General features: G+C 43.6%; 1 protein-coding gene across 1 annotated transcript; it reads right to left on the bottom strand.

Moving 5' to 3' along the window:
* Positions 1 to 43,979: 43,979 nt before the first annotated feature.
* On the bottom strand, positions 43,980 to 119,634 carry LOC134048902 (contactin-3-like). Its single transcript, XM_062500983.1, is given in 22 exon segments — positions 43,980 to 44,083; positions 44,658 to 44,826; positions 45,749 to 45,861; positions 49,031 to 49,217; positions 49,847 to 49,962; positions 50,518 to 50,752; positions 51,983 to 52,053; positions 52,886 to 53,035; positions 53,119 to 53,277; positions 54,431 to 54,548; positions 56,471 to 56,646; positions 57,969 to 58,096; positions 65,241 to 65,391; positions 66,464 to 66,593; positions 68,680 to 68,816; positions 76,942 to 77,126; positions 78,105 to 78,207; positions 78,741 to 78,944; positions 90,555 to 90,650; positions 113,270 to 113,369; positions 113,371 to 113,406; positions 119,620 to 119,634. Coding segments are annotated over 22 exon segments (2,883 nt in total).
* Positions 119,635 to 144,179: the final 24,545 nt, after the last annotated feature.

Raw genomic sequence — 144,179 nt, 5'->3', positions numbered from 1 at the left:
GACTTGCCTTGTCCACGTGGTTCACATGTGAATTTCCAATTCAATTTCCCCCTCAAATGGGAACAGCCACAAATCCAAATGCCTTGCTGAAGCTGCATAAAATGAGTTATGTGGATAACAGTATTTCACCAGGCTGGGAAAGTGGCTGTGTTTTGTCCAAAGCAGTAAAATTGTGTAAATGAATCTCTAAGTCACTGTAATATTCATGACTTGGATCTCATCCTTTAGAAGCAGGGGGACAGAGGAGGGAATTTCCTCTTACCTTGGTGGAATTCTTTTATTTAAGCCTCCAAATAATATTTAAGAAAAAAAAATCCTTCACAGGTTTAAATAATTTCAAATATTTTTTGTCAAAGCGAGGGCCAGGTCTCTCTGGCCTTTTGCTCCTCAGACTTTCTATTCTTCATGGGTTTCATGCAAACCTTGGGATTATCTTGGGCACAGTGGGGCTTTGGGTCATCATTTGGGGTCTCTTGCAACCTTTAGTCAGTTGTGCCTCATTGTCTGTCCTGGCCATGACTGCCAACCCTCTTTTTCTGTCTTTATTGTCCTTTAATTTCTGTTCCTCCATCCAGCTGGCCCCATTTGCTTCCACTAGTGCTACAATTCCTCCCTGCTCTGAGCAGCTTTGAAGGATAAGCCTAAGAAACAAGCTAAGTACAAAAATAAAAATAAAATAATAAAAGAAACCCATCTCCACAATATTTTAAAGCATTTCTCTCTTTTCTTTAATTGCATTTCAGTTAACAAATCACTAAGCAGCTCCCTCAGTTATGTCTCTCTTGCTCCATGAGGAACATTGTGGAATAAATAAGAGTAAGGTCCTTTAAATGTTTCAAAACCTTGTATCATCAATAATAATTTTTTCCCTGCTTTTTCTCAGCAGTCGTAAATTCAATAAGGCTTTAGTGGGAGCCAGTCTGACCAGCACGTGATGCTTTCTCAGAGACATTTCAGCTCTCTGTGCATCCCTTCTCAAAATGATTTCCTGAGGTAGTTTTGGGTTGAGGTTTATAGAATGCAGTTTCTTATATTTTCTAGGAATTCCTGCTGATGTTTTTGTGATACTTGGTGGAAATATTTCACCTCTGGATTCCCAGGTTTCTCAGGCCCATGTACGCTGAGTGCTGTGATGTAACAGCAACAGAGACTTTGGAATATTTGGTGCAAATTCTGGGCTTCTAATGGGCAAAAAGTGACCTTACCAATAATTGTTACATACCAAATATTTTCAGCTCTTGCATTTCAGCTCTTCCTTTGGCAGCTAAGTGGATTGCAGCTGTGGAAATGCAGATGTGCTCAGCCCAGGTTGATTTCTCTCAGCTCACCCACCAAACAACCTCTAGGGCATGGATGAATGTTCAAATATGAGGTAGGAGATGTCATTCCAAATCTGGAATTCGGGGTGGGAATCCTGCTGCCACCTGCTGTCAGACAACAAATTGGGTGTTTCCCTGCAGAATTTTGTGATCCTGATAATTTTTTTTTTTTTAATCACAGCTCTTAATTTCCACGGGTTTTTTTTTACTTTAATTTCAAGCTCTTTGCATTTCCTCCCTTAAGAAGACATTAGCTTCATAATTCCAAATTTGTTTTTTTATCATAGAAGGTCTGTTGAGCATTTCTGTTTGTCATTTAATTTTTTAACATTTCCATAAACTACAAGTGTGGGTAAATTGCAGGGTGTGATGTTGATGGCTTGCATTTATTGCAGGAGGGATGTGGGGAAGTGGAGGGCTCATCAGCAGGGGAATTTGTGTCTATGATTTTGTATCCCAAAGCACTGAAACACAAACTTCAAGACAGCCAGATGTTGGTTTAGATGGAGCATTTCCAGCATGACTCAGGAATGTTTCTGACTGCTGTTTGTGCTCTGGGCTGGAGCATTGGCAGAGAGGGGGGCAGCCTGTGGGGGAGAAGGAAGAGCTGCTCTTGTGGCAAGGGGTGGATAATGCCATGTTCTCAGGGGCTTGGAGTGATTATCTGAGCCAAAGGATAACTCTGATAGCCCTGATTTCAGGCCTGGAGTCAGTGTGGATGTGTGCAGAGAGCCCCTGAGTTCCCAGTACAGAGGGTGTTAATTACCCTTTAAGCTCCACTTTCAGACCCAATCCCAGTGACTTTACCTTGGCTTATTTTTGTCTCTCAGCACTAATACTATCAAGGAACACTTATTCTGTCTTTCAAACAAAGAAGTGGGACATAAATACAGGAGATGAAAAGAAAAGGCAGTGATAACAAGGAAGAGTCAGCACTGGCTTTGTCATAAGATGGATGGATGGATGATGGATGGATGATGGATGGATGGATGGATGGATGGATGGATGGATGATGGATGGATGGATGGATGATGGATGGATGATGGATGAGGGATGGATGATGGATGGATGATGGATGATGGATGGATGGATGGATGGATGATGGATGGATGATGGATGGATGGATGGATGATGGATGAATGGATGATGGATGGATGGATGGATGATGGATGGATGGATGATGGATGGATGGATGGATGGATGATGGATGGATGATGGATGGATGATGGATGAGGGATGGATGGATGGATGGATGGATGATGGATGGATGGATGATGGATGGATGATGGATGGATGGATGATGGATGGATGATGGATGGATGATGGATGGATGGATGATGGATGGATGATGGATGGATGATGGATGATGGATGGATGGATGGATGGATGGATGTTTGGATGGATGATGGATGGATGATGGATGGATGATGGATGGATGGATGGATGATGGATGAATGGATGATGGATGGATGATGGATGGATGATGGATGGATGATGGATGGATGGATGATGGATGGATGGATGGATGATGGATGGATGATGGATGGATGGATGATGGATGGATGGATGGATGATGGATGGATGATGGATGGATGATGGATGGATGGATGGATGGATGGATGATAGATGGATGATGGATGATGGATGGATGGATGATGGATGGATGATGGATGGATGGATGGATGATGGATGAATGGATGGATGGATGGATGATGGGTGATGGATGGATGGATGGATGGGTGATGGATGATGGGTGATGGATGGATGGATGGGTGATGGATGGATGTCCCATTCTGCTCATAGCATCAGTCATTGCTGTAGCAGGACATCAGCATATTCCTACATTGAAGGGTTTAAGCTAAAATAAACTGCAAAGTGCTGCAAATCTGTACTGAATTCAACTTTGAGGCAATACAGGCATGAGAGAGCTCCATGAAGCCATTGAAAACGCTGCCTTTGGCTTCAGCAGATTTGGATGAGACCCTGAAACCTGGAGGAGCTCAGCTCTTTTGTGTGGTTATCTTAACAAATAAAGCTGAAATGGGGCAATCTGCCGGTGTTAGAGATGGAAGGTGCTATTTAAACAGAGAAAGGATCTTCTTTCTCTTTGCCTTTTAGGCTCTGATTTCTGATGGTCACTATAGCAACAGGAACCAAAGAGATGAAGAACTGGAAAACATGCACTTCACTTTGACAAGTTCAATTTACAGCCAGCTCAGCAATGTAACAAATCTGTGTCATATTTAATGAGAAGCTGTGCACAGGTAACGGAGCAGGGGAAGGTTGGGATGTGCTGAGAGGTGGGGAAACCTGAGTTTGACTACATGCTAATGAGTCTTCCTCATTAAAGACCTCAGGATGAATGAAGCGTTGTGATGGAGCCCGGACTTCTGTCAAATCGGTCAGGGAGAATATAAATTTTACATTTTGGGTTTTTAACTCAGCGTTTTTGATGCTCTGGGTGTGGCAGCAGCGGGGCCGGGAGCTCTGGGCTGCAGCAGGACTGCAGTGCCTTGGCACAGAGCTGGGCTCACATCCTGTCAGTGGATCCCAGAGGGATCAGGGCATCTCCGAAAGCAATTCACTTCTACAAACAACTAATCTGTGAAAACGTGGCCCAAAGGCATCTCTCCCTTCGGAGACAAAGGCACTTAAATCTTTCACCCGGAGCGCTGGGACAGCTGTGACCTCCCCTTGCTGGGGACAGGACAGGGCTGCCCAAACAGCAGGAAAAAGGGTTTGGAAAATCTAAATACATTTTGTGTCTATCACACCTTGTTTTTTTGGGCTGTCTTGTACCATGAGCTGTCATGGGCTTTGGTGGAGCATGGTTCTGCTCACAGAAAATCAGGTGCGTGAGTTGCAAGGGGGACACAGAATCCGTGTCCGTGAGTGTGGGGTTCTGGTTATTGTGTCTCACCCAACAAAATTTTTTTCTTTTGTCTTTTTGCTTCATTTTTCTTTCCCTCTCCTGCCAACAGCCTGATTTTCTCTTTGCTGATTAGGCCATTCTGTGCATTTTTGACTGTTCTCTCCAGCACATCTCTCCTGCCTGTCCAACCCCCTTTTCTGTGTGCTCCCTGCTGTGATATGAGCACTACAGATCAAGAGGACAATCAGCTGGAGAACAATATGACAGCAGGTGGGGATTATTCTCTCCCTTCTGATGTGACTCAAATATGTGTCAGTCACCAAACAAAACCCTCTTTCAGTTTAGAGGCAAAAATAGATTGGTACATGGGTAAATCAGCAACAAGAGATTTTTTTTTTCTCTCCACAAATCTACATTTTTTTCCCCCCTAATGCTGCTTTTATGCATCTGACTTTTAGCAGCTGTGATTTTTGTTCCTGGTGAATGTACATGGACTTTATTCAACTAGATCAAGCACTTTTGTGTCAGTAATTACTGTGATGGAGCAGTTCAGTACTGGGCAAGGTTGTGCATGCTGTTAATATTATGCCTTACTAGTAGGACTATACTTGTGCAGAGTCTTTGTAGGCTAAGGAGTATAATCAGAAGATAAAGTGGATTCTGTGTGAACAAGGTTAAACAAAAAAAAATAGTTTAAAAGGTTTGCAGGAAAGCAAGCTTGCCTTCAAACCATCAATCCAGTAGATGTGAGGACCTGGGTGGACGGGATCAGCCTAAGCTCATGTTCAGCCTCTGTCTTGCTGTCTTAGCACTGCCAAAACTTAACAACACTGAGCTCTCTCTGGAGCTAAGGGAACTCTCTGTGTGGGTCAGAAGATGCACAGTGTGCATTTGGGCTTGGACATAGGAGGAAGCAGAAAGCAGCAGCATCCCAGCATCCCAGCATCCCATCACCCCAACATTCCAACATTCCAACATCCTATCACCCCAATATCCCATCACCCCAACATCCCATCACCCCAACATCCCATCACCCCAACATCCCATCACCCCAACATCCCATCACCCCAACATCCCATCACCCCAGCATCCCAATATCTCAACATCCCAACATCCCAATATCCCAACATCCCAACATCCCAATATCCCAACATCCCAACATCCCAATATCCCAATATCCCAACATCCCATCACCCCAACATCCCAATATCCCAACATCCCAACATCCCAACATCCCAATATTCCAACATCCCAATATCTCAACATCCCAACATCCCAATATCCCAACATCCCATCACCCCAACATCCCAACATCCCAACATCCCAATATCCCAATATCCCAACATCCCATCACCCCAACATCCCATCACCCCAACATCCCAATATCCCAACATCCCAACATCCCAATATCCCAATATCCCAACATCCCATCACCCCAACATCCCATCACCCCAACATCCCATCACCCCAACATCCCAATATCCCAACATCCCAACATCCCAACATCCCATCATCCCATCTCCCCAGCACCCCAGCACAGTGTCTGTGCTGCTGTCTCCATGGACATTGCCCTCCTTTATCTGCCCTTTGTAACTCAGCTTTTTTCCATTTCCATGCCTTGTTTGTGCACGGAATTGCTACCGTTTCACCCAAATCCTGCTCTTTTCTTTCTGCCATGTCTCTGCAGCCTGTTCCTCCCCCGAGTTTGGATGAGTGGGTCTTTCTCAGGAGCACTCCTGGTGTCACCTGTCCGTCCCACTCACTGGGATTTCCAAGGTGTTTCTCACTCTGCCTGACTTTGCCACCTTGACTCTGCTCATATTTTCCACTCCATCACACTCAGATTCCTTATTCTCCCTTTTCTCTCTTTCTCTTTCTATTTTATTCTTAGAATTTTGCATGGCTCCTGACAGCTTTTCCTTCTTTTCCATTCTCCTTGTTCCTCTTCATCAGTGCTGCTGCCTTTCTCTTCCATAAGCTTCAGAACTTGCTCAGAAAAATGCTCCCTTTGCCCTTTGAATTAATAGTTTGATTTCCTTCCTCCTCTCAAGCCCGAGCCCTGGTGAATATTTGTTGATTTTACCTTACCTAATGAGCATTTGATGTACTTAAATAATCACTGGAGCACTGGTTGGGACCCCATGTGTCCCCTTTCCTGGATGAATGCTCTGAAGAGGGGCTAGATGATGATGATTTAAAAAAAAAAAAAAAGTAAAAAAAAATTCATTCTACACAGCACAACAAATCTTTAGCTGTCCTCTCCAAAGTGGAACAGCTTCAGCACAGCCTGCAGGCTGGCAGCCAGGGCTGTCTTTTGGGAAACAGGAGTTATTTTGAGTCCAGCAGCGGAGAGAACAGAACCCAAATTGCTGAGCTGTTAGCTGAAGGCAGCTCTGCTGTAACACATCACTGATCTCCCCCCTGCTTTTTGTCTCTCAAGAAAAGGCCTTGGCTCCGTGATGTGAGGAGCTGGCTCAGTCCTGCGTGTCCAGAACAGAGCAGTGAGCTCTGTGCGCTCTGCAGCCACCCTTTAATCCCTTCTCCCAGCTCAGGGCTGGCTGCTGGGTCTGCAGGTCCCAGTTTGGGTCCCTACACCAGCCCTGGTGTCCCCAGGGGCCATCCAGGGGGGCAGGGTCCATCCTGGATCCAGCCCGGGGAGGATGCTGCGCTGGGCTCAGGCTCTGCTTTCAGGGCAGGCTCAGTGCTGCCTGCAGCCTCAAGGATTTATTTGGGTTTGGATGTTTGTGGCACAGCAGGGATGTTCCTTGGGTTAACCGGCCGGCGGCTCTCAGCTCCTGGCTCTCAACTCTAAGGAGCACCAGGCTGGACATCCTGGTTTGTCCATGGTCTCCAGCCCCATCACCTGCTCAGGAATGGCAGCGCTGCCTCTCCCTGCATCCCCAGCCTCGGGACAGCTCTGTGCTCTTGTCCCTTTCCCCTGCCAGGACCAAACCCTGGGACTCCTTCACAGCTGCCAAGGACTGAGGCAGATTCCAGCACTGGGGTGGGAGTTAGGGCAGAGGCTCCTGGCTGGGGGAAATCCACGTCCCTCTATCGATGTCTGCTCTGCTTTTATCTCTGCTTGACATTTCCTCTTTCTCACATTGTGATCCTCAGCCTGAAATAATTGAAAAGCAATATAAAGTGTCTTATTTATCTTTGTTCAAGATAGCAGCTTGTTCTACCCTTAAATTCTCCAAGGACTCGGAGGCAGATTTTTTCAAAGCACTGCTTTATTTTTGGGAGAGCAGTACAAAGTTTTCTAATGTCTATAAAACTTGGGATTGCTTTCTGCAGACTCCAAATGGGTGATCATGCAGCCCTCCAATCTTTGACTTCTTTATGGGGTATCGCCTTGTGCCTCTCCAGTTTGAAGGATTTTTTAAGTGCTGCTTCTCTGCTGTACTTTTATTTTGCCAAGATCTCACATTTTCTTGTTTGCTGCAGGCTCAGGACTTGGCAGACCTTATCTTCCTGCCATAACTTTTTGGGTTCAAAGTAACTGTCTTTAAAAATGCAATAGGTATTGAATTGTTTTCTTTTTTTGAAGAGACTTGAAAAAAATAATCACCCCAGCAATAATCTAAATGTAACATTGCAGCTGACTTATGTAAATATTTTAAATTTTTGTTTCCTTTTAAGTAGAGAGAATCCAAAATGTCAAATTCTTATGGAATGAGGATGGCTTTTGGGTACTTCTTCCTGAAAAACCACATTACTAATTAGTTGTGTGTTTTACTTTCCTAGAGCTTTTTTTAAAAAAAATTTTATTTACTTATTTATTTTTTTTTAAATATCAACATTAGGTTAACAATACTCCTGACATTTTTTGGTTGCTCTTGAACCTTTTCTTCTAGTTTTAGCAAGCTACATTAAATCATATATATACACACATATATATAAAACTGTATCTTGGGATTTGGTGTCTGTAATTACAGCTTTATAATATTTAACACACTGAGTTTTCTTCTCACTAAAACTGAGACAGAGAGTTTGCCTCAAGGTCTGCGGGGTTTATTTGTCAGGTCCTAAAAATGTGTGTATGCCTCTGATCTCTTACAGGCCGCTGCTTCTTGCTATTTTTCTTTAGAAATTGTAATTTGGAGATGGCTAAGCAGGATCCTTGCCCCATAAGGTGCATGTAAGGAAGGGAAGTTGAAAAGGAGCCAAGGAGCTGTGAAGTGGAATAAGGAAATGGTGAGGTTTGTTAATCCCAAATAAAAGCCCTTAGGAGTGCAGGAAGAAGACAACAGTGTAAAATCAATCATTCAATCAACCACAGCCCCACGTGCTTGGATGGCACCCATCCAGAGCCACTTAACACAACCGTAAAATTAACAGCTCAAATAATGAGCACGTCAGCTCCAGTGGGGGAGGCTGAGCAGGAACTCAGCACAATGTGAACATCCAGCCCTGAGCTGCTGGGAAGGGGGTCTTGGACTGCCCTGCACAGAGCCTTGCACTCCTGGGGTGGGAATTTTGTGCATTGGGAAGCTGTGGAAAGGGAGTGAGCTCTAAGGAAAGGTCCAAGGAAAGGGCTGGAGGTCTCTGAGCAAAGCCAGGAGGTGCAGAGCCAGGTCCTTGCACAGTTTCCACGGTGTAAGTGTGGTCCCAGTCCTGTGTGGGAGTGGGATGTGGAGCAAGGATGGAACAGTGCTGGGTTTGGCAAGGGAAAAGCAATGAGCACATAGGATCTGCCCCTTCATCTGGCTTCTCCGTGCTGTGTGTCATGAAAACAGTTTGAAACCAGCTCAAAAAGTCTCAGATTGAAGAAGAGAACAAAAAGTACTTTGGCTACTCCTGTTGGCACGAGTTCCCGCAAGGGGAGATGAAAAGCCACAAGGTTTGGCAGAAAGAGGATGGAGTGATCCAAAGCAAGGGCTTAAAAAAGAGGAGGGGGAAGAAGTGAGGGCTTCTGGCAGAAAGATCAGTGGATTTGGTCAAAGTGTAGATAGGAGTGGGCGTGAACAGAGGAGAGGTGGGGATCACCCTTGGTGACATCTCTTTGGAGAAGGGGAGCCTGTCAAATTGTCCATAGGGCTGTGCTGCCAATTTCCACAATGCAAATCTGAGCCATGTGATACCTTGCATGTTCTCAGTGCCCGTGTTCTCTGTCTCCTGTGATCTGCTGAGGCTCTCAGTATCATTTTTGAGCACATTTCTAAGTCTACTAATAAGCAAAAACCTGAATGAGGCAGTCTAAAGCCAGGAGGCAAAGCCATTGAAAAGCTTTTAGCTAAAATCCTCATAATTCAGGGGTTTCATTAATTTTTTTTCAAATTGTTCTCTCAAGTATTTAATTTCACCCTTCGGTCTTCCTGCAGCCATCATGTTTTAGCCATGCAGCATCCATTTGCCTGTAATTACAGTCGTGTCATTCAGCTTTCAAACACCCCCTCAGACACTCTTTCAGCAAGTGGAATTTTAAATATAAAGCGAGAGTTAATCAGCAGCCAGATTGAAGCATTGCAGAAAGATAGCGAAACTGCTTGATATTCCTAAGAACTCTGGTGGCTGTTTTATGTGTGTTTTAAACCACGCTGTGCTTGATGACCTTGTAATGATGAAGTCTTAAGGGGAACAGAGACTGAATCATCACTTCTGGGACCGATGGTTTCGGCAGAAGCTGATGCTCTGTGCACGGTCACAGAAAAAAATAACTATTTTCAAAGGTCAGGACGTGGATTTGGAACTGGGCCCAGCTACCTAAAAACATCTGCAGAGCTGCCGTGGTGGCTGCTGAGAGCAGGGTGCAGGAGGAGGTGGAGATCCAGAGCCAGATGTGCTCATTAGCAGCTGCTTTGCCCCCCAGTGCCTGCATTTCTGAGACATTCCCTCCATCACTCTGGCATGTCCCAGGAAGGACATCAGCACAAAACCAGTGTCACTGGCTCATCAGAGCTGAGATTGCTGCAGAAATGGAATTGGTTATCACTTTTATCCAGTTACTCACAAGTCTCTGTACCAATCCCAGTGGTTTTTGGGCTGTGATACCTTCTGGACTGCAGTGCCAGCAGGAATGGGGGGCAGGAGTTGGGTGTTCCTCCAGTCCAGGGGTTTTCCAGATGCCTTGATGTCCCGCCAGAGTCACCAGAACTGTTGCCTGGAAAGGCTGACCTGGAACAGAGATTAGGCAGAGCAAAAGGAATAAAATAGATATTTATTGAAAGGATAAAATAGGTATTTATTGAAAGGATACACTTTGGGCCGTGCAAGATCCCAGCCAGGGCTACACCCAAATCAGATCCAAGATGGATCCTGGTCGTGAGTTTTTATACTTTTATAAGTTTTGGTTTATCTACATATTGGAGTCAATTATTCAGAGCCCCAAGTCTCAGCCCCCTGACTTGACTCCTTTCCCTCACTGTTGTTTATTATTTTTGAATACTGGTTGCCCTTGATTCTTCAGCTGGGAAGGGATTGTTTTGTCACTACCCTGTAAAAAGAACTCACTAACACCTAATATGAAGTTTCAGAGTTACACACCAAGCAGCAGAGATTCTGAAAAATACAAAAGCTAAAACCGAAGGCATCATTTGGGGTGTTAGTTGGGGAACAGAGTCCTGCATCCTCAGAGACTCAGGCACGGGACCCCAGCTGGTTCAGTCCAGGCAGGTCCCAGCTCCCAGGTGTTTCACCTGCCCTTGCTCAGGAGCACCCAGCACTGCCTAGGTGGCAGAGCAATGAGGCACTTGGGAGGCTCAATCCCAAAATCCAGCCCTTGGTCCTGCCACCTTTGGTCGCCCTGCTGCCCTGCACCAGGAGAAAGGACTCCTTTATCCCGGGCTGCAGGTGGCAGCCTCGACCTTTCCTGGCACCTCCCGTGTTCCTGGCAGTGTCCAGGATTGCCTGATGGCACCAGGCTGACTCCAGGCTCTGTGCCGTGGCAGAGGAGTTGCCAGCTCCCAGGTGTCTGCCTCAAGGCTGTGCTGTCCCTCCTGCTGATGATGCCTTAGGATTTCAGCTTTTATATTTTCCATGTATTTGTAATCCTGCAGCTTTTTAGTGTGTAACTCCAAACTCCATATCCAGTGTGAGCTGCTGCTCTCCCATTTTGGGCACACACAACAATTCCTCTCCAGGCTGGGAATCAAGGACACCTCAGTGCCTCAGGCCCCCAGAGATGGAAACAAAAGTGAGTTGGGGGAGCAAACTTGGGGTGAATGACTTCATTGCCTGAGGCTGTAATTGGGAGATTAACCCCCAAAATGCAAATGGACCAAACTTATAAAAGTGTGAAAACCCGTGACATGGGGTTCATTTTTGGGTGCAGTCCCTGGGGGCTTTGTCTGCCCTGAATTCACCTGAAGGCCCTTCAATAGATGTAACAGATTTTTATTCCCTTAATTCTGTCTGGCCTCTCTTTTCAGGTAGCCCCAAAAAAGCATCACTGCCAACTCCTCCACTCCCAACCCCTCCACTCCCAACAGCCGTAGGTTCCTGAAACCATGTTCAGGGAAAGCTCTGATCCCTCTGTGTCTGCACCTGGACCCCACACGAGCAGGTGTCTGGGCAAGGGGGTGAATTGCTGCTGTGGTGAGGCAGAGCTGGCAGCATCCCAGGGAAAAGTGAGAGCAGGGAATTGGGAGCAGAGTCCCCCCAGCTGCCAGCAATGTGCCTGGAGGGAGAGCAGCTGCTCCAGTGGGCAGTCATTGCCTCCAGGGAAGGAGTCCAAGTCCCACACAGCCACTGGGAAAGGTAAAAATACATCATCTTGAAGGCTTGTCCTTGGAGATGCTGGCTACTCTCTAGTCTTGAAATGAAACAACTCGGTTTTCCTGTTTTTCAAAAGAGAGCTGAAATATTTTGGATACTTGATTATATAATTAGCTTTTAGTTGCTCTGAATACCGTGGCTTAATTATTCTGGATTCCACTGTTAAATAATTAGAGCTGTCTTGTTTACTAGCAAATTTGTTGTTTGTTGCTCCAGGGTGATTTGTTTTATGTAAATTAAATACCCAGGGCAAGTAGCATTCAAGTGTCCCAAATGCCAGCAAAGAATTGGGTTTTGCCTCTGGGCAGGTTTGAGATGTTTCTAGAATGGACATAACTAACAAACTGTGTCTTGGTTTAAGATCCCTCTCTTTCCCAAAACCAAATATTTCTTCTGTTTTTTATTTTCTTCTTTTTTTTTTTCTTTTAATTTAATGGTTTCTCTTGAATTCTGTGTTGCCTGAATTGTACTTGCAGTTACTTCCAAGCTGAGGGTTGACATAAAATCTTTGGCTTTGCCCCTGCACCACTCAGGAAACTTGGGATGAGACTCTCTTCCCCCTTGGGATGTGTGCTGTCAGCTCTTCTAGCAGTTCATTGAGTTGACAATTTCTTTGTGTTTTAGGATCACTATTGCAGCCCCAGCTGTCCTGAAACACTTGGATAAAACTTGTAGGGAAAAGAGGAGGATAGAGGGTCAGGATTCAAGCTGTAAGGAGTACAATAATTTTTAAGAAGGTTGTGGGTGAGAGGAAAGTCTGTTGAGCTGATTGTTGACCAGCACCCCCAGGTCCTTTCCCAGAGGAGAATCACAGTCATCAAAGTGTGAGTGTGTTCTGGAGAGCCCAAGTTTTGTCACCCAGCCAGCTCTAACTATGGCTCTCTGTTGACAAAACCTCTACAAATACACTTTATCAAGAACATCTTTTATCTTAGATGAGGAGGAAAACAAAGCAAGAGAAGGAATTATCTGCAGAAAAGCCTCTGTCCCTTATTTATAAATGTCTGTGCAGAAAACAGGGTGAGAATAAAACAGGCATCCTGTGCTGCTCAGGTCAGGGGCTGGGTTTTATACCAGCAGCAATAAATGAATCTAAGGCAGAATATTGACATATTTTCAGGAACAAACCCACTGCAATGCCAGGTCAGACCTCCCTTCCCTCACAGTGGTCAGCAGCAGTGGCTTCTGAGAAAAATGGGGAAATCTATAGGGGATTTATATTTTTCTCCCCATACATGGAAATTTATGTGTCACCTATCCACTTGGGTTTTTTTCCCAAGCCTCTGCAATATCTATTTAGATGCCTGGGAAGGGGGAGGAGTGCGTGTCCTGTGAGGCTTGGCAGGCAGTTTGGAGTTTTATAGGCACTGTGCTTACTCAGTTATTTTTAGCCCGTTATTACTGGGCTGCTTTGGATTATTTAATGTGTGATATCGACTCCTTCCTCCCCCCCTGCAGGCTGGACTTGCTGGGAGGAGCTGCCAGATGGGAAGAGCATCACCCATCCCTCTGCCTTTTGCAGAGGCTGATATTAGGCACCCATGATGACTTTTCTGTGCTCACTTGAAAGATTTTCACCACTCCCTGGTTTCTGGATGCCACTGATGGAGTTGTTGGAGCTCCCAAGCCAAGTCAGGGAGTGCTGTGGCTCTGCTGAGCTGCACTGAGTGATGGCCTGTGTCCCCTGCCTGTGACAAATGCAGGCTCACACCCCGGTGAAATGCACTTATGGGAACACATTTTTCTTCATTTGCATGGGAATAAGAGTTGGTACAGCCAGCTCAGTGAAATGGAGTTGCTTGTTAATCCCTGGAGCTCAATCACAGGGCTGGGCACAGGCTGGGCTGAGGGGTAATTTGCCATGGCAGGTTGCTGTTGCATTGATGGTTTTCAGACAGCTGATACTGTTTAGCTGGAAGATAAACTTTGCACAGCCTCACAATGATTTAGGAGCTGTGTGCAAAATGTATGGGAGTTGAGTATCTGAGTTCATTTGAAGACCTGGCTGCATATTCTTATTCCTAAAATGTGTCAGTGAGCCAGTTTTCATAGATATTTAAATACTGACAGAAGTACTCAGAATCAAAACCCTACTGGGTGACTACCTGCATCCTTAAACTTATATTTTTTTCTATATATCTAGCATTTAAAGGCTTAATTTTCAAGTCCCATTTGTTTGAAGTAATTTAATGAGTCCACATTGCTAAGATCTTATTTCAGAAAGGTATTTTTGCGAAAAGGTTAGGCAACCTTCTCAGTCCCTACAACTCCCTGGAAGGTGTTTTTCGTCAGGTGGGGTTGGTCTCTTTCTCCAGGCAGCAGTGACAGAACCAGAGGACACAGTCTTAAGCTATGCCAGGGGAAATATAGGTTAGATATTAGGAAAAAGTTTTTTATGGAAAGAGTGATAAAGTACTGGAATGGTTTTCCTGGAGAGGTGGTGGAGTCACCATCCCTGGATGTGTTTAAATAAAGACTGGATGTGGCACTGGGTGCCATGGTTTAGTTGAGGTGTTGGGGCATGGGCTGGACTCGATTATCTTGAAGGTTTCTTCCAACTCAGTGATTCTGTGATTGTAACCATTGTGAAAAGACCCTACATTTGAATTTATTTGAATGGAATTCAGTTTAGAATTCTCTTAGGACTCTTCAGTGCCAATGGATCCATCCCTGGAGGGCTGCCATGGGAAGAGGGGGATGCATCCCATGGGATGCTCATGGTGGAGGAGCACCACAGGGCCCTGACACTGCCCAGGAGGGACCTGCTCCTGCAAAAAGTTGTCTTTGAGTTCGGTGCCAAGAGAAGGATTCTCCCCTGAGAGGGGAAAAATCTCAAATAGAAAAAAATCCAGGTGCTTGGGTAGTTTTACATCTTTTCTGATCTGTGGGCTAGGTGAAGGGCTCTTTCAGACTGCAGGCTTTAAAACTTCTGCTCAGTTGTGCCTGTGAATTGCAACAAATTGTTGTAATAACACTGAGCAGAGAGAAATGTGACTTATTTATTTTTGTTTATTTCTTAATCAACGCTGTGCATACCTCTGTCATCAGAGACTCTCTTTCTTTTGCCCTTAATCAAATTTCTGCTGCCAGCCTGAAGATTGACTGTCCCAGGCTGGCATTTTTCCAGTGTCAGTTTTTCTTCTTGTCAGCTTTTTTCTCCTTTCTTTCCTTTTTTTTTTTTTTTTTTTTCTCTCTCTCTCTCTCTTTGTGATAGCATTTCTCTGTTCAGCCTCATTCCATGCTAGACTCTTCTCCACCACAAACCCCGTGCTGGGATTTGGCTGCACGTGCTAAGGAGAGATAGCAAAGCCTGCTTGGAAGTGGCTTTAAATGCTCAAACACATGGGAGATGTCTGCTAGCAAAGGAAACGTTTAACTGCAAAGAAATCTACAGCTCAGTGGATTTATGGAAATGGATTTGACTGCAAGTCAGGAAGGTGTAAAAGTGTGCTGGAAGGAGAGGTTGTCAAAGGGGAAGTGCATGAAATGGTTGTGCTGGAGAAGGAAGAGCAGGGCTCGAGGACATGGATTTGGGGCTTTGTTTTGTTGTGCATTCATCCCTCAGGGTCTGGACTTGCTATTTTCCCCTGTCTCACATGAATAGCAATGTTTGCTCCTGGTCTGGCGGCCCCAAACCCCAGCTCTGTGCCACTCCTGCCTGGACCAGGAGCTGGACTTGTGCTTGCACATCCTGCAGCCCTTCCTCCTGCTTGCTGTGCTGTTTATGGGGCAAGTCTGGGACATGGAAAAGATCCAGACAGAGGATCTCCTGCCTGTGTAAGTCCTGCATGTGGGAAGCTTTTAGGATCTTTTGAACGCAGAGGGCTGCAGTGTGTCTGGCTTTCCTGCAGCCCCAATCTGCCATGTCCCGGCACAGGGCATGGGTTTTGCAGCATCTGAGTCGTGGAGGAGGAGAAACCTGCTGTGCTCACCCTGCAGAGCCCAGTGATGGCCGGGACAGCAGCTAGAAATGCTCACAAGGCCTCCAGGGAAATGGAGAGTGGGAGCACCTTTCAGGCTGTGAAGATGAAAGCTCTGAACATCTCTTGTACCAAGTTTTCCACCCTCTTCAGGCACGGCAGCGAGCGCGCCGACAGCCGGGGCTCGGACTGCACCGTGAGCTGTCAGCACCTGCATTCATTCTGACCAGAAGAAAAAAATAATAAATCTGGCATGGCTATTTGCCTCAGACCTTCCTGACTTTGCTTTATTCCACAGGGCAGCCTGCAGGGATCCAGTCCTGCCTGTGCTGGTCCTGCTCAGCGTGAGCAGCTGTGGCTCCGCTGCCTTGGCAGAGTTTGTGTTTTCCTGTGCTCAGATTCCAGCCCAGCTCCAGCCCTGTGCTGGGTGGAAGCTGCAGGCAGGAGCCACGCTGCTCCAATGACACTGAGATGTTTTCTAGGAAAAGCACTGTAAAAAGTGCTAGCAGCTTAACTGCATGAAATTCGATGTATATTGTCCTAAATAAGGAGGGCTTGTAGATCTTTGCTTGGGTACACCATGGAATTTATGGGGTGTAAAACAGTTTCAGAACTGACAGTGCAGAGATAAGAAAACATTGTGCATCTAGAAATGCAAAACAATGGGTGAGTTTTGTGCTGGGAGAGGTATCGTGCTGTCAATCCTTTCCTCAGCTGAAAGCAGAATTGTTGTGCCAAAGAGTGACAGTCATGAAATCACCATACAATGGGCTGGGTTGGAAAGGACCTTAAAGTTCATCCCATTTCCATGGGCAGGGACACCTCCCACTATTCCAGATTACTCCAAGCCCTGTCCAACCTGGCCTTAGACAATCCAGGGATCCAGGGGCAGCCACAACTTCCCTGGGCACCCTGTGCCAGGGCTTCAGCATCCTCATGGTAAAGAATTTCTTCCTAAAATCTGATTTAAATCTCTTTCCCAGGTGTTCCAAGTGGAGCAGTCTGGTCAGTGGCTGTGAATTTTCCAGTAGATGATGCCCTTTAATTGGGTTCAAATACTTAATCACATCTATGGAAATACCAGGTAAACAAAACTGAACTGCAGTAATTAGAGGTGCCAGCAGCAGCTCTTGTCTTTTCAGATTCCTTCCTGGAATCTGGCCTGGTAATTTAGGGGAGAAAATCAATTATAAGCTGATGGAGATGATTTGAGTTTGGCCTTTGGGGAATGAGGTCTCTGCTGCAGGTGTCCTGGACAGTGGGAATTTCTCTGTCTTGCTTGGTTCAGTGATAAAGCAATGATTCCTCCTTTTTTTTAGAACAATATGAGCGATAAAACATTTGAAATCTGGCAATTTAGGGAAAAAATGGAACTGTTTAATCCAGGCAATGAAAACTGGCAGCAGTATATTGAAATATTGGACTGGTATTTTCTTGCAGGTAAGGCTGTGGATAAGAACAAAGATAAATTGGTTTTTCTTCGTGACTGTTGCAGTAAAATCTCTTTTCTCTGGAAGACTTTCTTACACTCTCAGAGAAACACCTCAGCAGAGTTCCAGAGTTGCACCCCCAGCCCCAGCAGATGGGAATGGCTCCTGGTGGGGCCAGGAGGAAGGGTGGATGTGGCAGAATAGAAATGCCTGATTTGGGAATGCCCGTGGGGTAATGATGTGAACATTTTGACATTAATAGGGAATTCAAAGATGGTTGCTGGTGGAAAGAAACTTAAAATAGCCCAAACAGGTGAAATTAGCAACAGTAGGGGAAGCAGCAGAGATTCCCCAAGCAGGCACTTGGGAAGCAGGGACAATAAAACTCAGTAAACAAAATGCAAAACTGTTTGGAAGGCAGATATGCTCTTGAGAGGTGTTTCCACCCTGGAAAGGCTCATTCTGCATCTGTTGGTACATTTAAGATGGCCCAGAGCAAGTTTCAGAGGAGAAATTAAGTGTTGCAGCTTTGTTTAGTGCAGCAGAATTTAGGAAGCTCATCCTCACCTTGAGCCTGTAGCAGCCTGCTGGGTGCAGGGTGAGAGTTCTCTTCGATTAATTACCTGTAATTGTCATTAAATGAATGAGCAGATCTCATGTTTTCCTTGGCTGTGCTGTAGAACACCTCCAGCCTTCTACTCTCAGAGGCAGAGAGTCTGGAATATGGAAATACTCCATTTATTGTTCAGCATTACCTCTGCTTCAACACAGCTCCTGTTGGTGGGAGCAGCCCTGCAGAAGATTTTCCTGAGGGAAATTTCAGCTCAGAGTTTTATATTCTCACAATGCTCCATTTCTGCAAGGATTTATCTTGGAGAAGCAGCTGAAGAACAGCTTTTTTCAGCTTTTGGTAGTCAATAGGCTCCCACATGCTGTTCTTAAATGAAAATAAATTATTCTAGTAAAAGATTCTGTAAGAAATTAAGTTGGTGTTAAAAGTGGATGAATTATTCTTTTTTTATCCTTGTTTAGGCTACATAGGGAAGTGACTACCAACCAAATGTGCAAAATCAAATGTTTTTCATGCATATATTTTTCATGATTGTCTTTAGCTGCTGTTCCCTTTCATAGGATGAAAGCTTTCCCCTCTTCTCCACCCCAATATCTGGAGTTGTGCTTGATTTCCCAGGGCCAGCTGCCCAAGCATATCCCAGACCTAGCAACCCTCAGTCATGCAGAACAGAGTCTGAATTCCTGAACTTTCCCATCCATTCCACTGGGGCGGTTTACAGAGACATTGTTATAAGAGAAGTTGGTATTTTCCCTGTCCATCCAATTACCTTTGCAGAAAAAGACACCTTTTTTTTTTTTTTTTTTTTTTTTTTAATTAATCCATTGAATCCAGGTTATGGATGGGTCCAGTGAAGCTCCCAGCAGTTCTGTGCTGTAAATCTTACACGACCTACAGCCAGAAATCTACAGTTGCTTTCCAGTTTAATTACTTGTTATTACAATGTTAAGAATTAGTTAAGTTGCTTGAGAATGATGTCCTTAAATTGTGCTACAAGCATGGTTTTGGCACTGGTTCTGAGATCTTTATTTATGTACCTGAGGAGTTTCCTCATCTGTAATCAATGATTTGCCTGAGCACAAAGCTGAGTGTTGCAGAATCCAGCCCCATATTTTTGTGGCAGGCTCTGGAGTGGTGACATTACTGTATGAGCTGCATGGCAGCTGTCAGGTTGATATTAATGGTATAATCTATTGAGGGCTTTGTCAGAAACACTGTAATTGATGTGTTTGTGACCAAGGATTGGAGCACTCAGAGCTGGAGGGTTCAGCACTGCCTCTGAGCAGCAATTCTCCAGCATTCCCATTTATTTCTCCCACTCTTGTGTTTGCCTCATTTACCCACAGCTGCACCCCTTAGCTCAGGCCACAGTGCCTACAACAAGAGATTTGGATAATATTACTGAACCCAAATTCCTGGGTGGAGGGGAGGGCTGTGCTGGTGCTGCTGTTTTCCTTCTAAATCAAGCAGTTTCAATCCTGATTTTTCTGATGCTGTGCCAAAGGATATTTCAAAGTGGTTTTAAATAAGTACATTATTATCAAGCAATGTAATTCTTCCCATTTCAGCAGCAGCTGTATCTGGTGTCTTGGCATGGACTCTGGAGTGGTTTAGTGAGGCAGAGCTGAGGGGCTGCAGGGTCCCAGGGAATTGGTGGTGTCTTGGTGGAGGGGCAGGAAGGTGAGACCTGGGTGGGACACAACACAATGATCCCATTTGAAGTGCAGTGGAAGTGGGTTAGTGGGGATGATGCCTCTTTCTCTGGTCCTAGAATAATGAGCCAGACATAGTTAGGGTGACAAAAAGGGGTTATCTTTATATGAGGATCCACAGGGGCACAGCTGGTCAGGTGGAAGACACCAAAGATGCACACGCCGCATAACGTGTATACAAATCTTACAGATTTTGTGAATTAGCATATCTGACAGGAGTCCCCAGTTAGAAGCACACCTGGTGAATTCAACCCCAGTTCCATCCAGTACCTCCTAGATCCTCCCCCCTCAAATGAGGACTAAATTTTGTTTAGAAAAATCTGTCTCCAAGAGCTGGTCTCAATCTGGGTTTCTAAGGAGAGCCGAGGTAGTGTAGGGGGGTCTTAGAATGTGTTTTGTCTTTCTGCCTAGAAAAACACTGAAGTTACAATAATTGACTGCAGAGGCTCTTCAAAAGCTGTGCTGTGATTGTGCAGCCTTGGTGCTGGGACTGAGGAGCACTCATTCCTGGGTTCTGGGAATGCTGCTTACACGGCATCCCCCTGACCCCAAAGGTTCTGGGAATGCTGCTGCAGCCAGCCCAGCCTCACACAGCATCCTCCTGACCCCAAATGTTCTGGGAATGCTGCTGCAGCCAGCCCAGCCTCACACAGCATCCCCCTGACCCCAAAGGTTCTGGGAATGCTGCTGCAGCCAGCCCAGCCTCACACAGCATCCCCCTGACCCCAAAGGTTCTGGGAATGCTGCTGCAGCCAGCCCAGCCTCACACAGCATCCCCCTGACCCCAAATGTTCTGGGAATGCTGCTGCAGCCAGCCCAGCCTCACACAGCATCCCCCTGACCCCAAAGGTTCTGGGAATGCTGCTGCAGCCAGCCCAGCCTCACACAGCATCCCCCTGACCCCAAATGTTCTGGGAATGCTGCTGCAGCCAGCCCAGCCTCACACAGCACCACCCCAGCCCCAAAAGTGTGACTGGTGTTGAAAGCAATGTCAATCAAAATGGGTGGTTTCTGCAATATTGTGATCTACTTGGAAATAACCTACTCCTAACTCAGAAGGGAGCAAAAGAAGGAACAGAAAATTGCCTTTGTGCAAGATTTAATATTTACATCTCAGACTTTGCCAAATAGGTTTGTTATTTATAGCAGGAGCAGCAGGAATATTCATCAGTTGCCATGGACATATTAAACTCACCAAGTACAACAGCAAACCACAATCTGCACTGGAGTAATTTTAAAATGCTTTCACGCCGAGCGAAATAGTTTGTATTAAATTTAAGAGTTAAACGCTGGGTTTCTCCAGTGCTGTTTCTGGGGTTTCAGATATAAAAATGGAAATGCTTTATTGGAAATTTAATGGGAAGAGCAGAGCTGTATACAGGAACCCTAAAGAACTCCCCGTCACTAGGCAGCGTTCAGGATCGCAATTTACGGGGCTTAAAAAGCAGAATATGCAATGAGGGTGCCTAGAATCCCATTAATAGGGATATATTTCTGACGAGTTGAAATGTTAAATGTAAAATAACATTTTGTAATTTAAATGGAAACGCATTTAGGGGCTGGGTACTGCCTTATTGCTGCTGGCATCTGTATTTGAAGTGTTGGTTGGTGTGTCTGAGCTGGGGCAGTAATCACACATGACCAAATCCTCCTGTTCTCCTTTTGGGCAATCAGTCCTTGTTTCTGAAATGCCAGGCTTCCAAAATATTGCTGGAGATGCAGGTTTTTCTTTCTCAGGCTAATTTAGGGAAAGAAAAGACAGATAAATTATGCAAGGCTTTGTAGTCAGAGCCTGTGCAAGGGGTTAAATCTGGGCAAGGAGATCTCAACAGACATTTACTGGTTTTCTACTGAACCTGCCCTTCCCCTTCCCCAGCCCAAAGAACAAATCCAGCAGTAAAAGAACAGCTGAAAGCTGTCAGGCTTTAATACCCATAGATAAGGTCATTCCTTAGGGGAGACCTGCTCAAACGCATAATAATATAACCAGGAACTGTAAAAGACACCGAGATATATTAAAAGATAAAATAAAGCAGACTGAAGTTCAAACATAGAAAAATCTAAGCTTTATGTGGTGAGAGGTAAAATATTCTCACAGACAAGTGGAGGCTCTTGAGAGAGGAAGTGCTTGAAAGGCCTGGGAGGCTGGAGAAATCCTTGGGGATGAGCGTTTGAAGACTTACACGATGCAGATAATGCAGGAGGAGGGTTGGGAGGGGGCCCGTGGGAGGCTGAACTCACCTGCCACAGTGGTCAGGAGGTCTGGAAGCACAGCAGGGACTGGAGAATCTCTGGCCAGCTGGAGGAGCAGCAGGTAACTGGGAGAGTACACAGCAGTAGAATAATAACCCCAGGAATAACCCTGGAACCCGGTGGAGTCTTGCTCACGGTGTGGCACAAGCACTGAGAGCCAAGGCTGTCTCCAGGGGCTCTGGGATTTTTTTTTTCCTCCATTGTAGTTTGCAAATTTTTGTGTTAGAACTGAGAAGGTCTGAATTGGATTGTGGGTATCTGTTTTGAAGGGATTCCTCTCCTAAGCCTTTTTGGATTAATGTTCGCACTTTTTTTGTTGTTGCTTTTTGTCTTTAACTTGCAGTTTTTTTAATGCAGCATCATCCTGTAAATCCTCTCAGTGGGGCTTTAGCATGGTGTGGAAGCTCCAGCTCAGAGCACATGTTTGGTTAGGTGTCAATGTTCCATCTCCCCTGGGAAAGGAGAGAAGCAGATTCCTGCTGCTCCCTGGTTTTAGCTGGCAGCCCTTTATTAAACCCCTTTGCACCTCATGTCTGGGGGACAGCCCAGTGCTGGATTCTCCTGCCATCTGGGGGGTTCAGTGCCCACCTGGGCTGTGCAGGATGTGCTCTTGGATGTATTGAACAGCATTTCTCACCTGGTACTTGTGCAGGGACCAAGAAAAGCTGGTGGTGGGACAGGGCTCACATCACTGGCTGGGCTGGGGGTGATGGATTTTGGGGGGATGGTGCCTTGGGGATGGTGAGGGACAGTGCCAGCAATTTGGGGGGGAAATCTTCTGATTTCTGAGAGAGATGAAGGTTGCCAGGATGTCTCAGCACAGGGACTCTGGAGCAGGTTCTGCTTTGGGAGTATAGTACGGGAAGGATTCAAGCATCAGTTTTGACAATGAAATTACCTGCACTTGGTCCAATACTGTGAAATTTTAATAGTTCTGTGGTTGAAGAAACGAAAGAGATTATGAGCTGGACTTGGTGAAGATGAGCTTCTTACAAGTGATATTGCAAATGGAATTGCAGAGTTATACCCTGTTAATTAAACCTTTTCCTGGCTAAGTGGTGTCCCCCTCTTTGCAGGCTGCAGGTTGCTCATGTTCCTCTCCAAACCCTTCCCTGCTGCCAGAACAGCCTGGAACCCTCCCTAACGAGTTCCCCTTTTCTTTCTCAAACAAAGATATACTGCAGGTGTTCTATAGTTTTAGCATGGGTTGTTGTGCTCAATGTGCAGTTGTTATTTCCTTGCCAGCAATACACTGGGATGAGCAGCCCTCCACTGCTGCTGGATTCGCTTCCCTTCCATACAATGTGTGTAGGAGGGATTACTCCCCTGAGATAGACATGAAATCCCACACTGAGCTCTTCAGTGTGTTTTTCTTTCAGAGAAAATAAATATGAAGGAGAATATATATTTAAAAAAATAATTTTTCAGTTGTTCAGTTTTTTATTTTCTCAGTGAGTTTTTCATCTACCAGCTTTTGCCAAAAAAAAGGGGGATGCAAACTGAAAGTAGGGGGAGGACAGTTTAAAAAACCTACTTACAAAATTCAGTATGTCTTGATCCTTCAAATACTATTCCTTCTCCCTGAAGGGCAGGGCAAAGGGGCTGAATTAACTCTCCAGATTATTATGAAAAAAGGATAAAACACAGTGCAAATGGTCCCTCCTAGGTGTGCTCATTGCATCTCTTGAACACCTCCTGCTGCCCTTCAGGGCCTCTTCGTGCAGTAGAGAACTCCAGCAGGACCAGTTTTCCTTCCTGGATTCTGTCTTTAGCTATTCTCTCCAAATATGAGTACATTTTGTCTAGACAAAACTCACTTTTGACTATAACTTTAGAGTTCACCCCATTTCAGCTATCCTGCAATATTAAGCTTGTCTTTCTGAAGGCTGGGAAATCCCAGCTATTTGTGATTTAGTTAAAATGGCTCTTGTTTAAGCAGGAATTATCTTAACTGGGAAAAAAAAAGATTTATGAAACTTCTCTGGAAGTAGAGAAGTCATCAATGAGGTTTGTGTGTGTTCACAGTTTCCATTTTGTATTCAGAAGGCTTAGCCCCAGCTACTGCAGAAAAGTTGGGGAATTACCACTTGCAGATAAATCTTGTGTCTAAATTGTACTTCTTGGTTGCTAATTTTGCTAATTAAAATATCTATCACCCATACACAGCCTCAGACGGATTTAAAATGGGAGCATCATTGTCTGTAATTTAATGAGGAGCTGTACATGAGCCTCAGGTTCTTGCCTGTGCTGGAATCTATCCCTGTGAAACATGTGCTGGGTGGATTCGGACAATAATCCACATTTTCGTGGAAATGTTCACGAAATGTCATCCCTGAGCCACCAGGGTTGTTCTACACTGAAGGCACCAATGACAACAGGATAATGGTTTTAAATTAAGTGAGTTTATGAGTTAATGGTTTTAAATTAAAAAAGGGTAGATTTAACCCGCGTATAAAGGAAGAATTGTTTAGCACTGAGTGTTGTGAGGCACTGGAACAGTTTCCCAGAAAGGTGGTGGATGCCCCATCCCTGGAAATGTTGAAGATGAGGTTGGACAGGGCAACCTGATGTGCTTGAGGCTGTCCCTGCCCGTGGCACGGGGGTTGGACTAATTGAGTTAGGGTTAATTGACTAAGTCCCTTCCCAACCCAAACCATTCTAAGATTCTCTGATTCTGCCTCGTGCTTTGGAGCTGCTGACAGCGAGACAACAAAACTCACAAAGCTCTGCTTGCCCACAGCCTCAACATCTCAGAAAAAATGTGGGTTTTTTTTTTTTTTTGGTTTTTTTTTTTTTTTTTTTTTTTGTGGAAGTTCTCATCAGATTCCTGTTGGCTCGTCTCCTGAGGGAGGAGGGATGGATCCTGCTCCTGTGCAGGATTTTGTTCACCTTGGGGGCTCTGTGGGATATCCCCTCTCCCACTGGGAATTTCCACACTGGACCCCCATCCTGTCACCCTCACTGACCTGAGACACCAGGAAATCTCTTTTCTGCTCTGCCTCTGCATTTGAATGGGAAACAGCATTCCCTGTTCACTAATGTGCATCATCAGTCTTTCAGAGATGCTTGATTTCTGTTTGATTCTTAATTATTATAATAGTTAAGGCACTTAACATGCTTTAGTGATTTACTTCATTTAATTGGATGTAGTGATTAGAATATCTTTTATATTGCCCTCACTGTGGTTTTAATTTAAGATTATAATCTCATGGCTCTTTTCAGCTCCTCTGGCTTTCATTTAGATGCTGCTTTTCTTTTCTGATTTCATTTGGTTTATTCGTTTTTCCTGCTGATTCAGTAAACATGCTGCTAGGATGATTTCTTGGGAAGCCTGAGTGTGGTTATAAATTCTTTCATTCAGTGCAGACATTAATGAATTAAAAAAAAAAATGAAAATGATGCATGAGCCTGTGCTCAGCCTCTGGAGTTGTCTGTTACTTTTTGAAGTAATTTGCTAGAAAAAAAAAAAAAAGAAAAAAGAAAAAAAAAACAAAGAAATTATTCTCTTGATGAGGCATATGAAATAGGGAGATGGACAGTGGTAATGTGGTGTCCTCTGTGTGTGTGTGAGTGAGGCATGTCCTGCCTGGGCAGGTTCTGACCCAGTGTGAGATTTTGGCACTGGTGCCCAGAGGAGGAACTGCTCTGCTCCGCTCTGGTGGATGAATTCAAGTCTGAGGCTGCAGGTTCAGTCACCCCTGCCCTGTGCTGAGGACACTAGCACAGACCCTACCTAGGGAGGAGAGGAGGGGGTGCTCAACAAGCTCATTCTGTGCGATTTGAGGAACAAACAACCACTTCTCTGTGGGGACAGTGGCAGATTCTCCAAATTAGTCTGACATGTACAAAAGCATGTTCTTTTTTCCTCTTGGTGCTGCACAAAAATCACGCAGATAATCCAGGTGGTTTGTTACTGTAGAAGTATATAGTATCTGTATTTTTTTTCTCTGTTCCAGTGCCAGATTCCAGGAGTCCTCCATGGCTGTAGTGCTCCTCTCAGAGGGAAAGGGCAACACAGATTCAGGAATGCACAGGAACTCGGAGGACCAGCAGGAGAGGAGTGGCTGCTTTGTGAGAAATTCCCATTTGCAGTTAGGCTGGAAAAGCTGAGATGTCCATTTTAAGGGCTACTCAGTGCTTGGGGCTTCATCCAGCTGAAATTCATGGAAGTGGAAAAGTGTTTTATCTGATTTCTTTCCTCGGCAGCACAGGCACTGCAGGAGGAACAACAGGGTTTGCTTGGATCCTAACACAGGACTAAAATTACAAAATCCTTATCTTTAAAACACACCAGGGATCCTGTTCAAACAGAATAAAGGACGGAGTCCCCTGTGCAGGGCTCCCGGTCCTTGCCAGGAATGGCCACTCCAAGAAGGGAAGTTCTCATCCCCCACATCCCTCCAGCACCAGCGGTGCCCAGGGCTGGGGAGCAGCTGGAAACACTGGGCTCCTTTTTCTGCCAGGCCACCTCAGGAGGGGAAAGCCACTGATGCATGCAGGGCCTCAGAACCAGGCTTTGATGAATTAGTTATTTAGCCTGTCTCATCACACTTGTGTGCCCCTCTGTGGAATTCCCTCCCTGGACTCTGGGAATGAACCTTCCAAACCAGACCCCCGTGCCTTTCATCCCTGAGAGCTGAGTTTTGTTCTGGGGAGGTTCCCAGTGAAAGCAGTTGGGTTTTGTGCAGATCAAGGTGCACCTGGACATGATTTCAGGTACCTGAGCCTGGCTCTGGGTGACCACAGCATCTGCTCTGACCACGCTGGAGCATCCCAGCCCCTGCATCAATGCCAGGAAACATCAAAGTAGCTCCAGTGCTCGGAGCTGCCAAATGTCAGCCTGTGATACAGGTCCTAAAGCAGTTAAAGTGTTGTCATGAGTGCAGAAATATTAACAAATCGTTGGTTATTTAAAGGGAATCATTTAGGGCTCATCTGGCTAATGAGGAAGAAAAAACAGAGCTGAACGCTTGCTCTGAGTTGTAGGGAGACGTCTGAGATCAGCTGTGGTAGGAAACTATCAGGGAGCACACCTCGTTAGCTCCCTTGTGGAAAACTCCTTATCTGCCTCTTATTAGTCTTTCATTAATTAAAGCTCCAAAATTCCGTATTTTTTGTTAGCTGTTCTCTCAGCATGAAATTCAGCTAATTCTTCTACTATTGGAAACAAAGATCCCAGAATGAAGTTTATTCTTACAGTGTTCTTGCAGTTATTTATTTCATATTGCTGTCATGCATGGATGAATTTATATGATGCTCTGATGACCTTTAGAAATTCTTCTGATTAAATGCTGTTCTACTTCATTATGACATTTCTGTACTTGTAGTACCCGATTTGATGTGTACAGCTTAATAACACAACTAGACATGAATGCTAATAACTTTACAATTCATTGCATTGCTATTTTTTAATGTAGATGAATTTTAAAACAAGTTTCTCTTGCTGCAGGCTTACATGAATCATATAAATTAGAAAGTAACAAAAGAACATATTAGCATTTGTTAGCCTGGATGCACAAATTTTGTAGTAACCATTTTAATATGTACTACAACTTTTCCAGCCTCAAGTTTAATATGTACTACAACTTTTCACCCTCGATTTTTCAACCAATATCATAATTGAATTGGTTTCCTTCTTGCCTAAGGATAATGATTTTACACTGATGGAATCGTTATTAGATTCTAAGGATTATACTGATGATGCCTGTTTTACATAGAGCTAAAAAAAATTAAAATTATCCAACCTTAAAACACTTTTTTTTTTTTTTTTTTTTTGCACAAAGGCTACTGCAAGTTGGAGATAAATGAATTAATTATTGTGTTTAGAGTTGTTGTTACTATCCAGCATCCATAACTGGAGCCAGCTCTTTGCTGCAGCTCCATGCAGGGGATGTGGAGGGTTTCCCACAGCCTCATGCCAGGGCGTGCCCTTGAAGTGCTGCAGGTGGGCAGGGGCTGTGGTGGAGCTGCTGCTGGGCAAGCGTGTGTTCATGGGGGCAGGAGAGGGCTCCTGCAGGACAATCTGGAAACTCCTCATCCACGGGCACGGCCGCCAGCAGCGCGAGCAGAAGGAGAGCAAAGGTGGGAGAGGGGAAAGGAGGAGGATTTGCCAAGGTGTTTTGCTGGGAGGGAGCTGGGTGATGGCTCAGGTCGGGTTTGGAAGAGCTGCCCGTGCTCTTCCTCATCTTCCTGAGGAGAAAAATAGCTTGAATTGGTGCAGGGTGGGTGAGACCCAACTCACCTGCATCCATCACTTCTCCCTGAACGTCCAAGCGCTGCTTCTGGGATGGAGGGAGGGGAAAACAACCCAGGTTAAGCATAAATGATGAATTTCTGCTATCCTGAAACCCATCAACATTTCATGGGTAATTACACTTCAGGCTGCAGAAATAGCTGTTGAATTAATTGATTTTGCAGTTACATCCTGATGTGCTGAGTGGGTGTTGGTCTGTGTGGACGTGTCAAAATAACATCTTCACAAGTCTCAGGGGTGAAAGACATTTACCTCTGTCTGTTGAGTAATCAGCAATTAGAATACAACATAAATATCTGAACCCTTTCACCTGAACAAGAAGAAGAAAAGCCTTTAAATACACAAAATATTTTTTGCAATTTTTACCTGACAAATATGAAAGTGCCTGGAACTGAAATTCAGCAAGTAGTCCTCTTCCTCTGGCTTTTTAAAGCTGGAGGTTAACAGCAATTAAAAAAATATTTTAAAATCATGTTTCTTTAAGCATCTATTTAAAATAATTTTAAATCCCAGGCAAGAGAGCAATCAGCATAACTCCAAGGGTCTGAGCTTCTGCATGATTTTAAAAAGCCTTTGTGCTTTGTGACTGCTGCTGGATGTCACTGCTGAGGTCAGGGAACATGATTGCTTCCTCTCACTTCAGCTTCAGTCAGTTTTATTCACTCCAAAAACAAGAGTAGGGAGCTGCAGCAGCTGTAAACTTGCACTTACTGCACTAATTGTGTACAGAGTGATCAATACATGAAATCAAATGCTATGTCTGTACTGCATTAAAACATTATCAAACTCCTGTGCTCCTCAGCTCCTGTAACGTGGCTCGAGGAGCAGCACAGAGCTCCTGTTGTGTGTGGTTCAATAGTTTCCTTAAGCTGAGATGTAAACTTGTCTCTAAAAGAAAAAACAAGCTGACCTGCAAGGTAATAGAGCTACACTGAATTCATCTCGAGCACGTGTTAAATATTCTCGGCACCATTACCCTTTTCCTTAGGAAACTTCAGAGTGGCCTTGATTAAGAATGAAAATAAGGAAAAACAGCCTGTAAAAGCAAACCAGGAGAGCTCAGTGGCCCATCTACTTTCAACCTTTTGCTCTTTGTGTTCTCAGTAAAAGAAACAAAATCTCATCAAGCTTTCTTTTCAGCATTGCACAGGGCTTTAGACTATTTCCTATGCTCAGCTCTTTGGAACAACAAAACAAAATAATTAAGGTGTTTCCAGCAATGTTAAATCAAGTCGATAGCAGGAGACAAGATCTCCAGATCCCAACCCAGGCTCTGCAAAGCACTTATTGAACAACCTGGGCTAAATTGTTTAACCTATTTGTTGCTGCTCCTCTGTCTTTAAGGTGAAGGCACAGAAAACCTTCCCTGCCCTGGCATCCATCACTGGGGGTGTTGGTTTTTTTTGTTTTGGGGGCTTCTGCAAGCCCAGGGCTGTTTCCAGCTGACTGGTGGTGTTGATAAGGACCAGGCTCCGTGACCCCACAATGCCAAGGCACAGGTGAGACATCCCTGAGCCTCAGCTGGGTGTGAATTCACTCCTTTTTGTTCCAGGTGTAAATCCCCTCCTGCCTGGCTGCTGGGAGCAGGGTAGCTCAGAGGGCACTGCCCCACAGCACTGATGTCTCTGCTGCCTCACCAGCTTCATGATCAGCATGGACTTTGGGGTTTTCTTGCTCTCCAGAGCTTGAATTAGTCTAAAAATGGACCAGATTTCTGTAGATCTCTGGAGGAAGAGTAAAATCTGTTGTTGCAGTAAAGCCTCATTATAGGCGTGGTGTTATGTTTCACAAGGGATCAGTTTGGGAACATCTGTCATTGCTCTGTCACAGAAGGTGGAGAGTGGAGCTGCAGAGAAGCTTTAAGTTGAGTTGGGGGATTGGGCATGTTCAGCGACCTGCTGAAGATTTGCCATGTGCTGTAAACAAAGGGCTGCTCTCAGAGGACAAGCAGGCAGAAAAATGTTCCTTCCTCAGCTGCTGTGCACTCTGGTGAGTTCATCCTAACTTCCAACCTCTGATGGAGAATTAAATTTGGAGGTGAAAAAGGGGATGTCTTCTCTTAGGGATGCTGTAGTGACTCGTGAGGGTGTCCAGTGTGCACAGGCATGCAGGAGAGGAGCTCAGCCCATGATCTACCAGCCAGTCCCCCAAATTATCCCAAAGGCTCTGCAGGGAATGTGCTGCACCTCAGGGAACAACCAAACCTGCTGCACCACTAAAGAAATCCTGGCCCACAGGCTTGGAGAAGAACCTTTCCATGGCACAAGTGATCCCAGGGGATCTGTAGCAGGAATGTCCAGAGGAAGGAGGTGTTCCTGAGGACTTTGGGCAGAGCGGCTCCCGAGCTGTGTCTGTGTTGGGTGGGACTGGCCAGGATCCCGCAATCCTGCGGAGTCCCTCTGAGGAGCAATGGCCACGTTTCAGCAATTTCTGCATCCTGCAGCTGCCTGCTGGGGCAGAGAGAGAGCTGTCACCAGCCAAAACCATTCCAAACTGAGCAGAGCTGGCACTGATCACCCTCACTGGAGTCACTACAGCACAAGTATCTCCTGTCGCTCTCTGACCATGCCTGCAATAATTTGGGTGCATTCTGCTGGACTTGTGGCCTCCCTCCTTGCCAAGAATAGGATTCTACATCTGCTAGTAGAAAAGGTTCATTCTTCTGTTGTTTCCTTTCCAGACATTTCCTTTGGTGCAAGTGTGAATATTAACAATTTTGTCTTAGAGTGTGGGAGCTCAGGTTAGGCTGAGATGGTGCCTTGGTGTTTAATGTACAATGCACATAGCTTGGATGGATGCATTAATCATATTCCTATTGCCTTTGTTATGGTAATGGCAGAAACAGGCTCTTGGGGGTTTTTTTAATTATAAAAAGAAGGAAAATGGGTTGGGTTTTTTGTGTTTTTTTTTTTTTAAGATGCATTATATTTCAGCAGCTAATGAAGAGGAAATAATGATGACTGTGCACTGTAATCTGTATTAGAGCACTAATTAGACTATAGCAGAACTGCTTACAGATGTCTTTTAAACACCTGCTTGGTAATTTTGAGCCCCACGTGCTCCTCCATTCACCAGGGCATGAGTGGTGGGAGGACTGAGGTACCACTGAAACATGGAACAGGGCACACATCAGCCTCCAGTTCTGTCTCTTGTTTGCCCTGCTCCATGTATCTTCAGGAAAAGGATCATGTGGATGGTCACTGAAGGGCCCTTTGTGTGGGCTGAGACCTCCATGGCCTGTGGCAGGTGTTGGAAAGGATTCAGATACATTTTCTGCCTTCTTTCTGCAATGTGGTGTCAGGACAAGAATTCCCAGTCCACACTGTGGTCCTGCATGTCTGTTAGTCCAGAATGTTATGTGTTGTACCTCCAACATTTGCTTATCATTGATTCAGTTGTGTGTGTTTTTTTCCTCTAAATCTGGAAATTATATTGGCCTTCATTTTTAAAGCTGTTTCGAAGTTGTCTTTTACTGTCATAGAAAACCACAAATATTTTCACTGTTATCTTATTTGCTTTTACATTTCTGTCAATTATGTAAATAGCTGAATTCTAAACATGAATTACAAATGTGCCCAAAATCAAGCAGACATTAGAGCTCCTAACTGAGCCTGTGATTCAGTTTGTTTCTCTCAACTCTTCCCAACGGAAACCTTCTCTGACTTCATGTTCAAATGGTGGAGGATATGGAGCTGTTGGTGCCTGAGATCCCGAGCACAGCCCAGGGTGCTGCAGGTGAGCAACTCTGATTCAAAGCCTTCAGTTTTTTTTTACTCTTTGTGATTAATATTTTCAGCAGGTGCACTAAATCCTGAGGTAGTCGCATGTTTAAACAGAAAATTTAATTAAATTAATTTTTCATGAATTTCATTTTTCATTAAATAGTGCATTTAAAGTAACTACCAATATTTTCATTCATAGGTATGTCAGATTTTTTTTTTCTGTATTTTGAAATTTTTGGTGCTACCTGCAATTTCATAAAACCCCGTGTCATGTGATCACTGAGAGCTACAACTGATCTCATCCTCTCTGAGGATCGGCTCTTCCTTACAGAGGTGCTGCTGCTGTATGTAACTTCTGCTCTGAACCCTGAATGCAGCAGTGCAATTTGGGTAACTTAATGCAACCCTCACAGAGAGGACAGAGCTGAAAAGGAGAGGAGTTCTGGGGAATTCAGCTGTCCTTGGTAGGATCAGAGTCCCAGAACAGGGGCAGGCAAAAGGACCAGGTAAGAGGTGAATGCAAGCAGCATCAGATGCCATTAGCAGGTGTGGATTTGTTGAAGGCAGAGAGAGAAAAGGAGAATCTCCTTTCCTCTTCCTCCCTGTTCAGCAGGGCCTCTCAAGGCTGTGTGGCAGATGTACACATTTACACCTGCAGCAGTGGCACTCTGGGAGGCAGACACTTGGAATTTCTCAAGGTGCTTTGGGGCTGGTGACAGAGAAAATGCCTGAGGTTCCACAGTGTCCAGTATTGATTGTCCAAGGGATGCCCCAGGGACTGCAACAATGGAAGGTGCTGCCCTTGGGTGGGAGGTTCACAGGCAGAAAGCAACAAAAAATAAGACAAGGGACTTATCTGGATACAGCACATAGTTAAAAAAAAATCCCAGAACAAAGCCCCAGCAATTTTTGTCATGTTCCTCACTGGGATAAGTGATGCTCTCAGCACCAGCAGTGCTTGTGGAGGCAGCAGAGCAAAGCACAGATGCGTTCATGCAAGGGAACTGGGAGGTCAGAACCCGAGTCTGGCAGAGCCCAGGGGAATGTTGTGCCTTGCTGAGCCAGCCTGGTGGCTCAGTGACACCAGCTGCCTGTCCCCACTGCCCCGTGTGACACGGGGACACCCCTGGGAGCTGTGGCTGTCAGAGCTGAGCCAGGACCTCCAGGGTCTCTGAGAAAAGCAAGCTCATCTTTCAAGTGATGCTGCTGGGGTTTCATCTCACCACTGTGAGGGGAAGGCAGGAAACCTGAAATTGGTCTTTTGAAATTCCACTCTGTGCAGTTGTGCTGAGAAATCTGAGGGGGTTTTGCCACCTCTCTCAATGCTGGGGTGTCACTGCCAGGGTGTATGTGAGACAAATCTGTCCCCACCTCTCCTTCCCTTGTGTCCCCTCTCCAGAGGACATGGAACCATGTGCCACCTTGCCAGCATGAGATGAACAACCAGTCCAGAAGAGCTGTAACAAAAACCCTCTGCAGGGTGTGCACTGCTTTCTGGGCTGGGATCAGTCCCTCCAGGGGCCCTTCCCTGCCAGCTCCCCAGTGCATTTCAGGTGAGTCCAAGGATCTGGGCTTGTATTGCTGTTTAATTGCTCACCTATACCAGCAGTATTCTAAGACATGAGCCGTATCAATCTAATCACAAACCCAAACAAAGCAGCAGTCACTCGAGTCCTTTATCTATTGGCAGGCAACAGCAAGCCCTCATCTCTTATCCACTCTGCATACACACAGTTTCTCTGCAGCCTTCATCAGCACCAGGAATTCAACAGCTGAGACCAACATTTATCTCAGTAAATCCAGCATGTGTGTCTGCCCCTGCCCTGACTATTCAAACATGCAGCCACATCAGTGCTGCTCGTTTGGAAGGCGATGACAAGGGTCATCATTTTATTCTTTATCTCCCGCTTCACCTGCTCCTGATTGCCAAAGCAAGGCAGGAAACAGCATCCTGGGGAGCTCGGGGGTGTGGATGACAACCCTGCCGTGCCTGGCTGTTCATCAGGGTGTCACAGGAGGATGAGGAGCAGCGGGAGGCAGAGCTGAGCATCCATGCCTGCAGGTGCTGGTGAGGTGGGAGGCAGATGATGCTGCCAGCCCCTCCAGCCTCGTGGGGACAAGCCAAAGGGCAGAATTGCCATGGCAGGTAGGAAACCTTCAGCCTGGTCAAAAGCCAGTTTAATTTCTGAAAATGAGACAGGTTTGAATTGAGTTTGAATGTCTCGTACTTCCCCTCAGGGCCGTGTTTTTGGGAAGAAGGTTTCGTTCAGCTGCTTTCCACTCACGCAGCATTGACGTGCCTGAAAGGATTCGGCTGTCACAGCCTGACAAGCACTGAAAAGCTCTTGTTAAGGTCACTGGTATCAGAGAAGTGCCTCTCCTACAACATCCCAGTGACTCAGGGCCACTGGCACTGGGAGCCAGGGGCTGGTGTCAGGACACTCGGCTGCAGACAGGACTGTGACCTGCTGTCCCAGCACGGTGTCTCCTCCTCAGGAGAGCCGTGGAACTCTGCTCCAGCTCAGTGCAAAAAAAATCCAAAACCCAGCTCTAAACATCCCTGACCTTTAAATTCGGGCTGCAGCGAGCAGATCTGCTGCTAACCAAAAATCCAGGCTTGCTTTCATGTGTCTGAGCATTCAGGGAATAGATGTAGCTTAACATGCAAATGCTGGGCTTCCTGCAGCACACCACAGCTTTTCAAGCTCTCTCATTTCATGCTGTTACCTCCATCCCTGCTGTGTCTGTGAAAAGAGCCTCTCTGAGGAAAAGTTTCCCACAGACACAAAATCCGACTGATGTGGTGAAAAAAAACCACAACAGCCATTCACTTATAGTTTAATTTCTGAATGCAGGTCTGTCTGCAGCCTGGCAGTCAGCAGCATCTCTGCTGCTGGCGTGTGGAGGAACCAGCCCCTCACTCCCTCAGGTTTCTGGGTGTATATTTTATATATTTGTCCTCATGTTTAAGTGAAGAAGGATTGAATTTGTGAGGCAGGAGTCCTGTCCTGCCACAGGTGTGCAGGGGAAGGTTTTCCCTCTGGAGCAGTGATGCTCTAGTGCTTTTTGGTGTGTTCACAAAATGCAGTGCTCTGCACAGAGAGGGAAATGGATGTCTCTTGTCCCAGGTAACGAGCCATAAGAGAGGGAAAATGGCCTCAAGTTGTGCCAGGGGAGGTTTAGATTGGATATTAGGAGGAATTTCTTCCCTGAAAGGGTCGTTAAGCCCTGAACAGGCTGCCCAGGGCAGTGGTGGGGTCACCAACACCAGAGGGATTTAAAGAAGGTGCTTGGGGCCGTGGTTTAGTGAGACCTTGGCAGTGCTGGGTTAATGGTTGGACTTGATGATCTTAAAAGTCTTTTCTACCCTAAATGATTCTGTGTTCTTTTTTCAAATGCTTTTTTCCTTATCACCAATGAAAAATGCCCTTCCAGCCCATGTAGAGCAGCTGCTGGGCAGGTGGGACTCAACAACAAAAATGTTTTCTTGGCACTTCAAGTATCTTCCTTGAACCTTTATTGAATCCTTAAAGCAGCACGCGAGGCATTATTGACAGATGAAATAGACAAAATGTTCAATGTTTCTCTAGGGGTCTTTTTTTTATTCTTTTCTAATTTCAGTTTTTTCCCATTCTATGCCACTACCATGTAATCCAACATTTTAAGCATATTGTCCCTCACAGTGTCTGCTTATATTTATAAGCTTGTCTGGTTATTTTGGCCACAGAAGACATCATGAATTCCATTCCTGTGCTGCCCAGGTAGAGCAGTGAGTCAGGAGCTGCTTTGGGAATGGCAGGACTCATGTGGCTGCACCTCAGCTGGACTGGGACCTGAGAAAAGAGCACGTGGGATATTGGAAATTAATTGAAACTGGGGTAAAGAATGAGATTTAAACCTGATTTTCATCAATTCAGTCTTGAAGTTGTGGCTGTTTGTGACAGAGCCCGTTAGGAGATAGTCCAGGCCTAGAAATGAAACCATGGTCTCTAAAATCTGGGCTTTCATCCCAAAAATGCAGCTGAGTGTTCATACTTCCCAGTGTCAGGGAGAATTCTGATCCACGAGGCTTCAAGAAAACCAAGAAATATTCAGGTTTAGCCCCCTGAGGAGGGGCCTGACCCTGTCCCACACTTTCTAGCACGAACTCCAGTTCAGCAGGGAAGTGGCCCCAGCAGCAGAATCTCTTTTCCTGAGAAACAAGAACGATCTTCCAACAGCAGGAGTGACTTGCTCTTAGGAAAGGGAGGTACTGGGAGCAATGCCTGCCTCTCATCTGGGCTTTTCTCAGGCTCCATCATGTTCAGATGGCAGCACTCTGACCCCTCAGTCACCTTCTCCATCTAAGCAATCATTTATGGAACACTCCTGAGTTCTGGCAGCACTTACCCAGGACAGATGGCCTCTGCCTCTGACAGCTACAAAGCATCACAGAACTCTCATCTTTTGAAGAAAGCCTTCCCCAAATGGGTCTCATTTAAAGCATGGCCTTTCCCATTTCTTCCCAGAGGACAGCTAATTAAGTGCAGGAGGGACAGCTCTGCTCCTCCCAGAGCAGCCACAAGTGGGTGTTTGATATCAAAACATTTATGGTTTGGTTTGGTTCCAGCACATCAGTGAGGACAGATGATGAACTCAGTAGAATAAATATTAACAAATGTTTTGAACTCCTCATTTTGTCTGAGTTTACCAGAGCTGGCCAGAAAGAGGTGAATTCTGGAGTAATATCTTGTGAAAAAAAAGTCTCTAATTTTTTACTGCAGTGACCAACCTCAATTCAATCTGTGTCATCTCTCATAAATTCTATTAATAGTCGGCTGCCAAAATTGGTGGTTGCAGCTGAGGAACTCAGAGGGCAGCTCGGAGGAGCTTGAAACAAACTTCTTGTCTTGCTTTCCAAGGTCTGCCTGCTCCAGTCCAGCTCTTTCTGGCTGCCCTTTCCCAGTCAATTGTCTGTGGTGGGAAACTTTATTCTCTTTTCCTCTTGTGCATCAAAATGGCTCCAAGAGATTCCTGTCCTCCAGGCAGGAAACCCTGGAAACTCTGGATCTTTTCAATTAGCTGCATCACAAACTGATTTCCAGCCTTGTCTCTCTTCTCTTACACGAGCTATAAAAACCCTTCTCTCCTCCCCAGCTGAACTAAAAATGGCCAATTTTTAACATGCTTTTTACAAGCGTGTCTACATGGTAGAAATGAGGAGTTCTGGCTTATCTTGTGTTATGTAAATATTTTTGTGCTTCCCAAACAAAGTTTTTCCCTTGCTTTGATCCAGCTTTCTTGTAGTCAGTTTAACCTCCAAAAAGAGTCAGGAGATTCACAGAGATTGCCACTGGCATTAGTCCTGAGGAAAACTGGAGAGAGAAAATAAAACTCCAAATTACTGCTGTAAACAACTCATTTAGAAATGGATGCTCACCAAAGGGAAAGGTTGTCTTTCAGTGTCCTTTTTTAAGCAAATTTTCACTTAAAATAGCTGGGACCAATATAAAAATAGCATTTGCTTAGTGTGATATAAAATGAAAGTAATGCTTTTCCAGCAGTGGCTGTGCCCCAGACTTGGGCTATGGGCAAGAGCTCAGAATTACTGGAGTTATTTTTATCCTTCCACAATTTTTGTGCCTAAAAGTTTCCCTCATTGCTTTGGGCTGTGTTTCCAGGGGGAGTGTAGCATTCCCAAAAGAAACTTTTTATGGCAACTTCAAACTTCTACAAGAAGAGGCTGATTTCACAGTGTTATTTATTATTAGAGTTATTTCAGAGTTATCCTGTAGAGTTGTATTTCCTAATTATAAAACTAGCACCAAAGCACCAGTATGAAAGGGAAGAAAAGCAGAACGTGCAGCCTGTAGATAGAAGTGCTTAATTACACTTAGAAATTATTATACAGAAGATGTAACAGTAAAGATTCTGGCAGTATTTTGGGTAGAATGACAGCTCAAGGTCTGGCTGAACTCCTGGTTCTGTGCCAGTGGCCACGACTGAAAGAATAGTTTCTATCTGGAGCAAAAACAAAACCAAAATGAACAAAAAAACACAAAACAAGAGGGAAAAAAAAAAAAGGGAGAGAAAAAATATATGTGGGATTTATATAGGGCTTGCATATGTGTTTTCCTGGACGTTTATCAGGTCTGCTGCTAGTACCTCCTCGAAGCAGAAGTGCATTTATTATAAAATCCAGCCAGCTGAAGATGTTACTGAGGTTATGGATGCGAAGGCAAGAGGAACCAGTGCCCTGGGAGTGCCTGCCTGGAGCCTCCTGGTGACACTCTGGAATCACAGGCAGCAGGAGAACTTGGCAGGGCTTTGCTGTGCCTCAGCCCTGCTCTGGTTCAGCAGGGCTGATTGATCAGCCCAAGGCTGCTGAAATTGGGGTGAGGGATTCATTAGCCTGGGATCAGGCCCTCAGCACTGGATACACTGCTTGCTTCAAAATAGGTAATTAATGGTGCTTTATTTTTCATGTTTCCAAGGCAACACAAACCCCCAAGACATTGTTTTACAGACCATGAACTGCTGCTTTTGGCTGCTGCAGAATCTCCCCCCCTCATCTGAAGCTGCTGCAAAGGTACCAAAGCCGTATTTTTTGTCATTATAGTTTATCTACATCCTATATCCAAAAAGTAATGATGATCAGATGCTGCTGCTGAAATGATCTGCTCTCACTGCAGAACTCATTCAATCAGCAGAGAGCTCTGCTATTCAAATAGATAATTAGTGTTGTGACAAGGGTGACTGTAAGTGCCTCAGTTTGGTGGCAATGTTAGGAAGTGTGACAAAAATTAAATTATTTGTCTGCCTTAAGCATGGCCCTCCTTGGATTGCTAATGAGGGAAATTCTTGTTAAACACATGTCCTGTTCTGACTCCTTTACAGGTCCTGGGAAAATGATTTCTTCTTTGTATCACCAGGGGGAGGAACAGCAGGGCTTTCCCATGTTTTCTCTGACTCTTTTTGTGTTTCTACCTGATGTAATAGATCGCTGCTTGTGTTCCAGCACAAAAAGAGAGATCCCCTCAGGGACAGCACTCCCAATGGACACCTTCCCTGCCCATCCAGATCCCACCTTTAGAGGGAATTGGCCCAGGGAGAGCCTTCAGGTGCTCCGGTCTCAGGGGAGCATTCCCAGCACCTTCCCTGGAGGTGTCAAAATCCACCTGCAGGGTTCAGGGCTTGTCCCCACGTGTTCCTGGAAGTCCCTGCCTCACTTTGCAGGATCAGGAGACTCCCAGGTCCCGTGTCCCTGAGCAGGAGGATGTTGTGGAAGCAGGGAGTCCCTCTGGAGCTGCCCATGGCTTTTGTTCAAAGGAATCACTTTTACTGTGCCTTGTCATTGCTGGCCGCATGCTTTGGCAGCTGGGTTTAGGTCCCACCTTTGACCAAGGGCACTCAAACCCTCCTTGTGTGCTGCTGGGGCACCCTTGGCTCTTCATGGGGTGAGGAGGCAAATCCCTGTCCCTCCTCCTGCAGCTCTGCATCCCCAGGACTGCAGGATTTGGGGGGATCAAGGCTGAGCACGCAGCAAGGAGCTGGGCTCAGCCAAAACCTTCTCTTTCCTGATGGAAAATTCTGGCTGTCCCACTGTCCTAGGAGCTGTTTTGAATTTAAATTATCATGGGCTGAATTAATGAACATCCTGAAGTTGCATCCTTTCACAGGCTCCTAACGGGATGCTTTTGGTTCTTCCTTTTCCAGCCTCTGCCAGTGCCTTGATGTTCTCCCCCCCAAAGGGAATAAATGGCTGGGAAGGAATGAAGAGCACAGCACAAAGAGCAGGCATGGTCCAGACCTCACAGGACTAATTATGCTCTTAAAGGGTAAGAAAATAATCTCGGGTACATCGAGAAGTGTCTCAGTAATGCTGCATGGGGTTTGCAGGCATGCCTCCTATATTTGTACATTTAAAAAAAAAAAAAAGAAGTTTCAAAGACACTTCTTGACCTCAAAAAGATCAGTGAGGAGTTCAAAAAAAGAAATTTAATTCCAAGCGAGTTTACCAAGTTTTCTTGACCCTTAAGGATGGAGAAAGCAAAGGAAGGATGCACATGAAGGTCCTGTGAAAATCTAATACTAAAACAGCCTCATGCACAAACTGTGAAGTCTGAAAACACAGAGTTCAAACCCAAAGCAAACCAAGAGCAGGGTATGAATTCCAACGAGGGCAGTGCAGACACCGACAGCTCAGGCTGTGCAAGAGGAACAGAAGGAAAGGTGTTTATTGAAACCCCAAACTTCTGGGGGCAACTCTGGGGTGCATCTGAGAGGCAGGAAAACAGAGAAATAGATCCCAAATTGTTGCCAGGGTTATTTGAGAGTGAGAGCAGGCTGTGTTTGTGACAGAGTGCTCGTGCACAGCCACCCTGGTGTCCCTGAGGGCATCTCCTGGGGACAGTGCCCGTGCTCTGGCACCACCAGGCAGCAGAGAGAGGGGCAGAGCTGGCACAGCAGTGTCCTGGAGGGGATGTCAGTCAGGTGTCCACACCCCCAGCCACCTGGGGAAACACCTCCAAGCCAAAGGTGAGCCTTTAAAAACTGCGGCAGAGCTCGCTGAGGCTGCTGAGTGGGAGCTCAGCCTGGAAAAAAGGGACGTTGTGTCCTCTTTCCTAGGCTGCTCCCTCCTCCTCCTCACAGAGCCAGGCTGTGGCCCGTGGGATTCTCAGGAAATCCCTTTTCTCAGGGGACAGGGCTGCTCCCCAGAGCTGCTGGAGGTGCAGCACATCCCCCGTCCCTGGCAGCCCCACATTCCAAGTGCCTCTTTTTATCCATCAGCCCTGACAAAGCAGCTGCAAGGTGCACTCAGGTCTGTCTCTGCTGAACACATCCCTTTTATTGCTTCTCAGCAGTTCACAGCATTAGCATAAAACAATCCAGGCGATTGTTTCCCCTAAGAGAACCGGGGCCTGTTTACAAACTCGTTTTATTTTCCCAATATTCCATTGTTATTTATTTCAGACAGAGCTGTCAGATGAATGCACTCCCTCATGCTGGACAGCTTGCTTTATTGCCTGTTATTAAGACATAACAGATAGAACCTGGCAGCCTCTGCCCACGTCTGCCAGCCACCACTGAAAGGCAAATTAAGTCGAAAATGGAGATCTCCAATATTTCTTTGGCCCAAAGTTATATTAGTTTTTAAGTCATTTTGTATTCATAGAGGATCCTGCATGTTTGTAACATAACCCACAGTAAACTGTTCAAAGGAAAAGTTGGGTTTTTTAAAAAAATTCTTACTCCAAGTACCTCTGAGAAATTCAGGCTTTAGAATACAGCTCTGGTTTTGGATGGGGAATTGAAAAGAATGCAATTTTTTAAACTGTAACTGAAGCCTACCATTCTTCCTTATGAGATTTCAAATATTAGTTGTTACAAAGTGCTGGTTATTTTGGGGAAGCACAAGTCCAATGGAATGGCAGAACCACCTTCCTCACCACCCGCAGTTCTTGTGTAAGTAATTCTATTCACATTTTTCTTTCTCTGTTTTTTTTTGTTTTTTTTTTTTTTTTCCCCCTTCACCCCAGGACTGAGTTGCTAATTTGGGATGGTCACAGGAGCTGCTCTGGAAACACCTGCAAGAGGAAGAGGTAGGATCATCCCTTACTGCCTCTCCACCTTTTCCTCCTGCACTTTCCCAATGCCAGCTTAGTGTTTATCAACTCACTGGAGAACCAAACCCCTTCTATTAATGCAAATAACCCCGAGCTGTATTAACATGATCCAAGGAAGAAAGAGAGATCAGTTTAAAGGAAGACTAATCTGGAACTGGGGAGGCAGAGTAAGGCAGGAGTGTCCGCCTAAGACCATCTGAAAGGAAAAAAACCTGATTTACTCAGGAAAAATTACTTCAGTCTTGTTTGTGTACATCCTTGTGATTTGTTGGGATCGTTATTAACCCTAACTGCAGCAGCTGGGTCAGCTCCCTATTATGCAGGCAGAATCCACCCTTTAAAAACTTAAAATAAATAGTTGTGCTGTGCCAATGTTGCCAAGGAAAAGGTTTTAGAGCTGGAAAATCTCAGGAGAAGCTGCAGCATGTAAAGAATGGGCAACTGCAGCAGCAAATAGGGCCTGCAATTTAATGCTAAATACTGATACACAGAATAAATTATTAGAAAAAAACCCAACTCTTCTTCAGTATAATTATATTGGGTTTTTTTCCCCAGTTTTTTTTTTCCACTTTAGGGAAGAGGAAGCAGCCTGATGGGATAGATGGGAAATTAAGTCAGGTAAATAGAGGTGGATTTTTGCCCATCCTGCTACAAACCTGTAGGCAGAAGCTTGGGCAACATTTTCAGATGGATTAAACCCCCAACATGTGCAAATACATGTAATAGGAACAAGCAATAACACTTTGAGATATTCTGTTATTCCCTCAATGTAATAAATATTTTATTAGAGCAATAGAAAAGAATGCATACAGATAACCATAGGATACACACACAACTGGAAGTTCAAGGATAAATTTCAACCTTTTCAATATGAAACAAGGTACTGGGTACATATCTCATGGAGATATAGAACTAGAAATCAAGTAAGAATACAATGTAAGCGCATGAAAAACAGGCAGTACAGGAACCTGGACTAGAATTTTGTGAAACAAGAGTCACCCTTTGTTGCATGAAACAGAACTATTTACTCACTAGGAACACCTGGATTTCCATGTCCCACCCACCCCCCCTGTTTGCAAGTGTCTGAAAACAACACTGATCAGCCACATGGAAAAAAACAACTAATTTTTAACTCATTTATAGCTCTCTATGTACAGTATATACAGCTCTTGCTTTCCTCAGCAGCACTTTGTCTCATCTGGAGCTCATCAGCTGAATGCCTATCAAGGTATTTTTTCTTCAGTGCTACCATAATTTTATTAATCCTGGTTCTCCTTCTGTAGTCCTGTGTGTTGTAACAGTATTGGAAATGAAAAAAAAACAAACAAAAAAACCCACAAACCAGTCTTTAAGAGGAGATGATTATGCCATGTGAACACGTGCTGGAACAGGGATGCTGTGCCCTCTCTAAAATAAAAGGTGTCTAAAAGGCTGATTTGACTGAAGCCACAACTCTACAAGTCCAATGGACCAGGCTAAATGTATCTTTAATTTACTGCCATGAAAGCAAGCACAGATTTCTCCACAACAGCAAGTCTGAAGAGTTGTTGTACCATTTTTTTAAGAGGCTAATATTGCCATGAACTTCCCAGACTCATGTGACAGTGGTGGGGTGCAGCTGAGAGCCAGAGCAGCTGAACAGTTCAGAACTGGTTACAGAGCAGCACGAAGGAGAGCTCTGACTGTAAATCTGAATCCAGGCTGTTGGCAGAGAAATGAGCAGGAGAATTTGGGGCTGCAGGTCTGGGAGCACCACGTCACGAGGGAGAGAGGGAGGGAGGGGGTGGCTGTCCCTCTTCATAAGGCCATGGGGCCCCTGCCTGTCACCAGTGCTGCCAGCTGGGCACTTCAGCCCCTGAAACACCGCCAGGAGGGCAGTCACATCCTCCCCAGGGAGGGCAAGTTTGGATACGGACAAAGAGCCTGGTTAGGAAAGGTAAAGAGGGGAGACGAGGAAATGAATTTCAGAATTTACTGGTGAAGGGTGGGTGCATGAGAAGGTGCACAAACATCCTCCAAACCCAGCTGGGATCACTTCTCAGCAGCAGCACTGGAGGCTCTGCCTCTGCCCTGCTCCAGATGAGATTTCTTCTGGGAGTTCTTTGCATTCAGAGCAACTCCCACAGGAAAATGATCCCAACTCCTGGGTGCTGGCACTGCCTTGGTTGTGTGACCCTCCCACTGGTAACAGTCCTCTCATTTCATCTTTTCCATGCCAAGTGTTATTTTAGCGAAGCAGAACAGACCCAGAACAATTCAGGGCTGTTGCAAAAATGGAGTTTCTCACTCTCCCTTCTAGCCCTGACCTCAGAGTGCCATCCCTCCCCCTCTCTCTTACACTGTATCTGAAGTATGTTAACATGTAAACTCCTTTGGTTCAAGTATTAAGGCATTTTAGATTCCTTTTTAAAGGATTTGCTAAACTTTACATGGTATTTTTACTTCAACTTACAGTGAAATATAAAGAATTTAAAAACACGTCAAGAAAAAAACATGCATCAACCACTGCAGTTTGGTTTGTTTTTTTTTTTTTTTTTTTTTTTTTTTTTTTAAAAAAAAAGCACTTTAGTAACCAATTTTTCCCTCCCCCAGCAAATGCAAATCTATCAGCACAACATGGAATTAAGGGTCAAGGAAAATATTGTTGCTAAGAAGCTGGAGACACTGAAGATACTCAAGACTGATGGACCAGAACCTCTTGCATCCATACCTGTGACAAAGGAAAAAAGGAATTGAGGATTAAATGAAAGCATTAAGTATGGGCTGTGCCACATTATTACTCTTCCTAGATGCTAAGCAAAAAATATTGTAATTTTTTTCTTGCAAGCACTACACAGCTACAAAAACACAGAAAATATTTTAAAAATTACAGAGCTATCTTGCAAAATGCTGTGATCACGAATGGTTTTAGCTCTGGTTTAGCTGACACGGTGGTGTTTGGTCAAAGGTTGGACTCAATGCCCTTGGAGGTCTTTTCCAAACACAACGATTCTGTGAGTCTATTTTGAAGGTAAGAGGTTTTTTTTTGAAAGGAGAAAAAGTTAAAAACTTCACATTTTTAATACCAATTTACATGGTAGCTGAGCAGAATGGAGTTTGCCATGCATAAGGGCATGAACACTTTCAACTACTTTCCTTTTGATTACCTTATTACCATACAACACCCAAGCATTAATTTTAGGTTGGTTTTGGTTTGTTTTTTTTTTTTTTTTTCTTTTTTTTCTCCCCCAATCAACAAGGGAACCGAAGACAAGCTGGGACAAAGGAAAAGTGGTTCAACCTACTGGCTAGCCTGGGGATGAGGATCTGCTCGCTGCTGCTGCCATCTCCCCCCTCTGTGGTTGCTCTGACCTCGATAAAATAATCATCCTTGAGCTGCAGCCACAGCTCGGCCGTGGTCGTGTCCGTGGTCAGCACGTCCACCCTGCTCTGGCTGCTGGTCCTGTACAGAACCTGCAACACAGCACAGCCTCAGCACCTGCCCTGCCACCTCCCTGCCTCCAGCAAACAAGCTTTCAGCTTTCAGAGGTGATGGCATGAAAGAAAAGAGCTGGGGTTTGGTTAATATTCCAGGGCGGAATTAACATTTAAAGGAAGAAGGGAACACCAATCACAGCCTTTTTTTCCAGATTTAATTTAAAATGGCACAACCGATGATAATACGTATTGTGTATTACTTTTATTACAATAATATGAAATAATGGGTGGTGGGGCACTGGAACGAGCTGTAAACATGTTCTTCTGGCCAGTACAACTCGGTGGGTAATCAGATCTTCAGCCTAAATCTTTTATTCAGGAATATAGCATGTGGGATCCAGCTGTACAGAACTTATCAGGAGCATCCTCAGCTATTCTTTTCCACACACTTATATGACATATTTAAACACTTCTACATTTGTGTGCTGATCAGATTTAGAGCAGATGCAAGAGTGTAATTTCTATCAGGGAAATGAGCATGCTCCACAGCAGGCAAGAGGTGAAAGGATTTAAAAATATCAGTTTAATATATGTGATAAAATATAATAAATATACCTGGCCAGCAATGGAAGCTACAACCATCAGGCTAAATCTTTCTGGTTTCTTTCATAGTTTTATCCATTTGGGTAAACGTTACACATTTAAAGTAAGTGTTATGGATGTGCAAGTGTTTAAATGTTCTAAGATCCAGGCGTGGCTGGGATCCCAAGAGCTGAGCAATGCCAGCGTGGGGAGGGAAAGGGACATTACTGGTGAGACACTGATAGAATATGATTTAAAATCCCTAAAAAGGAGACCCCAGTGAAATGGTTTCGGGGTGGTATTGTGCATCCTTTGAACACGCAACCAGACAAGGAAATTCCAGCTCTGGGCTGCTCCCAGCTCTGTCCCCACTGACCTTGTAGCCCGTGACCTCGGACTCGTTGTCCATGGCTCTGACCTCCTCCCAGCTCAGGATAACTCTGGAGTCTGTGACGTTCCAAACCACGTTTCCTGGGGGCTGGCTGGGTGCTTCAAACATACAACAGCACAACTTTAATTTAACTGGCACTGGCGATTGATCCACCAGCTCAGGTAATTGGCTGTCATTACACTGGGGATGCAAAAGCAGCTCCAGTGCAGGCTCCTCTCTGTGCATGTTATGGTTCAGAGGCTACATTCAAAAACAGAAAGAAGGGATAAGCCAGAATGGCACATAAATTGTTGTTTCTGAAGCTGAAATATCAGTTGCTGGTCCTTCATTCAATACAGCCAGACAGAAGCATGTGCCTTAGGACATGGGTGATTAATTAGAACAAACTCTAATGATGGTAACAGACAATTTCTAATTTTAGTACAGTGCCAAGAACAAGAAAATTCTTCACAATATACTGTTAGACAAATTTAATTTCAGTGAATATTCAAATTTACCCATTATGCTGATTTACTTTAAGATGTTATCTAAAATACTTCAAGTTTTTTTTTTTTTTTTTTTTTTTTTTTTTTTGTTGTTGTTGTTGTTGTTGTTGTTGGTTTTTTTTGGTTTTTTTTTTTTTTCATCTGTTGGTTCTTCCAACTTGAGTTGTGGTTCTGAACTGAGCCTGTGCCAAAAATGGGCTTTGGCCAAGGGAAATCTGCTGGGATTTTTTGTTCATTAGCAACCCAAGCCTGTTATTTACAAAGCAGCTGCACAAGCTTTGGGCTCTGCCCCTTCGTGTACCTTGGAGCTGCCAAGCTTTCAGGGAAGTACAAACCTCTTCAAACACCTCAGGTTGGTTTCCCAGAAAATGGGTCCTGCAGCGACACAAATCAATGATTAAAATCCTTTCTAAATGTGTTAAGGAAAACAATTTACTGTTGCTGTCACCTAGTGGAGGCAACTGCTGCCTAGGTGGATTGAGCTGTGCTTTGAGAGTGGAAGTTCCAGCTTTAAGCACTGGGAGTGGTTTGGAACACTTGCATCCATGTGCTTATAGGTATTTTTTTTCCCCTCTTTTTTTTTTTCCCCCCTCCTCTTTTCAATTCTTTCACAAAGGAAGTTTCCTCCTTTCTTTCCATAAGCAGTCAGATCAAAACTCACCGGATTATACTAAAAAAAAAGAAAAAAAAAACCCCAAAACCCTGTCAGGCTTAAAGAAAAATAAAATATTCCAAAGTCAACCAACCACCCACAGCTATTATTTTTTCACTATTTGTCTTGGTCTATGTACTGAGGAAGATCTAACCTGATGTTCTAATAATAACCACTTGTAAATGGAAGAGGAGATTGTTTCACTCCTGAGAATGAAGTGTTACAGCATGTATGAATCGTTTTCACACTGAGATATTACAGCTGAATTTCAAAGGAAATGAGTCATCCTTGAAATCCACAACAAAATATTAAGATGACATGTGGGAAAAAAAAACAAAGAGTAATTATCTATTAGCACTGTAAGCCTCTGTCTGTGGGATTCAGAAGGCTCCATTTGCTGCAGACACCAAAATCTCCAGCAATCATCAGTGCTCAGAACTTCATCTGTGGCAGGTCCTGATCCATCAAGTCACGTCAGGACATGTCCAGGGAGCTGCAGGGATTTCTGAGCTGCTCAGGTGCTGAAAGCTGCTCTCAGAACAGGAGCGTTGCTCAGAATTAGGAGCTGATGGACAGAACACTGGGGTTTATTTTAAGACTTTCTAAATATGAAGCAATTGTAACAACTTAGGCAAGTCTTCCCCAGTCACTTGGCATTTTACATAGCAATATTTAAATTTCCACTTGTAATTCTGGGCTGCAAATAGGCGTAATTCAAATTGAAAAGCAAAGGTATTTTAATTGTCAAAGGCTCGATTTCAATTTTGAAATGCTCTGCCAATAGAACTGAATGATTTGTATTTCTTGATAAGGCAAGAGTTTCTGAGATGCACCTGGCAGGTCTTGTGGGGGAGTGCAAATCCTTCACAGTGAAAACCACACCAATCACAAATGCTCAAATTAAATTACAAATCGGGATTCATTAAAAATCACACTTTTTAATGAAAAATCAGTTTCTAGTGCAGTAGCAGGGAGAATTATTTCTCTTAGCAATTCAACTAATTTATCAAAATCTTCAGACTGACATTAGTCCTTATTCACCAGAAAGATCCACGGACATAATGCAGTTAATTTTAATTTTTAACTATTCCAAACAGCAGCGATTTACCCAAGGGCCTGACCCAGATCCTCTTCACACCAGAGAGATCAGGGACTTGTCCAGCTCTCAGTTACACACCCCAAAAGTGAGGGGCACACTTAAAAAAAGATTGAAAATCCCTGAACTGACCAGCCTGGTACCACCTCCAGTGAGCAGCCACAAAGATGATTAATTAGAAAAAAAATTCCTTTTCTCATGTCCTGTCCAGGCTGCAGGCAGTCAGTCACTTCAGCCAGTTCATGGTAATTGTGCATATAATCTATTTAAACTGGCAAATCTGAGTTAGTTTAGTCCTCAGTGAAAGACTGACATTCATTTTTGCATATAAGAATTTCTGATAAACCAGCTTATTTCATATTATTAAGGCTACAGCTCCGTCTGCTCGGGGGATGTTAATGACTATTGCAGGGAATTTGACCCCTCAGACAGATTTAATTGTGTGTTCTGTGCCTCTGACAGGAACACTTCAGGACTGATGACCCTGATTCTGAGCTGTATTACAATGGAGGGGCACACTAAAAATATTTCCACTCGTAGAAAAATTAGTGCAGCCTTTGACAATCTGTTCTCCAGCTTAATTTTGCCTTTGCAGCTGCAGAGTGGCCTCCTGTGCAATTTGTACCAGGGGAAACAGTGGACATGAAGGATTGTTTTGCATGAACTCCATGAGGTTCATTGCATTTCAAAAGCCATGCCCCAGAGAACTTATAAATATGTTATAGAACACTGAAAAATTCAACAAGTCTCTTCCCCCCCCCCCCCCCCCCCTTTCTAAATAACAGAGATTTTTCTTTTCAATTTCTTCCAGTCATTAGCAGCATAATAAAGGTTCTGTGCAGAAACTACAGCTCTTCCTTGGGCTCCCCTGAACGCTTGGGTTTTACTCACCCTGCTGAAGCTCTGTGCTCGACTGCACGGAAATCTGGGCCACTCATACTGCGATTCCCAGGAATGCCACTGTTGTTCTTCTTCCCCCTGCAAGTGCTGCCACACCATTTATGCCTCTCCCCACTTCCAAGCGAGATACTCACGTGGCTTTTTGGTGGTGGCATTGACAGTGGCACTGAAGGGCCCTGCTCCAGCACTGTTGTAGGCACGGACTGCTGTGTAATAAGCCAAGTTGCTCCTCAACCCTGTAATTTTTATTGATGTTTCATTTCCTGCTGCTTTTACTCTGTTTGAAGATTCTTCTTTTTGGCCATTATTCCAGTACCTAACCTAGGAGATTAAAAAAAAAAAAAAAAACCACAACATTTAAGTCTTGCATGGAATGGGCTGTTCACCCACAACACTGTACTCCACTCTTTTAAGTGCATTCCTTTTTTTCCTTCAGCTGGAAAAGGTAGAAATACATTAAAGTTTCAGAAATATGTTTACGGGGCAAAAATAAAATATTCTTATCCATCTGCTCCTCACGCTTGCTGCTCTTTTCAGTATGACTGCAGGAAAAAGGCAGTTGAAATATTAGATCTTGCTTGAACTAAAGAATGACAAGAGGAAAAACATCACTTCATTAAGAGGGAAACAAGCTCAGAAAAATGTACCTTAAAAGAAGTTTCTTTGAAAGTAAATGTAATTCTAAAAAAACGTTGGTTCGGAGTTATGTCAGATACTTGGCTATCTATCAGCACAAGAAGAAAAACACAACTTCATTCTGTGTTTTTTTAACAAAGATAGAAAAAATTATCCTTCCTCTGGCTGTAAGTGGGGCAGGAAGAGCCAAGATTTGGGGTGAATCTGTGTGGTTGTGCTGCAGGACCCTTATGGCCCACGGCCCTTCACAAAGACTGGATTTTATTTTAACAAATAGGGTTGATTCAACGAAATATTTTAATCTCCAGACTCACCTCGTAGCCCAGCAGCCTTCCATTGCTCATCTTCCAGGGAATGGCTGTCCAGGACACCTGGATGGCCGAGGAGGACAGGCTGGTGGCAGACACTCCCGAGGGGGCTGTGCTGGGCTCTGTGTTGGGAAACCAGGCAGGGAGAGGTGACTGTGGGACTAAACCTGATTAAACCTGTCCTCATCCCAGCCCACCTCACCTCCCTGAGCTGCTGCTGCTGGGCTCCCTGGTGGGACAGCTCATGGAAGTGTTGCAATACAAACAGCTGGGACTCAGTTTCTTCATGTAGAAAAGCCAATTCTTTATTCACAAAGCTCATGTTTACAGGAAATACCAGAAGGCACCGTGTCTAATCTAACTGGCTAACAATACACTGAAATTCAGATTCCTGGTTGGTAAATGGCCTGTGTGTATGTCCATCAAATCCCTCTATTTCTGGTTAGTTTACATATTTTCTTCACAGATTCCCATGGGATACATCTTTTGTCATTACAGGTGCAACCTCCTTTCCTCTACAAGAATAGATTGCTATGCAAACTCATTCTCATCCCTCTGATTTTTTTCACTGGGGAATTTATAAGGTAGTTGTCAGCTTAGCTAGAGTACCATATTTTTAAGGCCTTTCTTTTATAATGGGCAGCAGTGGAAGGGTTTGGGGTGGCTGAAGGCTGTACCTTCCTCAGCTGAGAACACCGTGGTGACGGTGCTGAAGGGACCCTCTCCTTTGTTGTTGTAGACCCCGACTTTGACCTCGTAGGGAGAGAAGGGCAGGATGCTCTCATTCCTGAAGACATATCTGGGGGTGTCAGGAGAGGTCACCACAGTCTGGATCCACGTCGTGGTGCCCAAGGGGCGGAAAGCAACCACGTAGCCAAATCCTTCCCCGTTCTGCAGCTCCTCGGGGACGGGCTGGGACACAACAACACAGGGCTGTGAGACCACTGGGGATGCTGGGCAGGAAAAAACTCATGCACGTGATGCAGGTGCTGGCACTGCTCTTGGCATCAAACCCTCAGCCAATTAACTCTGGTACTGAAGCCTTCAGTTTGAGCTTTCACATTTTCCAGGTTCTGCACTGCCTTAGTAAATAACTCTGAAGTCCACACCGAGTGTTCCAAGTTCTGCTCACAGCTCAGGCACACAAAACAATCCTTTTCCAGCCCCACAGCCAAGGACACCGCTGCAGCTTCACCCCAAAAAGTGCAAAGAGCAGAGAATGGAGGGGAGAATCTGGGAGGGTGGGACTGCAGAACCCGGAGCTGGGACTGGACAATGAACCCCAAGGTGGAAATGGAGCAAAACTGATAAAAGTGTGAGAACTCGTGACCCAGGGTCCATCCTGGCTGTAGCCATGGCCGGGCTCTTGCACTGCCCAAGGTGAATCCTTGGAAGGGTTTTTAATAAATCCCTGCCTTATTCCTTTAACTCTGTGCAGCCCCTGCTCCAGGGAGCCTCTCCAAGCATCAGTACAGCACAGCAAAATGTGCTCCCTTCAACCTATTTTAAGGTTTGCATTTCAAGAAGAGAACAACTTTCAGGTATAATCTCTGGCTCTCACTAAGAATTCTGCTTCAAGACACTCTTCAGTAAATACAACTTTTCTTTCATCAATCCCCAGTTCATAAAAAATGAATAATTGCTTGGTCAGCTATTAGAGAATCCAATACCACCTTCATACAGTGGCTTAAACCTTCTTCTGATGTGACTATGATTAGATAACCACACAGAGTAGTCAATGCTAGGATCAGAATATTAACAGTTATTTAAATCGTTAAAAAAGGGATACATAATATAAATTGTATTGGTTAGCATGTGCATCCAGATTTAATGGTAGGAAAGCAGGGACTGCAGATCTGCACTCCAAAGCCCAATTCTTTGGATAAATCATCCCCCTGCCCTCCTGCCTTCTTTTTAGCATTAACATTTGTTTGAGAACAGAAGCAATCCCAGCCAAACTGAATTCCCTGGAGATTTCCATCCAGCACAGGGACACGTGAGAGTGGAAGAACCAAGGCCAACGTGTAGGGCTCACATCACACATGGCCCAGAGCACAGGCACATCCCAGAGGAGAAGCTGCTGCAGCCAGGGAGATTCAGAGAGAGCAATAAGAAAAGAAACAAGTTCTGTGAAGAACTTACATCCCACGTTATGACCAGCTCAGATCTGCTGCCTCCTCCCCCACTGACCTCAGACGGGGGAATTTCGGGAACTGTGGAAAGGAAATGCAGAGATGTCTGCAAAGAGCAGAGACAGAAGAACACACCACATCACCCTCATGCACCAGTTTAACCCATATTCACACTCCTTTTGCAATCAAGATAGATTTTTGGGGGGCAGTACTGGAAAGCCTCAGCCCTGACCCACATTTATCCTTCCCTGGGCCACGCTGGGTTTCCTCTGAGCACCTGGAGAGCCTCAGCAGCTCACGGATTACACCACGTCTGCTGCGCTTAGGAACTTGGGAAAAATGGAGACAAGCTTCATTCTTCTAGAGTAAACTCAGAGAATGGCCTGGGTAGGAAGAGACCCCAAAGATCATCTTCTTCCAGGACACCTTCCGCTAAACCATGTTGCTCAGAATTCCATGTCCTTGAACACTTCAAAGGATGTTATGCAGACAAACTGGGAAATGGCCTCATTCCAAGTGAACTGGGGTTAAAACTGATGGGTTCTTCTGAGCCACATGCTTGTTACCTGGAAGGGTTTCACTGATCAAACACCAGGAATGAAAAGTCCTTGTCAAAATTAACTTCTTTCCATCCATTACTACCTTCAGACTCTGCAGCACTGCCTGAACTGGCAGAATTTTGGCACAATAAACACAGTTTAGATGGATTTACATGTTATGCTTCTGTGATGTTCAGTAATGCAACACAAACTGTCCCACAGCTCAGTGGAAAAATATGAACAAACTTCTTACAGGCTTTTATATCCAATGGTAATTCCAAGCTTGTTTTCAAAGAGCCAAAGACATGAACACTCCTTTTCTTTGTTAACATTCAAGATTCTTGAATTGAAAGCAAATAGAAGGACCCACTAACCTGCCTCTTCAGTTCTTACTTTTTCTGAGGGCAAACTAGGCTCTCCACCTCCTATTTTGTTACTGGCAACTACACGAAATTCATATTCAACCCAAGGATTTAAATCCACTACTGTGCTTGTGAAGGTTTTCCCATCGATCACATCCGGGACTAGGAAAGAGAAAGGGAAAAGCAAACTCAGGATGACGGCGCCAGAGACATTCTCACAGACCTGCTTTGGGAACCGTGCTCACCTGTGGTGGCTTGCTGCCAGCCCACGGAGAAGGGAGTCCTGGCCTGGATGGTGTAGGTGGTCACGGGGCTGTGGTTGTCCGTGCCCTCCTGCCAGGAGATCTGGGCAGTGGTGTCCGTGATTTCGTCCACCTTCACGTGCTCAGGGGGCCCAGGAGAGCCTGGAATGGGATGGGAAACCAGGCAGAGAGTTTTGGTGAAGCCCTGAAGCAGCCTGGGAATCACCTCCAGTAGGATGGATTCCCGTTTTTTTTTTTTTTTTTTTTTTCTTTCTCAGGGAGGAGGAAAACAATTCAGACTGAAATAAGAACTCTTGTAATCATGGTTTTACATTCACTGAACTTAATTCTGATAATTTCAACCTGAAATTCTCTCAAGGGCAGAACAGATAACTGGGTTTTGGTTTTTTTACCAAGAACCTTTGTTCAGCACATCCCTCTGTCTTTCCAATGTCTTTTCCTTTAGTCCTAAATGTCCTCATTAACCTACAGATACATCTCTGTAGTCTGGAAATTTTTTACCTACAATTTCTTTACTGTACAAGGCACTGGAACAATTTTTCAGCACATCTGACCTGCACCCCAAACAGCAATTCAATCAGACAAACTTCCTGCTGCCTTCTGGAAAATCCTCATTCTGGGCATTTCCTGGCCAAAATGCTGGATTTTGTCTCACCTGCACCAGCAAAGAGGGTTGAAATGAGTAACAGTGCATTAACATTGAGAAAATATCTGAAATATTTTAAAATATATTGAGGAAGTGCTGATTATGTAGAGTGCTTTTCTAGATCAAAGCCGTTACCTTGCAATAAATGTAACTATAACATCAGCAAAGAAAGTCACAATTCTGTCTCGACTGTGAGCATTCCAGCTCAGAATGAAAAGGAATAATCCTGCACTGTAGGCTTTAAGCCCTAGGGCAAAGCCTCTCTGGGCTCTGGCAGAATTGCCCATTTCACAGCAAGGATTCTGGAGTCCCCAGCACTTCAGTCTGCAGAGGCAGCAGCTCCAGCTGTCTCAGAGCTCCCAGTGAGCTCCCTCTTGCTGAAGGACTGGCAGTGAAAAGAGAGGTGAAGTCACTGTTATAACCTCCAGCTCCTCATTTCTCTGGGGAAAAAAAAAAATGAAGCTTCACCCAAAACCTGAGCTGTAATTCTCCCTAACTGCAAGTCAGAATGACACAATTCAACTCACTGCCATTCATCACCCCATTCAAGCCAGGGATGGGTTCTGCAGCCTCCAAGATCAGCTGTTTCTACAGTGAGTAATATAAAATGAGGTGGAAAAGGTGATGCTGGGCTGGGCTGGGTTGTACCTCGCACGATGAGGTCGGCAGCAGAGGCCACACTGTCCACCTCTGTCTTCACCATGCACACGTACTTCCCAGTGTGCTTCAGCTGGATGTTCCTGATCATCAAATCACCTGAGGCACTCTGGGGGAATACAGAACACCCATTAATGCAAACACGCCTCCCCTGCAGTCCAGTGCTTTCTATGCAAAGGGAAAAGAAATCCGCCAAAAATGTGAAGTTGCTCAAAAGCTGCATTGCAGGACAGCAAATTACTGCCCATCAGCAGCTCCGTGATTGTTGGCTGGGAGCGTTTTCCCAAAAAAACATCAGGTAATGTCTGTTTTTTGGGAGAAATGAGCTCCAACATGGGGAGCTCATACTGGGAAGGCATCTCCTGCCTGGAACCCTCAGTAACCTCAGTGTCCTGTGACCATTTGTCTCAAAGCCCTAAAAAGAGAGAAATGTGTTTTCTGTGGCCTTTACCAATTTGATTTCTAGGCAGAATTCATGGAGTTTTGATCTAGAACTCCTAAGTCAAGTCATGAGAGATTTTTAAGGAGTTCCAAAGAGTAAAAGACAAAGTTGAATTCAGTCCATTCTCCAGGTTATTGGGAGCACTTTCATTCAAAGGTTGCACATTCTAGGTGAAATTTCCCATTTTACAAGCCCAAATTCTACTCTTTGCTATTCACTGAATATTTCATCTTTAGTACTTTTTCCCATTGTTCTCTCTCAGACTACAGCATGTGTTTTTTTCCTGAATCATGGGAAACAGAAATAAAACTTGTATGAAACTGTAACTTCCTATCACATTAGGGCTCTTCGTGAACTGTTTGTTTTCCACACCATTGAACAGAGAACTTGATATTAAAAATTTGCTAGACAATGCCCCTTAAAAAAAAAAAATCTCCCCTTTATGTCAGCTGAATTACTGCCTTAACTCAGTTCCAGTTGAATTTTCCAGGTGAAAAATGCCTCAGTCAGATTTTAATTTTTAAATTTTCATTTTCTGGAGAAGCAGCATTTTCTTCAAGGAAAGAACCCCATTTTGTGGGTACTTTCACCTACTCTGGCCACTGATTCATGGGCAAACAGCAGTATGGGAGAAAGGCGAAGACATGACTTTGAAGCTTATTTTACTATTGGAAAAAACAGGAACCTTTCAAAACATTTGGTTATTTTTCTTTGTTTCAGCATTACAATGTCTCAATTCTTTATTCAACATAAGCTGAAGCCAATTCTGCCTCATTCCCTTCCATGTGTGTGCCTGGTCTTCTGTGAAAGCACAGATGGAAGTTGTTTGCAGGACAATTCAGTGCTGATTGCTTACAATAAATTAGAAGTTGAGTCAAAAGCAATCTAAAATCCATCTCCTTGATTGGAAGTGGATATTCAGGGAATGCCCAACACCAGCAGTGAATGCAAGCAAATCACATCCTGCACACACTGATCTCAGAAAACTCAATTTGAGACATCTCAACAAAGGGGAAGGGGGACTCAAATAGAACAGTTTTGCTTGAAATAACCCCCAGCAGAATGTTAACACTGCATTTCAGTTATGTGTGGGGTTTGGGAAGAGTCTCCAGGGGCTGGGGAAGCAGGAGGAAGCTCCCCTGCAGCAGGCAGCCCTTCCCAGCAGGGTATCCCAATCCTGCCTGCTCACAGCAGCCTTTGGCAGGGTGGACAAGCCCAGGTGACAGTGAAATCACCTTCATCCCTTCCCCAGCTGCCTGGAATACAAACACAGAGTATCCCAGCAGGAGCAGCTGCTGGAATTCCTCAGGCCAGCCCTGGCTGAAGAACAACCCCAGGCACTGCTGGTGATCCCCAGTTTTGGGGCAAGTCTGCTCAGAATTTGGGCATCTGCTTGGTCTGCCGTGCTCTTTAGTAAATCTCCTGGTTGACAAAAAAAATCAAAAAAGCAGCAAGACAAAGAGGAGGAGAGGAGAGGGAGAGGAGAGGAGGAGGAGAGGAGGAGGAGGAGGAGGAGAAGAGGAGGAGAAGAGGAGGAGAAGAGGAGGAGGAGGAGGAGGAGGAGGAGAAGAGGAGAATTTGCAGCTCACCCCTCCAACCTTCTCGAAGTGAGAGGCATCCCTCTGGAAGTCGGTGAGGGTCCCGTTGAAGTACCAGGTGAAGCTGATGTCCAGCAGGGGATCGTGCTGCACCTGGCAGGGCAGCACCACGCTCTCCCCCACGGTGACATCCATGTTGGAAGGTGCCAAGGTGATCCTGGTTGGCTCTGCAGGCAGCACAGACATTGGTTATTGCATTTTTCTGCACTTCTTAGCTCTGCCTGCCACTGCTCTCCTCGGATGGCATCAGTGACAGCCACTTCCAAAGATGTAGCTGGGAATGGGAATGTTGCCTGGAGCTTTGTGTCCTTGCATTTCCCAGCACGAGCTGCCTGCCACTGGAAAGGTGAATTTTGAGCCTGCTGGGTGCAGCCAACCCAATCCACCAAGCTGAATCCACAGGCTGGAATTGCCATTCCACAGCTGCCTGGCTCTCAGCAACCCCACTGTGCTCGGAGCAGCAGCAGCCCCTGGGCAGATGAAGAGGTGGGAGTAAGGGAAGAACCTAATAAACCCCAGAAACTGGAGGAAATCCACTTAAGGAAGAACACACTGGGTATTTGGGTCCCTACATCACACAGAACATAAATAGTGTCATTAAGAACAGCTGTTTGTTATTCCAGAATCACATTAATGGAGAAAAATTTCAGCTATTGTAAATAATGTAAAAAATAAAATTTAATTCTAGGAATTCTCTGTATATAATTCTATTATTTGTATATAAAGGGACATGAATCATTTAGGAGCACAGGCTGAAAACATGAAGCTGTTAATTCATTGAAGAAAATAATTCTGTTTGGACCCATGAGATATACAGGATATGAAAGGCAGTAGGATAGTAGATAATTCTGAGTTTGGGCAATCTTTCAGATATTAAAATCTTTGAAAAGGAACATTATGAGAGAAGACATTTTTCAGATAAACTTCACAAACTCCTGGCTCTTTTTATCCAGTGTAACAACCAGCAGCCAGGAATGGATGACTTGGAGGAAGGATCCCTCTGAACAACAGTTCTGTATAAAATTTGCTTTTGAAAGACTGTGTTCTCCTGCCCGTGGAGTCCCTGAATGCTCCCCTGCAGCTGGAGTTTCCACCACATCTTTTTCCATGAGCAAACAGCATTTAAACCTCTTTTGGCCAAAACAGATTTTCGACTGGAATATAAAATTACCACCAAGATTTTTTTTTTGACTGACATGTTTTTTTCATAACAAATTAAAAACCCCCACGAACTTAAAAGCATAATTGCACTATTTAGTGTTTAGAGAAGTGAGAGGAGGGAGGGAAGTGCTCAGAACTCCCTCACATCTGAGAAATATCTCTGTCAAAGGCAGAAAAATCCCTCAGTGCCTTTTCAACTAATAAAAGAGCTGTAACAGCTATCCTTTTATCTTTATACATTAAATAAATAACTTCTCATACTCTTTACATTCCAGCAGGCTCCTGAGTCTGCAGTTCCAGTTGCAGCCCCTGTTCCCAGCTCACCCACCTGTAACTACCAGGTTGGTGGAGCCCCTGGCTGTTCCAAACTGGTTTGTGGCCAGGCACGTGTAGCTGCCAGCATCCCCCTTGGTCACGTTGGATATCCTGAGTCCTCCATCCTTTAAGAGTGTGATCCTACAAAATCACCAGGAGATTTTAAAAAGTCGCAGCATTCGGAGACAAAATGCTTTCATACTTGACTGTTATCTCAGACATACTAAACTGTACCAACAATTAGGAAGAAAATGAGCTCTATGGCAGCAGAAACCAGGACAATTACCAACCTGGGGTTTGAAAATGTTGTGACCACCCACTGACAATACACAACAAATTTGAACCCAACCACGTATCACTTTGGACACATCATTTTGGACATCAGTAGAACCAATTTTTTAAGAGATGTGGGCACATGCATGCGTGTGAAAGAGAGAAGTCCCACATGGGCTCCACCTTTTTTAGCTGCATCAACTGAAACTGGAATAATTTTCAGCTCTTTTGTTGTTTACCTCGAGCAATCTTGCACAGCAACCTTGAAATAACTGGGATTACCATGACAACTCCGTGGGATTGTTCATGAACTTCCTTTGTGGAAGGACTTGCAGGACAGAAAATTCTCTTCACCCCACACATATTCCAGCAGTGAGAGCATGGAAAAGCAGGGAAGTGCTTATAAAAGATGTGGGCAGAAGAAAACCCCTAGCACTGATAGGGACAGAGGAGCAGAAATGTCCCCACAGCAGAGGTGACATCCCAGACAGCAGCCCTGGAGGCATGCACAGGGAATGATTTGACTCCCTGTCTCCCCATTTCTTGTTCTCCCATCTGTTCCATCCACAGCTGCAGGGACTTCTACCCTAAGACAACCTGCAGCAGCAAAATAACTGCACCCAAATAAACATTTGTCCACAGCGATTTACAAAAGGTACCCATTTTCCTGATATGCCCAAGTCAAAAAGAGCTTCAGAGCTTTTCTCTCACATCCCATCAAGCCATGTGAGAGGCACCAAACTGGAGCACAGCACCTTGGCTGGATGGTGATTTGGAAATGCCCCGAGCTGAGCTGCAGAACGAGGAGAGCAGCAAACAAAACCTCTCCAGGCAAAGCTCTGCCTGCATTAGCTGGAGTCTTGCTCTGTTTTCAGGGCAAGTGGCAGCTGAACAGGCAGAAAATGTCACCAAACTTACACTGCCACCTTCCTGCCCTTGCTCTGAAGAGCTGGGAGGGTTCTGCCTGCTCACCTCCACCTGTTATTAACCTGAATGAATTAATTACACACCTCTGCTGCTCTTTCTATTTTCATTGCTCTTGAGGTAAAATGATGTCAGCAGATCCCTGTCACTGGCCCCAGCTGAATTCTGGGGTTAAATCCTGCTGTGTTGGGATCAGCATGGGAGAGCTCAGGGTTGTAGTGAGGGGTGACTTGGTCTCTTCTCCCAGGGGACAAGTGACAAGGACCAGAGGAATGGCCAGGGAGGCTTCCATTGCATTTTGGGGAAAATTTCTCCATGAAAGTGTCATCAAGGGCTCAGTATCTTACCCTGACCCAAACCCACATTCCCTAAATGCAAACCACAGCAGTGGGAGTCCACCAGGGCTCTGGAATTCCATTGCTCCACTCCCCCAACAGCAAATTCACCCTCAAAGCCTCGAAGAGGCTGTTTCAAAACTCTGAAAGCAGGAATCTGGGCTCATGCCACAACTGCACTGCTCCATACGAGGAAACAGGATTTTTGGAATTACAGTATAGAAACACACACAACTTTTAAATGCTTTTTCCTTAATTAGTTCAAACTGCATTTTGTATTTCCTTTAAAAAGGTGTTTCAGCTCTCAGTGCTGTAGCTGAGCTACTCTTCCTCTGGGCAAAGGCAGAGCAATAATGAAATTAGCAGATGCAAATTACAAGAGATAACAAGTCACCCTGTTAGAACAACAGACAAAAGCATCTTATTGGGGTGAGAAAGACAGCTATAAATAGGCACTTTAATCCATTTATAACCACAAAGCATCCTGAGGTACCTCAGCTGATGAGGTGGCATTTGAGGTGTTTTTTCAAGGGAGGATGTGCCTCACCAGTGACTTCCCTGAGGTTCATTAACTCGTTTGGGAAAATTCCTAAGTCATATTTGGCTGCACTTCATGTTAGATGGAACACTTAGAATTAATTAAACAGTGCCATATGGTTTATAGGTATTTTAAATGTGTTAAAGACATGAGTGATACATTTTATAGGTAATTAGAATAACATCAAAAAAAAAAGGTGTTAAAATATATCAATTATGGTTACAAGCAAGTGCTGCTGCACTTTATAGCTCAGGCTTCATCTACTTTGATGCAATTTCCAACTGAAAAAATACAAAACCAAAGAAACCCCAAGTGCTGAAAAAGCCTAAGATCAAACAAAGGAAAAAGCAGGATCAGGGAATAAACCTGAAAATGTCTACTGTTTAATTAAAATGAATCACTTTTAGAGTGCTCTGAGCTATTTGCAAGTCTAGCTTGCCCAAAATAATTAAATAGAAAGCTTATTAAGACCCAGATAAAATTAAGAATAATTTTTTTTTTCTAGAATTAAAAACAAAAAGCAAGCAATACACCAAAAAAATCAATTTGAGAAAAATAAAATAGAAATAAAATCTTTACTGGTAAATTAGAAAGAAGTGCAACGCTCCAGTTTTTCCAATTACAAAACAGTAAATGCAGCTCAGAGCCTATGGAAACCCTAAACCCAAAACCCGCTCTGCCCCTCCTGCTGAAACATGACAAACCACAGCTTTTAATTTGCTTAGAATTATTCAGTATTCACACAGGGCACTGGAACACTGTCAGGGAGAGCCCCAGACCTGGGCCACACAAAAAAGAACAACCCAGCCTTTGGCATTCCCTGCACCTGCAGGTGTTTTTCCAAAACGTTTTGCTTAAGGCCAGCAATTTTCCACGGAAATTCCATTTTCCACGGAAATTCCATTTTCCACAACCTGCACCCTTCTGACACCCTGGCAAATGGCACAAAACCTCGAGCCCTTCAAAAGGGACCGTGGGGGGAGTGATGGTCCTAAATCCACCCCAATTCCAGCTGCAGATGGATTTAGGACCTCTCTGGTCATCAGATGAAAACATGATTGACAAACTCATCATCTCTCACTAATTCCTGAGCAAAATTGGGGGAAATTGATGTCTGGGGGAAATTGTTTTTCTCTACAGTCAAATAAACCCCCCTTAACTCACACCCACACCCTGACAGTGAGGTCAGCAGGATGGGGAGGAGGATTAAACAACTTCAGGACTTTGGGGTTCCCAATTTGAGAGAAATTATACCACTTTATATGCTTATTTAAAAACGATACCTCTTTGTATATTGATATCAGAGAGAGCAGACAGGACTGAAACCTGGTGTCATTAATTGCAGCTGTTAATGAGTGCAAACCTTCATCTTCCCAAAGTTCATCTTCCCAAGGCAGTGCTTTATTACTGAGCCATCAGGCAGCATCAAACTCAGGAGTCACAAAAGCACAACTATTTGAGATCCTTATTGATATGGTAATAAACACAGACACACTCCTTTCCAGTCTGTAACACTTCAGTGCAAAGGAACAGTGGAAAAGTGGGTCACAACTGTCTTTTAATGTATCAATCAAATTCCAACTAAATTAAAGCAGATTAATTAACAGGCAAGTCAGCAAAACAGAAATCCTATGCAACTACTGCTAAGTAAATGCATTACTTTTCACATCACACATCTCAAACTGTAATATAAAATGAATAAAAATATTTAATTCAAATTGCAGTGAAGCTAAAACCATTAATTAACACTTCTAAGTATCGTACAATTTTTTTTATCAGGAATAATTTCTTTCCTCCCTTAGTTTTCCATCACTCAGCCACAATGAAAGCTGCTAAAACTGGAGTTTTCCTAAGGGAATTGCACTGGGCAATCTTTCAGTGAAGTTTTTGCAGCATCTCCTCATCTTTTTCTAGTCTTGGTAAATTTAGAAACATCTAGGAATAAAGGTGAGTTTGTTTAAAGGTGAAATGCTGCTCTGCATTTTCACAAAATCCTGGATTTAACCCTCTTCCACTCAAGGTATTTGGGCCAGGAGTTCAGGACTCACTACAACCCACAGGCAGTGACTGTCAAGTACAAGCTGAAAATTCAGAGTCATGTACATGTATAAAACATTAAGGAAAACTTGGAAGGGGTTATGTCTGGGTTGCAGCTATTTTAGTATTTATTCTGGTTTTGGTGAGTTAAACCAGCATCAGGAACATTTAACCTTGGTTAAATATCGAATCCTCCCTTTCTGGAGGACAGAAAGGCAACAAAAATTCGTCCATCTGGAGGTGGAGGTGTCTCATGCACCTGCTAAATTTAATTCCCATTTTCTGTCTTTCCTTCTGCATGTTATCCTATGCTTTCACTTCTCTCTGCACTCCACTGCTCTTTAATGTTTAGCTCTCTTTATTAAAGATACTCTAGGAAAAAAAAAAATCACATACTTTGCAAAATTAACAAGAAACAAGATTGCTTTCTTCAATGTTGAGCGATTTCTCAGCCCAGAGCTCATGAATCCATTTTGAATTATATTTTCTCCCCTTCACAACACACACTATATTCAGCTCATTTAATTAAAATTTACTGAGTCATTATCCAAATCGTCTACATACGGAAAAAGCAGCACCACTTAAAGATAAATTAAGAATACAAGCAAGAGTGCCATCAAAATAAAACTCTCTCAGGCTTTACTAAAGCATTGTGGTCAGTACCTCAGTCAAACCCAAATTCTCTGATGACAAGAAATTCAAGTATTTGTGGTTTTTGTCTTTATTATTCCAGAGTTTCTTGAAGACTTATCAATTCTCCCCATGCTGCTGCAAATGCAATTAAAATTCAGCTCCTTCTGCATCCCCACCTCTCCCAGGTGTTGTCCATGCTGGACCTTCCCTGTGGGAGGAACTCATCCCTCCTGTTTGCTGCAATTAAAAAAAGAGCAAACCCTCCCCACCAGACTTCTCCACTGGCAATGGGAGTTAATGGCTGAAAAATGTACTGCTAATTTGAAACCCTTTTCCGAATTGCAGGAATTTGTAGAACTGCATGAAATTCATGAATTGCAATTATTCACAGAAGACAGTAATGAACCCCAGGGTTTTCTGCAAAGAACCACACTCTGCTCTTCTCTGAAGGCCAGTTCACTTCATTCAGATTAATTCAGGATTACTGCCTCGTTATTGTGCTTCCTCTGGAAGCCATTTACAGTATGTTGTCAAAAATACATGCTCTGGGTCATATTTTGGAATTACCTGCACTTGGCAGAAATCACAGCTGTAATTTATGTTCATAAACCTAAGCAGGCAGCATCATATTCAATTCATTTTTGGAAACTGAGTGTGGATTTCTTCAGCCTGGTATTCTTCACCCCAGAATGATTCCACTTTTTATGGAAATGGGACAAAAGCTAGGAATTTTCCTAAATGGACAAAATCAGATGCTGTGCATTTTTTTTTTGCACATGCTTTACAAAAGCAGTCATAAAAATAAAACCGACTGAGATCCATCAAAAGGCAACAAGTTTCACGTAAATTTGAGAGGCCATCGTTTAATTTAATACATTAATATTGTTTAATTAAAGGCTAGAAGCATTCAATAGCCAAAGCAGTGCTATTTTGGAAGGGATTTTGCTCGCCTGCTTGCAGGCAGGCAGCCAGTGAGGCTGTGGCACCATGTCCAGCTCTGCAACAACAGATGCCCCAACTTCTGCCAAATTGTCACATTTGACAACACTTAACACCAGCACACAGGAAACTCTTGTGGCCCCTGTGAACAAAGAGCCAGGGCGAAGATGACAGTGCCCAAATCTTCTGGGTACAAGGAGACTGCTCCAGCCTCGTGATGGAACAGGTAAAGGTCCCCACTGCAGTCTCTCCAGGTTTTATCTGTCCGGGAGCAACTTCTGTGTTTAGAAATTGCAGAAGAAAAGCACAGCGTGGTGTTTTACAGGAATAGGACCAGAAGAATTCAGTCTAATTTAGAAGCAGGTTCCTGATGCCAGGCTAAGCTTTGTTCAGATCAACACCAAGCTCTAGAGGAGCAGGGACACATTCCTTAAATCACACCACAGTGCCACAGCAGTCCTCCTTCAAAGCCCTCATGTTTGGTTTCCTCAGTCTCACATCTGGCCTTTTGGACTCTTTTGTGACCTTCCAGGGCTGGTGCTGGGACTGCAGCTTGTGTCTGGCTCAGATAGAAAGGCTCACCTGGGGACAGAGTGAAATCCCAAAAAACCAATTCTGGCTCCTCTGAGCATGCACAGCCTGTCAAGTGCTGCAGCTGGAATGCCCAGAGTGCCACACTGACCATGTCCGTGCTAAATCAGACCTGTAATTATCTTCACCACACCTTTCCTCCAAGGAGCTTCTGTGCTGCCCCAGCTCACTCTCTGTAACTCCCAGTCTGTAAATAATGAAATGCAGAGCAGAAAGGCTGGAAAGTCAGCAATGCCCAGTGTGGAGAGATGCAAACCCAAAGGCAGCTCCCGAGCAGAAAGGTATAGCCCTGCATTGTCTTTTTATACAATTTAATCAGTACACTTGTGCAGTTTCAGTTTATGACTAATTCAATTATGCTTTAATGGGTATTGCTGGGAAAAAAACCACATTTACATGTTGTTGGAAATCAACAGCAGGGGGGTATGGGTGAATCACAAACTCTCCCCTGAGAATTACAACCCCAAAACACATCCCCTATCACTCTAACCCTAGCAAATAAACATACAATGATGACATCTGCTATCCCTGGTAGGATCATGGCTGCTTAAAAAGAACCTGGAAATACATTTTCCTTTTCTTCTCATGTTTTCATCTGCTATTCTTGACCTCCCAATTAACTTTTCTTTCTCTTCTCAGCTGTATCATCCTCATTGCTGCAACAAACCTCAATTGCCCCTTTGCCAACATTTTCAGAGCATTCTGTTGAAGCCTTTTAGTACTTCTGACAGGCTTTGCATTCCCAGTTTTCTACCTGGTTCTCTCTATATCAGGCCCAACTCTACATTAAACTGAAAACAAAAACTGCTCCCTGACCTTGGAGAAAGCACCACACTTGCACTCTCAGTGCTCTCATACCATCACAACAAAAAAAAAAAAACAAGCAAAGAACCTCAGGCCAGGCAGACTTCAGAGAGACTTTACAAGTGTTTGGATCCACAGCTGACACTACTGCATAAAACCACACAAGAGCTGCTTGTAAGATTAAAACAAACAAACCAATGTAACGTGGTACCTTTCATTTTCGTGTAGCTGCTCACCTCCCTTCTTCCAGGAACATTTGGCCTTAGGGAAAGCTTTGGGTTTGCACTCAAAATCAACTGTGCTGCCTATCTGAACCTGGACCAGTTTCTTCATTGGGCTCTTGGAAAAATCTGGAGCAGAAGCTAAAACAGAAGGGGTAATAGTAGTGAAATAAAGCACTTTTAATGGGATTAATGACACTGCTATTTAGCACTTACACGGGCACTTCCCAGATTCCAAACATAATTAACACCATTAATTAGCTCTGACACATCTTCTATTGGGCAATTAGGCGTTTTCCCCTCCTTTTCTGTAGCTCATCCTGCTACCAAAGGTCTCAGCTGTGCAGGTGGGCACCCAGCAAGGCAAGCACAGAGGATCACAGCTCATGAACCCAGGCAGTGCTCAGCACCTGCCCATGTGGATGCTCTGCTGAAGGGAGCAGATTTATCTGATCAATCTGATCAATCTCACACCAGGAGCCTCCCTGAACCCCAGGGAAATGGAAGGTTCCCAGTTCCATGCCTCAGATGACAGGGAATGACAGTGCAGCTCATTCTGGGTGAAGTTTTCATGAACTAACAGTTTGGAGAAGGCTCGTGGCCTCTCCCTGTGGTAACACTGAACTTTGGAAGGAAATTCAGTGTGTGAGGAGGGTGAGGATGAACGAGCTAACCAAGAACACAAAGGAAATAACCTCTGTTAAAAACCACAGCACTGCTGGAGCTCAGTTTGGCCTGTGCTAGAGGGAGAAATGCCCAAGTGTGAGTGTGCCAGTCCCAAAGCCTGCTCCTCAAACACTCGTGTCACTGCTCCAGCCCCAGCACAGGCAGGCTGGGTGGATGTCACTCCCTGTCCCTGCTCCAGAAGAGCTGCTCACTGAGGTTTTTAACCCCATGGTGGCCCTGCACAGAGGTGACAGCAGCTGATGGAGCCAGCACCACCTCCACACCACACCAGAGGCTTGAGTCCTCTGGCCCAAACCCCCATCCCTGCTCTTCCCCTTGTGAATAATTTATCCTGTTCTCTTTTACATGAATGATTGGCCTGAAAATCCTCTGGCAGCAGATGACTCAACTCCTCAGCTCTGCAGATAAAGACATCAGGTTGACAAAAATGTTTTATTTCAGTGACAGCAGCTGAGTGAGTTAAATCTGAGGGGGTGTGGAGAGGGATAATGAGGTTTGTGTTTTAGTGAAAAAAGGAACATCTTACCTACAACCCTGAGCTCTGCACTCGAAGAGATGACACCATGTTTATTTTCAGCTATGCACTGGTATCTGCCAGAATCTGTCAGATTTAGATTTGATATTGTAAGTGCACCATTTTCAATTTGGATCCTTCCCTGAATATTAAGAAAAATATCTTTATTGATGATATATTTCCTGTGAAAAATTTAAAATAAGTAAGGAATAGAAACAGGACAGCATAAATACAATGAGTAGGGTAAATGCAAAAGCATAATCATGAAAACAGTTCTGAAAGAAGTGACACGACCGCATCATGGTACAGCAATGGTGATCAGATATGGAGATCAATGCAGTGCACGAAGTAATTCTTCAAACTTGCCCTGTTGCACCGAGGTCTCTGGCAATCTCAAATGCCCTTTTATTTCTCCAGAAATATGGACAGAATCCTACCAGCCCCCTCAGACAGAGCAGAGTAACCAGACTGTGCAGATGGCACTGGAATTTTGCACTATTTAGAGATTTCACATGTACCACTTGCTAATGAGCTCTGTAACACTGTGCAGAAAAAATTCCATCAGCCATTAAACCAAAGACACAAACTGCAGTGCCTTGGAGCCAGCACAGCTACTCAAGGATCTGGGTCTTCTCACCTCGCTGATTCCAGGAAAGCTCAATTACAGCACGAAGTGACTAATCTGAGTGGCAGAACTGGTGAGAAAAGAAACCACGAGAAAGACAAAACCAACGGAGCACCAGCTTTGGGGAACAACTTTTGGGGAAAACCAGAGACACAGTAATGGACAAAACCCCAAGCTACCTGCCCAAAAAGTATTTTCTAAGGGCTGTTTTTTGGATCTGGACCCAAAAGGAGCCCCAGAGCAATCATTCCCTCCCTTGCCAAGGGCAGCACCCACAGCTGACCCCAGCACAGGGTGACTCCAGGACAGCTCAGCTCCTTCCCTGACAGGTCCTGTCCCAGCTGAGAGCAAGGGGCTCATCCACACAGACAGAAAACAATCCCAAAGAGGAAAAAGCCTGAATCTCCATGTCTTGATCTCCTCCCTAGCATCCCAAGCTGCTGCTCTGAAGAAAGATTTGTTCGTGGAGAAGGGGAGAGCCGAGTGGAACAACCCCAAAAGATATTTGTGACCAGCAAGAGGAACTGGAGCAGTCAGGGGCAGAAGACACCTGATCACTGCACACAGAGAACTCCTCTGGTGTCTCCTCAGGGCTGGCTCTCAGAGAGTTCCTTCACTATTTCCAGAGGAACTCCCACTTCTGCCCTGACACCACACCAAAAGGCTGGGCAGCAACGCTGCAAACTGGAGACATGGGGAGACTCAATGATTCCAAGATATTTTTGTACTTCCTGAGGTAAAAAAACCCATTACCTCAGTGACTCTGTATGACACAGCAACAATGCTCTTAAGTCACCCCGAAGAGATTCTGTGCTCCCTCATTTAACCTGCCCACAAACCACCACCATTCCTTTTAGCCAGAAAGGATGCAAGAAATGCTTTCCAGTGCTTTGCTCATTTTTCAGAATCCTCCAGTGAATTCACCTGAGCAGTCCCTTTTGTTCCCCAAAAGCCAGTGCTGAGCACAAGGCACTGGCCAAGGGCAAAATGCCTGGAGCTCATATTCCTGATAACCTGAACGGGGCTGTTTTCCAGAGAAGCAGTGATATTTAACTTCAATAAATAAGGGGTATCAGATCCTGCTCTGCAGTTCTGACCATTCACCAAATTCAACCTCTCTTCCCTGTCACCAAATGCATTTTACCATGACAACTGCATTAAAGCAAATATCTATGTTATGTTGCTGCTTGTATTCCATTCTTTGCAACAAGTAGTGGTAAAACCATGAATCCTCAGGAGATTTGTCAAGAAGTTGGAAAATATCTTTTACTACCCTTATTGAAATGCCAGCTGCAAATATCGTAAAATAATTCAAGTTCTCCATCCCTTACTTATAGTTCCTTATTTATAACATTATTAAACTTCCCTCTCCAGTCATTCCTTACATGTGGTTCTATTGTTTTTGAATCTGCTTTTAGCTGGAATGTTTTTGTACAACATAATTTGTCTTTGCAGCTCCTGAGGCTTCATCAGGATGCTCTCAAAAAATACAAACCTGGTATCAAAGGTTTCCCGTGACTAATACCAGGAATTTTTGCATTCTCCCATTTGCATGGATATTGGTAATTTTACACAGCAGCACTTTTCCCGAACAGAATGTTACCTCTATTGCCAGCTGCTCTCCATTCTTCAGCCACCTGTAGGATGGTTTGGGTTTCCCACTTGCTCTGCAGTCCCAGTATAAGGTGTCCTCCACAGCAACTTCCACATCCTTTATGGTCTGGATCCAGTGAGGCTTTGCTGCAGATAAAATGCACGGTGAAGACCCTCACAAGTTATTGCTCCAGACCAGCAGCCAAGGGTTAACTGGCACAGAATTCATCAATTTTCTGCACAGACTGATCTGTACCAACACAGCTTCCCACTGGCTTTCCTTCATTTGCCTTCCTGATGAAACAAATAACTTATTATTCCTCTTATACATTTTTATTATGAGCACTAAGCCAGAAGAAAATTGAGAGTACAGATCACTAAAGCTGGACTATTGTGAAACCAGTATTAAAGTCACTAATGATTAAACAACATCATTTTGCAATCGAGGCAAATGTAAGAGAAAGACATTAATGGCAACACTGAAATTAAATAAGTGATGTGGCTAAATCATCAAATTAATGCTGAAGAGTATCCTTTAAGTCCTAAAAAAAATAATGCTATGTCAGCCTCAGTGCTAAATACCATTTAAATTGTTTTCTAATGCAAGGCAGCACTTAACTGGATGAAAACATGGATCTATGAGATTGTTTTTGAAAGTAGAAGTCTTGGCACAGAATTTGAGTAATGCAAACCAGAAGAATAAAGTCCATAAAAATCACCATTTTTAAAGCCAGAATTTGATGCAATAATACCATACATCCTTCAGAATTACCCAAAATACAGTTAAAGCTGTAAAGATATTTAAAACATCTGTTACAGCTTTCACAGGAAGGAGAAAGCTCACTTGGAATACAAACATCAATGCATGCAAGACAACAGTCATTTATTTTTATTCCTTTAGTGCTATTTCACACATCAGTTCAACACTGCTCTACAGTCATTTGTGAATTTTCTTTGAATTTATTTAATTTACTAGAACGTTTATAATCTCAGCCTATGCTATTTCTCCAAGAAAAGATAAATCCTGGACATTGCCTATGGAGAAGATGAAAAAGCAGGATGAAACTTGGCTGCAAACTCTTAGCTATAGGCAAAGAATTTTCCAGAGTCCATTTGCTTATCTTAAGTCAGTAATTCAGGAAAATCTCATAACACCCTCATATGGAAACAACTGGGAGAAAACAAGTCCCTGGTGATGTAGGAAAACATCATTTAATACATGAGAGTAGGAAGCACAGCAGGTCAGTTTAATTCCCACTGAACTTCCCACTACAATGGAGCTCCAGCAGCAATTAACTCAGGCCAGGGAAATTAATGATTTGCCCGTGGGCACGAGGGAGGTGGGCACAGCCGAGAGCTGAAACTTTCCAATGCCACAGGCACAGCTCCAGCCAGGCCAGGGCTGGCACCAATTCCATTTTTAAACATCCCTTGTGTCCCAGCATGGAAATTTCCTCTCAGTCCCAGGTTCTTCAGTGAAGTCAGGAGACCTCAACATGACCATGTACAGCGCCAGGCTTTTATGTTAATGATTACTGATCTATTTATGATTTGTGTATCCATATTTAGGGTTAACTTCTTACAGAAGAAACTCCTAAAATGTATTCACTGAGATTTGAACTACTAATAAATACTGGAATTCAACCAGTATTTGCTGACAGTGAAACTCTCTGAATATTACTTCTTTTTTCACATCCTCATGAGGATTAACACCTTTCACTGATTCAGGGTTAATTAATTTTTTTGCATCCTCTTTATCAAGGTCATCTGCAAAAGACAGGATGACCTGATCTTTGTGACCATTTCACTGGTATTAACTGGGGTTAAATCTTCAAAGTTCATGCAATGAACACTGGAGCTCAAGCCAGCCAGTGCTTCATCTCCCATTGTCACTGGGAGGATTTGCCCCACACGTGCCAAGGGAATGAGAGCTCAGGGTTCATGTAACGAGCACTCTGCACACCTAAACAACTATGCAGCATTCAGCAGTGCCTGAATTACTGATGGATCCATACATGTGGAATATTTAACATCTGCTGCCTATCTCCACTTGAAAGTAGGTTAAATGTAATCTGTTTTCAAGTCTAAAGATCTTGGATTCAATTCTACCAATAAAAAAACTCATTGTTTATCTAATCTTGTTTTAGGACTGTGTGTCAGGCAGCCTCCATAGGAGGGTTTCCCAAGTTGCCACTCAATAAAATAAAGCAGAAATGCACAGAACAGCTTCCAAGGCACAGGGTGAGAAATTCCTGCTGCTTGTCCATCCACAAGAGGATCCTGATGGAGACTTCAGTGACTTCCTGGAGGAAGACTCTTTTTCTGTTCCAATTACTGGTGGAGGAGTTGAGCAGGAAGAAAAGCATCATTTCCAATCTGTCTTTGAAAGAGAACAATTCGACCAACCAGCTCAAAATGGAAAAGGCAGCTCAGCAGGGACAATTCCAGCTGGGAATACTCTGACTCCTGGCCAGGATAAAGGTGCTTCATGTGCAGGAAGAAGGTCAGGTAGCAGCAGCTCTGATGCTTTGACACCCTCTCAAAACAGGAGCAGTGTTCCATACAGATAAAACCTTACAGAAGAAAAGCCTTGCAAAGCCAGGCCTTGTAAAGTCAGGCCTTGGTACTTTGGATAAGCTAACGGCCAGCCTGATAAATTCTCATGAAAAAAGAATTGTAACAGTGAGAATCAGTTAACAGAACAATCTATTATCGTGGAAAGACAGCTTACACCTGTGAAGAGAAAGATTCCACCCCTGGGAAATGTCCACTTCCCAAGAGACAAGAATATAAACATACCTGGAAAGAGAAAAGTTTGATGAATATATACACTAGCAATTACCAACCAATGAACCGCTGACCAATTCGACTTAAACACAGAACCTTCTAATAATCACACCAATTTAACCCAAGTGAATAAAGATTCAGCTATTCTACATGAAGAACAATTCCTGTCTCCATTACAGCAGAGCAGGACCTGCCAAGCCCAGCACTGCCCCTTTTTGTTGAGCTCTGCCCGAGGACTCTGAATAAACAGCTTAAACAAGGTTTAGTCACTGCCAGGCAAATTTTACTGCCCAAAATACCTGATTCCACCATCCCTGCCACATCTGTAGTTGGTAACAAAGCATCATTTACTCCTGGAATTACTGCACAGTCGTTGTGAAACCTGGATCTTCCTGAGGAGAGAGGAAGGAGTCACTTCTCCCTAAAGCAAGGAACAGGCAAGCAGGCAGCACATCCTTGCTGAGATTAAAAAAACAAAACAAAACAAAACAAAACAAAAAAACCCCAAAAAATTAAAAAACAAAACAAAACAAAACCAAACAAAAAAACCCCAAAACAAAAGAACAACAACAAACAAACAAACAAACAAACAAAAACAAAACAAAAAAACATTGTCCTGTAAACTGGGAGGCTGGAAGTCAATTTTGAAGGAGTTCACAGTGCAGGGTTTGAGACTGTGACAGGAATCCATATTTTGGGATAACATTAAGAATTCTTCAGAACTTGCAGTGCAATCTTCATGAAAGATTCATCTGGAGCTCCCCCAGGACGAAATGCTTGTAGGTAAATGATTTTCTAAAGCAGGTTACCCATCAGCTCCATGGCCAGTCACTTGGAAAAGCACCAGCCTGGATTTTGCTTCAGTTGTTTTAGCCTAAAATATTCCTTGCAGGGCTCATGGTCCCAAAGGCAAGGAGAGAACAAGTGTGTAACTTCACAAAAAGCATCCCAGTGAGAGGCCCCTCTCAATTTTTTTGGTAGTGATCATGACCCTTCTCTTCCAGCCAGTTAAGCCTGCAGAAAACAATTGTTGCTTCATTACACTCCAGGCCTTCTCTGCAGGCCAAAGGGGAAGAAAGAACCATTTTTTTTTTCAGCTTTTACAAAATCCTTTGTGATATCCTAAGGGCTGGTGTGAAGGGGGAAGAACTGCAGTGATGCTCCTGGAATCAGTGGCTGAAGGAGTGACACTTTCCAGAGGCTGCACTGAGATTTCTAAATTATTCGTGGGCTAACCATGCACAGTGCATCAAAACAACTATCTTTTATGTACTATTCCCTTCAGAGGGAAAGAATCCAACAAAAATCTGGTTTTAATTCTATATGCCAGGGGAACAGAGTGAAGAAGGGAAGGCAAAACTTCAGGGGCACGACTCTTGCAGGGAGATCTGTGCTCTGCTGGGAGCCAAAGCCTCTCCCAGAACAGGGATTCACACAAGATTTTACCTTCTTACACTTGCACTTTGACACTTCCACTGTCAAAGCTGGGCTGGAAATCTCTGGAACACCTTTGGGGAGCTCAGCAGTTGGGCAAGAAATCAGAGCAGAAAGAACATCCTGGAGGTACAACAGGATGAAGGATGAAGCAAACGGGGGGAAAAGCCCACCCCAAAAGGGTAACTTGCATTTTTCCAGGGAGTCCCTCAAAGTCAGGCTCTGACACTCACACTGATGCCTGCAGCAGGGATGAACACTTATTTTCTCTCAAAACTCCAAGGGACTCCAAGCATGAATCACTTTTGCTCTGCTAAAACAGCTGGGTCTAGAGAATCAGCTGACACATCTCTGAAAATGTCCAACTTTTTTTTCTCCTGTTTGAAAATAAGAATGCCCTAGAGCAACAGGTAATTCCAAATCACTGGGAAAAGCTTTAGTACGTAAGAGAAGACAAACTAGTTGTCTGGGCAGCAAGAAAACTGAATTATTAGACAGCATTAACAATTCAACTCTAGGTTGATCAAACTCAGCAACCCATTAATATTATTTAGTCACTTGCAGCTTTGCTGTCGATGTTTTGAAGACATCTCTTAGTCAAGCTATTAGATACAACATTTAAACAGAGATATTCTTCCACATGCACAAATAACAACAGTTCCAGTTACATTTTGCTGGTAGATTATTAAAAAAATCAATCAAAAATATACCAGTATTTTTTAATTCACTAAAAAAAAAAAAGTAGATTTGACTTATTCCTGGGGGATTTCGTCTTTGTTATCACAGCCCAGCACTGCAGAGCAAAAGGAGAACACCAGCAGAGTTTCTTTGTCCCTGTCAAACATTTTACCTTGGTCCTGCCAAGCAGGACTTCTGGTATATCAGCATGGGTTAATTAAGAATATATTTTCTTCAATTATACTTTAAATTAATTGTTTTACATATCTTTACCGTGCTTCATGTTTAATTGCATCCCAAAACACAAAAACGTAATAGTTTCATCTCCTCTCATTTTTCTCTGCCATGAAACATTCCCGTGGATTCTTTTTTTTTCCTGTTATCTCTTCATGGAAAGCTAAAAGCGATGACAAACGAACACCCTAATAAAGGGAAAGCAAATTATTTATATATTCAGCTTCTACACTCAATCAAAGTTGGATAATCTTGTCCTATTTTTAACACAATCTGAACTCCCCTGAGTAGAAAAATGGCATTTAACAAATGTTGGAACTGTTAAAAGGACAAAAAACTGAATGTTTGATGTCAGTTTTTTCCTGATAAAATCCTTCAGGAGGAAAAAAAGGAAGATTACAAGTCTGTGAATATTGTAATGAACCCGGAGTATCTGGTTTAGAATATCTGTTTTAATTATTAACAACAACAGTGGTTGAGAGCTATAGTTAAAGCACAGCATAACCCTAATAAAAACAAAACTAATTTCATTTTTTTTCAGGATGAGAGTTACAGATGTGACAGATTTATGGGAATTCTTGAGAAGCTGACCATGGACAGGAGTAAAGCTGAGCCTGTGTTCAAGGGCCGTAATTCATTACTGGATGAAAAAGAAAGCTTTTAACCAAACTATTTATGCACTGGAAAACCTGATTTCCAGATTTTAAACTTTCCAGTTTTAGCTCATACACCAGACCAGAGGAGGAGCAGAGCAATGAATGTTCCAAGCTTTTGTTTAGGACCAGCTTTATGTTACGTTTACAAAGTTTGCAAAGAAAGAAAAACCTGTTTTTCAGGCACATGAAAGATTTTTATCAGTATTTTTCTCTGCCTAAAGATTTCTTTTTGCCATTATTTCACTATGAAAACCTGCAAAACATTAACCCCAATCCTTCTCATACTGTTTTCTGTAGGTCAGGCAGAAACTGTTCTGCCAAGAGGAAAATCAATGTTGTCACTATAGAAATAAAAATATATTTGGACTTCTGTAATGTTTATATTTTTCTATGTTTGATGAGCAGACATGCCTTAAACTTCTACCAGTAAAGTGTTTTTAACAGCAGCCACCATTCCCTAAAACACCAAATCTGTGGATTTTTGACAGCATTGGTACTTTCTGGCAGATGGACAATTTTTTACTCAATGTTTTCAGTTTATTGCATTAGTTTCCCCCAAATCCTCATGTGCTTTTAGAAAAACTTCCTTAAATATTGATCCTTTATTGGAAGGCTGAGTGAGATGTGGTTAGATTTCTTCACCAGACAGATTTCTGGGCTTTGGCACCAGATGAGGTGGCAATCCATCAGAATATCTACTGGTATCTTCTGAATCTTATCCCTAGTTATAAAACTCTGAATTATCAAAAGGATTTAAATGCTCTTATCCTGAATTCAGGCTAGTTGGAATTCTAACTACAACAACAACAATGCAAGTACCAAAATAAGAAAGATTACTTAAATCTATTTAATTCTGCAGAATGGGTTCCATGAAGCAGAACAAATGAAATGAAACAGTCGGAGTCCCATTACTGCCATTACAGCTCTCATTATTCTTTTGAAGATAAACATCCATACCAGGGATGACTCTGAACATGGGCAGCCATTCCTACTGGAATATTAACTCCATCTGAGGGGTCAAATCCCTGTCTAGATTTGCAGTGAAAATGTTCACACTGATTCAAGAGTTACAGGACTGCGGCTGGGTTGCTTTTATTGATTAGCAACATCCTTTATTTCAGCTCTGTGGCCATTCAATGACCAAGGAAGAATTTGGGCAGCAGGGCATGTACCCCAGGAATGGCCAGTGCTGGAATTACAAGGACTGATGAACAAACCTCCTTTATTTTAGATGTCATTTAGACGGATGTATCTCACAACTGCCCTGAATGGTGAGCCAAAATGATGCACAAACCACAACTCTGGAACTTTTAAGCACCAAAAATGGCCCCTTAATAAAACCAAATGCACAGTGCCAAGTTTGGAATGGCAGAGGATGCTGGCAGGTGAAGCAGCTTGGATTTATTGCCCTATGTTAATTATAGGATTTTAAAAAAATGGTCATAATTACAATCAGTGCATGGAAAATTTGCATTGCTTCAAGTCCCCTGCCCCAACCTGACCTTGAACATTTCCAACAACGGGGCGTTCCTTCAGCGTAAAGATTAATTTGGAAGTTGGAAAGGAGAGAAATCTCTTTTCCTTTCTCCATACAAAATCTATAGTGCCTTAAAGTAAAATCTTCATGGACCAAAATCTGTGTTCTAACATCCACAGTTCCCCGTGGGGAGGCAATAAGGATCTTGCTCCCAGTTGCAGAGGAGCTGTGCTCTGTGTCTTTACCCAACTAAAAGAAAAAAAACCTCTTTGCTCAAATATTCCTCCACGAGGGAAACATTCCAAGGCAGAGTCAGAACCACTGTTTAAATTGCCATTGAAGTAAAGAAAATTATATTTGCTGAGATCTGGCTTTAACAAAAATTGTCAATTACCACTTTGTTGCAAATCAGTCTTTGCTTTACACCACCACCAGTGTGCTTTGCTGACACTCATTTCACTCTATAGCCTTAAATGCACAAGAGACTGCTTTTTTCCCAGCCATAAAATTTCATATCATTTCATTTCCTATACTGGATTATATCCTCCCATTTATTTACTCATTTTAAAATAAAATTGGCTGTTTTGAAAGCACAGGATTGAGAATATCCATCAGTAATCTTTTCACAGAGCAAGACAAAATTTGTACTTCCCATAGATGGGAGGCCTAAATGATCCCCCAAATAAATCCAATTGACTGAAAATTGAAGGTTTCACCAATGGACCAAGAAATGTTTTTGGAAAAAAAAGTCTTTCTGTCACAGAAAAAAACAAGCACAAGCACTTTACTCTCAGCAATCCTTGTGAGCTTTTAAGCCATTTCTTAGAGACCTTACCAAGAAACTGCTGCAGAAATTCTCATTTTCTGGCAGCACTTAAAATTCCCTGGATTTCTAAGCCAAATGCCTGATGGAACTGCAGAACCTGGAAATTCCAGGGTACCCCAGAGCAGTTTGTATTTCATGAGTAAAGAAAGGTGGGAGAGAGGCAGAAGAGAGGTTTCCTACCATAGTAAGTGAGACGTCCTCTTGCAATGTTTTTGCCTCTGGAGTTTTCAGTAATACATTCATAGAGCCCTGCATCCTCCTGTTGGAAATTAGGGATTTCGATCATGCCATTGGATTTCCTCAGCTTTATTTTACTCGGAAATGGCAGCCCGTCAGTTCTTCTCCAGTTAATCTGAGGCACAGGGCTAAAGAGAGAGTAATGAGATTTTAAACAGTTTTGCTTGAAGTCCCTGATTGTCATAATGAGATACTTAAAGCAAGCTAAATTCAGCAGTGACTTACAGGCTGTGTTAAAAGCAGTAACCACACTGCACGTGACAGAAGGGCAGACGCTCTGGCACCTGATTTGCATTCACTGCTGATTCCTATGCTGCATTTGCGATACCAAATTTGTCAGGAATAACTCTGTGAACGCCCAGTAATTGAAAAATTTCTTGTAAATCAGCACTGGACTCCCCAGAGGACGGGTGAGATTTACCAGTGGCTTCCATGGAGGAAGAATCCAGGTAAGCCTTTAGGAATTGCCATCCTCCAGCAGCCTTTTACTCTCTGATTTGCAAAGTTTCCCTCCCCTCGCTGGGGAACCAAAGCAATAGTTTGTGATCAAGTTATCCATCTGATATGGGCACCTGACAAAGCTGCCTGCAAGCAAACCCCACTCTGGTAAGTAAATACATGTACAGAAACACAAATGCATTCTCAGATCAGCTGGGAAAGAGAAAAGGTATCAGCTGTGAGTGAAGCATCACTCAGAGGAGAAACGCATTTCAATCTTTATTTTGGCTATAAAGAAAGAGCAATATTATGAAAGCATCAAGTACGTTTAAGAGGAGAATTCAGACAACATTCTCACAGACTTCAGCGCCATTTCCTTACACAGAGAAAAGAGATTTAATTCAAAGGTCACGTGCAAAACCACACTGAATCTACTCAAGTTAATTTGAAATGAAATGTGAATCCCTGCACTGCCAACATACACATCTTAATTCTAAACAAAAATCAAAATACACACCAAGAGTCTTTGCCCTCTTATTTCAAGGCAGGAGCTGCAATGACCAAAAATCAGGTGTTGGGAAAACAGCAGAACAAACTGCCAGAACCCCACACCTCTTGTGCAGGTGAACCCTAAGGTGTTTCAGTTTCCAGTGAAGATGAGAACTTACTTTCCCAGTGCAAAGCACTCCAGCTTCACAGTGGAGCCTTTGGCTGCTGCCAGCGTCTCTGGGAACTGAACTTCTATTTTGGGCTCATATTCCCCCATCACACCTGTGGGAGACAATTGAGAGGGTCAAACTTTGAAGGTGATTTTTAAAGGGTTTTCTTTCTGTCTTTTGCAATTCAAAATAAAGTTTATTTCTCTGGCAACGTGCTTATAAAGGGAAGCACAGTGAGATCAGGGACAGAGTTAGGATGTAACAGAGTTTATCTTTGTAGAAAGATAATACTAGCTTTGAACTTTAATTTAATGATGTATTAAACTATTAAAAAAAGAAAAAGAAAAAAGAGAGTACACCTGAGGAGTTTGAAGGAGACTACATAGGGAGCAAGGAATGTGTGGTCTTTGTAAATGGGAAAGGCAGAGAACAGAGGAGAACTCTTTGTACAGAAGAGCTGGGTGGAGACAGCGACCACAGGGCTGAGGGAGGGGCTGCACACCAAGGTCGGAACCAAAAACAAACCCCATTTTCAGCTCTGCACCAGAACACGAGACAACACAGGAGAATTTATGGTGCAAGAGCCCAAAATCGGTGAGCGATGCTGGGAACCATGGCCCAGGTGTGCCCGTGGGGCAGCCGTACCGTCCGTGCGCAGCACCAGCGGCGTGGGCGAGCCCAGCACGGGGCTGCTGCTGGCCCTGCTGGTCACCACACAGCTGTAGTTGCCCACATCTGATGGCTCCACCTTGGCTATGTACAGGTGCCCTGTCTCCTGGGACACGAAGCGCCGGCTGTCCTCCTGCACAAACGAGGGGTACTCGTTGAAGATCCAGGCGAACGACAAGTCTGGGTGGGGGAAAAACACACAAGAGAAGTTGTTCCACAGGATTTCCCCACTTCTTTCCCCCTTCAAAGGCCACTTTATTACTGTATTTGACAGCACTTACAATATTTACAGCGTTTACAATACTTCAGTGTATTTACTGTGTAACAAACAGAGCCAACGACCGAGAAAACCAGATTTTAAAAAGTACCAGAAATTAGCAAACTCCCCCTCCTTTTTTCCTCCTCCAGCAGAAGAAAAAAAGGCAAAAGAAATCCAGAATGTTAGGGGGTTTCTTTAAATCTCTTTTTTTTTTCTTTTGTTCCTAAATTTAATATGCACAGAAATAGGAGCAGACATTAAAAACGACAGCAAACTTTGGTAAAATGGAAAGATTATTCATTCAGGAGCTGCTTAACTCCTCAGCCAGATAATTAACAGGTAGAAACAGTACAGGAATATCCACGTGATAAGAATGTCAGAAGAAGCCTAAATTCCCAGTAAGGCTCATCACACCGCAAAACTAATTTTTCATACAAAACTCCATAAAAACTCCATTACAAAAAATTCTGTATGATGGGGCAAAGTAGCCCTCACTACCATTCATTATGATTATTTGAAAGGAAAGAAAAGAAACCAAAACCCACTCCTTGAAAGATAAACTAAGAGATTTGGCAAAAAAAAAAAAATCCACTGAATTTGTTTTGTTTTCTGACCATCACTCCAAGGTTTGTGTGCCCAATTTTAATTGGCAAAAGCCCCTTCCTGTGTGAGGCCACGTGTCTGCCTCATCCACATCCTACAGGATCAAAGGAAAATAAAATTTTAATGGTGTTCCAGGCAAGGAATAATTTTTCACCCACGTGCCACTTACAGAAAGATTACAGCTTCTGGAAGTGCTAATTAGCAATGATTACAGCTTGATTGACCTCTCTTGGTGTTGCAGTGTCTGCAGCACTGGCACTGCCCCCACGAAATGGAGTTCAGCCCTTCCTGCACAGGTTTAATTTGAAGGTGCACAAATTTGGGTCCATCATGAAATGAAAAGGTGACACATCCTGAACCCTCAACGCCTCCCCAGGCTGCCAAAGCCAACAGGACAATTTAACACAAGTTAAGACTGTGCAGGTGAAAAAAAAAAAAAAAAACACTCAATAAATGAAATTATTAAGATATTTATGGGCTGCCTAATGCAAAAAAAAAAAAAAGTCATCAAATGAAACGGCTGATCATTAAACTGCATTTAATTTTCTTCTATCAATATTTAAACCTCTTCCATCACAAAAATTCTGCAGCAGCGGCGTATCCCAACCATTAACAGGCCCAGGAGTTAAACTTCTGTCATATTTAGAAACATTTATTGCCAAAAACCAGAACCATAAGGAGGAAAAGACCTGTGAGATCATCACCCCTGTGGACCTGCAGCATCTCCTCAGGAGCAAAAATGGTTTTCACCATAATTCCTTCCTCCAAAACTCGAGAGGTGCAATTCATTTATGGAAAGGAAGGAAGCAAGGATTTGTCAGGGAACAATGGGGGAATTACTGCAGTGAGAAGCATTAAATTATTTAAAAAAAAAAAAAGAAAAAAGAGAGTACATCTGAGGAGTTTGAAGGGGACTACATGGTCTTAGGGAGAAAGGAATGCGTGGTCTTTCTAAATGGGAAAGGCAGGAAATAGAGAAGAGCTGGGTGGAGATCACAGGGCTGAGGGAGGGGCTGCACACCAAGTTAGGGACCAAAAAAACCACATTTTTAGCTCTACACCAAACTCAGACTCCCACAAGGCAGCAGTGGGTGACACCAGGCTTTACTGGTTCTGGTAGTTACTGAACCACTTGTGTATCCTTGCTCAAAATATTAATTCATGCTTAAATAAAATTAAAAAAAAAGAAGAAAATAAAAAGAAAAGATGTCCAGAAGAGTGTGAGAGGGTGGAGAGATCTGGAGGTACAGCAGGAAAACAAGCAGCTTCGTTTCATTCCTATGGTACTGGGTTAAATCCAGAGTAAACCCACTGCAATCAGCCATGGGATTATGGCAGCCATGCAAAGTGGATTCCAATTTAATTGGGTCCTTCAACAGCCCAGGAATAAACTCTCCTGAAAACTTAATTCCCCATTCAACACATATTTTCACTGACTCTCTTAAAAAACTCCAGAATATTTCTATCCCCATGCCCCACCACCACCACCACCACCACCTCATTTTATATTTACTGTCCTTTACGAAATTATATTCTTATTTTCCAAAATAATAAAAGGAATATCATAATAAACAACTTGTGGTGTGATTTATTATGTTTACACAATTTGCCTGTTGCTGATCTTCAGGCACCTCCAGGGACACAAACTCACTCCCTTTCTGTCAATTACAAGTTTTCAGTTGATTTTCTGTTATAAATGGAAGCAATATGTCTCTCCTGGGCTTCCTCTCAGTTCGAAACCTTCGCTTTCCAAAGCATTTTTTTCCTTATTTGGCGACCATACATGGATAAGGTATTGGAAATTACAGTTATTACTCAATTTTTATTTGCTTACTACATCTTGGTTGGCGGCTTCTCTTTATTTTGCATTATTTGATTATTATTTACTGTGCAGTCTCCAACACACTCAGCATGTTCACACTGTTCCAGGCCTTTTGTGCACCTAAGTGCTCAATTAAAAAATGCTTATAAAATTACCTGTCATTTTTAAACCTGAATTCTTTGTGAAATTCAACAATTAAATCACCACAGCCTTTGAGGTTTACCAGGGTCATTTCCTGCTATTTATGAACCTTACAAAACCCCAAATTACTGTTGATAAAGGAACGTAATGGGGTAAAATACACTCATTTATTGGTTTTTAACTGTGTTTGCAGTCAAGCCTTAAGTTTATACACATCCTTTTGAAAATGTGGCTTTAAATTATGTTAAAAATTTTAGAAGTCTAGAATTTAAAGAAATTACACATTTCTTCCAAGCGAGACTGAAACACTTCACTAGGAGATCATTTACAGAACCAGGGTGATTTTACTTCTTGTAAGCAGAATTTAAGTGACAACAGCAGTGGTGGAAATCTCAAACTGTAATTAAATTCAGAAAGTTGGACAAACAGAAGTTGGGGGGGGAAGGCAGACAGACATATGATCAAAAGGAGGACAATTCAAAAAGTTCATTTTATCCACTATTGCCATAAATAATGTCAGCTCTTGCTCCTTGTCTTCTGGGCCATCACTGCTTTACAGCTACTTAATATTTACCTGGAGCCCCATAATTCACACCTAAAGGAAACTTCTAAAATAGCCACAAGTAAGTGATGTGAACAACATTCTTCTGAAACAGATTTAATACGTTCCAAACTGACTGGATTTGAATTAGCCAAGTGGGTGTTTCCACAAATAAAACTGGTAATAAATGAAAGTTCCTGATTTTGGAGAGCATGGAGCAGACTGAACAATAAAAGGTTAAAAAAAAACCAACCAACCAAACAAACAAAAAACCCAAATGAACAGAAAAAAACAACCATCAAAATACATAGTTTCATGTCAATCACTGACAACCAAATCCCAATTATTTCATGTACTTCTCCAGTACTGGTTTTACAATATTCTGTAGTAGAGACACAAGGAGAAGCTGAAATACCCTAGAATTTCGTCTCCAAATGGCTCTCTGCCTATCCCACAGAATGGCACCTGGAAAACTGTTTCCAAGAAAGTAATCAGACAGAATTTAGCAATGTCAGAAACTGCAATTAAAAACACGGAAATCTGCAGCAAACAGCTATTCTGAATGATCCATCTTAAGTTAAAAATAATGGAAAAGTAACACTGATTTTGAGAGGATAATAACAGACTCCCTAATTAAGGCAGAAAGCAATTAGTTCATCATTTGGCCCAATTTCAGCTCCAAGTGTGATGAAATGGCAGAGAAGGGAGCAAAGTCTCTTGTTTGTGCAGGAGCATCACTCAGGAGAGAGGGAGGAGCTCTGAGAGCTCACACAGAATTCAGCTTTTTGTGGGACAATCGCCCACAAAAATGTTCATTTTCTACCACTGCTGCACCTCTGGCTGTCTGCACAGGGACCTCTGGGAAAGTGCAAACAAATTAACCTAAAAGTAGGAAATTAATTAATGGGGTTAAGGTGCATGAAGGTCCCAGAGGATGCTCTGGGGTGCAAACTGTCCCTGCAGGCAAATCCTTGGATTACACTGCTGTGGGACTGGTTACTGGAATGAGTGCTCCCAAGGGGATAATTTGTTTTATTTTACATAAATCACCTTCACACTCGTCCTTAGTACTTTTCTTTTCTTACTTGGGTCAATTTTCCTGCACTTAGCTCACCGCCTTGAGCATCCTCCCCTGGGCAAGCCCCCACCAGCAGCTGCTCCTGGTGGCACTTTCTCTGTGCCATAAAACAAGCAACAACTCCCTCGTTCCTTCTGGCAAACGTTAAAGGTTGCTTTCCAAATAAAAATCTTCTGCTCTGGAGGCGTAGGACAAGGTGTTTATGTGCTCCCATAACATACGTGTAAACTGGAGTTTAAAATGTCACGAGGTGCCACTGTCAGAAGTGGCAGCATTTTGGCAATGGAAAAGCAGTTTAGAGTATTATCTGAGATAAACTGTACATAATTTCAAGGGTTTAGGATGTATTTTTGTATACATTCAATGCCCAGAAATTAAAAATTGTCCTAGGTATGTCCAGTGGGGAAAAACAAAGCAAACCAACGCTCAGACTGCATTTCCAAGGGGGATCCTGGGATCTTGGCATTCAAGTAGTTCTATCACTGATAATGAAAAAGTCTTTAGTCTGCAGTCACACTTCAGAGAACAAACTGGGCTGGTATTTACTTTTTGTTCATGCTCTCCATATAAAAATAATGGCAATTACAAAACCTCTACGGGGATTGAATTGTGGCCTCCAGGAGCGATGTGAGACAGTGAGATCTGCTCAAAATAGGTGCAGTGTTTTCCTAACATCTGAAATTTCACCTCAACTCTGCAGAAGAACTCTTTTGGCCGAATTTTTGCTTATACAAAATGTAAACTGCATGATGGGAATGCAAGCCCAGCTACAAAAAGCGAAGAATCCCCAGAAATTCATTTTATTCCAAAGTATAATGGCAACACTCTGATTTGAAACTAATGTGTAACATTAATTGTTTTGGCATAAAAGGTGAATTATTTAATAGCTAAAACATACCAGATCAATTTTCAGCCTGCTGTGCAGGTCATCAGGCATGTACCTTGTGTGCATGGAACAGCCCAGAACAGTGGGAGCAGTGAGACACACACACAGTATCCTGCAATTCCAATCTACTCATTTAATGAGAATATTGAAATGTTTCAGCTGAAGTTGCAAGGTTCCTACTTCAGGCTAAAACCTGATTTTCATTTTTAAATGAAATAGGGTAAGAGTCCACTATTTTGTTGTTTGTTTTGTTTTTTTTTTAAATTTTGGAATGAACTTCAGTTTGATGTTAAAACAGATGTAAATCTTCAAAAATACTGAACTGTATTTTTTTCTGCTGTCCTCACAGCCACAGAACTGGCCAAGAGGTAATGCACACAAAGATCTGTCACACTGGGATGTCACTAAACAGCCACTAAAGGCCCCTTGCTCCCTACACTTTAATTCCTGGAGCTTCCCTAAATCATTCAAAGCATCACAAGCAACGCTCGCCATTGTAATTAAAGCACCAACATTTCTAAGCTCATCCTTGGGACACAGATGCTGCAGCTGATTTCTTTATTACCACCAAACCCCTCCTGCTAAGTCCAGCTGCAGGGAGCCCATTCCCTGGAGAAGGGACCACCAGCCAGGAGCAGCTCCCAGCCCTTGCCATCCCAAAGCGTTCCTCAGCTGGCAGGTCCAACATCCCCCGGTGCTCCCAAGGAAGCCCAGATGTTACTGAGAGCCTGACAGAACAGCTCTGCTGCCCTTGGGCTCCAGGGCTGAATAACAATCCCCATTTTGCTTCCCCTGGAGCTGTGCAAGGGATGGGTTGGTTCCTCTCCATCGCATTTCTGCACTCATTGCTCCAGACTCGCTGTGTCATTCCAAGAGCCTGAGCACACTGCTCCTGCTCTGGAAGCAGCAGAAAAGGAAGAAAGTGCTTTAGGAAGCAATATGTAAATACATCCCCATTAGCCATATCCATTTCAAGTGACAAATTGTTCTTTTAATCACCTCCCTACAACTTTACATTTAATTGCTGAGAGCATTTCCAGAACTCTGTTGTGCTTTTTCAATAGCTGGAAGGATTTTAAATTGCTTCCTGCCTATAATAATTTTGAGGATAAAAAAGGCGATAGTTTAGTTTATTGCTGAACTAAAATAAATCTGATTTCTTGTGAATGTTAAATATTAGGGACATAAACCAAGGAAAGCTAATGGAAATACCCAGGAGTCAATTTTCAAAGTAAAGCACCAATATTTATATGTGGGAGCAGTAATTAGCGACACTTTCATTTGGTACTCTTGCACTCTTTCAGGAGAAGGTACTTGATAAAACCCCTGTGAAGAACAAAAATTCCTTTCAGCACTCTTGTTCCGAGTGCTGGGATCAGCTGGGACTGCAGCCACCTCCCTCTTCCTAATCAATTATCCTGTTTCCAAAGAAAAACCCAAATATTTTGTAGAGAAGATAATAGAGAGCTGGAGGAGAAATACCCCACAGTCACAATTTAGGGATAAAAATAAACTTGGTGGAGAGCCAATTGCAGTTATTGTCTCTAAATTTTCTCCTCTTTTCCCCAAGGCATAACAGATACCTGGGACTGGGTAAGTGAAAAGGTTCAACTTGAGTTTTTGGTTTTTTTTTTTCTTGCAATTTGGTTCTTCCTAATCTACTTCTCCCTTTTTCTCTCCATCCCCCCATTTTTTCCAAGAGATACTCCACAATGGAATGTGGAGTTAGAGTTCTGTAAGATTTGGGGGCAAGAAACTGCTAAAAGCTTCTTAGGTAATTTATCCACCTCTGCGTCAGCTTAAAAACGTGCACTATAAAGCAACTGAAGATGGCGCACAAATACATAAATAAGATACATTAATTTCAGCCTGGATTACCTCAGCCACATAAACACAGGTTTATCAAAAGAAAGAAGTGCTTCAGGAAGGCTGCGTTTGGCAAAGTGCATGGCAGAGTGTCTCTGCAGCATTGGTTCAGTCCTGGTGGTGAAAATAATGCTCTGGCAGACAGAAATCACTGGAAGATCCAGCTGAGGCCATGTATTATTTCCCTTCATATGGACAAACAGAGGTGTCTCTCAGGTACCATTTGATTTCAAACTGTCAGCTGAAATTTGTGCAGATGATGATGACGACACCAGCAGGACAATTGAAAAAGATGTTTTTAAATAAAAACGCCATTTCTGTTTGGCAGATTGAAACAGCACAGGGACGCTATGGAGCTGTTTTTAAGGAGAATGCCCTTACAATATTCAAGGTACCACTCTCCTTAAAATACATTTTTGTGCAAGAAGCTTTCCAAGTGTGATTTATTGCTGGTGCCCAGACGTGTGTCATCCACAACCTGCAATGAAAGCAGAAAGCAAATGTGCAAAACCAGGATGGTGAAAGGAGAGTTTAGATGGGATATCAGGAAGAAATTCTTCTCTGGGAGGATGGGCAGGCCCTGGCACAGGCAGGAATTCCCAGAGCAGCTGGGACTGCCCCTGGATCCCTGGCAGTGCCCAAGGCCAGGTTGGACACTGGGGCTGGAGCACCTGGGACAGTGGGAGGTGCCCCTGACATGGATGGGGTGGGATTAGAGCCTTAAGGTCTCTTCCAACCCAAGCCTTTCCACAGAACACTGATGTGAAGTAGGAAAGAAATCATATTCTGGAGTCACACCTGTTTAACTTTGCTTTGCTTTAAAGGTACAGAATGTTTCCAAAGCCAAATACGTGAAATTAATTCAACTTACAGTTCCCTGAAAAACAGCGCGTTGCTATTCAAGAGTTGCAGAAGAGAATCAATCAAAGCATCCAAATATTTCTGGCATTTGAGACTCTTTCCATGCCAGCAGAGCCCTGCTAGAACTTGCAGGTCTCCAAATGGCAATACAAGAGACGAGCAGAATTTGCAAGTCTAAACACTCATTTGGAACAGACATGACATTATTCAGTGAAGGATTTGTCATAGCAAACACTCAGCAATAAATTGGGATCTATTTTTCCACGATCTAATATTATTTCCTATCAGCATGTCACAACTCTGACACAATATGCTGTGAGCTGAATTGATCCCTGCCCTTCAAATCCAGCCTCATTTATGGATTAAACCTACATTTATCAGGGAGTTATATGAAGAGGGAGGACAAATCCTTGCTGCTTTATCCATGTAGGAACATCCCTGCCATACAGCATGAAATAGGAACACAGAGCACACAAGGCTGATTGGGAATAAAGCAGAACTTCCTGGCAATTTCCAAGCAGCAGCTCATCAGCTCCACAAAATTCTTGTTATTTATTGAAGTTCTCCTGGATTATGGTCCCATTCCCCATGGGAATAATGCAGCAGGAAGTACACCAATGTAAAACTAATGTTGAGTTTTTCCAGGCACACTAAAATTTGTTGAAATGTTCAAATAACCATCGAGCAAATCTTCACTTCTACCATTAAAAATCATCTTTTTCTCTGTGTGTAAAGCAGCTTTAAACCACCCCAGACAACACAAAAGCACTGTGCCTCATTGCCTCCTCCTCTCTCGAAGAGCAGAAATACCTCATAAATCCAAAATCAATGTCAGATGAGGAAAACTGACTGTACTAAACAAATATAAATCAGAGTATATAGGAACAGCAATAACAGCTGAAGACAAGCTACACAATAATCACAATACAGTACAGTAGTAACAGGAGGTAAAACCCTGCAGGAACTCAGATTTGCTTTACTGAGAGCTTTGTCACTCGTTAGATACCAATTCTGGAACAAAATCAATAGCAGAGAAAAATCATTTTTAGATCTCCGTATGTCTAGCTTTCCCCATTCTTGGCAGAATGGGCAAAAATTAGCATCACATGAATGTTTGTTAACCAGCTGCACATTAACTGTGTCCAACATTAAGTTTGGGATATTGAGATGTTTGTTGGATCGACAACCCCTTAAAAGCATTAAAGACAGAACAGTGACACACTAGAAAGTCAAAATAGCTGTAGAGATTCCAGTGCAATTTAAATGTTGTAACAACTGGAAAAGTAGAAGGAGAGCTACACAAATCCATTTTTGATGTTATTTTACCTTTTGAGAATGTGGGTGAGATGATTTACTGATTTTTGGTGACAAAAAAGGGGTATTTTTAATTGGTTCTCTTCAACAGAATTCAAAGATCCAGAAGTATGACCATGTAGAATGATGACAGATGACCACCTTAATTATCCAAGTAACACTGCTCAATTATGATGCAACTTAGAGTATTTAACATAAAACCAGCCTGGACCAGAAAAATACTTGGCGGGAGAAGCCTTCACACTCAAAGCCAGTCATTTACCAAATCTTCCACTCAGTAAATCCCAAACAAGACTGCTAAAAAAGGGAATTTTATTTAACTTCCAGAAAGGGGAAATGTGGTAACTCTAAAGAAAATAATGGAGTGGTCTGTGATTTGTAAATGGAGCTTCACTGTTGGCTCAATGCTGGATCCACACCCCAGTGGAGCTGGAACTGCACACTCAAAAGGACAAAACCACTGCTAACTGCAGGAATAATTTGCTTCCTGTTGAAAAGGGACATTCATATGACTTATGTAAATATCTGTGCCTAAGATAAGCAAGGAAAACAATGTGATAACTTGTAGAAGGGAAGCAATTTTCTTTTTCCATACTATGAGCTGGCATTTCTTTGAGGATGAACATTGGTTTCTATTGTAACTGGGATGCTGTACATGGAGGAATAATCACTATTTAATCAAGTCTCTTCTTGCAAACTCTTTACAGAGAATGCAAGAAATAAGTGCAATTAAGTTAGCAAGATCTTAGAAACTGCACAACGTGCCAGAAAACAAAAGCAGAGTATTTTGGGGGCTACAGGGGGAGAGGAAACAAGCTGGTGGAGAAGGTTTTTAGAATAGGTATGGTCTGGAATTATTTAATAACTCAGTGCAATAAATACAGACTGATAGTAAGGAAAAAAAAAAAAAGTCAGAGCACTGACCTGGAAAGGGCTGAACATCCCTCAGGCCAGATCAGCTGGTCCTAAACCATTCCTGCTCTTTCTTCCCAGCAAATCACTTCTGCTTCCTAGCTGGACGTTCAATCCCAGACTTCCTGCCCTGCATCCCACCCTGTCAGGGGCACTGAATGTTTGATGTCACCTCGCTACAACTTTATTTCACTGAAGAAAGGAGAAGGGGTTTTTTTTTCCCCACCTTGCTCCATGTCTCCCAAAAACCCGAACAGTTAATCCTCCAACTCTCAGACAGATTCAAGGATTTGAAATAATTCTGGTACCAGTTCTCAATCCCATCTGGTAATTCTGGGAGCACTCAGTTCTGTTTTTTGCATGAGTTTTTTGCACCACAATTAGTGTGGGGGTGTCAATCATCTCCCATCTGCTGACTTCGAGAGGAATTCTCACCTCTTCCAACCACTGTTCCCAGCACCAGAGCATGTCTGGCATCACCTCCTGCTCCACACCTCACACCCAAACCTTGCCAGCAGCGCTGCCTCAGCTTGGCCATCACCTCTGGGTGTAAACCCACACACAGGACACAGCTGTAGGAACAGCTGGGGCAGTTCAGACTTTGCACTGCATCGAGAAGGAAAATGTGATCGTTCTAATTCTAATGGCTAGCTAGGAGAATGCCCCGTTTTCTCAGCTGCTGAAAGACAAAGCTGTTGCAAGGCTATAAAGATGATTTAAGAGTATGTATCAGTTTAGAGGGGAAAAAATTCTGCAAGCTCAGACAGTTGTAAAATTGCCACTTTATGGCTGTGTCTGCTTGGACTCTGCCAAATTTATGAGGCCACAATGCCTATATTATTGAATATAATGTCTAGCTGCTATTACCTTGTCTTTGCAATCAAGTATAATGTTTAACATCACAGCCCTTCAATAATGACACTCCGTATCAATTAAAAACAATAAAACCAGCTCCTTTCAGATATTACTTGAGGCCCAAGAGCAATTAGTCAAAGACTGAAGATGCAGAGTGAGGGATGAAATGTACTTGCAACTTTTGGTGCACCAAGAATCCATATACCAATTTTCTCACCCCCTCAGTGCAGCAGTGGCTTAAATTACACAGCATCATTCCATCCCACTGGAGAATGTCTTGATTGCAAGAACACAGGCAGGCACCAGCATTGTCAAAGACAACCATCTCTGCAACCCTCTGCTCACAGGGAAAACTGGATGCATCGAGGCTCAGCAATTGTGAAATTGGGCAGAATGTAACTCCAGAAGATGCCCCCTTAATTACAGGAAATCCCATAAAAATCAGACACATTAAGTGCACAGAAATTACTAGGGACCAGAAAGGCATTTCAAGATAAAAGTAAATCCTCCTAAATACTTCCCTCCTCCCTCCTTTGTTTTTGGTTTCTTTCTCCCTCCACTTACTTCAGAAGCCATATTTTGTTATAATTCTGATTTGTAGCATTTCCCAGGACGCTGCCCAGCCCCATAACCCCCCCAGGGTCCCCCTTACCTCCTGCCTGGGGTGGGGTCCCACAGAGCAGCACGACCCCCTGGCCCTCCCGCACCGACACCGCGCTCCTCATCTTCGTCCTGGAGCTCTCCACATCTGCCAGGGAAAAACAGAAGGGAGCAGGATGTCAGGAGAAACCCGAGAGACACTCTGAAATCCTGACCTGCTGTCTCTTGGTGTGCAGCTGAGCCCAGCAGATTCGGGGCAGCAGTTGCAGGAGAAGAGGCTGCTCGGCACGAGGGAGGGTGACAGAATTAGGGATGAAGGGAATTAATCTGTGGTGAGATAACTGAACAGATCCCGTGGCTAATTTTGTTCTTATGCCTGGCTTCTGCTAGCCTGACTTTGATAACCAAAACGGAGCCAACGACTTAAAAATAGGTCCTCAAGCCACTGTTTCTTTGCAAATGAAGGCTGTGATGAACACAGCATCATGATCCTATTGAGCTCCCCTGTCCAATGAAAAATAACATTAATAACAGCTTTCCAGAAAACAGATACGGATCTTTCCCAAGAGAAAGGAACCTCCTGGACCACATTCCTGCGGGAGAATCCCTGGAGCATCACTAAGCCAGAGCTTTGCTGACCCAGTGCTCTGCTCTGACTGCTCTCGGGTGTCTGGGATTACTTTAGGCTGTGTAAGGATCGCAGGACACCCTGAGTAAAAGGGATCCACAAGGATTATTGAGTCCATCTCCTGGCCTTGCACAGGACACCCCAAAAATCATGCTTGGTATTGTCCAGCACTTCTTGGGGGGAAGCAAATGCTTCAGCTTCTATAAATGTAAGTATTTTGTCATAGATTTACATTGGCTTTCCCTCTACCTGGTGAGTCAAGACCCAAGAAAGTTGGGCCTCATTATACCCTTAAACTAAGATAAAGACAACATGTAACACAAACCAAGATCAAAGTCCTACACTGACAAAGGTTTTTCCATAAATAAACCATGTATTTTTCCATAACAGAGGACAATTTAAAAAAAATTGTTTATAACCTTCTATAGGATACTAAACTAACACAGTCTTTAAATAAGGCTGTCTTTATAACCAAGCATAATAGAAGCAGTGAGTTGACCAACAGTAGCTAATTCCCCAAAATAGAGTGTTTTTTATTACTGCAAAGCAACAGCTGTTACAGTGAGAACACTGAATAAGAGCGATTAGAATTTCAATACTTTCTTTAAAAAATGCTGCAGTAAGAGAGTCGTACAATCCTTTGTTAGTGCCCATAAAGTTCACAGAAATGTTTCTCAGAAGGGCTGTTTTCAACTTCCCAAGTGAATTTCCACACAGGTATCCTCAGAATAAACTCAGATCCTTCTGCTGGGCATGATGTAGAAGTCACATACAATCCCAGCAAAGTGATTTCACTCAGGGATCGAAACAGAACAGCCTTAATTATTGTTTCAAGCACGTTGCAATTTCCTCCATAACATTATACATTGATCAGCTGCCCCAACACCATTCCCCAGAGCCATGGAAGGAAAACCCAGGAGCTGACAGCACCTCAGAGAACACACACTGCTCTGTATCAAGACGAACCACACCAAAAGAATTAGTATTTTACATAAAAAAAATTAATTTAGACCACATTTTGCCCTCTTACATCACAACCATCACAAGTCATAAATCTTAAATAATACCATTTCCATAACTGAAATGAGTTTTTAATCCCATGTGTTCATTTATTGCGAACTACAAACCTTCAGAACCCTCCTTGTCCTTGTGCTGTGCAAAAAAAAAATCATATGGGCAGGATGGGATTGGGCTGGGAGCAGCTTGGGAAGGGATTTGGGACATGCTGGAGGATTGGGAAGGCAATCATCCCAGAGGGACCCAGACAGGACCCACCACAGCTCTGCACTTTGAGATGCTGCAATGTTGTAAAAATTGGAATTATTAACCACTGATGGCAGGTGAAGACTGTTGCCACAGAAAACCAGTTTTTGGGGAAACAAGAAGCAATGCCTACCCATCCAAAAATTCAGAATATGAGCCATACTACAAGAAAAGAATAATTTCCCACCAATTAGCAGGAAGCTCCCCACCCCAACTTCCAGAGGAGCTCAACTACCAAACTCACCACACAGCTGCCAAAATACCATCACTTCATTTCTCTCCACACTTCTGTATTCTCTGGTCTGGCATGGCTTTGGCCATAATGAAAAGCCAACACGCAGAACAGGGGCAGGGCTCTTTATTGGCTTTACACAGAGAAGTCCCAGTCCCTGACCTTGGACAGCACAGGCTGCTGCTGAACATGATGCTGCTCTAATTTTCAGGTGTTTCTGCAGCAGATTCAGAGGACTGAAGGTCAAATCCAGGCATGTTTGGAAGTGTATCAAGAGTGATTGTTTATCCTTGAGCTCCTTTGTTAGGTTTTTGTTTGATTTTTTTAATAAAGCTGCTATCCCAAGCACAATAACAGCAGGGAGGAGAGCTGTATCTCCTAACAAAACTTATTACGACATGAACTCATTGGGAAGGGATATTAAGTCCTCAGGGTAAATAAAATACCTTAAAAGGTGGACTAATAATGGCAAAGCTTGTTTATTTTTATAGATTGAGCTGTATCCCTGAAATCAGAGGCTCTTACCCTGCTGAAAAGTGTCAGCAGATAAAATATAACTGCAAACAAAGAACAGAGATCAGGACAGAAGATGGTTTTGAGGAGACAGGACTCGCTTTTCAGCAGCCATGGGATGACAATACCTCATTGTTCAGGGAAAGAAAAGGCCAGAAACACAAGAATATTTCTGCATTTTACCTGCTGGACTAAGGACTGGTTCATTCATCAGCAGTTTTTTAAAACTTTCTCAACCTGGTCACCAAAATAAAGTGGTTCCATTAGCTTCTCTTGCCTTAATCTTTTCACTTCATCCTTGCATTTATTATACCTTGCTTCTAATCTCCTTTCATCTGAAATGCAACCATTCATAGAAAAAAAATTAACAATTTACCTACTTAACCCTACCATGCAAAGACTCTAATCATGCCACCGAAAATACTTTGGTAAAAGTATTACAAAAATTCTGACTACAAGGCGAAAAAGAAATTCAACATAAAACCAGCTAGAACTGTAATTTGCAAATTAAATGCTTTTATTTCCCATTTATAGTTTGCCATATAGAAGGAAGTTTAAAATTAGCAACTGAGGCTTTCTGACTCCTGAAACAGCATTTTCTTCTCCTTTCCCCTGCTAATACATGCATTTGCCTCATTGCTTTAGTACCAAGTCCATAAAGTTGTATCAACTGAAATGCACACGCCACTGCAATAAAACAGAAAAAAACAACAACAAAAAAATCCACAATTCAGCTTTGCTGAAAAGTCTTTGATTCTGCCCAAAGTGTGAACAAAAAAATGAGTTCCAGCCCATGCAAAAAGGGCAGTGAAAACTGCATATTCCACTGGGTTCTCTCCTTTTGTTGAATAAGCCACGTTTTCAGTCTCAAGCACTACGACAAAGTTGCTGAGAAAGATTCCAAAGTGTGGAGTGACGGTAATGTGAGTATCAAACCTGCAACAGCTGCATTTGAACACCCCTGTGATGCTCAGGACAATTAAAAGACAAGGATTTGTGGATTCACGAGGGCAAAACACGACCTGGGGCATCTCGGCAAGGCAAACGAGACTGCAAACAGTGGCATTTTTATAAAAGAATAAATCAGAACTCATCAGCAGAGCCTGCTGACCACACTCACTGCCAGCACCTCCCAGATGTTTCTGTTTTGTCACCTCGTGTAATCAAGAAGGGATGGGGCAAGATCACATCAAACACCACAGCCATGCTTTGAACAGACACAGAACATCACCCTATGAAAAATTCAGAGCGTTTCTGATGACAAAGCTGCTCCACACACACAGCTGCTGGCTTTTGGCAATGCTGAGTTATGTCGTATTTTGTCAAGAAACCTGTGTGATATTTCACCCCCAGACACCAATTCTGTACACAGGAACTCTGTAAGATTTGCAGGCACTGCTTGAACTTACACCAAATACTATTTTTTTTTTTTATTAAGCAATACACAGTGAGAGGAGGAGGATTCAGTTTTCCGACTTTTTTTTTTAATTCAGGTTTCTAACTCCAAGTCCAAGCATCTCATCACGCTTGTATCAACTGCCCTTTATTGTCAACATGTTTATTAGCAATTCTACCATGTTTTGAAAACTGTAGAACAAGGATACAAGCTCTACAAACATAATTGTCCCTTAATAGCCATGAAAATATGTATTGTATTGCTGCATCAGACCCACTGTTATTCAAAGGAGCAGAACTCGTTAAATACACTTTAGGTATAATTTTGTATTGGTAGGATGTTCAAGTGCCTAAATGAGTCAGACAACCAAATCTAAGCTGTTTTCTTGAGTGGGTAATTCTGAAGTGGGGACTCTGTTTGATGTCAGCCCATAATGAAGCACTAATTCACAGCCCACTCTCCCTGGAAAAAGTCACATTATTAAAAAGATCGGAAATTCCACTCTCTCAGCTCTTGAGGGCAAATAACAGCCTCAGCACGTTGTAATACCTGTGTTGGTAATGAGAACTGCTGGAGAAAACAGAGTAACACCAATTTGTTTCTTTAAAAAGAAAAAAAAAGGAAGCCACAAACAGCAAAACTAAACAACCTTCACCACCAGCCCCTAACTCACCTGTGTGCATGAACAAACCTTCTCCCCCACCACCCTACACCCCAAAATTTGCTATACCAAGGCATTGCTGCGGCATGGATTTTTAATTTCTTTAGACAGGTACCCAAAACTGAACGCACACTTTACATAAATAATTTCCACCAGGATATTTGGGATACAGAGCCTGTTAACCCCAACACACTGCCTTGAAAAACACACACCAGGGCAGCAGGTGAGCCAGTGAAAAACCTTCTGCTGCCTTCTCAGGGCCAGGAAAAATCGCACTGAGGTAGGAGCGAGGGATGAGACCAAAAAATGATCTCTGCAATCAATTTCTGCTGGGCTGAGAGAGAGGACCAAAATATGGACAGCGCAGGAGTGAACACTACTCAAAGCAGGCAGGGTGGGGGGATCTGTCACTGGAGGAGAGATCCAGAGGCTGCTGGGGAAGCATCTCCAGGTTTTCACTTGGTCAGGCTGGCTCTACAGGGAAATCACAGAATTCCACACCAACCTCTACAGAATCCTGCCCTGCCCTGCCGCAAGGCTGAACTTGCATTTTACGCCCTGAAAGCTCCACGACAGGGCAAGCAAAACCACCTCCCATCCTTCAAGGCTCATTTTACACCCAAAAAATGCTACTCTGACAACTTGGGAGTTTGAAATATTGCTCCCATCTCTGCTTTCATCAGTCCCACCAGCAGAGCCCATCTGAATGTTTGTGCACCCACAGAAATATTGCCAATAAAATGCAGCAAATCTCAGTGCAGAACAGACCCTGCAGGTTGTTTCCAACCCAGGAAAAGCTGAATATCTCACAGGTGAGTCCTGCTGGGATGAACAGGTTGCTGGAGCCAGGTGCAGTGAATAACCAGCCAAGAGCAGCAAAAACACCTTAAAAATCTTTGAAACTCTTTCCCTTCCCTCAAATCAACTTGAGGTGCAGGAAAATATGAAACAGGAGAAAATTAAATGCACTTAACCAATTAAAGGAGAATAATTCAAAAGTCTGTGTTATATGAACACAAAAAAAAATAGGAAAAGCTAAAAAATAAATCGGCACAGGTGTAGCAGAGTGTGGTGAACAGGAGATGCCAGCATGGGAAGAGGTACAAGAGTTGCAATAACAAGGGGAAAGATGGACAGAAATGGATAAGGTGATTTGTGGGCTCTGTGGAACTGAAGGAAGGGACCAGAGATTTAAAAAAAAAAAAAAAAGGCAGTAAAAGAATATTAATAGCATAAAAGTTTAGTCAACATCTGATAAGTAGGGAGTATTTTTTTTTTCTTTAACCACGCTTTCCACTGGCAAAAACACACTGAAAGAACTGGGAAAAAACCAAACAAAACCAAACCCTAACAGTGTTACTAGGGAAATGCATGTTTTGAAAGGACAATGTTCTCCAATAGGTATTTCCAAAAATACGCCTTTCACAAATTCTTATTATCTGGGAATTACCACTCAACTCCAGGCAAACACAGTGCTGAACAAAGCAATTCAAGCAATTTGAGAAGTATCTCAGGAGGCAAGGATGTTTGCTCAAGGAAATTATCCTACAGTCGACTTCTCAGATGCAACACAGATTTTTTTTTTTCCTCTAACATGTTCCCAAAACAAGCCCTAAGAATATCCTGGCAGTCTACTAAGCACCAGCCCTCATAACCACAAAGCAGGTTTAGTGCTGAAGAACACCAGGCTATTCACATTTCAATAGTTAAACAGATGGCTAAAACCCTGCCAGACCTAGCTCTAATTATGTGAAGGTTTGTTTATTTATTAAATATGCAGCAGTGTTCCCAAAAAGCCTTTCCTCAATAAATAAATCAATGAAAGTCATCCTACAATAGCTCCGTTTCAAAGCACTGGGAACATGCTGATGACAGTGGGATTTTTTTTTTTCCCCTGCCACTGATTTCAGTCCTTTTATGTTTCCAGAGATGCCACCTTTCCACAGAGAAACGGACAGATTCTGCCCCATTTATTACAGAATATTTCATCACCAGAAAGGATTCCAGAGGTCTGGGTAACCAGGATCTGCCATTTCCTCATCTCTCAAGGTGTGGAGCACCTGGCACAGATCCCACCTTTGACTGGGGCCACGTGGGCCAGCAGAGATGTGACAGTGACAAAGAACAGACAGAGCAGATGGAGAAGTGTCCTGCCCACAGATGTCTCACCCCAGCTGCTCTCCACACCTCCAGCCTGCGAGTCAGCAGAAAAATCCAAGGCTCACAAGCCTTCCAAAGCTGTGTTCTCATCAAAATGGGTGGCCTTACCTGGGCTGAGCAAAGCAATATGAAATATTTTGTGGTATGTGCAATGAAACAAATCATCTCCCCATCCATCAGCTACAACAGTGAAATAATGTGCCAGGAATAAGAGATCAAACTTTAACCCATTATTTACCCTGCCAGAATCACCCGTGCCATTTTCTCTTCCAAAAATCAGTTGGGTTTGATTTCCAGTTCCAGCTGCTGTTCAGTACATGTTAAATATGCACGGACTTCAATTTTTTGTATTTATTTTAATAATTCTCCAGTTTACTGGTTCTCAACCCCAGGTATGTTATGCCTCAACTCTTTATTACAATAAAGAAATATGAGGGAAGCTGAAGGAAGGTGACTATTTCTACACAACTGAATTCAATAATCCACTTGAAGTAAGCTGTGGAGAGGATAAAGTGCAAGGATAGATTCATACTGTAACAAAAATAATATTTACAGAGGAATTTAGGAGAAATTAAAACTTAATTCTACTACTGAAGATGAAAAAGAGGCAGAAATAAAAGTAATTTTCAGAGCACATTTGCCTGGCTCATGCAGAGGAAGAAGAGCTATTTCACTGTATTAACTATTCACATCACAATGTGAAGGAAGAGGTGGGTGAATTTTCATGTTTGACAATTAAAGTGCCTCAGACTCAGTATCCTGAATGCAGCATTTGGGACTGACATTAATTGCTCCTGTGAAGTTCAAACCTACCATTTCTGAATCAGGGATATAATGTGCTCCACTCCAACCCCAGCAGGATCTGAGTGAGCACCAAGATGTCACCACAGCATAAAACAGGCTCTGGAAAATTGCTGCAAACATTTCTGACTATAAATCTCTGGGGTTACTCGCTGGGATTAGACTACATTAACAGGCTCAGAAGGACAGCACAGATAAGAAAAATTATCTATTTCTATCCCAGCACCATGCAGCAACACTGAGGTTGTAGTTTAATGGATGTTCAGGAACACATCAAAGCAAGCCAGAAGAGATTTTGTTCACCTCCTTCAGAGTAGCAAAAAAGTGGCTAAAGCAGGTCTGGAGTTATTCCCTTACAGTATTCAGGGAACAGGAATGCAGGGAAAGGCATTTCTTATCCTGATGTCATTTGCAGCTGACAAGCAAAACTGGTATTTTCTGTGGCAGATAAGGCAGAAAAATTGAAAGAAGCCCTGTGTTACTGTGATGTGGACAGAGGAGATGTTTAAAACAATAACAATTTGCCAGTTCACATAAAAATGCAAAAATGAAAATTAGAACTTTATCTCCAGGAGGCAGACCATGGAGGAGTCCATGAGGCAGAATCATTTCTTCAGTGCTGAAGATGAAAGCCAAATGATGAAGTTTCCCAATGAAGTCACATCTCCAACCTGTGCACAAGCATGAGCTGTTAATTATTTAATTAAAAGCAGAAAACCACTGCATAACCTATTCAGTACTGCGTAAATGTATTACTCTCTAGTCCCTAATAAAATTAAAAGAACACACTTAGAATGCAAACTCAGTTATTTGGAGGTAAAAATTACCAGAATTAAGACTGCCTAAGACCACAGGTATTGGCAGAGGAACAAACCAAAAGCCCCAGCAGTGAGATTTGAGCACCGAGGGCTGATGGTTCACACCAGAGCTTCCTGCTATTAAAGCAGACACTTCCCTGTCTTACCTGGAAACCTCTGAAGTGCTGCTGAGTGTGTTTAATTAGTTTTTGAGAGCCTGAGTGCTCAGTGGAAGGTGTGAAGATATTCTTTACCCAGGGTGAGCTGCAGCAGGCACTGAGCTCTGGCTCTGTGCTCCTGGGAGGATGTTTGGGGCCACCAGAGGAGCAGTGGCCACTTGTAGTTTCCCCAACAAGCATAGCTGGACCCGTGGATGCTGCTCTGCTGATCTGTAGCTGTGTAAACAACTTTCTCACACTTGTCCTTCCCACCAGCAGCTCCCAGCAGGCAGCAAAGGCTCCTCGGTGTGGGGTGAAGGGATTTGGGAGCAGCTCCAGGAGATGCCCAGAGCAGCTCTTTGCAGGATGCTCCCGCTTGCCTGCCCATCACAGAGTCAAAGCACTTGATCCTGGTGGCATCTCTGAGGCAGGATGGACCCAAAGGCTGCAGCCAGACAAACTCGAGTCAGAATGACAACCCCAGGTCAGTTTATGTAAAGTGGAGAGGGGCCAACACAGGGGTCATGCAGTAAAACAGTGCTGCGATACCAACACAGACATGGCCCAGCTCCTCGGGACCTCTCAGCAGAGGGAGACAGGAATAACCTCTGGCACAGCTGATTTTCTCCAGTCTAAGTACTGCAAGCACTGCCTTCCATCCCACCAGAGCACTGCTCCTGCCAGTGACAAGCCCAGGCTGATCAGCCCGACCAGGGTGACAAATTCCACTTGCCTGTAATCAAGCCCAAATTCCACCTGCTCTGCCACACATCCACTTGTGCCCTTCACAGCCTCTCTAAAATCACAGCAGCCTTTTCAGGACATGTGCTAGAGCTTCAGCCTGGTTACAAAACCTCCCTTTCAATATTAATCATTACTCTGACCCAGATGTAACAGCGACACGTTTAAAACTCAATCAGTGTAATCCCCATGCAGATAACAAATCCCATGCTTTGCTTTAGGAAGGGCAGGGACGATAATCGTTACAAAATTAAACAAAGAACAGATAACAAAACTGCGTTTGGCCTGGCTCACACTGAACTGGGGTCTGCAGTGGGTGGAGGAAGAGCGGGAGACCCCTGCAAGCATGACTTGGAATAAATGAAATTCATTACACAAAGCATTTGTGGTAAGAACTCGGTACCTTGCCCTGCTTGGTCACCTTCTACAGAGACAGATCAATGGCACTCGGGGCGTGTGGCACACGAGGACCTCGCTGTGCCCACCTGCCTGGCAGAAATAATTTCAGCTGGGAGCAGAGCAGCCCTTTCCCAGCCTCTGCAGACACTGGGGTGTGAGAAACCCATTCTACCCTTGCCATGGAGTCAGTAAATACCAGAGCTTGGAAGGATGCTAAGGTCCCACAAGTTTAGATACAAAGCTCAGACCTGCCATCACAAGACAAGTTGATTTTTAATTTTTTTTTTTTTTCTTTTTTACTAAAGAAGGATTTATTATGGGGCAAAAAGGTTTCTTGAAGAAATGATACAGTAATTCCACTGAATCCCCATCAGGAAAGATAGGAGAAAAATAAGGGATGGAAAAGGTGCAACTGGCTTAAAGAGATGCTAAAGTTATTTTAAATGGAAGCAGAAAGGAGATGCACAAAAAGATGAAAGAGTAAGTGAGAGCAGCATGTGTTATTAAGAGCTGAAGTTATGAAATACTAAAGAGAAAAATGCTACATTTTGCTAACTAAAGCAGCATAAAAACTCTTCTGAAAGGAATCTGAAATAAAATCAGATAGAGAGATGTAGTAAGAAATCAGACGTTCAAAACCAGCTGAATGCAAAGGAGTGTTAACAACAGATAAGGAAATGCAAAATATCACTGTTAATATCAGATTATTAAAAATCAAAAGCATCATATCACACACTCATTTGATACCCAGGAAAGCCTCTGGCAAATCACACAAGAGTTCAGCCAGAAGATGAGAAGCTGTGGCAGTGCAGAACGAGCCCCTACACCCAACAAATCACTGGCTCGTTTGATTTTTTAACTTAATTAGAGGGTAAAATAGCAGTGCCTACAGTAAAGGCAATCAATGCAACTCCAAGTCAGTAGATGTGACAAATGACAGTAGGTTCATCCAGGGAACCTGCTCTCAGGGACACGATTCCTGCTGGGGCTGGAATTGATGTCCCCGGGCTCATTTCTGACCTCCCAGCTCTCATTCCCAAAATCAGGAATTCCTGACCACAGGCTGCACAGCTCTGACACTGCAGACATTCCCCACAAGCTGAGGGAATGGTTGGTTGGGTGTTTTCTGGAATGGTAGCACTTGTAAATGACAGCTAGCTGTGGGCAGAACACTGCTTCAGCTTCAGACTCCAGTGATCCCCACACATCATTAATATTTAAACCTGGCTTCGTTTGTTTTGGGTAAAGAGGTTTTGACTCGGTTATTTCCATTTCAGGAAAACATCTGTATAACATTTTTGTAAAAGGTTGTAGGAATAGAAAGTGCTAAGGAAACAGATGAAGGCATTTGAAACACAAGTGGTAAAGAGAGCTTCTACCCAGCTGGTGAGTTCATGTTCTCAGTCTGCTCCATCCCCCAAAAGCCAGTCCAAACAGATTATCCAGGAACACTCTATTTTTTTTCGCTTCTTGCAGCAAGAGAGCAAAAAGAAAATGCAGGGATCATCTGAGCACATTAACCTCCCTGGAAGAGAAGGGAATGAGACAAGATCTTCAGAGAATTGCATTCTGTCTGCCTCTGCAGTAATGGCATTACACTTGAATGAAAGCAAAATTATGTGGAAGACTGTTAGTTTACTGAGGGGTCAAAGAGATGACAGCTGTTGCAGGAGGAGACAAACCTTTAATGTGCCATGATGGACCAATGTGCACATCCTTCAGTGGATGAATAAATGTGGCTGAACAAGAGATTACACCTGAGCAAGCAACGGCATAGATTAATAAATTCAGCATCAGACCATTCAACAACAGAGGCTGCAGGAGTGGAAAAAATGCAACTCCTAAGAAACATCGGAGTTCTGCTAACCCATTTAGAGAAACAAATATAATCCTAGTGCTGCTGAGGAGAGCTTAATAGATTGAGACAGTACATAAGGAGAAAACCCCCAAAACACAGGGGGACCCGAAATCTTTTTGCTGGTGTCTGAGCAGAACTGTTCCGTGACAGATGCTCCATGTACAGACTGATCCCCACCCTAAGCCAAACTCCTCCTCTCAGGGTGATGTAATCCTCAGAAATATATTGTTAACTGCAATTTAATAAAAAGTCATGGGCTGAAAAAATGCAGCTCCATAAAAAAAGAAGATGTCTGGCTGCACAGGGCTGAGAGAGGCAATAACAGGAAAATAAAATCAGGTACTGCATCTCTTCTCATAAGTACAGAGAATTTCCTTGGTTATTAAATGAGACTTCCCACAAGTCCCAGCCTGTGCTCTCTGTAACTGCTCAGCGCCACACTGGATGAGAAACAAGACATAAATACATAATCAATACAAGAATAAAGACACAAGCAATGCAGTGTAATGGGAGCAGCTCTCTAACTTCCACTGCTTCAGTTTTAAGACGCCTGCTTTGCTCTGCAATGAACATCAGCAAGCAAAATACACAGGTTGGCAGCAAACTGGAACTCTGCAAAAGTATATTTAAAGTAAGGAGATACCCAGGGAAGGCACTGAAATTGTTATTTGCAATCTGTCCACATTTATTGGGCTGCAGCCAGGGGTTAATTCAGTCAAACTTTACTGTGTATTTCTTATAAATTCCCTGAATATCAACGTAATTCTGCACATCACAGGACGCCTGTGCTTGTTGTAGAATGACAGCATTATTTAGGTTGGGAAAGACCTCCAAGATCCTCGAGTCCAACCATTCCCCAGCACTGCCAAGTCCTACTAAGCCACATCCCTAAATCCCCCTCTACACATCTTCCAAGTGACCTCAAAAGAAAAGGACGTCTGCTCTACGTTATTTGAAGAACACCTTCAATAAGAAAATGTTGTCTAAAATCTTGCCAGGGCACTCTACACCTCAAGTCAGTCAAATTCTCTCAGCCACCCAGCCAAGCTTTTCCTCATTTTAAGTCCTCATCAAAAGCCTTTTAACAACTCCTTTTTTTCCCACATCACAGCTGGTTGCTGTAACACGCATTCCAAACTGATATTCTAAATCTTTATTTCAGTTTGAGGAGGCTCCAAATCCAATAACTTTATGAGCCCTGAAGGGTGGGGCAGGACACAGCAATGCCGTGTTCCTGTTGACTGGAACAATTTTCATGTTTGATTTTTTTTTTTTTTACTTGCAAAAACTACAGTTGAAAGATCAAAGCATTCAATTCCTACTGAATGTTCCTATTAACTTCAATGGGCTTTAGATCAGGCCCTTAATGGGGTATTACTGCAATGTAAACATTTTTAAGTATTATCTTAATATTATCAGTAGCATGTTAAATGGGCTAACAAGACCCCATTAGGGTAATTCTGACAAACAAATCAAGGCCTGAAATACTTTCCTTAGCAAGGACTTGCTTTGATTTTTCAGTGAATACAAGGTCTGTTTTCCCAAATAATCCATATTTCAGAGTTTTAAGAACAGCCCTGCAATGCAAAAATCCTAAGCAATGTCACTATTTTTCTTAAACAAAGAAACGAAGCACATACACAAAAAAGAATTAAAAGTATTTTTTATTTAGAGCTTTACCAAGTGAGGAAATGGGCAGGAAATGCTGAAATTTTTAGTTATTTATAAATATTATTTAAGAAAAGAAGCCACCATTTCAAAAGGCAAAAAGATTTCCGAATTTAGGCATAAAGTCTAAAAATACAAAATCATTGGTGTCCATTGTCTCCCTTGCACTTCAGACACATCTTACATTAAACAAGTTCAATCAAGGGAAGTATTTAATAGGAGAAAAAGATGTAGGGAGACAAAAGATGTAGGGAGCTGTGTTTTTCAACTTCATTTACTGCCTGAAACCAACTCCTCCCTGAGCATGCGCAGCCTTTTGTAGGAGCAGGCTTTGTGCTGTGATTTGGAGCCTCATCCCTGGGATTCTGAGGATCCAAGGACCAGGACTCTGAGGATCCAAGGACCAGGACTCTGAGGATCCAAGGACCAGGACTCTGAGGATCCAAGGACCAGGACTCTGAGGATCCAAGGACCAGGATTCTGAGGATCCAAGGACCAGGATTTTAAGGATTCAAGGACCAGGATTCTGAGGATTCAAGGACCAGGATTCTCCCAGTTCTAGACCCTGGACCAACGGGGAGAAAGGCTGGACACAAAGCTGGGGGGTCCTGCCCAAAACTCCACTTTTTCCCAAGAGATTCCAAGTTCCATGAGGACCAAAATCATGGCAAGGCAAGACCTGCCTTTGCTCAGACTGGCACTTCTCCCAAGTTATAGAAACCATAACGCTACACATCATTAAATCTGTATTTTTGGCTGAGCTCGTTGGCTGGCCTAAACTTTTTGGAGGAGTTAAGCTCACACAACATCCTAAAACAGCACTAAAGCTTTAGCCTTCTAAAAAAAGCAACATGGGAAAATGATGTAATAAATAGCTTTGGGAGAAAAAAAGTACTTTTTTAGCTCTGTATTTCTAGCTCCAAAACATTCTTTCCCTTATTTTCTATGCCAGAAAGTCTCTGCTCTCTCCTTGCCACACTCCTCTCCTTCACAAGCTATTCATGAACAAGCTTTGAAAGATAGTAAGAGACAAGCAGATTTACATCAAAAAAATAAAGAGAGATAAGGTTGCTATGGGAATAAGAAGACAAAAACTGTTACTTAATCCAACATAAAAAGGATGAGAACTGGAGAGAACTCAGATGGAATTGAAACTGTCACCCCAACCAATGAGGTTATGATCTGAAACAACTGCTTTTTCTCCCTCATTTCCTCTATGCTTTTATGTAATTTCATTTTCTCGTCAGAATCTCTTTACAGAATACAATATTTCACGTTAAGACTCAAAAAACTTTAAAAAATGAATTAGAAGTAATATTTTCCAATATGCTGCTCACTACTGTCACTCACTAGGCAAACTCTTGCAAAAGCTGAAATTTGTCCCTTCTGCAGCAATGCTGTGGATGTAGACGTGAAATTGGAGATGAATCTTTAGATTTTATACACAAATTATGTATAAAAAATAGATTCAGCCATGTAAATGTCTTACTCTTAACTACAATCTCTGGTCTACAATAAGGTTTTACATAGGCTAGTTAGGAAATTCAGATTTAGGTGTTTTTGGTTTTTTTTTTTCCCTACATCTGCAATCAAAGGCAATTCTTATAAACTCTGAAAGAACTGTCACACACCCCCTCTCCTCAAGAAGTCGAGGCACCATTACTGTCAGTGGTTTATCTCAGAAAACACTGTCTCTTATCAGTGCTTGCTGGAATCACTTCCCAGCCAGCACAAAACATCGTGGCAAGGAATGAATCTGTCCCATTTTCAAGTTGTTGATACAGGATAAATGTTTCTTCTCATTTTGAAAAGGGCAGAGAAAATGTCTTTCCTTCCATTCCACACCCCCAGAGCTGCCCTGACTCAATAAATCCAGGGCCATATGATCTCCCTACACAGCAAACCTTAAAAATGAGAAATGGATGAAACTTTAAAATACCCAATTCATAAAGTCTCCACCAGTGGATGATCTCTGGCAACGTGAAGCCTGGAAGTAATCTGGAATAATCAAAATAAAAACTTTTCCTGGACATGCACAGTTTTGGAAGAGGAATTCTTATTTGCACCTTATCTCTCCCAAGCTATACCCATTATCTCCAATATCAAAATTTGCCATCCAGGTGTTTACCAACAGCGAGATCTTTATGTGCCACCTCTGAGCTACAGGAGAATCCTTAACTGAATCAAACATCAAACTACAAAAATGTTGATTTTCTTTTTTTTGCTTTCAGAGTTATAAATAGCTGTTTGAGGAATCAGGATAAAATATACACTAATTACCCTTGACTATGCAAATGAAGCCGTTTTTAGTTCAGGTTTAAACAATTTTCAGGTTCTCATTGCACAACAACTGCCAAAGGCAAGGGAATGCTGCACTTTTCTCTGCAGTCCTTTGCTTTTTGGTGCATGCAGAGCAGCTGAAGTTGCACCAGATCATTTTGCAAAGCAGGTGCAAAGTGTGACTGGGGCACAGGCTGTGAGGGTGGAGCGGCAGCACTGGAGATGCAGAATTTTCTGATGATTTCAAACAGGATCCTGACAGGATCCTCAGCTGTCTCTGCTGAGTAGAAGTGATGCCCGTTCCTCACATGGCACTTTTTAACAAAATGACACTTCAGAGATAAGAACAAAGGCTGATGTGTATTTAGGATAAACGTTGCAAGTCTCAGCTTTGGGACTATTTTCACCCAGACCCTTGGGACCAAACAAAAACTTCCAAAGTGCCATTGGGCTTTTTCCTGGCAACTTAAAACAGAAACTTGGGTCACCTGCACCAGCTCACAGCCATCACACTCCAAGCCAGGTCTCCCCAAAACTCCCTGCATTGTGCTATGATTCCATGTCTCTGTGTCCCTGCCTGTGGCAGAAGTGGAAACAAATGATCTTTAAGGTCTCTTCCGACCCAAACCATTCTGTCATTCTCATTTTTACACCACAGGGAAACACCCAGTTGGCTTCAGTATGGAATTCCTTAATTTATATGACTGCACAAAGCCTCTCCCTACCCCCTGTTCTTCACTGAGGCTTTCTGCTCCCATCCATGGAGTGAAATACTACAAATACAAATACAAATACTAATGTAGTGGCTGCTTCAGATAAAGTGGTTTCCACATTCAAATGTTCCTGAACATCTGACCCCCAACAATGCACGGATAAAGGACAGCCAAGCACAAACACATTTACCTACATTTCATCTTCTGCTTTCTATTCCAAGGCAGAAAACACTTGCCTACAAAAAGTTCTGCTTCCCTGCCCAAAGGCCTGGCTTTGAAATGCCTTTGATTTTTCTTGAAAGACCCCTAAAAAGTCACCAAGAAAGTCACAACAACATGTTCCACCCAAGGAGGGGAAAAACATCACGCTCTGCTAGTCAACTGTATTTTAATATTCTGTTTATAGTTATGGAAATTTGGCTCGTTTTAGCATCAATAAGTTCTGATTGTGCTAATCAGACAAGAATATAAATGAGCTTTTATTCGGTTAGGTTTTCAAACACGTTTAGTAAATAGGGCTGAGGTTAAGCTTTGTACTTTACAACGTTGTGTTATTTTGTTACTGAAAAAACAGTGTGTAAATTGTGTTCTAATCCCTGATAAACACTGATCCCTGAAATCTCACTGCTGGTATGCAAGTCCTGTATTGGAAGAGCTAAAGGCTACTATTAACACATGTGTTTTTACACAAAAAACTGAGAGGTTAATTATGGCACAAATAAAGCTTTTGTCCAAGGCACTGGCAGCCACATATTTAAAATCACCAAAATTTAAAAACCTCAAGCGTTCATTTTGAACATCATCATTAAGAACAACAAGAAAAATCAGAACAGTTTCTACTGAAGAGCATTTTTTAAATACAAAACTGAATTATTCTCAGTTCTGCTGTTTTGTTGAACATCTGCCAAATTATTCAGCTTTAGATTTCAATTCAGTGTACCTCCCCTGTTTTTCAGCTGTCAGTCACAGCCTCTTTAATCCGATTTTTTTAACTCCACAGTGTCCTGAGCTTCCCAAATAAAGGGCTGGAAGGGGTGGAAGCTAAAAGTCTTCCCAGAACTTCCTGGACCTCACTTCTTTTGAAACTTTGACAGCGTTGGCCCACACCAAAACCCTAAAAACACCATGGAGAGGCTCCTGTCCTGTCCTTGTCACAGGCAAGGCTGGCTTCATGCTAAGGGAAATCAGGGAAAGGTGGGAATTTTCAAAAGTCACTGTTTCCAAAGTGTCTGGGAAAAAAGGCTGAAGTCACACAGCAAATAAGTAGCCATAAGCAGACCAGGCAATGACCTATCTACCAAAAAAATTCAGCAAACAGAAGTCCTAAGGCTTCCGTGGGAGTTATCACAATTCCTATTAAATCAATATTTAGCTTGTGGATTGGAGTAAGTATTTTCCAGTAGGGATTACTATTCAATGTGCTCAAGCTCCATAACCTTTTACAAGAAATATATTGGAAGAATCTGCTCGATTGTATTGTACTTTAAACTGCAGGAGGCAGAAGAACTGTGTAAGTACAAATATACAGCCTTCATGCTCAGTAATATTTGCAGTAACAAAATTTGATTGCAGGCTAAACCGCTTGGAAATTCCTTCTTGGTAATTTTTTGTGAAAATTGGAATTGCCACTAGCCAAAATTTCTCCATTCGAATGTCATCAAATCTGCAATAAGCTTAATTAATGAAGATGAAGGCAGCATTTGTCTGGTTGAAATGAAGTATTAATTGTGTGAAGGTGAGGATTCAGCTTTAAGGTCAGACAGTATCTGCAGCACGAGAGAGCTGCTCTTCAACAGGAGGATTTCTTCAGCTTGAAAGATAAAGCAGAAACCAAGGAGACTCTTCAAAAGCAATGGAAGGTCTCTCTTCAACAAGAATTTGAATCTAACAGCATTTTCTGCACTTAGGGAATTAAATATTGTAACTGGCAAGAGCACACCCAGCATGGAAACCCAGACTCCTGGAAATCCAGGAACTTGGAGAAAGGCTGGGATGCCAACAAAGGTCTTTTCATGGGCTTTGGACTTGAATTTATACCCAGGGCCAAGTTTATATTTAGCTGACCAGAAAACACAGATCCTCATGAAGGAAATTCTTTTTTTCCCCTCACCTAACTCCAAGTGAATGGATTAAATGTGGTCACCTCACCCAGGAGTGCCCAAGGCTGCTACAGGAGGAACAAAGGAGCTGCAGAGGAAGGTAAGATTTACCCTGGTAAAGAGTAAACCATAAAAAAAAAAAAAAAAAAAAAAAAAAAAAAAAAGCAAGAAGTGAAGGCCCTACAAGAATCAGAAGAATTTACACCTGGAATTAATTCATCACTTCACCACAGCTCACAGATGAGTTCTGCACTCCCACTGTTGATGGTGTTTTGCACATTTTGCTCCTTTTTATCTTTGAAGTTGCACTTTAGAGTAATTTAAACATAATAATACTGAAGTGTATGTTTTGACATTTCAAACAAGGCAGACATTTTGAAATTCCACAGATATATACCTATAGATAATACATATATACATATATAATACACATATATATGTATATACACCCAAATATATACATACATATATATACATATTTATATACATGTACACATATATACACACACACAAATATATTTTTAATTTTTTTAAAATGCTCAGTAATCACCCTTCTGCTCCCCAAATGGGCACCAAACACTTCAGAAAAAAGCAGAACCCTTAAGACCGGTTTGTCATTTTGGAACTAAGTGAACCCAAACTTTCTGTCAGTGCAATGAATCCTGGCAGTGTTGCACAAGCCATCCCAGCTAAACAATTCTGACAGTCACTACTGGCATAGCTGCACTTGAACATGATGGCTGGACATGTATAATGCACAAAAAGGAGATTATTATTAATATGCAAAAGCATTATGCATCAAAAGCCAGGCTGGCTCTGTCTGAAGGCTGTAACTCTTAATGAAAACTGAATTTGAACAAGAGTAGTAGATGATGTTATTTATTTTTTTTTTTCTTACAAATGGACTTCTATCCAAAAAGAAACTCCCCACCGAAGACTAAATCTGAAGAGGGTATTTCTGCTTTCCTTGTGGCATGATTTAATCACAACATCAGAGCAGTAAGGACACAGAAGGTTTCTTTTCATGCTCTTTAGAAAATAAAGAAAGAATCATGCTTTCCAATTTCATAAGTCTCCTAAACTTGATACTAAAAAAGAGGAGAACTGTGAATCTGATACATGACATTGCTCTGCCTGAGGGCTTAACAGTTTATTTCTCTATTAGCCTGAGAAAACAAAATAAAAAAATGAAAATGAAAGCAATAAAAACACCTGAATTGACATAAAGAAATACACAGAATATGATCTAGTTCTGAACTCAAATGTATTGCTGAATAAGGAATCAGAAGAAAAACCTCCCTACTGGCAAATTTTAGTATAAAGTGATAGAACAGGAACCAGACTACAACATCCAAATAGTTTCTATATATTACAGTAGGGCATTGGGTGGGTTTTTCCTTTGTGGCTTTGCTTTTTTTTTTTTTCCCCCAAGGCTTGCAATGGCTGGATGATAAAAAAAAAAAAATAATTATTTTTGGTTTTCTCTATTTTAAATAAAGTGCAGCAAAGACACTGTTTGTGGTGGCAAGGAGTCAGAATTTTGGGGGATAACGTCAACCCAAGTGACACCTCCAGGTCTCGCCCTGGACACGACGTTTGAAATATGCCCTTTCATCTCCTGAAGGAGAAAAATTTTATGCATTTACACACAGAATCCTCCTTGCTCCGTTTCTTTGAACTCTCCCTTTATTCACAGCTTCCCTTCCCCTTCAAAAGTTGTTTTTCCCCTTAATTCTCAGGAGAAGCTCTAAGAACATCCCTTTCTGAGGAGGAGAGCGCAGAGCTGGTTTTAGCAGCAGCAAGCAGCAGAGCATCCCAAGGAAGTGCAGAAAGCAGTGCCTGTGCTCTGCAGGGCTGCAGCAGGGAACTTTTATATATTCATGTGATGGGGACTCACAAATTCACCAAATTGCTCATCAAATTCATCCTGACGTGCTCCAGACAGGAATTGCTGCCCAGTGCCCATAAGGACCACCTGCAACCAGGGCACTCAGGAGGGGCGAAGGTCCCACAAGAATCAGAAGTTTCTAAGAAGTTACACCTGGAATTAATTCACCACCTCACCACAGCTTAGTTTGGCACTTTCCCTACTGATGGTGTTCTGCATATTTTAGTCATTTTTATCTTTGAAGTTGGTCTTCAGAGTAATTTAAAGATAATAATGCTAAAGTGTGTGTTTTGAAATGCCTCTCCTAACAAGGCAGACATTTGGAAACCCCACATACATATATATATTTAATACTCAGTAATCACCCTTTTGCTCCCCGAGGTAAATGGACAAAAAGACCACGGGATCATTAGTCTTACAGATGTAATCATACTTCAGTGAACAAAACCCCAAGGGTCACTGTTTATTTTCATTAGAACCTCTCATATTCCCCTCTTTGATGAACTATGAAGATTCACAACAGATAAAGGAAAAGCAATTCAATATAGGACACTGCAATAAGGGGCCTAGTTTGAAATACATTATCTGCAAAGACAGAGAATGTCAGGGTTTATAAGCCAAGATCAGCATCATCTCCTTTTCTGCAGCTATGATGTTATTTCATAACACTGAACTGCAGACAGCTCTTACAAGAACTGTCTTTTTGCTTATAGGAAAAGCAAAAGAAAAATGGTTTTCTATGGAGAGGCAGAATACCTGCTGATCTCTCTTAATAAGAGGTTAAAACAACATTCTCCAAACTGTCTGACAACTTGTTTTTACATTTAGAGCGTGTTCTTACTAGAATCTGTTTTGAAATCAATTCAACTCCAGGATTCCCAAGTGGATTTTAGCAGCCAGCTGCTCCGAAGGTCCACTGAAGGGATTCATGCAATTGAAGCACACAGGTAATGTTAGCACTGAACAAACATCCAGGCTCCAAACATCAGGAGATTTTTATGTCAGATTGAGACCTTAGAGTTTTGGGGCAGGTAAGTCAGGCAGCTGGAAATGCTGAGTTCCTCAAATTGCATCTGGCTCAACTCTTGTCTCTGCAAGTGCTGACTGGGACTCCACAGAACCTCCTCAGTGACAGCAATACAACATTAAATCAGGGATGTACAGCCCAAGCAGCCCTGCTCCACCATGCCAGCTGGCTTTTGGAAATAGGAAAAGCAGCTTTCCACTGGACTTCCTGCTGGATCTCCAATCTACCAACTCCCCGTGGCCACCAAACTGATGTTTGGCAAGTACCCAGCTGCAGGGAGTGACCTGAAATGGGTGCAAAGAAGGGCTGGGAGGATGCACACTGGTTTAACGATGTCACTTCCCATTCTTTGAATTCCTGACTAACCCAAAAAACAAATCTTGGCCTTCTGAGCCTCCATGGAAAGCTAAATCCATCTACCTTGGAGCTGCGTGCAGGACTCCAACCTCCCTGAGCCCAGCCAGGACACAAGCACTGCTCATGGGAGGAAGGGGATGATGGAAGGAGAGGCTGGCACAGCACAGGATCAAGAGGAAATCACAGCCAGGGGACTGAGGGCATCCACAGCATTTTCCTCCATCCCTCCCTGCACTGGAGTTCTTGGAAAGCAAACTCATCCATCCACAGCAGTGGATAAGTGGATATCCCACACAGTGGGATAAACCACTGGATTTCCACGCTACGTGCAGTACAGCACTGCCCTCCTCCCCAGAGCTCTGCTGCCCATCCTGAGAGGATGCACAGGGGCCATCTGGGCACTGCCCTGCTCTTGGCAGGCCTGGCCAAGCCAAGGGGCACAGAACCCCCAGAGCCAAGCCCAGGACAGGACAGGAGTTTTTCCTCTCCCCTCCCACACCCGGCATCTCTGGGGATGCTGGAGCAGAGCAAGCTGAGCACGGAGATCAGCACGGCAAGCCCTGTGCTGCTGTGAGTGAGCACTGAGCTCCATCAGGTGAAGAACAATGACTCCGCAGAACTGACGTGGCAGCAGAGAGGAGACCTCAGCAGCAACACCAGCTCCAAACTCTAGAGCTGTCTGCTACAGCAAGGAAAGCAAATCTCTGCACCAGTTCAGCAGCAACACGGCTCCGCTCCTCGGGAATAAATGCCATTCTAAAGCAGGGTTCTGAGAAAAGCTGCAGCAATCAGCCGCAGCAAGAATCTGAAGTGTCCAGTTGAAGACAAACACACATCGCAGCTCTTCCATCAGCACACCTAGCATGCACTGCTACCAACAGCATCCTTAATGCATTCAAATATCTTCTGCTTGCTTTGAAAGCGCATCCCTACACAGCAAAGGTACTTTTAATTCGCTCACTTTTAATAGTTTGCATTATTTAACACGTCTGTTGCATGCCTGGTTCCTAAACTCTACATAACTTGTGCATTTCAAAGCCTCTGGGTTCTCCTCCTCAAGTGCAGCTGAAACCTGGAATCTGGCAATGTGTGCACAGTTCTAAAAGAGGAGTTAGAGATCATTGTTACCTGCAAGGCAGCCAACAAATGACACCAGGAACAGCTGCTCCCACAGCAGCAGCAGCATCTTCAGCCTCCTGAATTCAGTGATTCTGGCTGTCTCAGAGGAACTCTGTGTTTAAGTCTTTCAGGTGGCAAGGTTCAACCTGTTAAAAGAACAGACATAAAACTGAGTCCCTCAATGGTCCTTAAGAACTGGCTTCCTTGTTAATGCACTTTTAAATAAATACTAAGTTGACAGATCCTTTAATGTTCCTCTTTTTTCCAGGACTTAATCCCCCAACAGAAGGGTGCATTCATATTTCACCTTTTTTTTTTCATGTACATGAGCTACTGGAAGTTTTATTCTCCAGCAGGAGCAGAGCTGAGAGCTAAGTTGATTTTGCAGTTCCCACTTCCCACCAAGCTCCAGCACTGATTTATTTGTGAGATACAGTGGATTTAAAGGAAGGGAGTACAGGAGGTGCAGCCATACACAGTTCAGCAGCTGAACACATCTGGGAGGAGCAGCTTGTGCTGCACTTGCCTTGTGCAAACCATGCTGGCAACAACACAAACCAGTAACTGATTTAATTAAAGCCATGTCCAACCCATCCTTTTTTTGATGTACTGGAGTGTGATGTGCTCACTGATGGCTTTTTCAGTTTTTAATTCCTCTTTGGACTTCTGCAGCAGGTACAATGAACCAATTTACTGCCACTTTAGTCACTGGCCAGATGATAAACCCTGTGCCTACCAACCTGGCTATGATATTATTTTACTTGCATTTTTTCCCGAAGAAGCTTTACAGTAATTTTTCTTTAGTTGTAGGACAGTTCTGGCCTTTGTATTTTATGGATGTCACTTCCACAGCATCCTCTTCCCTCAGAGGAAGGGGACACAGGCAGGACACAGCCCAGACTAAATGATCCCTTCTGTAATTAGTCTACAGATCACTGCACTGCAATATAAAGGTCAAGAAAGCAACTACTAATTCTGAGGAGCCAAAGCTGAGCTGTCTAACTTGATGTTACCATGTGAACTACCTATTTTTATTTTTTTTTTTACATTAGAATTAAGGGTTTAATACTGCTGTAGAACAAGAGTTTGAATTTCTAGCTAAGCTCTCCAGAAAAAGAATTCAGAGGGTCCTCCCTGGTACAGCCCCAACCTGTGATTAGCTAGGAGAATTTACTCTCCTCCAGAACACATCACCCTTTGCCACAAGAAGAGTTTTTTTCCTCATCCTGCTATCCCTGGCTCCTGTGGGACCCACTGTCACCTCCACACAGAGCTGGCAGTGCCATCCTTCACCCAGTGTTCCAGTTCTTGCTCTCTCATTTTCCCCACGTGCTCCTAAACCAGCAAAGAAAGCAAATCCAACCCCTCACATCTCTATCAAGTAATAGGTATTGATCCCCCAGCAGGAAGCTGCTGCCAGGCTCACTGCAGGGATGCAGCAATTCCCAGGCACCTCAATCCAGAAGGGGAATACCCCACCCCAGGGCAGCTCCCCAGGGACGATTTTAGGAGCCTCACCCAGGTTCTTACCCATGTCAGATAGAAAAATGTTACTGGGTTCCAAAAGAAGCGATGAGAGCACCATAAATTCTGTTAATTTTGCATGGTAAAAACCTCAGAACTGTGCTTTGGCAGCTGTGCAATTCCTCACAGAATACCCTGAGTTGGAAGGGAACCACAGAGATCATAAATCCAACCCTTAGCCCTGCACAGGACACCCTGAGCATCACACCCTGTGTCTCAGAGCACCGTCCAAACTTCTCTTTGAGCCAAAAAAAAAGTGAGGTCACAAAGAAACCTGCTCTGTAGCAGACCTTCAAGTTCAGGGCTTTACATTTCTCCTTTTCTGCTGGATTTTTGTTTTGCTTTTATTCTTACCTTAGGAAAACAAACCCACCAAGAACAACCACAAACCGATAGAATCAAAACAAAACCAAACCCCACAAAAGAAGGGCAAACTGAAATAACAAAAAAAAAAAAAAAATAAGCAAACAAAAACAAACAAACAAAAAAAAAACCCTTCTTGCTGAAGCTGTAAACTTGGAGTTGGCCATTCACCACTGGAATTTCCAAGGGGCACCAGCAAAGCCCTCCCAAGGGAATGTTACCCATGGCCAGCCTGACACCCTCCAGCACCAGGAGCATCCCAGAACAGCCCAGCCTGGGGCTGCAGAGCTAAATCCTGCTGGAGCATCACCTCCCCAGCCCCTGGAATCTGGAATTCCACAGCTGCCCAGAGCAGTGAGGGCAGCCAGAGGGGCAGGCAGGGGACAGGGGAGGAAGGAAAGCACGAATATTAAAGTAGGTCACTCTTGTGTGTCAGCTTTCTCACAGTCTTGCAAGGGAAAAAAAAAAAATATGGAGAAGCTAAATTAATTTGGTTTTGTTCTCTAAGTGCTCTGGGCAAAGCAGAACATGATAGATTCATTTCAGGCCTGAAAAAAACTACTTTGGTAGGAGCTAAAAAAAAAATTAAAAAATTGAAAGCTTTGTATGTGGATATAAAATCATAAAAATACATCCCAACCTCTGGCTGCATTATATTTTAATAAATTTTATTATCTAAAGAGAGAACAGTAGCTGCCAGCTAACATTGTAGGACTTAAATTACTTTAAGCACTTCATTTTCCCTGTGTTCTGTGAGGTTTTGCTAATCTAGGACCTATCCCCGAATACCATTGCTTCATTTTAAAAGCACCACACTTAGGAGTGCTCAAATTTCCAGCTCTAAGCCAGATAAATGCACCCTTGTGCTCAATAATACTGTTCTTTACTAAGATGCAAACCCAGATGTACACCCAAAGCATGAAGTTATTGAAGTTTGTCCTCAGTTCATTGCTTCCCTATAAAGAAAAGGAGCCCAAAGTAGTTCTTCTCTGCAGAGGTACATGAAGGGCTACAAAGCAGAGTTGCCCCTGGCCAAGTCAGTGGGATCAGGCTGTTTATGGACCCTTGGTCAATGCCTGGCACTGGAGAAAGTTTCTGCCTTGGAAATTGCTCAAAAAAGGAGGAGAAAAAAATAAATAAATCAAGTACTGAACACCACAGCAGCTCAGCTTCGCTGTAACATTTTCTTTCTTACCATGATGATCTAAAAATTAGATCAAAATTTCATATCAACATCTAAGATGTTAAAATCCCCAAAACATTGTATTAGAAAGGCTTCAGCGAGTTTTTTGTTGTTGTTTTTTTTTTTTTGTAAGATACATATTCCAATTATTTCTCACATGGAAATAACCTGCATCAAAGAAATCCACTGCCAGTGCAGGAATCCAAAATCCAAGGACAACGCTGAGCATCTCTATCACCTTCACAGCTCCCACAAAACCCCAGATGTTTCTCAGGTCCCAGCCCCTTGCCTCTAGGTTTTGTTTTCAACATGTCCCATCTTACAAATTAAGTTTCAATTTAATATTAAAATAACCATGTTAAAATATTAATAATGAAATACGGATTATTATAAAAATCACTCTTCATATTAAGAGTAATTCCTTGTCCCCATTTCCAGAAGCAAAGGGGCAGATCCACGACATCATCTGGGGGGTTTTGGAAATAAAATTGAACTGGCTACCCCCAACATTCAGCACTTTGTACATAATGGCCAGAGAGAATAAAGACAAACAGCAACTAGTGTGGTTAGAAAAGATTGTAAAAAACCAAAGCAATAGCCACAGAATATGCAAAAGGAAATAGAAATTTATTTTTTAAGCCAGAAAGCTTCCTATTATTAGGTAGTGCTCTGCTTTTAGAAGCCAAAGTTATTTCAAGGCAGTAAAAAAGCAAAGCTGTGAAGTGGTGCAAGAAACACCAGGAAAAGTTAACAGATTACATTTATTTATTATTTATTTATTTATTTAACTTTGAGAGAAAAGTCAATTCTTATGAGTTGCTTTAACCATTTTTTTGATGGGAACAACCGGTTTTCCAGAAAAAAAACAAATCCAAACAAACTACCAGCCAAACAAATTAAAGAGGATGAGAGCACATATAAAAAAAAAAAATACAGCTTCTTATTTTTTTTCTTTCCTTTAAAATTAGCCTTCCAGACCTTTGAATTTTCAGTTCATATAATATGGCAAGTGATACACATGAATGTCTGAAAGAAATATAAAGTTTGGGAAAGGTTCAAGAGTCAGTAATTTTATTCAGTGACCTTAATTTTTACTACACACAGTCAAACATAAAAAGCAGCAGTTCCCTGAAGGTGGAATTTTTATTTCTATATATAGAACTGCAACTTGTCAGAACTGGCTGGCAAGTTCATTTTAAACTTGGGAGTTTGAACAGGAGGAATTTGTAGAGTCATCGAGTCTAAATTAATCAGAAATTCCTGGAACTCAGGAGAGCTCTGGAGACCCAGAACTTATTTTTCTGTATTGATCACAAAGCACAGCACAGAAAATCAAGTGATGTCCTGACACTAGAGGTCAGCAGATCTTTGCTAAGGCAGGGAATTATTAAAATCTCATAAAACCCTGGAATTGTTTGGGTTGGAAGGGACCTTAAAGCTCATCCCATCCCACCCCATCCATGGCAGGGACACCTCCCACTGTCCCAGGTGCTCCAGCCCCAGTGTCCAACCTGGCCTTGGGCACTGCCAAGGATCCAGGGGCAGCCACAGCTGCTCTGGGAATTCCACCCTGTGCCAGGGCCTTACCTGGATAAATTATGAGATTTACACTCAAGTAAATGCTCATCTCCTCAGGGCAGCATCAAAAGATGAGGTGCTGAACACTCCACGAGAAGTTCAAGCAGCCCGTTTTGCTCATTCTTCAGGGAGGGGAGTGATACCCATTTCTGCTACCCCTCAAAATGAAATCAGCATTTGTGGAAAGTGACCCAATCCAGGTGGTTTCAGTGAGGAAACAGCTGAGCTGGCAATTTCCCTCCCCACTGGATCCAGCCTCTGCCTCCTACTGCAAACCCGAAGGCCTGATGAAAATATTCCAGCTTTGCATGGGAACTCCACACTTGCCTCCCCATGGTCAATCTAAAAATAATTATAAAAATGCTACAATCACAGGTGTTTGCAAACCCAGAGGAAAGAAAACCAATCCACTGTGGTAGTTCTCCATTTGTACTTGATTTACTGAGCCAATCTTTCCCTAATACCAGGTAATCTCCAGATTTTGCTTTGATACCAGCACAGCCCAGTTCACTTGCATCTGTCTGCATTGAGATTAATCCAACTCAAAAGTGCTAAAAGTATCTGCAATATCCAGGCAAGGTCAGACTGTCCAATGCCACAGCTGACCACTGATTATTTACCAAAATCAAACTGGGATCTATCTGTTATTTGTTGCACTGAAGCAGAGGTGATGCCAGTTCAAGAAGAGAATTTAGAAGGGATTTCTGCCAGTCGAAGGAAAGAGTTAATTCAATTTGACATCATCCACCAGGCAGATGTAGAGAGTAAGATATCAGAGTAATTTCATGTTAGAGATTGCAGAAGCTTTGGAAAACAAAACACAGAAGCAATATTGACCAGCACAGTGCCAGCAGTGGCAGCACACTTCTGAAAGAAACACAAATGCACCCACTACACCTGAAAGGCTGCAAATAAAAAAGGATTGACCAGTTAAAACCTACAGCAGCAAGACAAAGGACAGACTTAAAAAAACCTGCTAAGCAATGCCTGTTCATGAGATAAATTTAAAATGGTGCTCCAAGGAAAAATGTGATTGCTCCAAGTCCTTTGGGGTCTCATTAGATCCCTGCTCCATGGCAGCATCACTCATTAGGAAGCTGCAGCCCAGGCAGCCCCTGTGAGGTGCCAGTGGTCCTTCCTCATCCTCCTGTCCCTGCAGGAGCACTGACAGCAGACACATCCTCTGACCCAGCTGCAAGCACAAAAACCAGCCAGCAGCTTGCACCGAAACTTCTCCATTACCGAGCACTGAGCACGATTAAAGTTCTCTCCAGTGTGCCATTAGCACAGGCCTAGTTAAAAGCATCATTTTATACAAAATTAATTTACAACAGCTTAATATGGAAGAAGCAGCAACTGTTCTGTGGAGAGTTTTATTACAACTTCTCCTGTCTGGCTGCATTTATTGACTCTCGGGCACGGTCCCCTGCCTCCCCAGCCCATCCATCCATCCTCTGCAGCTGATCTGAATCTCCCTGGACCACCTCTCACACAGGTGGTTCTGCTCTGCACAACGTCCTCCCTGGCCCTGCACTTATCTCAGTCCCTCCTCCTCCCAGTGCACCAAAGAACATTTGTAGTGATGAATGCCTGCTCTCCACACATCCTCACCCCTCCACACCGGGTGTCACAACACCTCTGCTTTTTATTTCTCATTCCTCATCCCAGTCCAGCCCCTGCCCACACCACCAGGGTTTTCTGAGCTCCCTACCTGCAGTTCTGCCATCTCGCAGCTATAACCACTACAAAACCTTGAGCTCAGCTCAGCCTTTACCACAGGGAATTATTCCACCTCAGCAACAGCAAAAAGAAAATAATTTAAGAGTGACTTTATCTTTAAGTCCTCAGGAATCCTGCTCTGTTTTAAGGTCATCACCTCCACGGCTCTGTGCATCAACCACTCCAGAGCCTCTTTTCATCTTCCACAGGTTTTTACTCTTTTTACAGCACCTGTGGAGACAGCTCAGCTCTATCAACCCTGGGACACCCATGGGAACACTTCACACAAGAACCAGCTTGGCGTTCTTCCCAAAGTTTACCAGGAAATGTTTATCAGACTCTCTTCAAACTCCTGCCATTGAATCAGTTCTGAGATACAATTTAAAATTAGTAACTCTGAAGCAACAGCAACCCAACGCCCAAAAAACAGGGGAGACCAATTCCCACCCCACTGACCCAAATCTTATGCCACCTGTAGTTCCTGGAAACTGCTTTTGGTGTTGGTGCAGTGAAGGTGTTACACTGATACAGCAGGTTCATTTTTTCAAATTCAAAATGCAGCTATTAAATTAAATTAGAATTAGATTGCCCTTTTCTGCGTTACTTAGTGAAATGTCCACACACTGAACTTCTGTGGAAATCTTTATCCCATCTGTACACAGACCTTGTGCGCCCTGCTTAACACCAAACTCACTCCCAGTCTCCAAGCAAAACCTTCACTCAGTGCCAGAATTGTACTTCACTGCCAAAAGCCAATTTCGGCTGCTACTTTAAATATTTCCATTTATTTCTCTGTACAGATACATTTCTCTATATGTCAGTAATTATTAAATGCCTTCCCAACTCATGACAGCACAAACTTTTGCGTTTAAATCCATGCTAACACAAAAATGTTAAAACTGCAATGCATCCTTGATGACGTGACCTGTGCTCTGCCCATTAATTCTCCTTTTCTTGGAATAATAGTATTTCAAACCAATAAACGACTTGAATTTTTTTTTCCTCAAAAGAGTGACCTGACACAAATCAAGTATTTCCCCTGTTATTTTCAGGCGCCTGTTGCTGTAATTTGTATGCCTGAAGCCTTTCCCCTGTGACCTACCAATTCCAGACACCCTTTTGGTAACATTTATGGATCATCACCTTCAGCCAGATGTACCAAGACAGGTGTTTCCAGAGGTCAGGAATTCTGTGAAGCCACATGACAGCATGTCACAAATTACTTCAAAATAATGTAGGGCTTGAGAATTCTGATAAATAAATCAGAGCCGTTGTAATTTAAAAAAAAAAAAAAAAAAAACAAAAGTATGAAGTTGGCTGAACTCTGGCTTATGTAGCTGCAGTGGGGGGAAAAGGGGAGCCCTGTTTGTTATTTCCATAAGTGGAGTGTGACTCCAATGTCTGGACTTGTGTTCCAAACTCTCCAGGGCTGCCAGGACTCACTGCCACAAGCACAGGGAGCCTTGGGATGGAGGAGATGCTGCTGCTGAGTCAACTCCCAGTCCCTGAAAAGAAGGGTGACCCCTGGAATCAGAATGGTTTGGGTTGGAATGGACCTTAAAGCTCATCCCATCCCACGCCAGCCATGTCAGCGACACCTCCCACTGTCCCAGGTGCTCCAGCCCCAGTGTCCAACCTGGCCTTGGGCACTGCCAGGGATCCAGGGGCAGCCCCAGCTGCTCTGGGAATTCCACCCTGTGCTAGCCCTGCCCACCCTGCCAGGGAACAATTCCTGCCCAAAATCCCATCTCACCCTGCCCTTGTCCTGTCCCTCCACCCCTTGTCCATTGTCTCTCTCCATCTTTCCTGTGTCCCTTTCAGGCTCTGCATTGAGCTCACCCCAAAGCTTCTCCTCTGCAGGTGAACAATCCCAGCTCTGCCAGCCTTTCCTCCCAGCAGAGCTGCTCCATCCCTCTGCTCATCCTGGAGTTCCTCTGGGCTCTGTCCAGCAGCTCCAGGTCCCTCCTGTGCTGGGACAGGGCTGGAGCAGCTCTGCAGGTGGGGTCTCACCTGAGCACGGGGACACAATCCCCCCTTTCCTGCTGGGCTCAGCCCAGGATACTTTCATGATCCATTCCCCATAGCCTTTACCAACACACCCAGAGCTCTCTCTGCTGAGGCACAACTATCAGCATTTCTCTCCAAGCACCTTTGGTTCCATCTACTACAAATCACAACTTCAAAAGCCTCTTTCATCCTGCACAGTTGCCCCAATAAAAACTCATCACTTTCCACTGCATACATAATTCCACTTTGATATTCCTTGGCCAGAACAAAGTTGATCCGTGCCTCTCGTAGTGTCCCAGCCAGAATTAACACCCACATCCTGCACGGATCCCCAGGAATGCTGATCTGTGCTCACTGCCCTGGCTCCAAGGGTCACCTGCAGCAATTTGTCAGCAGTTCCCTCGTCATCAAAAATTTAGAGGCTGCTGAATTTCCAATGATGCTGCAGCCCAAGGTAAAACCGTCTACCTCAAATGTGCCTTTCTCCCCCGTGTCTCTACTCAAAAATCACAGGACAAGATCCTACACCTGAGATGGGCTTCCAATCCCAAGAAGTAAAATTCAGATCCTGAACTGATGCATCCAGGGAGCAAAGTGACAACAGGACAGCAAGCACTTGAATAAACGGAACAAAAAAATCCAACACAAACCTGAAGCCTCTCCCCAGCTCCCTCCCAGCACAAAGATTTAAAGAAATTAAAAATAAAACAACAAAAAACAACCATAGACAGCCCATTAAACACTGTGAAACAGCGACATAGACACTTCACTCAAAAAGTGCTGACAATATTACTCTGCAACTTAAAAGAATGTAAAACTCAACACAAAGATACTGCCAACATCCAAATGTACCAAAACTGGCATCAGCAGGGTCCTGTGTTTAACTTCTTAGGAAAAGTTACTTTGATTTACTGAGCACCCTGTTGCTGCTCTTAGTCCCAAAAACCCTTATCAAAATGAGCATTGCAGCCTGCCTGGTCCCTCTCACTACAGGAAACTCAGAAACTCGCTCAGAGCAGACAGAAACAACATTTCCAACCCACTAAACTTCCCCTACACTGACAATTTAAACTGCAATATATGAGAAAAATCACTCTGTGCTGAATGCCTTTAGAGCTGACAAATTAAACAGTCAGACACTTAGGGATTGAAAAAACTCCAGAGACTTTTTAGGTTAAACAGTAAAATGTGTTGCTACCTACACATATGCACACATGTATTTACAGAGAGATATTGATATATATGTTTGTTTAATAATGCATAGTAAAGACAGAATGGCAGAAAAATCTCCTCCTTCTCACCCTCTCTTTCCTCCTTCCAAGTCTCATTAATGCTCAAGTGTCTACAAGAAAATTTATTCCATTTTAATGGCATTTTTGTCCTATGACCAAACCAATAGAGGAAGAAATCCTCTATACACCACCACATCTTTAAAACACCCAACCCAACCTTAAAACTTGACCTGTGCACTGCATTAGCCAGGAATCTTCTAGAAAAAGCAGTACAGATACTTCTTTGTCCCAACAGAAATTAAAGAGAATTCCTAACAGATGTGAGGATGAGAACCTCCACCTCTTCCCCCTAAATGCCACTACTGCACAGGGGCTTCCCACAAAGCCCTGGCCTCAACATGGCTTTTAAATGAAAAAAAAAAAAAATCTCAAAGCTTTCAGATTTTAAACTCTTTAATAATGCATTTTAATGCAGACTTTTCTGGCCAATTTACTCGGAGCAAGACAGGACAGAATTTCCCCACTGCCCTGCAGATGTCTGATGGCTGGGTTGGTTTTATTTGGGGTTTTTAACATCAGAGAGTCCAATCCATCAAAAACTCGAACAAATAAATGTATGATACATCACAAAAGCAGATGATTCTCCTCTAAATGGGTCTTACACATGGTGTGAATTTGATACTTCATTATTATATTACACATTTGTTTCTTCCTGACCGGTATCAGCAAAACTCCCTAGACCAAAGCTGACATAAAATTGATGCTCCAGCATCACATTTGTTTACAGCCCAACATGCAATAGGTAAGGAGATGTTTTATCTCTGTTTAATCACAAAAGAACAATTCATTCCCAAGAAGTAATACAGCAAGAGAGAAAAATAGGATAGATGCTTCAAGCAGGGAAGCAAGTAAGAGGAATAAAGGAAAAGATGTGAAATTTACATTTCATATACAGCTTTGCCAGCTTTTTCTTATTCTTTTCAAATATATATATATATATATATATAGGAATGGAGGAGCTTGATAGAAATATTCACCAATTTCAGCAAGGAACTGAGCTTTGGGAGATATGGCCACAGGTACCCTTAATCCATCCTGTCTGTGATTATCTCCCTCCAAGTCACATGCAGGAAAATAATCCCCAGCAGCATAGAGCACTGATGTGAAAGGAAAGAAAAGCTCAAAGTCACAGCTGAATGGTTAGAGCTGAACCCATTTCAGAATTTTCTTTTCCCTTCTACTTACTTGAGACCAAGGCAGCTTAATCTGCATTGATGTCTATGAAGTTTCACTTGAAAAGTTCTTCAGTCTGAGAGAGTTTCCTCTCTTATATATAGGAATAAAATGCTCAAATACTTTTTATGAAAAAGTTTCTTTTCTTTTCCACAAAGGAAACGATGAGACATTGCCTGAGAACTTGAATACTGCATTTCAGCCGTATTTCAAACCAGTAGCACAGATATTAATCAAAAAATGAGATTGTAAGAGGAAAAACACCCAACCAGGAGGCAGAACAAAACCCACAGGAGACCATGAGAAAACCATTAGAGATCTTCAGGGGATGACTTTGGCTGACTTGTGTGCAAATGGCCGGAGGGCAAGAAAATCAACCCATTTTATTGTTATTATTAATAACACAGAATATGGGTTTTTTTCAATTATTATTTTCATTTTAATGAACACTTCGCCACCTCCTCCCACTCCTTACTTCCTCTGTGTTTTGCTGTCCACAGCCCTGCTCCCCTTCATTAATCCATTTAATTCCAGAATTAGTTTAGATACACATTTGCTTCATTAACTCACTGCTGGAGGAGCCCAGTACCCAGACCCCTGTGATAGAAAGGAAAGTTCATCTCACTTTTGTACAGTCTAGATATTACAGTTATTATTATTTTGGTATCTTTGGTCCTTGTGTCTTCAGGAAAATGGAGTCTCAGCATAAAGAACATAATTTGGAAAAAGCAGAAATCAGAGGTCAAGTTCCACTGAGTTTTCTTCCACTGACACTAAAAGGTGAATGTTACAGCCCATCCCAAGACTAATGTATGCTGATGTGGCTGATCCACCAAATGCAGTAAAGAAAGAACCAGGTTTTTTAGTCAAACAACTGTGGAACACCTCTTTTATCTTTTCCATGTAATGAGGCCTCACTTTCAGGGAGAAAAAGAAAGCAAGTATTTAAATTACTTAACAAGATCTCTTTAAATATCAGTACAAGGTTAGATGTGATACAGACTCCACTGACTTCGCTGGACAAGTTTGACAGCTTTGGTCTGAAAAAAAAAACTAACACCAAAAACCTAAAGAAATTTGAAGGAGCAGAGAGCTACACCGAGATAACATTCAGTTGTGATGAACCTAAGAGTATCTAAGGAAGTAAAAAAATGAATTTCTTGACTTAGAAACTAAATTCAAATTAGGAAATCTCTGCCTGACAAAGGTCTGAAAAACATGGAAGGAAAAGAAGGTAGGGAGACAGGTTAATTGGTTTGTAAAATATTGAAAGCACCAAGATACAAAATGCCCTGGCAGGAAAATAAATCTGCAGAAGGGTGATGCAGAGACAGCCCATGGAGGGGGAGGGAGAAACAAGCACAAATTTACATGTTGAGGTTCAGGAGCTTCATTTCATAATGATGATGATGATAATACTGTTGTGAGGTTAATCACGGCACCAAAGTGAGTCTGAGGTACCAGCGAAGTTACACTGGGAGCTTTCCTAAGCAAAAAGCTCCACTTCCCAAATATCCCTTTCCTTCCCAGAGTAACAACTCTCTTGCACCATGTCTAACAGGAAAGCAGCAGCAAGCCCCAGGCCTGAGAAGATGCTGTTTTTCTTCCAGATCTCCAAGGTTCACTTCATGTCTTAATGCACTTGGCGTTGCTCTCACCATTAATCGTGTACTGCAGACCAAGAGAAAGTGCTTTTCCAGAAATGACCTCAAACTAAATTCATAATTCTTTAAAAACCAATAAAGCCACTGGAGCAGAGAGCTCAGCCCTTCTGCAGTGGGCTACAGGCACACAGAGCTGCTTTATTCCCTTTAGCAAGATCCACTAGCACCTTGATTTAAAGCACAAACTGTTTCTATGGTTTAACAGCAGTCCTGTGTCCTGAGCCACGAAAGGAAGAGCCAGAAGACACAAGAGATCCTTTATAAACAGAGACTAGAGATGTGCTGCACAAATTCAATCCACCACTAAATCTGCATTTTCCTGTGCTGAAGCACAGTCCTACCTAATACTTCTTCCTAAACCTCACAGATCTAGGGGCAGCATCCCTTAACTATTTCCAGATGTCCCCAGAGAACTCCAGATCTTCTGCACTTCATTTTCCTGGAGTCACCACCATCAGGAGGAAAGACCCTCTGTGAAGAATGGATATTTGTGTGTGTTAACACACAAGGTACTGGATGGGCTCTCATCTTCCTCACAGGGAAAAGCTATTCTAAGCTGAATATGCAATTTGAGTAGTCACATCTTTTTCACATGGCCTGAAAGTGGCTGCAGCTGCTAAAATATTTGGGACAACTCGGCATCCTTCATTGTACAGGAGAGTGAAGGTGAAAATCAGAGCCTTGAAGAACACATTGTGCCTGGCTTGGAGTGGTTCCATTAATGCAAGAACAAAGTATAAACTCAGCTAAGAAAAAGCCTTGCACAAGAGTACTTGAAACTGTGCCTGCAATGCATGTTTTTAACTCATAAAAAAGAATTTTAATTTTACAAAGGCTTTTGGAGCCTTCAGCTTTTTTTTTTTTTTTTTTTTTTTTTTTACTAAGCAGACCATTAAATTCACCTGACCAAAATGAATCAGAGAAGCAGGATTTTTCAAAGCCCAATATTAGAGATTTTCAAGACTTGTTTCACTTTCCTATAATATTAATTGGATCTCCATATACTGGACATCGTGGAGATGAACAACACAATCACAGAGCTTTGCCAACTGATGATAAAGCCTTGCTGGGATTTTGTTTCTGCAAGTACCAACCCCTTTTATTCAGAAAAGTCTCAGTTATTAAAACATACCCCAGTGAAACAAAGGGCTGGATTTTTTGAGAAATCCTCCACACAATGCAAAGAGAATTCGTTGAATTTATCAGAACAATGCATCCCTCAGGAGGGTTTGCAAGGAACCAGATAAATAACAAATAAGTGTGCCCAGAACTGCAGTTTCCTACATCTGGAGAGAAGCCCTGGCACAGGGTGCCCAGAGCAGCTGTGGCTGCCCCTGGATCCCTGGAAATGTCCAGGGACACGCTGGACATTGGGGCTTGGATGACCTTTAAGGTCCCTTCCAACCCAAACCACTCTTGGATTCTCTGTAAGTCCATTATGAGTTAAACTTCACAAAAGGAAAGAGTAAATGGGTTTTCCATCAGTGCAACATTAACATTTCTTTTCCAAAAGTAAGAAAACCACACCAGCTCTCTGCTGCCATCCTTGCTTGTATCTCAACCCCTCTTCACAGGTGCCATTTAACCAGTTCAAATCACTTTGCACAGGAATAAATCAATCTGAGAATGGAATGTCCATTACCACCTTTAATTAGGCTTATTGGACAAGCTGCTTGAGCCTTTTGGAAAAGAAAAATGTGGATCTTTACCGATCTAGAATTAAAAGAAATTTGCTTTAGAATTACAGGCACTTAACTGTCTGCAGCTCTTATTCTGGGGAATAATGCACTTCAAATTTTTCTGAAAATATGGGAGGAACTGCTGATTCCTCTGTCCCTGCTGCAGGAAGCCAAGGGCTGGGAGAAGGTGGCCTTTGTTACAATATTGTAAGGGGGCATCAGGACAGACGAGACCTTTTTCTTCTGCTTGTTTTGCTAGGTTGCCTGCTGGCAGGGGAAAAAAATTGTCATTTTTCTGTTCAGGGTGTTGTTGTATGCTCCAAATAAAAGTTCTAAGACTGGTTCTTTTAAAAATGTCACCCTGGACTATTTTCTTCTGGACAGAGAACATCCTCAGACACTGAAGGTAAGTACTTCTATGTCATTAGGGATTTATAAATTTGAGACATATATATAACTTTTTCAGGCTGGAAACACCTACTGTGACAATGCCCAAGGTTCTCAAAAAGGCAGCAGGTACCAGGTGAGAAATTAAAGGGATTCAATGAGCCAGATCAGAACTGATGCCTTCTCTGCATTAAGTAATCAAGAGTCCATCTCACAATGAGAACAGACTGGAGAAATTTAGATTGGAGAAACCAGATTGAATCCCAAACCTCAGCACTGTTTTCTATCAGTTTCACACATTTTACTGCTGTGTTTTCATCCTGCATCCACAACTATGCCGAGGTCTGGGAGCTTTGGGTTCTTTCAGGGTGACACAGAGGCACAAGCAGTTCACTATGCAGATTATCAAAACTTGTAGTATCAGGATGTTCAGAGGCTGGGGGAAGAGAGGACTGTGTTAAAGGAGCTCAACAGGAGAAGCATGAGGTGCTGGAGCTTTGCAACTTCCTTAGGGTGCTCAGCTCCAGATAAGGAGCTTATGCAACTTTCTTAACTCTGGAGGACATCCAGCAAGTGATGGCAAACAGGGCTCAGGTCAAAGGCACGCTTGGGACAGACACTTCAGGAGTCACTCTGCCCTCTGACCAAGGAAAGAAGCAAAAAACCCAAGTCCCCTCCAAAACAAAAAAATCTGTTCAAGAAAGGTCAGGTACGGTTTAGTGGAGGAGATGAGTTCCATGTTTGTTTTCCTTGCATGATTTGGGGAACGGCCCAGCAAACCCAGCTTCTGAGCCAGAGATTATTCCACATCTCTAAGTGGAGCCTGACTACGAAGAAGCTGCTTTGTGGTGGTACTTTTGAAAGTAGAAGAGCTTTAGAAAGGAATATAAAGGAATATAAACGCTGCAGCCACCAGACACACCAACTGGGGGCTGCTCAGATTGTCCATCTGAAAATAAACCTGGACATAAACCCATCAACCCACAATGGGCCTCACCAAGGGTGTTTATGGGACAGCACAGGGACAAGGCCAAAGCCTCAAGGACTTACAACAGCCTTGATGAAATTCCACCCAAGGAATTGAATGAATAACAAACAGGAGAGAGACACTCCAAACCTCTTGGCAGGTGTTGAAGAAATCGTGGAAAGCAAGCTTGGGAAAGTCCTTTCTTTCACCTCAGTGCCTTCTGAAGAGGCACTAAATGCCACCAGCACCACTTGCAGTGGTGTCACACACCAGGTCAGGGCTCAGCAAACACCACAGGGGCTCCCAGGGCTGCTCTTCTGAAGAGGATGGGCTATTTCCTCACCTAGGTCCCATTTACTTCAGCTGTTTTGTAGGAGGACAGATATGTAGAACAACTTTCCAGTCTCCAAGTGCACCTGATGAGATACTAGAACTTTCTAATCTCGTGGTTTTAGTGTGTGAACCACAGTTTTGCAGCAGGGAAGAACCTGCTACAGAAAAACAAACAAAAAAAAAAAAAAAAGAAAAAGGAAAAAAAAAGCCCAGCAAAATCCACAATCTCTTATTCCAGGAGCAGAGGGCATGAAACTCTACTTCTCCTTCATTTAACAGTCACAGAAGAACAGCACTGTTAGATGTAACACCTCTTGTGTTTACATTTTCAGCTTACTGAGGAAAAGAGATGCTCTAGGAGACTTTGAACTACAGCTTTTAAAGCATTAGAAACACTCCTCTTTGCCAGGGCCATAGCAATTTTTATTTTCTTCAGCAATACAATAGCTAAAGTAGCCAATGTGCAATTCAAAATCAAATAGCTACAAAAATTATAGTGAGAAATTGAAAAACTGCAAGATCTATAAACAGATTAAGCTCCACAACCAAAAGGAAAACGACCATGTGTATGAAACTATTCAAGAACTGCATTTGATTCTACAGTTTGCCAGTCCTCTGTAAGGCTTCATTGCTTTTTCCACTGCAATTTCAACAGGATTTTTAGACCAGGAAAGATGTGACAATCAAGGAGAGGAACAGCGCTGCGTGAGAATGCAGTCCCTCAAAAATGGGTGGGAAAAGAGCTCAGGTTTATATTAATTTAGCTCCTTCTAGCATGAAAGCTAACTCTTGCTTAGTCAAGAGTAGAAAACAAACAAGTCCATGCCCGGGAATGGGAAAGGGTTACACACCAGCGGCTGCTGTTCCTCATCTTGTCTAGGATAAAAACCCATTTAAGTGCATTTCCCCTGCAGGCAGGCAGTGATGGCACAGAGCTCCTGGGGGCTGTGAATGCAGCCCTGGGCTAAGACAGGGCCAGGTAAACTGGAATTCAACTCCAACAGACAAAACTGAGGTTTTCAGTGTGAACTTAGCCAGCCAACTTCTAGCACTTTTAGCAGGAAGGCATTAGAGCAAGTAAATCGAGGTACATCTTCCTTCTTTTAGGACCAATGATGAGACCTCGAGTCTAAACCAGAACTTTTTTCGGTGGGGTGGAAAGCTCAGAGTGCAAACAGATGCTGTTCATACACCACTGACACACACAAATGTAACAGCTCTGCAGCATCAATAAATCTTCATCTAAAGGAGGTGCACACTGCTAAAAATATGCACTTAAATGCTCAACTGATGCAGCTGAAGGACTAAAAACCATAGAAACCCAGGGTCTTCTACTGATCTTAACAGTGGAAAGGAATACACCTATGTCAGGGTAGATGCTAATGCTTCTTCATCCTGTTTCTCTAGAGCGTTTGGTTTTAAAAAGTGAAAACAGGGTCACTGTTATTATTTGATTGTCCAGCAGCATGCTCCTTGAGCACACAAACTTCGGAGGTAAAGAGGTGCTGGTGGTCAAGCAGTGACCTAGCAGAAATGTTCCCAATTACACCCTGCTTTATAAATTACCCAGGCAAAGCAAACACGCATATACAGCCTTTTCTTTTTATTGTCGTTTACAACCTACACCAACACCCTGGGCTGAGATGTTAAATAAATAACCCAGGGTGCTGCAGAGAACTCTCCTCCCACTCTGCTTTGCCCACACAACAACCTGCACCACACTCGCAGCAGCAGGCACCAAAAATTTCCTATTAAACAAAGAAAAAGTCATCACAGGAATGCTGATATTTTAGTCATGAGCTTTTGATGTGAAAACTGCACAACCCAGGACCACACCAAGGGCTATGAGTTGATTTTTATGAGATGCTGGAGCAGTTATCTCCCCCACTCTGGCAAAAACAGAGCCTGTTTTCATGGGTTTAGAAACCAATTATCCTCAAGCAGCTGGACAGACAGACAGACAGGTGGGACAGATATATCCAGGTGACTGCACTGAGCTGTAAGAAGGCAGGATAAAATCAAAATATTTTGCACTATCCAGGGAAATAAACAGTGGTTTCTGCACTAGCCATACCAGCTGAATTTGCTGGTTTCTCCCTATAAAATACCCACAGTAATAAGTCATTAGAACCATATTCTTCATCTTGCACATTCTACCAGGAATGCTCAGAGATGCCAACTTCAACAAATGGAATGTCTTCCAATGCAGAGATGCGTGATCCTTCTGCAAATGAACTATGAAAATCTGTATGCTTGCAAGCTAAACAGAATTTATCATTTACTGCTCCACCCTGGATTGGATTAGACAGGAATTGCTCCTTGTGTAGTCAAGTACTGCAGTATGCTGGAAATTACTGTCCTGACCTCAGCACAAGCTAAAGGGATGCTGGACATGCTTCACATTAAGCCAGACTGTGGAAAACCAGTTGATTTTCCCCACCAGTTTACTCCAACGAGAGGTTTACAGCCACAAACAGCTGTAATTTATTATATTTTACATTCCACAAAAGGCCTGAACATATTGAGCAGTAATACTCTTCAGAATTGTCAAGGTCTGCTGAAGTGAAATATGCTTCCCACATCAGGAACATGGCACTGTGATTTCAGCACTCCCAGAAAAGCAGTAGGTTGCTTTGGTTTTTTTAAAGAGTTAGTCAGAAAAAACAGGAATAGTGAGAGAAGCGTTTTTAGAATAGTTAATACCAGGGTAGCTCATTATTACTTACAATGTTGGTGGAAAAGGAATCTGGATTTAACCATAAATTTTCAACGAGGCTCAAACCACTGTTGCAGAACTACAGTCAAAATCAAGAGTTCTCGCTTCTCTGTTAAAACTGAATGTACAAGCGTGTCTTTCCTCACCCTCATATCTCAAAACCAAAGGAACAGGGTACAGGAACAGTTCTATAGGAAGAGGTGGGAGACCTGCCCATAGCTGGTGCTCCTTGCAGGGCTGTGTCCATCCCCCCTCACTCAGACACAGCAGCTCTGCACTCCGCAGCTTCCTTTGTGCACCCCACAAGCGACTTACTAGAGTTAAAAACTGCTTTATTTAGTTTTGGTTTTTTTTTTTTTTCATTTAAACCCGGTGTGGAGGGACTAACCTGTAACAGTTGAACCAGTCCAGCCATTCTGGACTCGTTCTGCAAATAAGCTGGGATCAGAAAAGCTGCTCCCACACCTGGTGAGGGACCTGCAGGAGCCCTGCTCCATCTCCAGCTTCTGGAGTTGCAGCATTTTAGGGAGCACAAGGTTCCCCATGGTCTCAGGGAGATTGGTGGCACTGCCTTCTGAGTCAGATTTCACTTACACAAAGATTTCTTTTCAGCTCCTTCCTGCTCACACCTATTCACTCCTTGCCATCACAGCCAGTGCTTCCCCTCCAACTGCAGCTCAGAAATGCATTATTTGTATTTTCCAGCAACCAAGACAAAAAGACCCCCCCAGATAACTCTGGCCATCCCTGCTCTTCTCTTTCTATTACCAGTCACTCCAAAACCTTCTACAGCCCACATCTCATTTTCTGGGAGGCCCCTACCCTGGCTGCTCTGCAGTCTGGATTTTAAACACTTCATCATTTAGTCAAACACTAAAGTTCCTCCTGTGTGCAATCAGGATTAAGAAAACACTAAAATATATGGCCAAGTTACAAATCCTGGCTGTTCCCATAAAATGAATTTCTCCAGAAGAGCATGAGCTGCAGCTGGGATTGTCCAGGGCTGAGCACAACTTCAGTAGCTGCCACTCCTCTTTCCCCAGCTGGAAGTGCAACACCTTTGCCACTTAATTAATTATTCTTTACATTAATTAACAGATTCTTTTTTCAAGAGGAAACGACCTGGATGTTACAATTTGGGAAAAATTCCCACATCAGCTATGTCAAATGAAAGTATTACTTATTTTAAGGGCTGTTATTATACTCTATTACATTTAAAAAGTTAAACTTCAGGGGTATAAGACTAACTGGTCTTTCAAAATAAAGCCAATGCTATGAACACTATGACTTGCATTTCAACTGGTATTTTCTCAGACCAAATTTCAACATGCAGAGTTTAACTTCACCCTAATAAAATACCAATTAACTCCATTATTTCATCAACTGTCCACCACCCTCACTCCATCAAGAAGACTGAGAATCCATAAGATATCTGAACTCCTGCCACTTCCCCTCACTCTGTATTGTCTTTTCTTTGCATTAGACAGTACACTAAAAAAAAAAAAAATTAAAAAAAAATCCGTATACAGTAAATTTCAGTTGACTGTAGCCAAAGTTCAAAGGTTTGTTTTTTTTTTTCCCCTTCCCACTTTTGTTACCCCAACAGTGCTCTCCTGGATACATCAGCTCTGATCTGTCTTAGCAGACAAGAGAACTGTGTGGCATTTTGAGCTCTGAATCAGAAAAGTACTGAGTCAGAAAAGTACTTCAGAAAAGTACTGCAGCCTTTACCTAATCCTTTTCTCGTTAAGGCACATTACAAGGTATCACTGATAATTATTTAATTTTCTCCTGTAACTAATTTTCCTACACATCCTATAAAACTTGGACCATCAAATCTCCACGGAAAAGTCTGGGCTACATTTCTAAACAGCCTCTCTAAATCAAAGGTGGAGATGTTGGCACAGGAGGGAACTACAGCTTTTCCAATTTCATTTTTCTGCATTCCAATTGTTTTTCCATGGGATAATCACTGACTGAACTATCCCTGGTTTGGCTGAGAGAGGGAAACTTCAGCTGTAGAGCTGCAAAAGAGAACAAACAAATGAAAATACCTGAAAAAAGAGCTGCTGTCACTGCAGATATATTTTAAGGACAGCAGCAACAGAGCACCAAGGCAAGTCCATCTTCAGAGCCAGTTCCTGTGGCACATTCAGTTTTGAAGAACCAAAACATTAAGTTCCTAAGCTTCTTCAAACAAAAGTTAATTTCAGAGTATCCAGCCATTTAATCCATCTTGACATCACCCATGCACAACAGGATCTTAAGCAATGCTTGCATCACACAAGGCCCTTGAAAAAGTCATTTCTCATCACTTGTATCTCCAGCAGTGTTCAGCTTCAACGTGTGCATGCATCCCAGGGGACTCTCATCCACTGTTCCCTGGTTTCCCAACATGAACTGGGAGGTTATGGATCTGACAGCACTAGACAGACCTAGCTCAAAGCTGAGCACCAAGAAGGATAAAAAATTACTTTATAGATGAAGAAACTTCCAATTTTCCTTGATTTTCTAGTAAACCGAGACCAGGCTTGTAATTGTTTCTCAAGTTACCCGAAGTCAGGAGGGATGCTCACATCCAGCTCCAGTCATTCCTCATCACTAATAAGTTCCCTGTCCCTGCAGGCTTGCTGCCTCCTCAGACACCGCTCACGCCACTGTGAATACACAAAAAAAATCTTGTTTGCAGACTGCAGTTAATCTGTGTCTTCTGGTATCAAAGTAAATCCTGATGATCACTTCCACACATATAAAACCACTGGCTTATGTCACTTGTAAGACTCAGCCTCTTCCCGGAAGAACAGTAAAATGATTGAATCTGTTTGCAGAAATCTCCTGTTGCTGTATCACAACAACATTAAGATGTTCTTGTGGTATTTCAGTGGGAAAATTCCCACAAGACACACCACAAGAACATAAACATAAACAACATCAAAGACAGTGAGGCTAGCTCAGAAAAAACAAACAACAAAACCACCGCCCCTGCACAAGTGGTTGGAAGCATTTGTTTGTGGGTGGAAACTCCAGGAGAAGCATAATAGGAAAGTGACAGGAAAATATGACATTGCTCCTTAGCTACGGTGACGTGATCTTTAGGAATTTAAAGAACAAGTTGTTTAGGTCAGTCCATGTATCACATCCAGCTCCAGGATTTGCAGGGTGTGCAGCCAGCTGGATGCACACTCAGATTTCTGGACAAGACCCCAACTTAGGACACCAGCACTGGAGCTGAGTGAGTGACAGAGCTCCACGAGCTTGTCACCACCCCACAGCACCTCCAAACCCCCCAAAACCCCAGTGGTTTAACTTCCTTAACACAGAAAGAAAACAAGCTTCACATCAGCTAGACAGCCCCTACCTGTTCTATTCACTGAGTGGTCATCCACAAAACCCACTCTGGAAAAACCCCCCAGGCACTGCCACCTCACAGATCCTGTTCTCCGAGCAGCATCTCGCACTGCTTTATTCCCAGAAAACGTCTCTGCTTCCAGCTCCAAGCCTGCAGCTCATCATCCCCAGCAGTGCAGGGCAGTGCTAGGAGAGAAGCAGAGTACTGCAGATGCTGAGGGATGCTGTGGGATGCTGTGGGATGCTGAGGGATGCTGAGGGATGCTGAGGGATGGATGCTGTGGGATGGATGCTGTGGGATGCTGAGGGATGCTGAGGGGTGCTGAGGGAGGGATGCTGAGGGATGCTGTGGGATGCTGAGGGAGGGATGCTGAGGGATGCTGAGGGATGCTGTGGGATGCTGAGGGGTGCTGAGGGATGGATGCTGAGGGATTCTGAGGGATGCTGAGGGATGCTGTGGGATGCTGGGGGATGCTGAGGGATGCTGAGGGATGCTGAGGGATGCTGAGGGATGCTGAGGGATGCTGAGGGATAGGGAAGAGCCAGCGTGGCAGGACAGAGCTCACAGAGCTCTGTGTCTTCAGCTGCAGCCCCAACACCAAGTCGGCAGCATTTTGGCAAGAGTCAAACACCTCCACCAATCCTTCCCCCAAACGCTTTCACAAATGCATTTGCCAGATTACTATGGGAAGTCTCTTGCATAATAAACAACTTTCTGGAACAATTCCACATTGGGGTAGTAACACACTTTCAGTGCTTACAAGTTCAGTGATTTCCACTGCTGATTTTAGTATTTTGCTTGTAATTTCCCATGTACATTTAAAAAATACATCACTGAACAAGCTTGGCATACAGCTTAAACTAGAGTTCAAGTTTCTCTTGCAAAACACAGCAGTGAATACTTTGGAGAGTTTGTTGTCCTTCATAATGTCTTGGTTTTCATTTTTGCACTCATGATAAAAATACTGACATTCTTTCCCCCTCGTGTAAAACCCCCAGGTTGAGGACAGCTAAGAATCAGTATTGGTTCTGTGCGTGTGTCAGCGGCACCTCTAAGGGAATCCTGACTACCCAGTTCCCACCCAAACCTATTGCTGGATCGTTCCCCATCAGGAATGGGCTGATCTCCCTCCCCAACAAAATGGTGCTCGGATTTATTTAGGTTTTAATCACAGCCGGGCAGGATTGGCAACCAGGTGACACATCACCATGCTGGGGGTACCAGCAGCTCGCACCCTGCCAGGTATGACACGAACCGTAAAGTTGCAAGAGAGAAGGCAGACGAGCGAAGGAGCAGCAGAGGCGGCTGAGGCTGCAGCGGGGAGCGGGGCAGCGGCTGTGCCGAGACACCGAGCCACCGCTGGGACTTGTGGCCAGCTCGCTCTGCTCTGCCCCGGCTCACGGCAAAGTTCCGCGATCGCCAGGACTCGGTCCAGCAGTCGCGAGGGACGTGCAGAAAGAGCCAAATTCTCATTCGAGAGGAGAAGGAAAAAGCTTTTGAACCAGCCGTCACCGGCGAGGTGCGGAGGCTGCTCCAAACCAACACGCCGGACGGATCCTCCGACACCAGAGCTGGGGGCGAGTTCCGTACGCGCCTTCTCGCATTCGACACAGCCAGCAGTTAATTAAAATCAAAGCCAGAGCCGCCCAGCTTTGGAACTTGAGCGACTCCAGACTCAGAACAATTCTAGGTGGGAGGGCGGAAAAAACGCCCGAACCCCGTGCGAGCGCTCAGACCGGAGCAGCAGCACGGTCCAGAGCCGCCGGACCCGGGCGCATCCCCAGCCCTCGGGGGAGCCCCGGGCGATGCTCTCGCCCCCGGGACAGGCGGATTGGGTGGGGGGCGAGAAGCAGCTCCCTGCAGGCAGGCGACGAGCCTGGCAAATGCCACCAGCGAGCATCACCCAGGCGGGCAGCGGCACGGACCGACAGCCCGTGCCCGGCGCTGCATCCCCCTAGCCCGGCAGGGACCTTCCCGCAGCACCTCCGTCCGTCCGCCCGGAGCCGTCTCCGCGTCCCCGGAGCCCGCTGCCCCAGCCCGGCTCCCCCGCTCCATCCCCCCCGAAGGGTGCGGAGGGCTGGACGCTCTCCTCAGCCGCTGCCCAACTTTGTTCCCCGAAGTTGCCCACCTGCAAGCGAGCCGTTCCAGCCGCCGCAGCGCTGCCCTTCCCCGCGGAGCCAGCGCCGTAATCCTGCGGATCCCGCGGCTCCCGGCTGCTCTTCTGGAGCGGCGCTGGCCGCGCTCCCGGCGGCGGGGCGGGCCCGGCGCGATCTCCCGCCCACCGCTCCCACGGCCCCGGGGCCGTACGGCCCAGCCCAGCCCGGTACAGCCCAGCCCGGTACAGCCCAGCCCGATACAGCCCAGCCTGGTACAGCCCGGTACAGCCCAGCCTGGTACAGCCCAGCCCAACCTGGTACAGCCCAGCCCAACCTGGTACAGCCCAGCCCGGTACAGCCCAGCCCGGTACAGCCCAGCCCGATACAGCCCGGCCTGGTACAGCCCGGTACAGCCCAGCCTGGTACAGCCCAGCCCAACCTGGTACAGCCCAGCCCAGCCCGGTGCAGCCCAGCCCGGTACAGCCCAGCCCAACCTGGTACAGCCCAGCCCAGCCCGGTACAGCCCAGCCCGGTACAGCCCAGCCCAACCTGGTACAGCCCAGCCCAGCCCGGTGCAGCCCAGCCCGGTACAGCCCAGCCCAACCTGGTACAGCCCAGCCCAGCCCGGTACAGCCCAGCCCAACCTGGTACAGCCCAGCCCAGCCCGGTACAGCCCAGCCCGGTACAGCCCAGCCCAACCTGGTACAGCCCAGCCCAGCCCGGTGCAGCCCAGCCCGGTACAGCCCAGCCCAACCTGGTACAGCCCAGCCCAGCCCGGTACAGCCCAGCCCGGTACAGCCCAGCCCGATACAGCCCGGCCTGGTACAGCCCGGTACAGCCCAGCCTGGTACAGCCCAGCCCAACCTGGTACAGCCCAGCCCAGCCCGGTACAGCCCAGCCCGGTACAGCCCAGCCCGGTACAGCCCAGCCCAACCTGGTACAGCCCAGCCCAGCCCGGTACAGCCCAGCCCAGCCCGGTACAGCCCAGCCCGGTACAGCCCAGCCCAACCTGGTACAGCCCAGCCCAGCCCGGTACAGCCCAGCCCAGCCCGGTACAGCCCAGCCCAACCTGGTACAGCCCAGCCCGGTACAGCCCAGCCCGGTACAGCCCAGCCCAACCTGGTACAGCCCAGCCCAGCCCGGTACAGCCCAGCCCAGCCCCTCTGGACACAGCCGGGCCCGCCGGTGCCGGGGATGCTCCGCTGTCTCCCCCGAGAGCCCCGCTCTGGAAACGCCCGCTCACAGGGTGGATGCGCTGCTGCGTGCAGAAAGTTGAGGCGTTCTGGCTTAAATAAAAACTCCATCTCACTTCTGGGCTGGAAGCACAGGGAAAGAGTCAGGTTCACATAGGTCACTGTGCAGGAGCCCGATGGAGGTTTTACTGGAGCTGGTTCTGGCTGATCACAGCATTAGAGCTGTGTGGAGTAATTAAGCCTGAACAGAATTCCTTTAAGTCTTTCTTTTTTTCATTTTTTTTTGTTCCGTGTAGCAGGTAGTACTAAATTTCCTGAAAACTGTATTATCTTTCAGCATCCCAAAGCACAGTGAATGTGTTATAATAAAGTGTGCATTAGCTCCCTGTGCCTCAGTTGAAGTCGAATTTTGCCAGGGATGACTTTGTCATCAGAGCCACAGTGAAGTGGTGATGTAACAGAGTCAATCATAGCACCACGGAGTGGTTTGGGTGGAAGAGACCTTAAAGCCCATCCAGTCCCACATCCACCCATGGCAGGGACACCTTCCACTATCCCTGTGTGCTCCAGTCCCAATGTCCAACCTGGCCTTGGGCACTGCCAGGGATCCAGGGGCAGCCCCAGCTGCTCTGGGAATTCCACCCTGTGCCAGGGCTGCCCACCCTGCCAGGGAACAATTCCTGCCCAAAATCCCATCTCACCCTGCCCTTGTCCTGTCCTTGTCCTGTCCCTCCACCCCTTGTCCATTGTCTCTCTCCATCTTTCCTGTGTCCCTTTCAGGCTCTGCATTGAGCTCACCCCAAAGCTTCTCCTCTGCAGGTGAACAATCCCAGCTCTGCCAGCCTTTCCTCCCAGCAGAGCTGCTCCATCCCTCTGCTCATCCTGGAGCTCCTCTGGGCTCTGTCCAGCAGCTCCAGGTCCCTCCTGTGCTGGGACCTTCCCAGAAGGGAGAAAGGGAGAAGGGAGAAAGCAAGTTCTGGCTGTCCTTTTTGAACACAGAGGAATTCTGGACAGGGTGGTGATGCTTTGCTGTCATGGCATAAGGAGGAAGGACATGAGGAAAACAATTTGCTTCTTCAGCAAATAAGATTTAAGTCACTGCCACCTCTGTTTCCCCTTCTGTCCAGTAGTGTCATGAATTATTGAAATGTGCTGGCTGAGAAAGAATGACATCTCCTCTGGAGATAGTAGAGACTTGACACAGCATCTGTTGACCTAGACTTGGTGTAGGAGCCCTGACCTGAAGAGATTTTTTTACTTTTCTATGCATGTGCAGGTCTATAATTAAGAAACGTCCAGCACAGAAGTGTAGCCACTTCTGTAATGAAATGTGTCACTGGTCTGAGGAAGGGATGTCAAAAAATAAATTATCTCAGGAAAACAAGATGCATTTTTAATTGGCAGAATGTGATCAAATAGGACTTGTAGAGATGATAGAATTACAGCGGTTTAATGAGTTCCCATGAGCTGAGCTGAGATTTCTACCAGCAAGGTCCAGCTCAGCCCTGGCACGGAGCAGGAGGGTGCTCTCAGCCTCTTCAGAGCTGATGTAGCACAGTCTGATAACTCCACCACAACTCCACTTTGGGCTTTTGCCTGGAAGATAACACTAAATTCCAATTATTATTGCATGGATTAGCCTTAGCTGGTACTGGGCTCAAGCCTTAGCTCCCCAGCGAGCTCCAGCTCAGGTAGGAGCATGGTGGCTGTGAACTCCTCTGTGGGGCAGTGGCTGAGCACAGGGCAGGAGCAAACCCCAAATGCAGATTTGGCTTCCTCAGAGCTCTGCTGGTCACGTATTCACAACACCCTTATGAGTCTTACGAGAGCTGACAAGGTCAGGGACCTGTGGCACAGCTCTCCACATGGAAATATCAGCTTTAGCTGTGCAAGGCCAGCGTGAGTAGGATAGCCTGTATTTTTATGCTTGACCAAGCACGGGGGCTGTTCAAATTTTGAAAATGCATCCTGCAGCTTGCCTTGCCTGGTGTCCTTTGTCACCTCCAGCCCAGCCCCATCTTTGGACTCCTTCGGCCAACTAATATATTTTCTCAATTTCAGTTAAGGACTTCAAATTCCTATCATAGGTATCAAGTTAGGCAACATTAAAGATGCTTTTATTTTAAGTTTGTCAGAGAGGCACTTTATGAGATTGTCAGGTTGAAAAGATGACCCTAATCTTTAAGATGACAAGTTAAAAAGGATAAAACCTGCTCTTCCCCTCACTTGTTTTCCAGCAACCCAGGCATGCAGAAATAGTGGGGCTGTAAGTGCTTTTCCTGTATTCATTTCAGAAAACATGGCAAAGCTGCAGTATCACCATATACTTACTGAAGGGAAGCAATTTGCAGACCGTGAATTCTCTGAGGTTACCGGGAATGTTTTCACACAGCCCCTGAGTCTGTGCTGCCCTTCCACCAGCTGGGGCTTCTGAGCTCACTGCAATATTCATGTTCAATGATAAAAACTGAATTGCCAGCCTCACGCTCCTTCCAGCTAATGATTTTTTTTTTTTTTAATTCTCACTTGTCATTCAGCCATCACTGTCAACAGCTCTCTGAAATTACATGTGAAGAACAGCAATGCTTCTACTCTAGTGTTGTCCAATTAATGCTTCCTAAGAATCAAAGTGGGGAAAAATCCCCTGCACAGGTGTAAGCAGGTACATGAAAATCATGTTTAAACTTCCCCATCAATAACTTGTTTTGAAGACCTGGCTTAACCCTGTCCATCCTGATGGCAGCTGGTGTAGACCTAAACTATCAACTGATTTCTTGCTCCTATTAACTACACCCTCTCACTGTTCTCTGCTTTAGTTGCTTGTGTCCAATCCCAAGCAATTTTTCCACATTCGTGTTTTCACCACATGGATTGCCCATATAACTTTTGTGTCCTCCTTTGACAAACCATCAAATTTTAGATGGGAATTTAGCCACCAGTAACAAGCAGACTCAGATACACCGTAAATTCCTCCAGAAAAAAAAAAAAAAAAAAAAAAAAAATCAATCCGTGCTTTCCTCCCAGCTGCTTTAGCTTTTGAAGACTTTCTTTTACCACTGGCAGAAATACCAAGTAACTCACCTCAAGCTTAAGCTGAACTTGGTTTGTAAACCATCTCTAGGACATTGCCAAAGTGGGATCTTACCAGTGGGGCTCAATGGACCATTAGTCTGGTCTTACCACTGACAACCACTATCAGTTTCAATTAACTGAAACAGCCACTAGAAAGTAGAATATTAAAAATAAATTTAAAACCTGTTGAAAATTTAGTTTTCAGTCCTTCTAGGTGTAAAGGTTAGAGCAGCCCTCCTTTTCCAATCACACTTTCAGGCATAATAGTGTCAGTGGCAGAAATATATGGACAAAATATAGGCTGCTTTGGATGCAGTTAAATGAGTAGAAAATCGACTCTTTCCAGTTGTACTTATGTGATTCTTATTTAAAGAGAAGTGCTTAATGTCAATTTAATCTTCCTAATTTTTAAGTGACGCTTCCCTCCTTAAGCTGACACTGATACCAACTAATCTGAGGCCTCAATCTGCAGGCACAGAGATTGTGCACTGCTTTCAAGACCCAGGTCAGCTGTAAAACCCGGGTTGTTGGGTTTTGTTTTTTTTTTTTTGTTTTTGTTTTTTTTTTTATATCTGTATCAGAAGCCAAGGGGAGATTCCTTGGCGTGGTGGTACCACAGGATAAGCTGAATTCAATCCCTTGCCTGGTCCATGATCACCAACACTGACCCCAACATCAGCCATGCTCTCGTGCCCATGGCCAGCTAGATTTTGCCTCCACTTTGGATAATCCTGCTCTCCTCAGACCTGGGAGGTCTTACCTTAAAATAATTCTGTTCTCAGAAGCAGCCAGCACAGCTCTGGTTCAATTTCACTGAATTCAATGGTAACATTTTTGGCATTGAACCCAATTGATTAAATCACCAAGCATCTTAAAATTCCCATTTCATTGCCTCCAGGAGCTGCTGCTGGTGCTAATAAATGGAAAGTGCAACTGGTGTTGGGAGCAGCAGGAGGGAAGGGCCAGAAGGGGGAGGCTTAATGAGAGGCCCTGTCTGTATTAAGGAAATTAATTCTGTGGCTGGATTAACGTGCAGCACTGGAAGCCTCACTTTGCCCTGACAGAGTCTGCATTTAAGGGTTTACACCTCTGTAATAACCCCAGTGGTGTTCTGTGGATGCAAATGTCCTTAACGCAGGCGGGACCTACAGCAGGCCACAGTGAATATTCCAAAACCCATCAAAGAAAGTGGATTGTGTGCAATTGTGCTGGAGAGCATCGCACAGAAAGGAAATGATAATAGGAAGGTTAAGTGCCCAGCGAGTGCAAACTGATATACAATATCTTGAAATCACAGAGAAAGAAAATTAAAATGGGGAAATGATTTCCCATATAGGTAGATGGAGGCTTTAAAGCAATCTATGAACTCTGGGAAGGAGAGCAGTGAGAGTGGTGCTGTCAGATGTGCAGCCTTTTGCCCATCAGAAAGAAGTGATTGAAGGCTAATTCCAATTAACAGGCAATTTTAGTTTTGTCATTATTTCAGGGTTAGTTTTTTTGACTCTGCTTTTGTGTGTCGTTGAAATATTTGTGTATTAATAGCTACTCATTTTAATAGCATTACAGTAATTTGAACATCTGCAGCTACCAGGCATTAAAATACGATCACTCCCCTATATTTCAAGTTATTTTTGCAGTACTTCTGCCTGATTTTGTCACATCCATTAAAATGCAAGGGATCAGTTCTTATCATTACCCATTAACTGGCAACCTTGAGCTGAAGTGTTCAGCAGGAACCAGCCTGATGCCTGGAGGCCTGGCCAGCAATTCAGTGGAAGGCAAAGACATTTTATGGCTGTCCTGGAAGCTGAGTGATGGGCTGTGTAACTTTCCTAATCAAATCCAATTAAACACAAAATTCTATTCCCACCAACCCCTGCCATCCTTTGTTCCAACAAATTGCCTGATGTACTATTCAAGTTTGCTAAATACGGAACATTTTCTAAATGAGAGGTTTTAATTCCACCAAAAGCTCAGCTTAGTTTAAAAAAGAAATGAAATGTTTTGTTTGGAGTGTTGAGGAGCAGGGCAGAAGGCTCTCTCTGGAGGAGAAATGACTCCTCTGCTGGGCTCAAACTGACTTTTGAGGGGGTGAACCCTTAGAGGATAAATAAATCCAAGAAAATTACTCTGAATTTGCTGTTTGGGGGGGGGGAGGGGGGAGGTGAAGACAGAAACCAAAGCAAAGGCAGCCATTGCTAGCAAAATGTGGTTGGTAAATATTTGACCAACAAAGAAATACTCCTGAAAATGCTCTGAAATGTGATGGCTGGCACTGTCCTGCTAAGGAGGAGGAGAAGAAACAGCAGCTCCTCCTCCTTCCCTTCTTAGCCTCACAGGGAGTTTTCATTCTACACCAAAGAGCTTCACCCATATTTTTAAAGTGATTTCTGCAATGGGACAATATTTGCTTGCAAATGTGATGCAGGGTTTTAATCCATTCCAAAGCTTTCCCTTCTAGCTGGGAAATTCATGGCAGCCAAACATCAGGAACCGTCTTCATCCCTTCAGCCATTTCTTACACAGCACCTTCCATGCAGCCAAGGAGTAATTCTGTCGAGCTTTAAAAATCATCTGACACTTTAAATGTTAATACAATAAAGTAAGTTCAGACTTCAGCATTA

The sequence above is a fragment of the Cinclus cinclus genome, chromosome 12 (assembly GCF_963662255.1).
Source record: "Cinclus cinclus chromosome 12, bCinCin1.1, whole genome shotgun sequence".
Classification (NCBI taxonomy): domain Eukaryota; kingdom Metazoa; phylum Chordata; class Aves; order Passeriformes; family Cinclidae; genus Cinclus; species Cinclus cinclus.
The sequence above is the reverse complement of the archived record's forward strand: the minus strand, read 5'-3'. Positions and strand labels throughout refer to the sequence as shown.